The sequence below is a fragment of the Crotalus tigris genome, unplaced genomic scaffold (genome assembly GCF_016545835.1).
Source record: "Crotalus tigris isolate CLP2741 ecotype Arizona unplaced genomic scaffold, ASM1654583v1 scf7180000017980.1470182205:1502881, whole genome shotgun sequence".
Classification (NCBI taxonomy): domain Eukaryota; kingdom Metazoa; phylum Chordata; class Lepidosauria; order Squamata; family Viperidae; genus Crotalus; species Crotalus tigris.
The window spans coordinates 506,030-650,208 of record NW_024096756.1 but is presented as its reverse complement, the minus strand read 5'-3'; the positions used below and the strand labels follow the sequence as shown (position 1 = coordinate 650,208).

General features: G+C 35.9%; 4 protein-coding genes across 15 annotated transcripts; 2 read left to right on the top strand and 2 right to left on the bottom strand.

The window, feature by feature from the left end:
* Positions 1-39,240: 39,240 nt before the first annotated feature.
* Positions 39,241-58,070, bottom strand: NSUN3 (NOP2/Sun RNA methyltransferase 3). 8 transcript variants are annotated; one of them, XM_039345872.1, is made up of 8 exons: positions 57,499-57,702; positions 57,245-57,354; positions 55,820-56,163; positions 55,115-55,269; positions 50,976-51,097; positions 40,676-40,726; positions 39,931-39,982; positions 39,361-39,511 (listed from the first exon to the last, which is right to left on the bottom strand). In XM_039345872.1, the coding sequence occupies exons 1-8, from the start codon at positions 57,619-57,621 to the stop codon at positions 39,500-39,502; spliced, it is 969 nt and encodes a 322-aa protein (XP_039201806.1). In that variant the 5' UTR covers positions 57,622-57,702; the 3' UTR covers positions 39,361-39,499. The 8 variants fall into 8 exon arrangements, with proteins under 8 accessions (XP_039201802.1, XP_039201801.1, XP_039201810.1 ...); XM_039345874.1 differs by lacking the exon at positions 40,676-40,726 and having other exon boundaries at positions 57,499-57,697; XM_039345871.1 differs by having other exon boundaries at positions 39,368-39,982; positions 57,499-57,703.
* Positions 58,071-61,349: 3,279 nt separating this feature from the next.
* ARL13B (ADP ribosylation factor like GTPase 13B) lies at positions 61,350-103,478 on the bottom strand. Of its 5 annotated transcripts, XM_039345863.1 has the most exons (12): positions 103,324-103,478; positions 101,327-101,477; positions 98,468-98,538; positions 96,534-96,783; positions 77,751-77,856; positions 75,689-75,891; positions 73,456-73,570; positions 68,989-69,244; positions 68,500-68,616; positions 67,118-67,186; positions 65,729-65,771; positions 61,350-62,527 (listed from the first exon to the last, which is right to left on the bottom strand). In XM_039345863.1, the coding sequence occupies exons 2-11, from the start codon at positions 101,383-101,385 to the stop codon at positions 65,764-65,766; spliced, it is 1,254 nt and encodes a 417-aa protein (XP_039201797.1). In that variant the 5' UTR covers positions 101,386-101,477; positions 103,324-103,478; the 3' UTR covers positions 61,350-62,527; positions 65,729-65,763. The 5 variants fall into 5 exon arrangements, with proteins under 5 accessions (XP_039201797.1, XP_039201794.1, XP_039201795.1 ...); XM_039345860.1 differs by lacking the exon at positions 65,729-65,771; XM_039345861.1 differs by lacking the exon at positions 65,729-65,771 and having other exon boundaries at positions 103,189-103,325.
* STX19 (syntaxin 19) lies at positions 77,894-93,133 on the top strand. The gene is made up of 2 exons (XM_039345866.1): positions 77,894-80,872; positions 87,777-93,133. Exon 2 carries the CDS (start codon positions 87,833-87,835, stop codon positions 88,712-88,714), a length of 882 nt encoding a protein of 293 aa, XP_039201800.1. The 5' UTR covers positions 77,894-80,872; positions 87,777-87,832; the 3' UTR covers positions 88,715-93,133.
* A 1,739-nt stretch (positions 103,479-105,217) lies between the features above and the next one.
* On the top strand, positions 105,218-143,892 carry PROS1 (protein S). The gene is made up of 15 exons (XM_039345859.1): positions 105,218-105,763; positions 116,470-116,627; positions 117,335-117,359; positions 119,582-119,668; positions 121,561-121,683; positions 121,797-121,928; positions 122,916-123,041; positions 132,109-132,230; positions 133,164-133,282; positions 135,318-135,507; positions 136,942-137,109; positions 139,646-139,814; positions 141,176-141,327; positions 142,368-142,584; positions 143,460-143,892. The coding sequence occupies exons 1-15, from the start codon at positions 105,679-105,681 to the stop codon at positions 143,639-143,641; spliced, it is 2,055 nt and encodes a 684-aa protein (XP_039201793.1). The 5' UTR covers positions 105,218-105,678; the 3' UTR covers positions 143,642-143,892.
* Positions 143,893-144,179: the final 287 nt, after the last annotated feature.

Sequence of the window (144,179 nt, the reverse complement as noted above, 5' to 3'; positions counted from 1 at the left end):
ACACATATATTGAAGCAAATTTCAAAGTATAATTGCTTACGAGTTAAATGAAATACTTCCATTGATTACCTTACTCAGCTAATGTTGCAAAATAGTATAATTTATAGCATATTTTTCCTGAAATTTACTGATAAGGCCTCTATCTTTCTGTAAATCTATTTTACCCAATAGATTAACTAGATTTTATCTTTTATCCAATGTTTTATCTTTCTAGTCTTTTGTATTATCTTCATGCATTATTTGACGATCCATCCTACTTCAGAAAATGATAATTTATTCCTCCATTGCTTTTAATACGAAACAGTAAGCACATTAATCAGCCATCTATTAGCTGATGCTTTCCTACAGCTCATTTCCAGACTGCAATTAAAAATAAATATATAAATAGTATAGTGCATTAATGTAAATAACTACAGAAATGTTTTCCCAACAGCTTACTAACACATATATTCGTAGAGGCATTTTTGTCACTGAGGTCAAAAAGACAGCAAAATATTAAATAACTTCTTTTCTAGCAAATAAAATGGCTATGCAAGCTGTTTTAATGATTCCGAGAGGTGTTTTTTATAGTACATGGTTCCAAGGGAACTGAAGCACCTCTTTTGAAGATTTCCACAGTCCAGTGCTATAATGTTTTATGTGGTGGGAGTATTTAAAAATATAATTTCATTCCAGTTTTAAATGGTCTAGTTCACAGTAAGGGTAGGTAACCTGAAGCTCTTTAGACTGTTTGAATTTCTTGAACAGCACATTTTGCTGATTTAAAACAAAACAAAAATCAAAACCTTAGCAATTCTAAGCTCATTGCAGGAAAAATATGTGAAGGTAAGATTGATGAAGCACACTTTTACTATGTTCTTTTAAATATTCTGACACAAGTGATTTGTTGTCTCAAGAGCAAAAGACCACATGCTAAATTGGCTATGCTACATGAGAACTAAGTCAGATTAACATGGACTTGCCATTTTGCTCTTTTTGCTCAAAAAAAGCTTTGTTTTTTTCCATCAAAGATAGACATGCCTCCAGAATTAGAACTCTGATCCCAATGGAGCCCTGAATTATTACAACATAAAATAGTTATTAAGATGTCATAAGATTAATAATTTTATCTTAATAGCAATGATAAATGGTATACATTTTTCTAAAGCTCTAAAGTCCCACAATGAGATTTAAAATCTATTTTTATTGGCTGTTTTTTATTTCCCCAGGAAATGGAAAGACAGCATTTCAAGCTAATAAATAAAATCCTTGTGTAACAGATGCCTTTCTTGCTGCACATTCTTTGTTGAGTCTAGCTGATTGATTGATCTTATTTTATCAGTAAAATTGTGATTTTTTTAAAGAAACTCATTTAAAGAGGTCATTGTGAGACTATAAAACCAACAGTTCTACTTAGTAGTGGGATTCAGCCAGTTTGCACCACTTCGGCAGAACCAGGAGCTAATTTTTTGTTGCCCAGGCCCAGAATGGACTTCCGGAAGTGGCATCCACACAGAGAACCGGTTGTTCACATATTTGAATCCCACCACTGGTTCTACTTCATAGTCTACTGCAGACATGTCAAACTCACAATGTCACGTGATGTCACGCAACGTATTGGGATGGTTTTGCCATTGCCGGCAATGGGATGGGTGCGGCAACTATATTATTTTGGAAGTGGATTCACTTAAATAAGTAAATAAAGAAAATAAATTGTAAGACAGAAGACATATTCAAACTAAATGATCAATTATGAGGAATTCTAGAAGAATAAATGAAATCACCATATTTATGCTTAAGGCAGTGGTTCTCAACCTGTGGGTCGGGACCCCATTTGGGGTCAAATGACCATTTCACAGGGGTCGCCAAACAAGGCTGTCCGCCATCTTTTCCCTCTTTTCTTTGGCCATGCCCCTGGCACCCAGTGATGTATAAGTGGTTGGGGGTCACCACAACATGGGGAACTGTATTATGGGGTCGCAGCATTAGAAAGGTTGAGAACCACTGGCTTAAGGTGTTTACAAAGTTATGGAAATAAAGTAGTTGTAATAGTGCATTTTATCTTACAAGTAATAAATGCGATACATTTTGGAGGAACTGTGATTTTTTTTGTTTACTTTATATAGTAATGGTGCATTTGGCAGCTTCCTAATTTATGAAGAAATCAAGCTACCCTGTAAAAATAACTACTATAAAGTAAAATAACTTGGGTGGTAAGGGGTATAAAGGGCTCAAAAACTATGAGTTGGGAGTTAGAAGGGCCAAAAGGAACATGGTTATTCAAGACTTCTGTCAAAAAAGGTCAGTTTCACAGCTGGAAAGTGTCATTATAAATGATGAGTTAGTGAGTTATTTTGGCTGCAGGAGCACAGCTCAAGCTGCAAAAGAAGAAAGGCTCACACTGACAAATCATGCTAAAAAAAGACCAAGAGATCAAAGGAAAAGTCTAAGATTCCAAGAACAAGCATACTGAAGTGAGATGTTTCAAACAGAACAACAGAGCCCCTGATGGAAAATTTGGGACAAATGCTTGACCAAGAGAAGCATTTTTAAAAAATAAACATTATTTTTGAAGACTGAGGTTGAAAGCAAATGTAAACTACTGTATATGAATTTGTTTTGCTCAAAAGTGCTCTCATAACCTCTTCCCCTTGACTGCTCTGAAGCTAAATCTCCACCATCCTCAACTTTTCTTTACCCCAAGAAGGAAAAGTTGGAGATTGGATAATACTTATGGAATAGTGCTGGATATATAGAAATCTATAAAAAGGTGGGTGGTTACTCCATAGCTTCCTGTGATGATGGATTATAGAAATTTCTTAAACCCCCACCCCTTCATTAAATGAATTACAGTGTCTACACTTAGGAAAAAGAATAAAAACAGAGAAACAGGTCACATGCATCCTGAAATCAAACTAACCATAACAAAAACAAAACCTATAGGGGCTTGAAAAACAAAACAGCTGGGTTATCTCAATGACTTTCTGAAATTTATCAAGTTGGGAGCCTCATACAGTAAATCTCTGGGGCAGATACTGTTTCAGAGGGCTGATGCTGCCACAGAGAAATGACTTTAATGCACTTTAACATTTATCCTTCGTCAATATGCACATACTTGAATTATTTTAAATTCACTGTAAGTTAAGCTTACGTAGCAATTAAAAGCACTGTAATCATTTAGCTTTCTCTCATTCTGTGATTTTATTTCTTTGCATTCCCATACTTATTCAAAGTATTGTAGCCCAGATCTGGTCTTGTTTAGCCTTAGTTATCCCTACGGAGATTCTCTATGACTGAAAATCTCCATATACACTTAGCCTTAGTTTTTCAAATAATGACACAATTGCACCACAAGACATTTGTTGGAAATAGCACTTATTGCCACATGTTTGTAACATTCAAAATATTGAATATAATGATAATATTCAGGTAATGATCAATTATATATCATTTTACAGAAGTCTGTAACTCAAAAAAACGAGCAATCTGTCAAATAGTATTTCTTTCCCTTCTCTATTCTACTAGATCAGCATTCCCTAATGGGGCATCCTCCAGATGTGTTGGAATTTCAACTCTTCTAAATGAATTTGCCATACACCTGATAGGCATCAGATTGGGGAAAAATGGCATTTGCAAGACAATTAGGAGAACATTTCAGACATTGTAGCTGAATGGATAGAAAGCTGAACTAAAAAGCAGCTTTCATACTATAGCTACAGGAACTTTAAATCTAACATCTTTGCCTTTGAATCATGATCCACTTGGACATGATCAAACAATAATGAAGACAATCCAAATAATTTATGAATAATAAAATATTATATGATCTTGAAACATAATCAGATATCTATTAACCAGATTATTTAAATCCCAAAATGCCTATTAAATTACTATATGTCTTTGATGATATTTTGCAGCATTATGTTCTGAACTAGGCCATAAATATTTGGTTTATATTAGCCTATAAAGCAGCCTGTTATTTCTTAATAGCTGTAAAATAAAGTCGATAAGCAATGACAAAATATTTATTTGACTATAAATAAAACAAGGCTACAGGCTGCTAATTGATTATATTTCCAAAGTTACGTGACTATGAGGAATTATCTTATTTCAAGTATTTATTAAACTCTTTTGTTTTCATGGCAACTATTCAATCAGCCAGGTAGCATCATTGTTACTAACATACTTAATCTATTGCTATTATCCATCTAGGGCATCAAGAATTGAAAAGATTTGGTGCTGAAGTACATAATTACGTATTAGTGTCTCTTCACTTTACAATGTTTGTAGAACTTCTTTTTTTAGATGGATCCATTTAGGCAGATCATTGATATCATAAGATATATACAATATAAATAAAGTTAGTATGACATAATTTCAAGTTAAGCTTTCAAACCCATTGATTTGCAGGGAGCATAAGTGAATTCAACAACCCCTAATTTAAATGCAAAGTGTTCAACTATCATCAAAAGAGGCCGAATGAAAAGCAGCCGAAAAATGTATATTGCAACAAAGCTGGGATAGGTCCCTTTCTAGTTCTTGATACACGATAGAAAGTATGTTGTCAAGCATTTAGTTTACTTATTCATTTATTTACAATGGTAACATTCTGGAACAATTTAATAGCTACATCTCAAAGAAGTGACCAAATGTAGACAATACAGCATGTATGTTGTTGAAAAGATTTTCATAAAAGGGGCATGCTTTGATTACTAATTCAGAAAGCAATGTTTGCTTAATTAACTTTCAGTGTTATGTATTAATATCACTTATCCTTCAAATACATATCTGCTAGATAATCAGACCCCATGGCATTTCTGGTGCCCAATTAGATTTCCTTCGGGAAACTTCTACTTCTTCAAAGCAAGTGTATTGATTGGAAGTGTGAGAGTGATCAGCCTGAGGTGCAAGCTTTCTGATTATTTAGGAAATAGCTAGCAATGCACATCATGGCAAAGTAAAAGCTTCTTTCTTTTGCTTTGGCATGACTATTTCCAAAATATCTATTAAAGTGTAGCCCAGGAATTAAAAGGGTCCTTCAATATTACATTTCTGTTAAGCCTTGGTCTTCCCTGCTGAGCTTTCCAATAATGAACCAATTAGTGGAATCTGGGTCTGAATAGAGTACTGTGAGCTGGACAATTGTTTCATACATTCTTGGAACATAGCGATAATCTCGATTAGCCCTAGTGTTGGACCAGTAAGCAAACTGTTATGACTAAAGTAACTAGAATAAAGAACACAATTTCTTATTGGATTTTCTTTGTCACTATTTATGATATAGGGAAACATCCTGGAGCGGCATTAAATACCTCTCTATACAATTTCTGTATATCTTTTAAAAATAGTACAAGAGAAAAGGTGAAAACAGTATAATCAGCCAATGGTGAAGATTAAGACAACCAATTGAAACAATTCAGAATCTGGTGGAAGACAATTGGTTTGCAGGTCAGATTGTGAAACATGGTACAGTTACCAAGTTTTATCAATCTTTCAAAACTACTACTAACGTGATGAGAAATTCAACAGAGTTTGATTTAAATTTGATCAAATCATTCTATCAAAACAGTATCATGATTCAAAGTAGACATTTGATTTGAACCAGAGACTTTTGAGTGCTTCCTAGTCTTTGTGAAACTTTTCATAGTGTATTTATTATTATTGGTACATTTAGTATTGATGAATGACAAAGCTTTGGTCTTCATACACCATCTAATTCTCAACTTTTCTCTGTCCACTGTTAGTGGAGTGCACTGTACTTATTTTTATTTTGCCTGCCAGTGTGGAAATTCGGCTTATCTTTCAGCAGGCCAAATATAAACTCAAAGCTGACTAATTCAGTAAACATTTTTAGGTCAAACCTTTCTTTTACTTTTCTGTATGACTGAGTTAAATTTAGGCAACAGTGAATTCATAGGTGGCAAGCTCACACATATAAGCTTGGACCAAATGTTAAGAAAAGAGGGTTAAAATGTCACTGTTGGTGTGGCCCATCTCACTTCTAATTGCCTTATCAAGGAACTCATGGAAGCAAATATAAAAGTTTGGCCTTGGTTTTTGAAGGTATCTGGTGTTATTTCTACACTGGAATATTTTCTGCATTGGTTGGAATTTGAAAGCTGCCGTGCTTCCTTTTCTTCATTCCTGCTATACTCTCTTAAAGGAGAAAAAGGGGGATATTTATAATATTCAATGATTCTCAGTAACAAAAGCCTGGTGGACATAACAGGACATAATTCTTTAAATACTGGGCCAATTTCATGGCTTATAACATAGTTTTTGTGTGTTTTTCCTTACAGAAAGACAGTAATTGTATCATTAATTGTTGCCCATTGGGGTCATGGGTTGCTCCAGAAGTGCCAGAAAGTTTACAGCCCACCTGCAGCTCCAGGAACTAAAGTTATTTATCTTACCTTTGAGGTTTTACAGTACAGCAAAAACTGATGTTTATAATTAGCACTAAATGTACGAAAAGACAAATTTGGTTATTTGCAGCATTACTTTTTCCATTTATTTTTACCAGCTCCAACAGGTCTGAGAGGGGAGGCACAGCTAAGTTCCTGGATTTTCACTCAACATTAGGGGTGGCAAGTTAGCCAAACATTTAAGATGTTAATAATTGTTTGGTGCCGTTCTTGGTTGCTATTAAAGAGATGAGATGAGATGAGATGAGATGATGAGATGAGATGATGGACGGACGGATGGATGGACGGACGGACAGACAGACAGATATCTTTATTTTGTATTTTTGCATTTTTATACTATGTTAACTACCAAGAGTTGTTGCAAGATGGCTGGCCATATAAATCTAAGTGAATAGACTTCTGGTTTGCCATCGCAGCTGCTGCGGATGCTGGAAGGCAACCTCCAACTTCTGCGTTCAGTTTCGCTCCGCTGGGGGACCCTGGAAAGGGTCAAAAGTCACCCTGTAGGGGTGACGAGCAAGGAGGAGGTCCCTGCTTGATTGCGGGAGGGTGGCAGCCCTTCCACTCGATCTGGGGCAGCCATCCAAACTGGCAGAGGAAAGACCAGCCATAGTAATATGCCCCGTCACTAGGCTGCAGACAGCCGAAGTCAAACTTACCACCAAGTACTTCAAAAGCAACGTGGATGAAACTGGGTGAGATCTGATCTTCTCTTTACCCTATTTTCTTTTCTTGTGAAAGCTGCCCGAAGTATCTTTCCCCCTGTGAGGAGAGAGGGAAGGGAATTTCTATCCCACCCTGTAAGAATAGTGGCAACTGATTACCCAGGGGAATTAAAGCACTAAAAGAATATCTTTAATCTAATTAGATTTATATGTTCCTGAAACTTGGGGACCAAAATTTTCCTATTTTTATTGGAGACTTTTGCTTTTATCTACAAAAAAGAAATAAAACTGGGAAAAGGATTATAAAAATTTTGGGCTTAAAAAACTTTAAACGGCATTGGTGATATCTTGTGGCGAAGTTTGGTATTACAACTTGTTATTTCCTAAAAGAGACTTGACTAGAAGCCCAGACCTTAGATAAGACTCTTCTGACCTTGGCACCACCTGTGAGAAACCCAGCTATAAGAGAACAGCTGGGCAGCATAACTGGCTTACTTGAACTGTGAATGTAAACCTTTACTGACTTTCAGAGTTATATATGGGGAATTGCCTTCCTATCTCTTTATTTGAGGAATATTGGTTACTATATGACAGAGGTGTCAAGCTGCCAGCCTGCAGGCCGGATGTGTCACGTGGAAGCCACACCCACCCCATTGCTGGCAATGGCAAAACAGTCCTGTTGCGAGTTTGACATGTCTGCTATATGAGATGATAAAATACCTTAGACTATAAAATCTTGCTTGACAAATGATTTCTACTATAAAGACTATTTATAAACACATGAAAGAGATGGATGAGAACCAAGAAAAGATTCTTTTCATGTTGAAAGCAATACAAGAAACTATTCTTTCAACTTGTGATGAAATAAGATGTTACAGAAAAGAACAAGATGTCAGCTTAGAAAAGTGAAAAAATCAAATACTAAGACACTCAATTGACAAACAAATACAGTCAATGGAATATCCGGAAAAGGGACTGACAACACTGAAAATGGAAAATACTTTCTATATAAACCAGAAGAAATTTGAAGAGCAAGAAGTTTGGAATAATAGGAAGACGATTTAAGAAATACAAATCAGCTAGCCCTTCCAAAAAAATGGCAACTAAATTTATTTATTTATTTATTTATTTATGAGACTTATATACCGCTTTAAGTGCAAGCACTCTCTGAGCGGTGTACACCAGTAAGCAATGTATATATATATATATTTACATTGCCCCCAACAATCTGGGTCCTCATTTTACCTACCCCGGAAGGATGGAAGGCTGAGTCAACCTTGAGCCGGTGAGATTTGAACCGCTGACCTGCTGAACACAGTCAGCTAAAGTGGCCTGCAGTACTGCACTCTAACTGCTGTGCCACCTCTTATTCCAAACCATATATATAATAATAGAGGGAGATCTATTTGATGATTTAAAAGTGTTGACATGGAAAGTTGGCAAAGAAAGAAAGCCAGAATAAGGCTGAAGAAAATTGGGGCTTTGATTTATTAGAGGGGATTTCATATTACTAATTAGAGAGTCAAAGGGACAAGCTGAGATAAGGGAAATTTTGGTCATTAAATTTAAAATATTTAGAAATTAGTCAAAAATAAGGGTGCTATTTGTTTAATACTTAAAAATTAGACCCACAAGAAAAAAAATATTATGAATATGTTTGATTTATTGATTAACTCAGACAATATATATAATGGGCTTTGATTTATTAAAGGGGATACTGTATTATTAATTAGATGATGTAAGATGGGGAGAAATAGATAACTTTTAGGAAATAGAACAAGATTATATCCAAATAGATAAGATGTGTATTTTGAATATTAGATTTACGTAATATAAATAATACGTAAATATAAAATTAGAAAATTAATAAAAATTGTATTTAAAAAAATAAATCTAAGTGAATAAATTATGTAGACCAGTTGTGATATGAAAACATCAACATCTCTACATCAGTATTCCAAAACGAAAGAAGTCACTAAAAACAACATGGGATGACCCAATGAGATGAGAATGAATTTACTAGAGGAACTAGCTATCTTTAATTTATTTTCATTTGTATAGTTAAACTGTGCATGCAGGGATGTTTACCCACCAGGTCCAGTACAGTCCAACAGAATATCTTATGCTTGATGCAGAAAAATCAGAGAAATAAAATATAGGTAGTCAACAACTTTCAACTCCGATTGAGCCTATAATTATGGTCGTAGGTTGTGGTGAACATAAAGAGATCACCATGTGATCTGGTTTAATTTTATATTCTAGCTTTTTGAGGTGGGTTTCTAGTGGATGAAGAGAAAGAATTTCATGCCAAAGGGGGCCTAGAGAGCTTCCCTTCATGAGCAGAGCTGCAGCACTGGGCTAGAAAAAAGATATTTGTGATCTGAGTGTCTTTTCTCCAGCACAGTGCTGCAGTTCCCCTCCTGCCTACTAGAAAAACTCCACCCTACATAAAGCAAAATCTCTCTAGCAGACAGAATTTTGCCTCTCAAGAAGGCCGCTAAAAAAGATCTGCCCAAAATCCAAGATGGACCTTTTTCAGCCAGCTCCTGGGGAACCAGTCAGGAGGCAGCAACTTGTGATTTTCTCTGCTGGCTTCCCTGTTGACTTCCTGGAAAAGCCAGCAGGGAAGACTGCAAGTGGCAATCATATAATCATGGGATGCTTGGCAACCTGTTGTAAGGGCAGACAGATTGCCAAGCACCCAATCACAATAATTATGGCTGTTATGGCTGTAAGTCTGAGAGCTAGTCATAAGTCCACTAATTCAGCACAGTTGCTGAATTAGGGTTTGAACTAAGGGCCATTAAGCAAGGACTATGTGTAGTTAAAACCCTACAGGCACTGCACAAAATGGCTGAACTATGTTGTATGTGGCTTATTGATGTACAGACCCGGTTAGGAAAATGATTTTAAAAACAGACATAATTTATTATTTCTTTTTTTTTCTATATACTGTTTTTCCATTCTCATCCAACTTATTCTCCATCAGAAATTTCTAATATATCATTGAGCAAATAACAATTTATTCTATTTTTTTTAGCAGGAGCTTCATTTCTCTGTTCCACAAAATCTTTCATCTGTTAATGCTTCCCTATCAAATTACTGGTAAAGATAGGGAGAGTGAAAAAAAAATGGAAAATTGGCAATTCATTGAAGTGGTTAATTATAGGGTTAGGAAGAATACATATAATGATCAGTTCTTTAATTCACCTTCCTTTTTCAGAAATTTCATTTTATTTTTACCCATTGACATAATCAGCCATCTTTTCATTTTCTACAACAACTTCATGTAAAATATGGTATCGAATTATGGTCTATTGCTATTGAGGTAACCATAAAATTCATCTAAACTTGATAGAAATATGGTCCCTGCCTTTTATGTCTGATTATTTTAACTTTGTGATTTTTTTTAATGCAGCAATTAAAGAGAACTTCTCAATTGTTATATTATTTAAAGTTTTCCAGTGTTTATTTATAATTTTAACTGCTAAAATTAAATAATTAATAAGTTCCTTATTTTCAGTTCTATATTTATATATTTAAGTATCAGCTGTCTTATTCACTAGAAACCAGATGTGGCATTGCATTATCTTACTGTTTGGCACAGGAATTCAAGCAAGGAATAGTAATGTGACAATTTCTTCTTTTATGTTTTATTCCAGATTAATGGGGAAATATTGGTGTGGAAGTGAAGGGTCTAGAATCATAAAACTGGAAGAAACCTTTTTAGAATCTCGCAGGGTGTATCTGTAGGCTGCAAATAGTAGGGATTAGCTACTGTATGACTGATGTCAAACTAAGCCCCAAAATGATATGGAATAATTCAGTCAGAGTTCAATTCTTTATTTGTTTACACATAACAGACAGAATATTTACAGACTCAATCCCAACTACTCACAGTCTACAGATATACCCTGGGAGATTCTAGGGAGTGGCTATCTATACTCTCTTTCTTTGTCTCCTACCCAGCTCTGGGCTCAACTGCCTCTTGTCTCATTCCCATTTCTGGAATTCCTTCCTTCTTGGGAAACTCATGTTTCATTGATGTCCAACTCCCTCCCCAAACTCTCCCTTCATGAGTACTATTTCTCACAGGCCCGGGAGACACTGTGTTTCAGTTCTCATGTGTCAATAATGAGAATGATTAGCAATAGTGATAGTGCTGATCCTTGGTGCGCCACAACTTTCATAGGCAAGCTGTTAGAAAAGCCAGTGGTGCATCTCACTTAACTGTTGCTATTAATTTAGAACATCTGGACCCATGTTATGAGTCAATAAGTGTGATCTGACCAGTGTAGCATAGAGCAAAGTGATCATGTCCTTTTATCTCAAATAGGATAATGCAGCTTGAGCAAAAGTTCAATATGGGGTCCACCCTCTGCTTCTAATAGTGTCCTAGTCTCAGTCCTGAATGTTCCTCCTGGACCTTGCAAACATTTTTAGATGAACATGTATGCATGTGTGTTAATATATCCTCCCTATGTGGGAATGCAGTTGCCAGTAGTTACACAGCATGAAATAATACCATATAAAATAACCAGAGAGCCTTCTCACATAAGGAGAAATGTTTTTAGCACTTTTTAAGACACTTTACTCTTCCTTGCAGAACTGTCTTTTTTTGGCCTCTGAAATACTTCAAATAAAATAAAGTTGAAAAGTGGGGCAATGGAAAATAACCAAACTGAACAGTATGATACTGGAAATTACCAGCAGAGAAAGAATAAAATTAGCAATACTTTCCCAAGAAACGCTTTACAATCAACTCAAAGCAATCTGTTTCCTAAATAAATAAATACATAAAACCTCAGAGACATTTTTGGATCAGCTCCAAAGCACCTGAAAATGATGCCCTCAACAGAGAGATGTGATGAATTAACATTGTTTTGCTTTGGCTTTGCATATTTTTTCAATTCAGCTATGCAAAATTATCAGCTCTTCATTTTCACTCATAATAAGCAACTAATAACAGTTTTTTTAAAAAAATAAACAAAACATTATTTTTGTTCCTTCTATCCCCATGTGGAATAGAGAGGGAAATACAGTAATTAGAGGATGGACAATAATAACCAGGTCACATATTAAACATGCCTAATAATCATGATAATTCCAGAATTACGTCTTTGCTGCTCTCTGAGCTTGGTACTTTTCTTGTAAACGTCTCTTAACTTAGTTTGGTACTGAAACATCTGCACGAACATGACCAAGCTCAGAGAGCACCAAGGATCCCAAGTTCAACCCGGAGCTACAAATATTCTCTTTTATCAATTTCAGAATTATCTAAAATGGTGAGAACAGCACAAAATGGACTGTACAATAAAATTGGAAGCATTCATGGGTGGGAAAGCTGGTGGTCTAACAACATTACAACTTTAATCATTGCTGCTTTCAAATTTGGCATTGTTTCAAGGATCTAAATTATATGATCCCTGTTAATAGAAATATTAAGTATAAGAACTTTTATTTTAGAACCAAATGTTAGAATGTTAGAAAATAAAGGTGAATTCAAGTGTTACTTTCAGCAATAGAAAGTGATATAATTTCTTATATAATATCTCATATGGGTTACTGATATAAACACATCCTATTCTGCTTACCTGTTATATATACAGTTTTCAATTTATTTAATTAAAAAAAATGAACTGTTTTAGATTATGAATTGCCATGGTTTTCTCAGACTAAAAGTGATGTAAACTTTATTTAATTAATTCATACAATCAGTGCTGTGGCTGGAAAGAACTGAAGACTTTGTTCTGCAGATAACAGCTGTACCGTATGTGCCACTTCCCAAAAATATTTTTCTATGCCTTTGTCCTTAGAAACTTAGCAGAACATGTAGCTGAAAGTGATTTCCATTTACAATTTGGAATCCATAAATGCTTCATGTTGTGTGGTGGCTGAAAGAATCATGTTGATAAACTGGAAATATTCCAGATGTCAAGGCATAGTTGTCAGAAATGTGTGACATCTGTTTCAGAAAAGGCAATATTTTCTACTACAACTAATCAAAGGATGCAGCAATGTGTTATAATGGCAAAGATTTTGTGATGGTTTACAGTAATATTTTACATAAGTAGTCCTTGACGTACAACCACAATTGAGTTGGAAGCTAGCTGTTGATCACATGACCCCAGGACAGTGCAATTGTCATAAATACATGCTAGTTGCCAAGTGCCTGAATTCTGATCATATCACCATGGGAATGCTGCAATGTTTGAGTGTAAGTGTGAAAAACTTCAAATGGTCACTAAACACATGATTGTAAGTCAAAGACTACTTGTACCATATTATGATAGCGTATTCATTAGTAAAACCAGTGATTATTGATAATATAAAATATACATTTAGTCCTTAACTTACAATCTTTTATTTAACAATGTTTCAAAGTTATGATGGCCATGGAAAAGGGATTTATGATCTGTCCTCAAAGTTAAAACTGTCACACCACCCCATGGCCACATGACCATAATTCAGGCTCTTGGCAACCAGCTCACATTTACAACAGTTGCGGCATTTTGTGGTAAATTGATCACAACCTGCGACTTTCCCAGGCAGCTTCCAACAAACAATGTTAATTGGAGAAGCTAGATTTGGTTAACAACCATATGATTCATTAAACAACTGTGATAAAAATTGTCAAAAACTGGGTCTGGTCACATGATAACTCATTTAATAATTGCATTGCCTAGTAACTGAAATCCCTTCCCTATTGTACTTTTAAGTAGAAGACTTCCTGCATGGTAGACTTCTTCCTCCCCTCCCCTGTTCTTTTATGTCTTAATTCATATTTTTAGTTTGCATTTGTTAATAATTGTTAATTATGGCTTATCTAACAAGCCACAAAAGAATACTTTATTCTATATAGTTGAAAACATTTGAGAAAAATCATTTCAGAAGTGCTTCAGAATGTGTGGGATTATAAACTGCATGGAAGGATTATTTCCATTCACAGAAATTGTGATGTTATTATATGAGCTACCTTTCCTAGAAAAAGATGACTATCCAAACTAATCTTACTAGAAATGAAGAAAATATTAAGGCACCTTGAAAAGTTTTCTTTCTATCCCTCCATTTCTACGTTAGACATTCATTGCATTTTCTGGCTATGTTGTATCTATAACCATGTTGAGGATCATATATCTTTTTGTGTGCTGCAACCTAAACAACATTCCCAATGTATCTTATTAAAGAAGGATGCATAGCTACAAACATTTGCACCATAGGAGGCCAGAGGAAAATAAATGTGACACTTACAAAAGTGCTAAGCAAAGCGTGCTCCTGCAAAGCTTTTCCTTTCAATGTAAATCACACTATATATTGCTCAAATTCTTTTTGTCATTAAAAAGCCAGAGGGACATAGAAAACCTGTGAGTTGCTGCAAATAAATACAGTATTAAAGAAAAAAACCTGGGCTCTTGGAGAATTGGGAAAATGAAAAGGAGAGTTTGAACTAATAATTTGGCTGGAAGTATAACCAGCATACAAGAGTAATGAAAGGCCTGGCCTAAAATAGAAATTGATTCAGACATTAGTAATTCTGTCTATAGTAACAAGTGTTATCTTTATAGATGATTCTCTTTATAGATTATGCAGGACACTGGGTAGATACATTCACTACATCTGAAGAATTATAGTAAAAAGAAAAGCTACAGTCATGTTCTTTAATTCTATGTTCAAATGACATATGACTGGAAATAAGAAAGAAATAATTCTGGAGACAGAATTGTCCATCATATTATATTTTGCCCTCCCATTCTAATATAGTACTCAATGATTTCTGAAGATTCAAAACAGTTGAAGATAGATCAGAAGGCACCTACTTTACTTCTGGGTTCCACTTACACTGCAGGTTTTTCAAGAGAAGGCAGTTCTTTCTATAGTTTTATGATCAAAATCTTTTCTTTGCCCAAAAATAAATGAGGAGGAAGTAGGGACATTTTAAAATTCAAATGTCAATTTTGTGGAGTTTTTTTAGAAGTGGGGCCTCACTTTCATCTCTAATGGAGTCAGGTTTTTTAGGAAAATCTACAGCACAGATTTCGATTCATCTAGATATCTCTCAAATACTTGTGAGGGAGCCATTAAGCATAGTAACGACAGTTTGAGCAATCAGTGGCTCCATGGTAGCATGTGAACCAAAAGCCTTCTTTTTTGCAACTCTCAAGGATCTCTCTGAAGATTATTATAAATATCTGAAGTCATTGTCTTCTTTTTATGGGATGTTTTGGAGATAAGAACGCCATAAATATAAGTGATTGCAAAATGTTTCAAAATGTATCAGATCCAAAATATCTTACTTGGATATACATTAGCTTAGGTATAAACCTGAAACATATTAAAGAAGTAGTCAACCTCCCCCCCATCCCCCGCTTCAATCTGTTCAAATTCAAAGTTGCGTGTAGCAGCTTTCTGCAACCATTAGGGGCAATAGAAGTAGGGAAGTTGGAAATCAGTACCCACCCACCTTCCTAGAGAAGGAAATATAATTTGTGGAATATTAAAAAGCCAGAATATTGTATTTCCCTAAAGGAATAATAGAAAAATCTTAGGCTGAAACCAGTCCCCAGTCTCCTTCTACCAGCTTCTAGAAATGCAGATTTGGGGTCACCTGTTCATAATCAAAATGCCTGCAGCCACAGCCCCAGAGAAAGTTTGAGCTGATGGGATTAGAAAAACAAAGACTCCCAAGGACAGGAACATGATCTTCAAGACATATAGAATTAACCCACCACCATTAGAATACCAAAAGGGCACACTCAAACTCCTGTCAAAGTACATTGCACAGGAACAGGAAGAACCTCAAATACAAAGCCACAGAAACAGGAAGAACCTCAAATACAAAGCAATTTTGTCAGCTATCCCAGAACCACATGCTGTTGTTTCTATTCTTCAATAAACAGAACCTTCTTTCCAAACAGCCTCCATTTTATTTATTTTCAGCTTGGACTGGACCTGATGATTTTTCTTTCTGTAGCACTTTACATTTTTAAAATAATTCTTCATCTAAAAATACTATTCCAGGAGTTTTTGCATAATATATCCTAGGATAGGACATATTATCCTATTGCTCAGACTGACACAGGGAGATTTGCCAACTTCTGTTATATATTTTTAGAATGAAATAAATACAGTAGCTTCTTCATTTTCTGTGCCAGATGATTTTAGATGCTGCTTCCATATGAACCATGTGTACTACTTTGTAAGTGTGTGAATTTACACCACCTTTTATAATTCTTAGCTGAGCTTAGTCTCTTCAGAATCACAAAATGATTAGTTCTTTTTGCAAGACTGAAGCACTGCAAAACTTGCAAATTGCCTTTTCTCCCATGTGCCTCTTCCCACTTCTTGGTTCCCAAGTTCAAGCTAGCCTCTCTCCCATTTTCACAGAGATTCAGCTGCCATGTTCAATAGAAGGAACAAAGAAAAAAGCCAGTTGGGTGACCTGCAACCAATCACTCTCCCAGCCCTAAGAAAGAAGCAATTACAAACCACTTCCAACATCTTACCAAAAAAAACTGGCAGGGACTAGTTCAGGAGTCAAAAACTGACTTGAAGGCATGCACTCCCCCCCCCACAGACTTATTCCACTGCCTTTTAATGGCAGTGTCAGGATTCTTCTGGATTCCTGCAGACAATGTTTTGCAGCTCTCAGATAAGTTAAAAAATTTGTTAATAAAGAAATCCAGCATCTGTTATAAATAGTTCAGATAGTTCAGTTCAAATAACCTTTATTGTCATTTTTTTTCCCGTGGGCACAACGGCACACATTAAAAATGAAATTTAGTTCCTTGCTCTCAAGCGTATATATGCATAACACACATTTAAAACATACTATATACAACATATGTATATACCTACACCCTTACATATAAGTAACATATAAATGTTAATCACTGTCCATCTTGAATACATAATGAAAGGAGAAAGCTTTAGAGTTCACAATTTTATGGAACACATAAAATGCAAGCCATGTTTCTAATAGAAGACAGTTTCAAATCTTGTTACTCTTTCTCCACTAACATGATAAAACATGCTAAAAGCCTCCTTAGGTTAGAAAGAATGGTGATTTGTTTGTTAATATTTTAATAAATGTATTTGATCTCATTGGTAGCTTTTTGGAATGGCTTTTGGGGCTGGGAGGCGGTGGTACTGTATAATGGTGGATTGCCTGTTTCCTCCATGGCTAGTTCCAATCAGTGTTGCTGGGAGAAGAGAGGTTGAGGTCTAGACCCTACAATGCGAGATACCCAGGACTCAAATCTTTTTCTGTTCCTTTTTAACACATACCTGATATCACTCTTGGTATGGGATCTGGCATCGTAAGTATGCTGATGATATCTAATTGTATATCTCAACCCCTAACTGAACAGATGAGGCTGTGTTAGTGCTGGCAGAATGTCTGAAGGCTGTCAGGGTTTGGATGGGAAGAAATTGGCTTTGATTCAACCAGTTTGATTCAAGAGGGGGGATTTGGGTTTTGGCCCCCATAATATTTCTTCTTTGACTCTAGATGGGATGGCACTCTCCTATGCACAATTCGGTGGTTTTCCTACATTCAGGGATCTTGCTCAAGGAGCAGGTAGCAGCCATGGCTAGGGGAACCATTGCATAGATTCGTTTGATGTACCAATTGCACCCTTGATTGGACCAGAAAGCCTTGGTCACATTCATTCATGTCTCGGTCACTTCCCATTTGCATTACTACAATGCACTCTATATGGAGCCTTCATTTGGCCCAGAAAGCTTTGATGATTGATCTTAGATTTGCCCATTTAATATATGTTGCATGAGCTACACTGGCTTCCAATTTCTTTCTGGTTGCAATTCAAAGTACCAGCCATTCACTTTTAAAGTCTTATATGGCACAAGACCAGATTATCTGCAGGACCACCTTCCAGAAAAGACATGTGCATGCCATAATGTATCCTATGTAATAGCCATATTAAGACCTTATTTCCATGAAATTGTTGTTAGACTTACTTGGTTAAATAGTTCTCTGAATAAATTATGTATTGTCATAATACATTATCTAATAATCTTACTAATAGGCAATTTGATTGTGTTTTGTGAGTATCAGTATATGCAGTATATATTAAAAAAAAACCTTTGCCTCTGTTCCCCAAAGACTTTGGTTTTCTAAACTAAAAATACTCTTTAAACTGATAACAGAAAGTGGCTTCAAATGATATTTTCATGCTTTTTAGAAACTGGCTGGAGATAATTATAATCTATCTATCTATTGCACTGAAGAATGATGTTGTGCTGAGTCTAGGAAAAGGACATCAAGGAACAGAAGTCAGGTTCAGAACCAGCAGGCTATGAAAATCTGTCAAGCACCATGCTCTTCTCATGCCTCAGCTACTTAATGCTAGACATGGAATCAAGTCACTATTCTGAGCTGAATGCCTCTGATTAATTCCTGATAGACAAGATAAAGAGAAAGAAAACCTCTGAAGCATGTACATTCATTGTTTTAAAACACAATCAATTTTAACCCTCTATCCTCTTGCCAAATCTCTGAAGAATGTTCTTCCACTTCATGAATGTCAAATAGTATTACCAGTTGTGAAGGTTATCATTGTACTTTTTCTGAAGTGATCAGAATTTGGGGAGCAAATATTGACAGATCATGGGCAAACAAAACTGTTGTTTGCCAAACTAAACAAAGCAAGATACTGATTAAACAGCAAGCAATTTTAAAGTAGGAGATGAGATGCTGGATAATGTAGACTGCTTCTACCAATAAACAATGGATTGTTCTCTTTTAGCTCTTTATTAGAAGGGAAGGCTTGTTTAATTGATGGTGTTAATTAAGTCAATCAGTTAGTATAGTAAGCTCACTGGTGTTAGAAGACATATTGCTAAGAAGATTTTTCTTCATAATTCTTTCCAGACAAGGACAACCTCACAACAATTATTCATACTCTGGTAATTTCCTGGTTGAATTATTGAAATTTATTTATTTATTTTATTAAAAACATTTGTATAGCAACGCATCTTCTAACCAACTCTGGGCAGTTCCCAATCAAAAATGTGTTGTTCATGAAGTTACCTTTGAAATGGTCTGGAAACTTGAATTAGCTCAAAACAGAGTAGCTAGACTATTCAGTGGGTCTGGCCAATATGAATGTATTATGCTAATACCCATCATTTTAATTGGCTACTAGGACCCAATTCAAAGGGCTAATTTTGGCCTTTAAAGCTCTCATCTGGTTTAGGATCAGGTTATCTGATGGAGTATCTTCTCCTTCAGGGACCTATCCAGACCGTTAGATTATCTAATAAGATTCTCCTCCAGGTATCCTAAAAGGAGGTGAGGTGAGCCTCAGTGAGAAAGAGAACATTTTCTCCGGCAGCACCCATCTACGGAATTTCCTATTTGTGGAGATTTGATGGCACACAGAATAGTTTCATTTTGGGACCAGATGAACACTTATTTTCCCAGGTTTTTTAATTGACTCTTAATTATATTTTAATTACATTTTATTTTTATTGTTTTAAATTTTGAATGACTGCCTTGTTTATGTAATGGGATTGTTATTTTTGTTTTTGTTTTGTTTTTGCATTTTATTATATATTTTTCTGTTCAAAGAAGTTTACTATTGGGTTATTTTAAATAATTTATTTATTCATTCCAGTGTTAAATTAATGAAACCTATCCTACTACATGCTCTAATGAGGATGCAATTTGTACTAAAAACAAAATTGCACACATACTTATAGACATATATCAGAAAATTATATGCAAGTTGCAACTTATGTTGCAACCTTATAAATGAAATGGACAATAATTACTGTATATTCAATACATTTTATGATATCTCTCAAGATGTTTATTGATTAATATGAAACCATGACTCAAACTGTATATATAAATACCTCTAGTTCAAGAACTTAGGTTCTAACATGATGGAACAGTAAGAATTAAAATAAGTAACAAGCAAATATTACTTCTCAGGAACATTGGAATACCATGCTTTTATGATGTGATTATGATGTAAAGTCATTTGAAAGGAATCAAGTATAAAATATATTACCTAAGCTACTATTGATTACAAATGGCAGCAGAGCTGGGAAAGATTAATTTAGTAAAGCCAAGTTTTATTTTATGCCAAGGGGACAAAGGAAGAATTTTCAACAAATATGACAAGGTATTTTGATCAAGTTAAATTTCAGGAATAGCTGCACATACACACACATACACAAACACACATACACACACAAACACACTTTCTTGTCTATTTAAAAACTTTTCGTGTTCCAGCACTGAACTTTACACCAGAACAAAAGTTCAGAGGATTACATGAATATGCCTTACAATGTCTAAGCTCTTCTGCCTTTATGTTGCTCGCTCATTAGTTTGCCTGGTTTCATCTTCTGCTTTGTGGAGAAGCTCTTCGCCGGAGACAGAGAAAATTAATTGCTGAGAGTAGTTACAATGGCAAGTAATGTTACAAGTGCCCTATCACCTGTACCATTGTATTATGGACCATGTTTGCAGGAAACTATATTCCAAAATCTGTATACCTGCATATTTCTTTTGGCATGGTCTATAGAGGAACTGTTTTATAATTATACACCTGCAGAATGTCATATGTTTCCCAACCTAGCAATTTGCTGTGAATGCACATTAGTTGTTGTTTACCACAGAGCACTTAGAAAGCAGAGGCATAGTTTCCATGCAAGGACCAGAGGCAACCCAATCGTCATCAAAGAGACACACTGATAAACAAAGAACTGACATATAATAGAAATAAAAAGCCTTAGAGACTAGGCTGTCATGACTGGAGATTAGATCTGCAGTCGGAATAATTCAGCTTTAGACATCCTGTTTGAGGCCAGGATAACAATAAGGACATGAACTGTGGACCTAAATATTGTGTGACCTATACTGTCTCATTTATTGTCTAGTTTGCATAGTCAATATTACTTTTTGTCAATCTGTTTTTTTAATATATTTTATTGATTTTTTTAAACATAATCACCTTAATATTTGGTAAATAGCGTGTTGTCTGGGTTTACATTTAAAAACAATCCATAACAATTAATTTCTATAATTCCATAATCCACATAGTAGCTTTCTTTGATTTTCTCTTCTTCCAGTAATATTCTTTTACCAACTTTAAATTAGTACATTTCTTAATATTTTAATAGATAACAATTGAATATAAACATTTTTCTAGAATTTTACCACATCAATATAAAGCTTCTTTTCTAAGTGATTATCTTAATTACCTTGTCATAAGTCCTGTTTTCAAAGTTCTTATTTAGATTTGTTTTCCCCACAATGTTCAAAACATTCTTACCAGTTAAGATTTTCTCAGAGTTAATTACACTTACCGTATTTTCCAGCGTATAATATGACTTTCTAAACCATGAAAATCTTCTCAAAAGTCGGGGGTCATCTTATATGCCCAGTCGTCTTATACACCAGCAAATACCATATTTTCTGGCGTATAAGACGACTTTCTAAATGAAAATCTTCTCAAAAGTCGGGGGTCATCTTATACGCCCAGTCGTCTTATACGCCGGAAAATACGGTAAGTATTACAACTTTTTCCTTAGCCAATACTTGCCTACATACATGTTAAACATACTATTCTCTATTATTGTAACCAGTATCCAAATACAGAGAGATAAGAAATAGTAAGTCAAAGAAATTAAAGGCATAAGATAAAAGAAAATACATCTAACTCTAGTTTTCAGCACCTACAGTATATTTCTAGAATATCTTTGCTTCCACTATGGCCTAATATTTGGCTGTTTTTTAATTTTTTCAGTCTTTTAAAAATCGCAACAATATCAAGTGAAGATAATCTTAGTTTTTCTATTCTTGCAGATTCCACAAAACCCCAGTGTTATTATTTTTTAAGGAACTTACTGGGATTGTGTACTAGGATAGGTCCATGCCACCCAAGAATCTGAAGAATAATCTGAAACTAATTCACATTGTTCACAGTGAAACAACAAAACCCAAATTGACTATTTTGCTGTTTTGAACCATAAAATTAATGTGCGCTACTGCTGGATTGCAGTTAGTATTATCAGAGTGCTAGGGTTATCTCAAATAGCAATGTAGGGTTTTTCCCATCTGTGGCAGATAACAACAAGAGAGGGAGAAGTTCTTGAAGTTGAGCTTAACTCAGGATTTCCTCATAAAAGTTCATGAAACACTATGAGGTAATTTGCCATTGTACTTTTCTGGTTGTTGTTTTTTTTTTTTTTCAATTTCCAGTCTAGCCTAAAGCTGTGAAAATTCCTAATGTTCTCTCTACAACATTTTTAAGGTCAGCTAAGGTCAACTACGTGCTGCCATGTATTTGCAATGTAATAAATATAAAAAAGCCTCTGTGCAGACTTAGCAAGGAAACAACAAAAATCAATGCACAAAGAAGCGGAAGTTGAGCAACAGGAAGGAAGGTGCATCATTTATTTACTTCCTAACCAAGTTCTCTTGATATACTGTTTATTTTATTACAAAACAAATCTGCTACTCAATGGTTCATTTAAGTTAACAGAATAAACCATAGTTGGTTGATTAGACAGAAAATTATAAGACATGGTTAACAAACCACAATTTGGGTTCAGATAATACCCTTTGCCAAGATCAAACTAATGACATTCTGACTCAACACAGTGTAGGAAATAGCCATAGAATGCATAAATTAGTTAGACGGTAATTTTTATGATAGTAACAGCTTAAACAGGAATTATTAGGAAGGTGCAGTTAGCTTTCTATTACATTTCCATATCTTTCCTAATTTTTATTGAATTTTACCTCACCTACTTTGTGTCCTGAAATTTCTAAAAATATAAAAGTGCTATTTTAGCAGATCATTTCCAACTTTGCATGAAACAGAATCATTCTTTATTATTCATAAAATTGAATTTTAGAAAAATCATTTCTAAGACTAATATTTTGTATCCATCTTATAAGGGATGTACAGAAGAAATGAAATGAGGTTTAGAATTATCAGTTTTAAAATGCAATGTAGTTTAATTAATACATTTCATTTAGGATTAATACTATTGATTTCTAGGATTCCCTGAGATCTCTAAAAGATATAAACAATCCAACTTTGAAGAATATGAAAACGTTTTGGATGCTTCTTCTCAGTTTAAACCCTGATTCTGACTTTTTATATCTCAGGAATTCTCAAGCTAAAACCCTGTTCTCTCAAAATAAGTTCTCTCGTGTTATCTTTTTAGCCAGTATACCAATTCCTAAAAAAAGTAAGTAATGAAGGATCCAATCTGGGTTGGTTACAGGGACCAGAGGTTTAGTCTTAATAGCTGGCCATTAACACCCCAATCAACAAATAAAAAGCCACACACAACCAGGCACCACATAAATAGTATGTATAGAATAGCCCAAAGCACACATTCTGGTAGATAGAATTTCTAGCATGGGTACTAGTGACCAACCACAACATTCACCTGGGACATGTATATTTGCCTTCATTCATGAAATTATGTAATACTATATGGCTGGTGGCTTGAGGGCACTCCCACTACCTTTTAAGCCTTCTGAATTTTTAACTTTGACTTTTATTTCTGACTTGTAAGTTTTGAATTGTTTTTAACTCTGCCTTTATGTGTGATTATATTCAAGGGTTTATATTGTTATTATGCTGTTGTAAACCACCCAGAGTCACTTAGATGAGATGATCAGTGTAGAAATTAATTAATTAATTAAAGATCAGGCAAATGATAAACAAGATTTAATATAATTATCTAGAAACTCAAACTGTGGTACAAATTGTTTCATAAAAAAATATCAAACAAGCTAACTGTGAGAAACTCAAAATTAGATCCTGGAGTGCCATTTAGATAAGGCGACTAAAAAGAAAAAAGAAAATATAAAACTTCACTTCAACCTTTCATATCTTCTTTGACTGCTTTGCCAAATTTGGATGGTCTGATTGCTGAAAATTTATGACAGAGGTCATAGTAAGAATTGTGGGGAAGTTGCAAAAGGGATACAAAGGAAAGTAAATAATCAAGAGATAGGAGTCAAGTCATTATGCACCTCATCTACAAACAGCAACTTAGCTCAGGCATCAAGAAAGCTGGAAAGGCACATTTCATATAGTTCAGAAGACTGCCTTAATAAGCTTACCATAAATAGGGATGGGGTGAGAGAGAATTTTGTCTTACAGTTTCCAGGATTCTGTATTTATCCCAGATTAGAATTAACATTATCTTAATTGAAATGTATGCAACTCTTGTTTATTTGTTCTTGCCCATCTACATGTACTCAAGTTACAACCACCAAAATTTCTCTTGCTAAGCAAGATGGTCATTAACTGAGTCATACCCAATTTGACAGGTTTTTTACAGATTTAATAACCTCTTGCGTCTCTTCCAATTGTATGATTCTATACAATTTACAAATCAAACATAGCCATTTTCTCTCTCTCTCTCTCTCTCTCTCTCTCTCTCACACACACACACACACACACACACACACACACACACACACACAACCATTGCCCCCCAAAACCCTTCAACTCTTAATTGAAGGTCAATTTAGATAGAAATCTTCTCCAGGGCTACATGAACTGATTTGAAATTATGATTCGTGAAATAGCTAGATTGCAGCAGAGCATGTCCGTGTAATGTTTAGCTTCCATATAAGGCTTTGAGTTGCTGTCTAAAAATATATTTAGCCACAAAAAGGATGAAGCAAAGAGCTGTTGAGAAGGAGTGTGTTCATTAAATATGCTTACATGAATCAAGTTTCAGGATTCTGCCAAAAGTTACAGATAGCAGATGGTAAAAATTGTTTCATGCAGATTCTGAACTGAGTAAGGGGACTGGACTAGATGACCTTTGAGGTACTTCCCAATTTTGTTTCTATGACTTACCTAAAAATCTAGTATTTGTTAAATGTGAAAGAGAAATCTACAAACCAGAGCAAAATAAATGGGCTTTTATCTTTCATAACAAAATGAATAATTATTCTTCCCTTTCAAAATTCCACACATCTATCTTCTTTATCCTTTTTTATTGAAAATCCATACATTCTGGCATGCTGTAACTAATCTATGAATCTTTGGACCTTTGAAAAGTCACTAATTAGTGCCTTTTTGTACCAATCAATACTATAAGTTTCAGAAACCTAATGGGAGCACAGCTAATCTCTGAAAACATTCCACATCAAGAAAATACAGCTGCATCGAATATTTATATGAGAGTGCAAAGGTTAATTCATGCTGTACTAATGTTACACTGTTCTAATTATCATCTGAAAGAATCAGAAGATATATATTGTCAACTGCACAGAATAGGTTCATTGAAGTGAAACTCAACTGCATACCTTTTTAAAAAGCCTAATGAAAAAGAATAGAAAATCATGTTTTAATACTTGTTGGAGGAGGGAACACTATTTTATAGTTCAGTAAATTTTATAAGTACAACATGTGAAAAAGTTATGGCATAAGAAGTACCAGATCTATATACAGATGGTGAAAAAGATACATCAAAAGAATAAACAATATTTAAAAATATCACCAATTTCCAGAATACATATTTATGAAAATTATATTTAAATATCTTAGTAGCATTGTATAGTGAATATTTTCAATACCATAAAAAAGAGTTTATATACATGTAAATGTTTTTTCCCATCATGAGACATATATTAAATAAAGTTTTTCGAATTTTAAAGAATAAAGCAAAAATAAAGTTTTTAGAACTTTGAAGTTAAAGCATGATGTTTTATATTAGATTTAAAAAAAACAAGAAAGGTTCAGTGACTATACTAGTAACAAGGATATTGCTACATAAATATGGCATACTGTATATACTTTTTTTTTGTACTCCAAAATATTTTACCACAAATCCTATTTTCTCAGAAGTAAGTAAAATCTGCTGTATTTTGATATGAAATAATTTATAGAACATGTTCATTTTCAGAAATAGATGACACAGCAAAAATCAGTCATAATTTATGAACTGATTTTCAAAGGCTACATTATGCTACAAAGCTTAAGTCTGCAGATAAATTTATGAAGTTGAGGTATCAGTTCCAACTGGTATTATGAAGTGAGGACTAATAGGAGTAGAATTTAGAAACAGAAAGCAAAAAAATAATTAAAATATATAGGCAAAATGCAAAAGAATTAAAATATATAGTCAAAATACAGGTGAAAATTAAAAGAACATTATAAGATAAAATCATATCTAATAAAATAAATAAAATCCTCTTAAATACTAATGAACACATTCACATATACACTATAATAGTAGATCTTCGAGTCATTTATAAAAAAATTGCTATGGCATATTTTCAACCCATGGTTGCCAGGAAAATTTATGAAAAAAATTATGAATATTAAAATAGAAGTATATTAGAGTATTTACATGATCTACTTTCTTCTGGTACATTATTTGCTTACTGTAATGAGATCTGAATTGCTCAAATAAAATACAAACTTCTTGCTGACATATCTGAATCGTACAGTATTTTAAAATATCTTTTAAAAGCACATAAGGAACACTTTATGCATCTAATATTGAAAGTTAATATTGATATTAGTCTACATTAATGTAAGAGATTCTTGTTAATAAATTAGCAAACTTTTCTAGCTGACGGATGTGTAGATTATATGTTCAGGATAAAAAAAAACCTATGGAATTTAGGATAAGACCTTATCATTCTAATTTCATGTCCATAATTTGTATTTATCTATGAAAGCAAGTAGTGTTCCAGAAAGAATTTGCAAAGATGTGGAGTGATAAGCCTGCTTTATTCATAGATATGCCAAGGTAAAATATAATTTCTTGCCCAAAATTTTAGGTGACAGCACATGGGTCTGCAGGATGCTGTAAGGTTTTATTAATTTTGTTTTAACGTTTGCACCATGCAGAAGATGAATTAGCTTCTGGTCATCTATACATTTATTCAAATATTCAATTTGATCAGGGTTGCCTATACTTTCGTATACAGATGTAAATCATTTTAAACTTTTTATATGGTCTTATGTTTTCTTAAGAAATCCAGAAACTTTTGTGGATATGTTGCAATAAACATGAATCTCTCTCTCTCTCTCTCTCTCTCTCTCTCTCTCTCACACACACACACACACACACAGAGAGAGAGAGAGAGAGAGGGAGGGAGAGACTTATCTATGAGAAATAATATTGTGATAGGTAGCATACCTTGTGTCTGTTTGCCAGTGTCTCTATCATCTATTGCTTTATGTGGCCATTTGAGATTCTTCATCGGCTGTAACTTTGCAATTTTAATCCAAGACCAAGTCCTATCTAAATTAATACAATATATTAATAGAATAATTTGAGTTTACATCACAACTTATTCAACATGTGTTCTTAGACATCAGTTGACTTGACCTCTTTCCGGGTTTTGCAGGAAATAACAGTTTTTTAGGTAGTCGTTATAACAAACAAATCCAAAGATCTTATGGTTTGGAAACCTCTAAACTTATATTTTTTGTTGTTTTTAATGTTACCTATATTAGCAACAATCCTAATGACTAGTGAGCTTCTCAGAGCAATATACAATCTGTATTAAAAATAGCAAAGCTTGTTTTTGTCCATGTTTTTTTAATCTGTCTAATAAAAGAGAATAAAAATAATGAATGCCATTAAAACAGGCATGGATCCAAATTTAATAGAACTGAGAATCATATGTATAACCATGTTCAAATCTAATCCATAATACAGTACTGTACATAGTGTCTTGAACAGTCGACACAATAAAAATTCCAAGAACCAGACTCTGAAAATGGTACTAGGACAGTCATTATGTCTCTCCTCTCAAAAATATGAGAACTATACATTTTTCTCCAGAACTTTGGATGATAAATAGAACAGATCCTCATTGTTATCTCTTACCATTTATTTCATCCATCAATTGATTCTTTTGCATAGATCTGTTTAAATATAACATGGAAAAACAGGGGATCTTTGATAAAGTAATTAAGACACTACTTTTTGTATACTTACATTGTAAGCGAGAGGTTTCAGGACAAAAATATCTCTTACATTAACAACCAACAGTTGCCTTTTTTTAAGGGTTAGCACAAGACTACATACCATTAAATCACAGAAAGTGGGGAAAATGAATGCTGCAATTAAATCACTTCGGGTATAAAAAATATCTCCATGTAGGGAGAAGGAAACCAACTGCTCAAAGTGATTCCATCCTTGGGTGCAATAATGGTTATTATTTAGCTGTAACAAATATTTGGTCAGAACCTGCTAAGATTCAACCAGCAAGTCTGATAGTTTTCACATCACTAAGGTTTTGATTTATTTTTGCATATTACTACCAATATTTTAATGTAATTTATTCTGCAGCAAAACCTATCAAGAAGTTGGTTTATTTTCATCACATAAAATAGTCTCTAGGTAATTCTTAAAAACACTTTCAAGTACAGTACTATACCTGCCAACCTTGATAATGGAAATAAGGGGGGGCACAATTCAATAAATCTCCAATGAAAACAACAGGGAATAGAAAGATCTCTCAGGCCAGAAAAGTGATAATGTTTTATCATTCTTTGGCACTAGGTTTGCAACAATTCTGTAGCTTCAGGCAAGCCATCCAGCAGATCTATTAAAATAAAAGGTTTCCAGTAGGTAAAGGTTTACCATGCTACACCGCAAGACTATAAGACTTCAGGCAACAGATGAAAATTATACTTTCTGGAATCTCCAAAGCTGCAGGCTAGTTCATATTTCTAATAACATATATACTACATTTTAAAAGTTTTGAGAATTTCAGTAAAAAAAATCATTTATTGGGATAAAAAATACATAAACTGCTTATAATCCTTTGATCTCTTTTCTACTATGTACTGTTCAATTATCAGTTTACATTTATCCCAATATGCAGATTATATGATTGAAATAGTGGAAAGCTCATTTTCCCAGAGAACAGCTCATTTTTCTTTTCTGTCTGGGTTCCAGTTCACTGTATGAGGTATTAATGTGTCTTTCTCCACTGTTTAGAAGCACATTTGACTATAACTCTGATCATTCAACCACAGATTCTTTTTGTGTGTGCAGATGGAATGCTATACAAACTGGCTCTCATCAGGATTCTGATGAAGAGGGGGGGAGTGAATCCCCAAATACCATGAATTTCACTAAAATCTTTAAATAGAAGCAGCCTAATTTCCCGTCACAAATGACCTACTTTTTCCTCAAAAAACATTGATATCTTGAATCTCCTTGACTTATAAACCTGATTCTTTTTCTTGATAAAAATATGAAATTTTGGCCTTTGCTTTTGATTCTTTTGACTATGGGAAGAAGGACAATGTTAGTTTTGTTGTGAGAATATCATAACACAGGAACTGTACATATATATTTGCATGTATTGTATATACATCTCAACAATGTCCTACATCCCTAGTATCCCCAAATTTGTGCCTTGTATATATGTTCATCCAGGTCACAGAATTTCCAACCAGTATGGGACCTTAAACCCATCATATCTGAACACCGTGCTGGTAAAACTATATTATTCACTATAGTTTCTTCTGTTATTGTACTTTTAAATTTAAAATTAATATTGTTTTGATCAGGTCTAGAAATGAAAAATGTCACTGGTGAAGCTAAGATCCACTTCTTCAAAAGGCTAATGTAGAAAAAGATTTTTTAATCAGTTTTACTTAAATTGTGCATGTATAGAAAAAAATATATGATATTTTATGAAAATGTTCAGGGTCTTACATAACACTTGCCATTTCTAGAAGTTAGAGTAAAAAAGGCAATGCTTGTTTGCACTGTAAATGCACTCCTTAGCATAGAACCACTGACCTCTAAACAAACAACAATTGAGAAAAGAAACTTGGAAGTGTCTGCATAATTGAAATAAATAAATAAATAAAAACACTTTGATTTACTCTTGAAAATTAGAATGAAATGCTGATAGCGAGATACCATTGCTTAAAAATGTGGATTGGTAAAGCAATCACCCTTTTTCAATGAGACTGGTATTTTATTTTAAAATCATGCTTAATAATTCAATCTGTGTGATTTACAGACATGAAAAGAAAACTTTTTTTTTTGCTGCAAGGCTGCTATGAACAGTCATTTGAATTTTGACTTAAGAAAAAAAATCTGCCCTGGGGTCATAAGAGGCTTCTTAGAATTTTTTGCTTTCAGCCTTTGTTTCCCATATTCCCCAACATAAAAAAGCTCCTATTAGTTGTGTGATTGAAAATATGGTGAGTAGAAAGCTCCTTGGATAACAGTACTGTTTACTCTACTATTTCATAACCTGTTTTTTAGAACTGTTCTTTTACCTTTTGTGTTTGACAGTCACTTTACTATAGTAAAAATTTTAATATACCAACAGCAAGCACCAAAATAAATGTTTTCAGGCATTCGGTATAGCGCCTACCTTTAAACTCCAGTATGGGGGGGAAAAAACAAAGCAAAGTGTAAAGCATCACATAAAATACTTTTCATGAATTCTCCAATCTGTAGAAAATATAGCCTCATCTTGATACTAAATCAAATTTAATGAGGTAGTTGGCTTAAAGCAAATTAAATGTAATGGTCTGGCCCATAGGCATATAAAGTTGTGGTTCTTTATATGGAAAGGAGCTTTTTGGGAACTAAGTGAATTCTGCTCACATTTATCTAGTTACAGTTTATTTCATAGATACTTTTCTCCACTTGGTTCCCTTTCTTGAAATGAAGTTTGCTGGGAACTATTACCTGAAGAAGAATATTACTAAAGAAGTAAAACAGATAAATGAAGTAGGTCATATAAGCACTTTTCATGCTTATATTTTATATCATCATCATCATCATTTTAGCCATTGTCTATCCACTGCAGGATGAAGGCCTCTTCTGCATATTTCCAACCAATATAGTCCTGAGCTTTCTTTTGTCATATTTTATATATGTTCTAATCAATAGAAATCTTTTATCTTCATTCATTGGGAATGGACAAGTACATGGCTAAAATAGTCTGATTTCATCACAAGGATAGAGTGTATATTTTTCCCCTCTATCCATCTCTCTCTATCTCTCTCTCTCTCTTTTTTCTTTTCTTTTCTTTTTTTTTTTTGGAGGGGGGAAGGAGTTTCTTGAGTTGCTATGCCCAGAACTGCATTATATTTTTGTGTTATAACAGAAGGTGACAACATTAATTGTGACTGTAAAATAATTCTATTAATTGTAGATTTAATCTGATGTAAACGTAAAAGTATTTTAGTTGTTTCCTGGTGCCAAACGATACTGATATTCTAAAAGCCAAATCCTTGTTCCAAACCAAGTTGTGCCCTCCTGCTGTGAACTTCCATCATACATAGTCAGTATATTTTCTGCAATACCTTTCTTAAATTGGTTTTCATCCTAATTTGTGAAAATATCTTAATTGATTGGATAGAATTGTTTGTAATTGCTGTCTGTGGGGACAGTAAATTAGGGTGAAATCAAATTAAGCAAATATTTAATAGGAAAACTGCATCTTTAGCTATCTTCCATCACATTAAACCAGCCCTTTCCAAGCAATGGTTCCCAGACGATACACCACCATTCCAACCATTATGCAAACTCTTAATAATTATGGGGACTGCGCAACTATTAGGAAGATTTAGACAGGAGAGATTGGTATAATTTCTGCTTACCAGCTACGCATGTAATGTAAGTTTAAAGAATGTGACTGCCCCTTGACTAGGTTAATTCAACTAAGTCTAAAATTAAGCTACTACTTCCATGACCCTATTCAGAATGGAAGTCACCATATAGCCAGGTCTATTGTTTCTCTTCCTGGGGGCAGCAATAATCTTGGTTTGTTTTTAGTTCTTTCTTCTAATTATGTATTTTCAACTTAGAAATCTTGATGGTCTTGAACACTATCCTACTGTTATTTGTGGAATACTGAACAAGCATTCAGTATTTAAGATCCGATATTTATCAAATATTAATAATAAATACCTAATTGAATCATATGTTCTGAATAAATCTATAATTATTATTTCTCTTTGTTGCATGTTAATAAGATGATTGAGATGCAGAGTTTATGTGTTTGTATTTCTCACTGGATTTAATACTGGATCCTTGCCCTGAAAATAGTTTCATAGGATAGCTCATCCATGAGAAAAGATTATGACATTTTTGTTGATGTAGTGAGTAGTTCTATTTTAGTTACTGCCTGCATTGCATTCTAAATAGACTCTCTTGAGCTGTGGGGTTTCTGGACACTGCATGAGGCTCTGTAAACTATGAGTGTAGGTGTGTATAATGCAGTGTCCATTGTATTATCCTTCCCCTCCCCTCAAAGGACTCAACAGGCAAGCTGGAAGACTGATTTTGACAGGTGTCTCTCGATTGTAATGAAAGAGCTTATGCAAAATTATTTCCAGTCAGTATTAAGTATGGGAGGCACCCAGTACTTTGAAAGGTGAGAGAAATGAGTGTGTCATTCCCATGCTTGCCATCTCAGTTTGATAACCTGATTACTGAACAAGTAAATAAATTTCACATTTACTTGCATTTATATTTAACAGTAGGGTGCTGTCAGAAACTTGAGTGGCCCTGCTGCAAGCAAGATATGGGATATTAGGCTGACTACCAGGCTAGCTGTCAGAATGCATTGATGAGTTGCACAGAGCCACAACATGACCAGATTTCTTTCCTATTTTTAATGTTCGATTCCCAAAAGCCAGTCATAGGATCTAATGCTCCCAGAAGACAAATGTATTAGGTGTATCCATAATAGTATTTAAAGCCTTGTATATATATCCATCACACTTTTAGTTTTTACAATAAATGTTGTTATGGAGGAATAAACAATAAATGGAAAGTCAAGATTAAAGATACGATATGAGTCAAAGGAAACATAGCTAAAATGGGTATAAACCATAGCAATAGCACTTGAGACTTATATACTGCCCATAATGCTTTATAGCACTCTGTAGGCAGTTTATGGTGTCTGCATATTGCCCCCAACAATCAGAGTCCTCATTTTACCAAACTCGGAAGGATGGAAAGCGGAGTCAGGATTGAACTCCTGGTTGTGGATAGTTAGCCAGCAATACTGCATTCTAACCACTGCTCCTCCATTTACTGTATTTTCCGGCGTATAAGACGACTCGGCGTATAAGACGACCCCCGACTTTGGAGACGATTTGCATGCTTTAGAAAGTCATCTTATACGCCGGAAAATACAGTACTACCTTTCTATCCTTGCTTTTATCACATCAACACAACACATCACACAGTGCTGTTTATTTTATTTAATTTCTCATTTTGATTTCATTAGCTCCATCCAATCACAAACTCTCTTGGCCTTCTCTCTCTCTCTCATTCAATGTGTTCTTCCTTTATAGAATTGCTCTGCAGTTCAATTTTTTTATTGAAGACTTGGCTCTTACCCCAAACCTTGGATTAGGATGGGAGTGAGCCCAGCAAATGATGGATGTGATAACATTATGGTAGGAAGTGTGATGTCCCTTTGTAGAGTATGTCATTACTATTTTGTTTTGTTTTATTGGCTGTTGTGAGCTGCCTAGGATTATTGTGTATAAGCGACCATTAATTCTATAAATAAATAGATACATTCTTTTTATATGACCACACTACTCAACGTATTTCTTTCATATTGTTCAATTACTTTTGTATTAATTCCACATTTATTAAGCTAAGATATTTATTCTTGGCCCTGTCTCTCTTTTTTTTTTTTTACCAATCTATCCTTTTAGCACAAATAAACAGATGAAATCTTGCTTGGATTTTATGTGTGTGTTTGTGTGTGTGTGTATTTTCTGAACAATACTAAAGTAAATGTTTTTTATTGTCATCATCTCTTTTTTATGAATTACAGCTTATAGCTCTGGGAATTTCTGGTTTTCGTTTCTTTTTTTCTTTCTTTTTTATTTTAAATCAGATTGTATTAATACACTAATTTAAAGAAAATGGAGAATTTGTTATATGGTATATTAGGGACTGTAAGCCTGCACCTATCAGAATCATTAAACATGCAGACAAAAACTTTAGTGTTCCCAAGCTTATTGTCACATTTCACTGTATTTTTAAAATAAACAAATAGGAACATGCATGTTCCAAACAAAGCCTAGACGTATATACACGATTAGCTTTATTCCAAGAATGCCTTTGGAATATGCAGATCTCATAGGTAGCCCTGACTGAAGTTAGAAAAGCAGAAGACTACAACCCAAGGCTTTGTTTAAGAGTGTGATTGCCTGCCAAGAAAATCTGGACAGTTAATAAGATAGTGTGCTTGCTCTTTGGTAAAAATTTATGTCATGCCATGCCAACCATAGCAACCATTTTGTAATAGCACCTACAACATCAAATGCGCCCAGTTTGGCTGGCACATTGTCATTTCTTAAACAATATAAAAACCATCCGACAGCTTTCTTTTATACTTACTTTAGGGAAAATGACTATAGCTCAGTTATAGAAAGCACACTTTGCATCAAAAGATCTCAGCTTCAATTTTTGTCAGCTTTAGTTCTGGGTAAGATGTCCCAGAGAGCTGTTGCCAGTCAGCCCAACATAGCAGAAGGCAGCTTTCCTATGTGCTTAAATTGATCCTCTGAGTGATAAAATTTAGAAAACTGTCCTTGAAACCTGAAGAAAAATCATATTAAAGGAAGATGCTTATTAATACATTCAGATGACAATCTGAAAACAGATAATCCTCTCAATACTGCATGTAATACAGTACTTGGAATTACCTCAAGTTAAAAATTCAGTTGGGCAACATTGCAGAAAAATGTTCCATCAGTATTTACTACCTGAAAGTGTATCAAACAATCAGGAATATATGTAATTCCAAGACATCAAACATTGGTAGCTGAAAATAACTTGAAGTAATACAATCTAATTTTTAATAAAAGTTTTATTACTGAATTAATCCTGCAATTTTAGCCATATTTCTTTGGAAAAAAGCTAGTTCCTATCAATTAAACCATATGAACCGCATCATTTGTCCCATTATTAAAAATCTATTGGCACCTAAGACTATATTGCATCTTCAATGTATTCTGCAAGCTAATCAAGGTTGGGGAAATATGTCTTTTGAATGCCTCAGAAGTTGTAAAAGGTTTGTACCTTGTTTTTGTTTATTTATATTATAGAAGATACATACAGTAAGATTAGATAGAGAGATAAGATAGATAGACAGACAGACAGACAGGCAGAAAGGCAGGAAGGCAGAGATACTTGCTGATAATTTTCAGTATTTCAAAGGCTGAGGGAATTATTAAAATGTTCCAGTTCTCAGTTGGAAACACACTCTTTTGCATTACAGATGGGCAATTTGCATCCCAGAAACTACATTCAACCCCACAACTTTTTTTATGGTCCTCATCTTGACACCTATTGTTGAAAATCGGTGATCATTGTTCTGATGTACAAAATAAAACAGATTGAAAATTAAAATCCTCTAACTTTAATGGGTTTAGGGTCAGCACCAAAGATTTGAAAGAGCTGGATTTTAAATTGCACCCCTCTATTCTATTATGACATAAGCATGCAGTACCTGTTTGGTGCAATATGAGTCAACGGGTATTTCATAGTCATTTATTATGTAAATTAGCATAAAAGTAAATTATATATATTTTTTCCCCGATAAGGACTGAGAGAGATAAAATTGAAGGTAGAATTCTGTAAAAATTTTGTCAACTCCAGATTAGTAATAGTAATAGTAATAGTAGTAAAGTTGGAAGGGACCTTGGAGGTCATCTAGTCCAACCCCCTGCTCGGGCAGGAAACCCTACACCATTTCGGACAAATGGCTGTCCAGTCTCTTCTTAAAAACTTCCAGTGTTGGAGCATTTACTGCTTCTGGAGGCAAGCTGTTCCACTGATTAATTGTTCTCACTGTCAGGAAGTTTCTCCTTAGTTCTAGGTTGCTTCTCTCCTTGATTAGTTTCCACCCGTTGCTTCTTGTCCTGCCTTCAGGTGCTTTGGAAAATAGCTTAATTCCCTCTTCTTTATGGCAGCCCCTGAGGTATTGGAATACTGCTATCATGTCCCCCCTTGTCCTTCTCTTCGTTAAACTAGACATACCCAATTCTAGCAACCGTTCCTTATATGTTTTAGCCTCCAGTCCCCTAATCATCTTTGTTGCTCTTCTCTGTACTCTTTCTAGAGTCTCAACATCTTTTTTACATCGTGGTGACCAAAACTGGATGCAGTATTCCAAGTGTGGCCTTACCAAGGCATTGAAGAGTGGTATTAATACTTCACGTGATCTTGATTCTATCCCTCTGTTAATGCAGCCTAGCACTGTGTTGGCCTTTTTGGCAGCTGCAGCACACTGCTGGCTCATATTTAAGTGATTGTCTACTAGGACTCCGAGGTCCCTCTCACAGTTACTACTATTGAGCATGGTGCCACCTATGCTGTACTTGTGCATTTGGTTTTTCTTGCCTAAATGTAGAACCTTGCTTTTTTCACCATTGAATTTCATTTTGTTAGTTAGTGCCCAGTGTTCAAGTCTGTCCAGATCCTTCTGTATCTTAAGCCTGTCTTCTGGAGTGTTGGCTATTCCTGCCAGCTTGGTGTCGTCTGCAAATTTGATGAGTTCCCCATCTATCCCTTCATCCAAATCGTTGATGAAGATGTTGAAGAGTACTGGGCCCAGAACAGAGCCCTGGGGCACCCCACTACACACTTCCCTCCATATAGATGCAGTTCCATTGAGGACCACTCGCTGAGTACGGCCGGTCAGCCAGCTACGGATCCATCTGGTGGTGGTTCTGTCTACCCCACATTTTTCTATCTTGTCAAGTAGTAGGTTGTGATCTACTTTATCAAATGCCTTACTGAAGTCCAAGTAAAGACAGTACATTATAACAAAGAATCAATGATCCCTCTTGGCTTACACAAATATATACATACATACATACATACATACATACATACATACATACATACATACATATGTATACACACACATATACATATACATACATATACATATATACACACATATACATACACATACATATACACACACACATATACATACATACATACATACATGTTCCATTACATTTTTTACCCAGTTGGAGATACCACATTTTGGAGCCTGGCATTGGATTCAGAACAGGACATTAAAATGTTAGAGTAGGTTAAAGAAAGAAAAGATACTTGCCTTCGTTTTAAAGGAAGACATGATATTGATTTGAAGCAAAATAATTCTACATAAAAATTATGCTTCCATACACTATCAATATTTTAGGTTATATGCTGGAAAGAATTCAAGTACACAAACATTACTTTGCTTGCATTGATAGAATATATATTGCTTGGATAAAAATATTACTGAAGCTGTTCCTTTGTGCTCAATACATAAACAAGGGTTGGTGTTGACCTATAAAATTCTTTATGCCTAGTTACCTACAAGACAATTTTCTACTGAATCAGCCTATTCAGTACATTTTCTTCGGGTGTTTTTGGTTCTATGTCATTTTTATAAAAAGAATGATGGCCAGGAGGTGCTGCTTCTCTATTCCAACTTTGGAATATTTTGGAATACTTTTCTCTTAGAATTAAGGTTTGATGCATTCCTTCTAACGTTCTGAAAGCTACTGAAGATGCTGGATCTTGAGAGAGTTTATTCAAAGTCTGTTATCGCCATTTCGATTTGTTGTCCTTTGAATTATGTAAACTGATTCAATTTTACTTGGCTTTATTATGATATTATGTCTTATTGCTGTTAATATAAGTTTCGAATTTTATTTCATTACATGTTGGCTGCTTTACCATGAACACTTTGATTATGGACATTTTTGTGTTATTTCAGCAGAATGGAAACAAAACAAATGAATAAACAGTTAGTGTAGGTGTACAAAGGCTACCCTATTGTTTTCAAAAGAACAAATTCTATAGCTACTATTTCTGCAACTTTCTTAGAACTCATCAAGAGGATATGCAAGTTCATGAATGACTTAGTTACCGTACTTTTACATATCCAAACAGATCTCTACTTGAGAGGGAATACATTTTAAGAATTAAGAGTTCCAAAAAAATGTATCATGATATACACTAGGTAACAGAGACTAGAGGAAAATATAGTCTTGTGTAGAAACTGGATATACAGTTCTCACCCAACAGTCCATTTTTTCAAGAAGTCTGCTGTAGAGCAGTTATTCAAAAAAGACCTAATATCATTTTGAATCAATTCTTTGTTCAGTTTGCTGACTTCAGTAATTACAGTGGTAATTATATGGAAATGCCCTTGCAATACTGTGTTGAATATAGCTATTCCCCATCCTAGATTTGAATCGCTTTATCACTGCTAGATAAACTACATTTATCTCCAAAGATGCACATCAAAGCACCACATTTGCTGGCAATCAGTTCTTGAAAGATACTTTCAATAGAGCTCCCATATTGTACATTCTAGCAGTAGTAGCAGTAGTATCAATTAAGATTATTTCAATATGTGTTTTCCAGTGGCAAAAACAAGAACCTGCTGATTCAGACTGATTTTGCTTGAAGCTAGAAGTTTCATTATAAAAGGGCCATTTATTTATGCATTTACATATTAACTGTTTTTCCTGATTTTTTTAAAAACTATTTTACACTATATCCAGGAACGCTGAATTGCCATATATTATTATTTAGTTAGAGAAACTTAGTGACATGCAATCTGGGAAACTAGAAAAGTTGGCACGTGCTTCTCATATATAAAAGTATCTGATTATGTCAAGTGGTTACACTTTAATTTATTAACTTTATAAATAATTGTGATTAAGTTGGTTTCCAGATCTGGTTTAAAGAGAAGTACTGTCTGCTTTCTATCTGGCAACCAGGAAGAATTTACATACCAAACACTGAATATGCTTTAATTTGAAATCAGTGTTTTTCAGCATAATCCATTATACATTCAAAACAGGTTATCATTTAGAACTTTTCTCTGAATATTCCATCTAACAATTGGGAACAAAAACAGGAGAAAATGTAAGTTACTTCCAATAGCTGGAACTGAAATTAACTTCAGAATAGTTTGTATCCCTAGTTATTGCTGCAATATGGCTATAGGATTTAACAGAAATCTCTACATGAATCATTCATTTTTTCAAATATTTTAAATAGTTCAAAAAGAAAGTACAAAGATTTATTAAAATTGATGTTGTCAGCTCATTACTCTTGTAAAGACGTGGCCATGCAAAACCCTTTCATTTTGATTCACAAGAACTACACAAACATTTCATGAATCATACTTTCTTTAATTTAGATATATACATTGGTCCCCATGCCTTCCCTTTTTCTGGAAGTACTAAAAGTTCATGCTGTTGGACATTGGCAGCAAATCTGAATTCCTCCGATACCGAAGTGACTAGGGTGTGCAAATCCACTGGCAAAACATTGCTGCAGGAATCAAGGATGTGACTTATGACATCATGATTCTCTGCCTTAGAAAGAGTACATGTGGAATAAACCAGATATCCTCCAGGACGCAAAGCTTTAATTGCAGATCTGTTAAATAATAAAAGCAAAACAAAACAAAAAGAGTAAATATTCTATTAAATTGGATTCATCAGCATATGTATTTACACTTGGAATCTTTACCTGCCAGAAAATGTGCATGGTTATGTGCATTAAGCTTAACATTTCAGTAATGACATGTGATTATTATTGCTCAGTCAATACATACAATTGAATCCATTACTAAAATGTTGGAAGGATATATTACTTTTTGCCCATAGGAGATAACTATCTCACTGTTTTTCAAACTTTGACCAAATGTTAACCTGACAATAAATTTTTGGAGAAAAGAATAAGAGATAAGAAGGGAGAAAATGCATCAGTATAAATTATTGTTTTGTTCATGGTTTACTGAACTAGCTATAAGGAACTGGCTATTCTATTAATCCTGGTTTATAAAAAAAAATTACCTGAGCCTCGCACCACACTAACCCAAAATTGAATGTACAATATGAGGTCCACCTGTAAGTAATGGAAATTTAAGAATACAGGATTTAAACTACAGAAATCAACTGAACATTTATTTCAGAGCAGTTATCAAGATACATGGCAGTCTTATGAAGTGACTGAAGTACCACCTCGCCGTATTTCCTTTTGGGTTACTTCTGAGTAAGGGGATAATGAGTTCTCTAAGATGTTGATTACCCACAAGCTGCATGGTTGGCTCTTTCCTTCTCTGGAAAGGGGCAGGAGAAGGGGGATTGTTCCCTGGGTGCAGAAAAGTATACCCTGTTATGGGAGGGACCACTGTTAAAATAAGGCAGTTCCATATCCTTTTGAAGATGCCCGGTTTGGAGTCAGAGGTATTGAACAATTTCCATACTTTCCCCTTGTTGAAACAATAGATTGGAATCAACTAGAGTGCCTTGGATGGAGTAGATATCTAGATATCTGTTTCAAGTCAGGAAACAGGACAGAGATACCAAGATTTAGTTTTTTTCCTCATGTGTGTATGAGTTTGGAGGGGGACAGATTATTCAGTGGGCTGAATGATAATTGGTAATATATTGCAACCCTAGGTCACACTGGAGATGCTATCAAAGTCTCATCCTGGTGCTTGAAGACTTTTAATGGTCTGTAGGAATATCCTTGAAAGACAGGAAGAGGAAGAGTCACAGCCAGGGCAATGGTCAGATAAGAGACATTTCAACTCACTGAAGAAACAGAGGTTTGGAAATTGTATCAGAAGGGACCCTTCTTCGTTCTCTGGAAAGTAAAGACAAGGGGAGATAGATGTATTTTCAGACTTGCAAGGACTTTAACCTTACAATAAAAGCAGTGTTAATATTCATGGAACTGCTTTCTCATCTGGATTATTCTAAAGGACAGTATGAGGAGGTTCAAAATAAATGGGAGAGCAGACGCAAAATAAATGTACTAAGATACAACTATTTGTATATATTGTTTCCTCTGTGCCAATTGTTATCTTTGGAGTTGCAACCCCACCTCTCTGCAGGAGCAGGCCTGTTCCTTAGAGGACTTCCTGGACTTGCAATTTTTGCTGAATTAGCAAGCAGAGGCCATGACGACGAGAGCCTTCACCAAGCTTCACCTGGATGCCAACTGAGACTTGAGGCAGAGACCCTAATTATGGTGGCTCATGCCCACATCACCTTTTATAGAGATTACTGCAATGCATTGTACATCAGGCTGCATTTAAAGACTGCCCTAAAGTTTAATTAGGTGCAAAACTTGATGGACTGAATGCTCAGTTACTACCAGGTGGGCATCTGTTTATAACTCTGCAATTAATTTCCTATTAATTTCTGATACCATTGAAAGTGCAGTCTTTACTTTTTTCTTCTTCTACTTAATTGTATCTAATTCTCAAACTGCCTGAACAAGTCCCTGAAGTTTTCTTAGCAATGTTTTTCAGAAGTGGTTTGCCACTGCCACATTCCTAGGGCTGAGATAAAGTGATAAAGCCCAAGGTCACCCAAGTACCTTAATGCCTAAAGTAGGACTAGAACTCACGGTCTCCCAATTTCTAGCATGGTTTCTTAATCACACTAAACTTGGTCTTGTTTCTAATCTATAAAGCAATTTATAGCTTGGCACCAGATTACCTGCTGTATTGAATCTTTTCCTTTGAGTTGGCATGACCACTTTGATTTTACCAGGAGAAGCAGCTAGTTTCACTTCTGAGACACCAGAGCCCAGATATAGGAGCTTTTCTGTCATGGTGCCAGTTCCCTGGAATAGCTTCCTGTTGACTGGTTCCAATGTTATTTGCCCTCCAGAATTAGTTAAAAACAACTTTTCTGGAATGCATTTCAAAGCTGAATCCAGGTACCGTGTTTCAGGTAATGTTTTGTGTTGTATTTTTTAATTATTTATGATTACCTTAGTTTTCCTATTTTTGAGCAACCAAGAATCTCTGAATAAAATTCTGAATAATAAATTAAAAAATAAAACAGTGTTGAAAATTTTAATTAATTTTAACTGGCAAAAAGCTGTACTTCGAAGAGGAAGAAATGTGTAATTGTCATTTCAAATTTTCAGCAATTCTGAAAAACTCAAGACATTCACAATTTTTTCTCAAATACCATTCACTGCAAAATGCCAAAAAGTAAATACAATTTTGTGATTAGTTGCCATATTGTATTTAGGCAGTTTTAACTTTGGGTCACCTATTCACACTTAGGTGTAAAAGGATACATCCTACATTGGAAAAGAGAAATAATATAGCAATTCAGGTTACAAACTTCAGTCTCTCAGCCCAGTCCTTGAGAGAGTAATTACAAGTTCTGCATTCTACTAGAATGGCCAAGATTAACTCTGTCATTAATTTATCTATTCTCCATATTAAAAAAGGGGGAAAAAATCAGGGCAAATAATGAGGACAGTGTGTCATACTTCAATGCTGCCATCTTGTGTCCATTAGCAGAAACTATTTTCTGAGACTGCAGAGCTGGATCTGATCAGCAGGGAAAAATCTGCTCCAAGCCCATCAAACCATAGAAATAACATCGACATTCTTCCCTACATTCCTTCTTATAAAAGAGGAATTCTGTTTCCCCCTTCCTACTTTCAATGATCAACTTGGTATCTTCACATCACAGTAATTTGATTTCGATTTCTTTTTGCAATGTCCTGCTACTCTTCCTTACAAATTCATTGGAAGATGCAAGAAACTGTTTGTATCCACAACATACAATTTATCATGGGGCTGAGCAGTACTGAGACAATGCAAATGAAGCCCCAGAAACTTTGCCTATATCAAGGCTCCAGCATTTGTTTTTCTAATATCATAGACACAAGTTTACCGCCAACTCCAGACTGATGGTAACTTCTCTTCAGCCTTGAGTGTTCCTTCAATTATGGAGAGTCTTATACAAAGACTTTTGAAACTTTTTACAATTTACCATCATAACCACATGTAGATGCAGCTGCTGGAAGAACAGATTTGCCAGATATTCTAAGAGTAATTTCTTAGAAGGCCTTGATACAGTAGATCCTTGCCATTGTTTTAACTGCTTTGCCTGGCATTGTAAAGAACCATCAACAAATGCTGGGCTATAATCTCTATGGGCCCAGCCAAGCCAGGTTTCAAAGCAGCACAATAAAATAATTCAGTTTAAAGTGCAATGGTAATTCATTAAAGGATAATATTGCCTCTGCACAGCATTATATATATTTTTGTTACACAATCACTAGTAGAGGAATATTAAGTTATTAGACATTTAGAGCAAAATCTCTGGGTCTTGAATGCTAGAAGTCAAGCAAATTAAAATAAAGGCTGTCCAAGTAAAATTAATTAAAAAGCTATTTAAGTTTTTAAAAAGGTGAATTGAAATTGATACTGCACAATTAGATATTATTAAAGGGCAACTAAAAAGATGTTTTTTAAAGCTGGAGTAACAGCCTAGGTAAAAGGCAGTTCTAACACTTCACTGGGAAGTTCTATATTGATGGCCGCACTAAGAAGAAAACCTGGCCTCAGCTTGTGAAAAGAAAAAAGCCCCCCCCCCCATTTTAGCACTTCTGAAAGTTATTCTTAAATCTGGATGAACAACGTAAAATACAGGGAGTTTCAGAAAGGATGCAAAAGAGATGCAGTATTTTTTTTTCCAATGGAATTATCTATTGGATCAGAGGGATCGAAGTTTTTTAGTTTGTTGATAGAGGGGAAACCAGTTGGAAATACTATATTTGTTTTCAGGTGATTCATAGATATTTTATAGCAATGGGATCACCATTATAATCGAAAGACCCTGAGAGCTAATATAAATGTGGTTGGTCAGTTTTAGCTGTTTGCTTTGCCTTTTCATTAATATCTTCAGTTTACCCAAAAGAGTAAAGTATGAGGGCTTTATAATACAACAATGACATATATTGATATGTGAAATGTGCTATCAGTCTAGCAAACATTGAATTCCAGAGACATTCAGACTCAAACCTGAGTCTACTTATTTGTTTCAATGTCTTCTGGAAGAACTCAGGAAACAATTGATTGAATAATTGAGAGTAATATACTATTTTTACTTGTTTTTAACATGGGTGCAATAAGCCATCTCAAAATCGTTAAAAATGTATTCTTTAAACTTAATATATATATATAATATATATCATAACATTTCCACTGTGTGATTTATGACATTGCGGGGCTGTTTATGATAATTTTCATCCCCTCTAAATCCTAAATTTGGAGCTCTTTAGTAAATTTTGTGTGCAATTTTATTTAGGAAACTAATGCTAGTATTTTTTTTTTTTTCCATTTCAAGATTAAACTCTTGAAATATGCTCTCGGTGAATTTCATTTGCGTAATGGTAGTGTAGCAAAGCTTCCTGGTTGCACTTTTCTACTGCATCCTAGAGGAAAATTGTATGAAATTATACAGGAGAATGGAAAATGATTTTGTAATCAAGGGCTGACATGTGGACACTTAAAGCTTTTTGGCCTCTGAAGTACACAGGTACAGTAAGTCACCAGAGGAAGAAAGTGAAAATTAGCTACTGCTGTATTGTCACTTAGCTAGGTACTCTTTTATCAAACTCCAATTTCTTTTTCTTCCAGGAAACAGGGTCCAATTTGATTAAATATGCTTCAGGAGATGGGCAATTTCAGCTTGCTAGTATTTTTTTCTACCAACAAGGTTCTTGTTGTCAAAAATGCTCCATTTTAGGGACATAATTTAGAATGATTTATACAAATTTGCAAAAATTTCACTGAATGATGTATGTTTCCTATAGCCAGAAGTCCACAAATTAGATTCTATATGTCAAATACTGGAAAAAGAAAAGTGAAGGAGGTCAATGTTTTTAAATGTGATTGATTTCTCTAAAGGAACCGGGTGACATGATGCATTACTACAATAAGACACTCATATTTTGGTTATAAATCACAGGCTTCCTTTTTTGGTAGGAAGTCACTCTCTCCTAAGACAAAGGAGTAGGAAAATACAAACCTCCCAACCCTTTTTGTGATGTTGTTATGACAGATTTCCATAAAAAGCTGTACTTCCTTGAAAAGAAACTATTTTAATTCTCTCTCAATTATGCGGACAATGAGTTTATATGATCAATAGCCTGAGATAATATACAATAAATTACCGATGAGGAAAAAAAAGAGAAAAACCCTTGCTTATTAGTCTCCTTGCAGCATATCATACTTGCTAGCAATATAAATTTAACATTTCATCTAGATTAGTAAAACACAATAAAATATAAATTTAAAAAGATCTATGTTCCTATATCAATGTCTAGGCCAGGGGTGTCAAACTGCTGGCCCGTGGGCCGGTTGTATCATACAGAGGCTGCGCCCACCCCAGCTCTAGCAATGCAAAAAGTCGCAATATATCACGACAGCGAGTTTGACCCCCGTGATCTAGGCCAAGGCTTTTCAACTGGTGGTACACTGGCACCTGGCATGTGGTACGCGGCTCTGCCCAGCCTAGCGGGGGAGGGAAAGAACCAAAGTGGCACCGTGCAGGACTTGCTGTGAGAGTCCTCAGGAGCTGCAGGGCAGCTGGGGAGAGACAAAGGCCCCAGGATCAGCACTTCTGGCTCACCCGGAAGAGAAAGGAGGAGGGGGCGGAGACAGGAAGTGATATAAAAGGAGGCAGTTTGGGCGAGAGAGGGAGAGAAAAAAAACGCAGTCTTGTGAAGATGAGTCAGCTGGAGCTGCACCAAAGGGAAAAGGGAGGGAGGGAGGAGACGAATTCAAACAGGTCAGCCGGGAGCCAATCTACAATTTCTGTGGCAGCCATCTATTCCGGTGGGCACATAGGTAGCAGCTAGAAACATGCAAGAAACGCGGGGGAGGGGTTTCTCTCCAGAAGGAATGAAGAAAGGCACGGAGGGAGGGAGGAAAGAAGGAGATGGCAATGAGAAAGAGGGAGGTAGAGAGCAGGAGGGAGGGAGGGAAATGGAAAGGAAGTGTTGGAAGAAAAAGCCAGGGCTTGCTTTCCAGCTGGGAGGCTATACCTTTAAGAGAAAAGGAAAAAATGTATGAAGCAGCGCCGTTTGAAATAGAGAGGAAGCCGGCTGCTCAAGAGAAGATGTTTATTGGGAGAAGCGAAGTGCCATTTCAGCAGTTCAGTTCTGGATCTGCTGAACAACAAACTGGGAAAGTAAAAGGATTCTTATGTGATTTTGTGACTTTGAAGTTCTGGGATTTGTGCAATATGTCTGGCAATTTCTATTGTGGCTGATGACTGATGTCCCATGGTCGGATTTTGGTGCAAGGAGTTACTGGTTCTAATTCTATTGCTCTGTTATTGTTAGATGTAAGTTTTGCTGCAAGGGCTTTTGAAGTATTTTTGTCCTGAATGGATTTTGCCTGTAGCATTCATTTACTTATGAATGGAGCCAATAGGGGAGGATGCCTTAGCCAGCAGCCAGTACTTGCTACATTTGTTTTTTTTTGTTTTTTTAAGTGCCACCTGCTCCATAATTTTCCTTTCTAGCTAATAGCTAATTCTTAAAGGGGAATGCGCCTTTTAAAACTAGTTCCCTCAGCGGCTTGTCTTTTCTGTCTCTTGAGGCTTTTCCTTATTAGATAAATATATGGAAGAGGGAAAATACTGGGGGAAGGTTTTAAATTCTTCCTTCAGAAGGAAGATGGGAATGAGAAAGAGGGAGGAAGGGAAGGAGGGAGGGAAACAGGAAGGAAGAGAAGAGGGAGGGAGATTGGAATGAAAGGGAGGGAGGGTCTGAAGGAAGTCCCACCTTAGCACTTGGCCACCAGCAGCCCTGCTATTGACTTTTCTTGTCAAAAGGTTGCAAAAGGAGATCACATGACCCTGGGACACTGTGACCATCATAAATATGAATCAATTGCCAAGCATCCAAATATAAATCACATGACCCTGGGGATGCTACAATGGTCATAAGTGTGAAAAATGGTCATAAGTCACTTCAATGCCATTGTAATTTAGAACAGTCACTAGGTGAATTGTTGTAAGTCGAGAACTACCTGTACTTTATCACTTTTTTCCTTTTTTTTTTTGGTCATCAAGTTTTGACATCTTGCTAGGGGATACTCGATACTGCCATATCCTAAAAGTGATGTAATTGGTGAAAAGGTTGAAAAGCCCTGGTCTAGGCCATCTACCATTGAAGCGCAACATCATTTGTATTAAAAAATAAAACCAGATACTGGATCGGTATATGCCCTCGTCACTATGTGATCTATAGTTTGATGTATGACCTCACAGTCAGACTGAGGCGAGGATACTATACCCCATTTATACAGACACCATGTGAAATGCAAATATGATAGGAAACTGAATGCTCTTCTTTCAAAATTTTGAATTTTAACAGGTTTAAAAGATAGATACTATTTAGACTATATGATGAAGAATGCAGAGATGGTTAGCAATGTCCAGATAATGTTTTGCAAAATTGCAGTGCTAATTAAGGAAGAACAGCCCTACTTTGTAAAATTCAAATGGATTTCTATGCAAACTTTTCTGAAAAGAAAGGCAGCTCTTGAACAATTCCCACTGGCCTTCTTTGCATAAAACAAATGATTCTGCCTAGCCAAGTGACTCCTCTATGTGCACAAATAACACACATGAGATGGCCCGGTCTTTCAACTGCAATGTTGACATTACAGAGGTAGGGGTGGGAGTGGTCGGAGGAAGACTTTTCCCTAGGACCATGGTGGCACAGTGATTAGAATTACAGACTAATTCAGCTCATTGCCAGGAGTTCGATCCTCACCGGCTCAAGGTTGACTCAGCCTTACATCCTTCCGAGATTGGTAAAATGAGGAATCAAATTGTTGGGGGCAATACGCTGACATTTGTAAATCTTTCAGAAAGTGCTATAAAACACTATGGGGTGGTATATAAATTGTTGGAGGTAATATGCTGACTCTGTAAATCACTTAAAGGGGGCAGTATAGCCCTGTGAAGCGATATATAAGTCTAAGTGCTATTGCTGTTGCTATTACTTTACTAATTTCTAAGTGTATCTCATTGCTCTGTCTCTCAACAAGTGTTGCTATGGAGAAATAGAAAAAAGAACGGCAACAGAGACAATGTTTTTAGAAAGACCTTGTTTTTATAGGGCTATCTTATAAAAGATAAGTGCTAGTTAACCTTTCAGTATCAGTTCCCATCTAAATCAACGCTATGCCTGCTTAAACTAAATTTAACATCTAGCAGTCTAGTCAATGTATTTCTTTTCTCACTTTTTGCATAGCTCATTCACTGCCTCTCTCATGACTCTGTCAAGCTTACTGTGTGAAGAGGACAATAGTAATGGATCCAAGAGAAGTTAATTTTGTTAAAACCTATGGTTACAAATGTTCCAGTGAATAAAAGAAGTCAAGTCAAAGGAAGGGTACAAAATGTCTCTGTGTGTCTGTTTGTGTGTTTTGCCAAGGACTGGATTGAACCCTTGAAGTAATCTGCTCCAAAAAATAATCAGAACAAAGGAGTGGATCTAGAAAGAAGAAATTTTAATTCATTGGGTTTTTTTGTTTAATGCCTTCAAGTCAGTGTTGATTCTTTGCAACTGCCTGCACAAGTCCTGCAGGATTATAATTATTATTTTTGGCAAAATTTCAGAAGTGGCCACCATTGCAGTACCTTCTTCCTAGGGCTGAGAGAGAATGACATCTCCCCCTAGTTCGCTTTTTGCCTAAAGTGGGACTAGAACTCAATTTCCTTGTTTTGAGCGTGCTGCCTTAATAACTATACCCAACTGGCTATCTTAATTAATAATTAGATAGCTCAATTAACTAATAGGCACCAAATAATTCAATAATATTAATTTTTATAATTTGGTGGATTCCTTGAAGACATTAAGGAAACATCATCCAAGGCTTCTGAGAAATTACACCTGTGGTCTATCATTTTTTCTGCTCCAAGGTGTCTATTCCTCTTGCATTTCATTAAGAAAACAACCCTGCCTTGTCCTTCTTTTGAATTCTATTCTGATATGTAGCTAGATTTCCCCCTCCCCCTCCCACAAAGGTGTTTAAAAACATAACAGTTATGTAACAGCCGGGCAACCTTCAGGGATGCTATGCCCATCATACTGCTTTCAATTGGCTCTTCTTTAGTGACAAGGAATTCGTTTATATAAAACTGACACGTTATTTGGCTTTATAACATGGCTAATACTTTGAACCAAAGACAGCAAAAACTTTCATTTTTATTTTGATAAATTAAGTTGCGATCATGACTCAGACTATAGGTAAAAGGAACTATAGTTGGTTTAAACAGAAATGGAAAATGAAATATTGAATCTTACGCTGAAGATAGGGACAGAGAATTTTCCAATTAGGATGGGGAAGAGAATAGAGTCTAACTCAAACAACTCTTCATATGTAAAGCTTATAAGTAATAATTAGGCTTATACATACTGTATATTTAAAAACATGTCTCCCAAACACTGCCCATTGCATAATACTATGGAGAAAAAGAAAATTCTGATAACAATAATGTGCAGTGTGTGTGTGTGTGTGTTTCTCTGCTAGAGAATGTAATTTATGATTCATTTTTATTTGCTTATGGATTGCATCTCCTAAATAAACTAGCTCTCTAGGTAAAGCAAAATACCCAAATTAAATTATCAATTTGGCCTTAGGTAGAAATATATAACTGGGTTTTAGCTTGTATTTATAACATCTCAACTTGAATTGGCAGATGATCTCTCTCAGCAGCTTTATCTTAAACAGAACCAGAGAGAGAACTGAGTCCTGAGACAACCTCTTTCCTTTTGTTAAACTGACTGAACTGACTTGCCCAGGTGGGAAAGTAGAACAGTGCCCTGAATTTCTAATCCTTGCAGGCCATTCAGAAAAATATTGTGGTTGACAATATTGAAGGCTGATAAGATTAAATAGTGCTGCCACTATTTAAGTTCCATCACAGGGCATCCATTAATGGCCAGCGCTGTTACCATCCCATGCTAATGTCTGAATTCACATTGTCCACTGATGGCATCCTGGTGTATGGCATTTTTAATTCCCTGACCATATCGCTAACTAGGAGTTCCTAGAATTGTAATACAATGCATAGGAAAAGAAGTAGGTTAGGGACAAAGGCTGGCCTAGATCCTTCTAACAGGTACTTAACTTGTGACAGCAACTGGGACTAGAATTTATGTCACTAAACAATAGAGTCATAAAGTGTAACCATATTGCTTAGTGATTGCAATCCTTGAAATCTCAGTTCCCATTGTTAACTGAATCCAACAATTGTGAGGCAAAGCAACTTCCTGCTGACTTCCCACAACCAAAATCAGTGTGGCAGTCAGCAGCAAGTTGCAAGTCTCAGGGCTGCAGGCAGGTAAGTGGCTGCTGCCAAATGGGAAACTAGGAGGGGGATATGCAAGGGGAGGGTCAGAGAGAGCGTGTAAATGGTGATCACATGACACTTGACAACTAGTCGTAAGTGTGAACAGGTAGCTAAGCATCCAGGCTGTGATCACATGACCATGGAAGTTCTGGGATGACTGGAACTCTGAGGACAGTTGTAACCATCACTGATTCAGGGTCGAGTAACTTGTAATGATCATAAGTTCATAGATCGTATGTCAAGGATTATCTATATTGCTTTCTTCACTCAAATGTAGATTAACAGACACTTGGTATTCACAACTTTTACTTATTTACTACAATTTAAGAATTACAAATATTTTTTTTCTGTAAGGTGTTTTTAAAAAGGATACCAGGCATTGATCTGTTCCTGTTGTTCAAAGTACATTAAAACTCAAGATATGGATGTCTGATGTTTTCCCTTCCTCCACCCTTTGGGAATGTCCTAGTTACAAATGTGAAAGAACTCAGGAGGAAAACTTGAATGGTGCTCTCTATACACTATGGTAGTTACTAGGAGAAAGCAGTATAGCTCCATGCTTTTTGGAACAATGACTGGCTCAGTGTGACTACATATGGAGAGGATAATACATAGGTCAAGGAGATGTAGAGTTTCAGAATATGATTCAGCACGTACTTCATTCTGGGAACGAGCAGTCCCTTTTTCTTTTCAATTTTTACCTGAGCAGTTGTATCTGTACAGCAGATAATAGCTTCCTTTGTGCTAAGCGCAGAGTAGCCTGCTGGGTATCAGAAGAGAATAACCAACTTCTATCATTTGAGCAAGGAGCATCCACTAGGATCTGAATAATCAATGACAACAATAGAAAAATAGCTTTAGTAGAATCACAAAACATAATCATGGAGTTAAAATGGACTAGTTAGTTTAACCAAAGACATTTCTTACAAATGGCTATCATTTGAACAATTGAGTAATCGGTCCTACTGTGACACTGCTTTTGTTGTTAGGAAGTTTTTCAACATTCAGTAGGATATTGTCTTCCTGGAACTTAAGCCCATTAAGACCTACAGCAGGGAATAATAAACAGATCTTAATCTTCTTCTATGACATAGAGTAATTAAAAAATGTATAAATGCTGTAAAAATTCTCCTTTAATTTTCTCTTAACAAAGCTAAATTTTTCCAAAGGTAGCAAAAGGTTATGAAAAATATTATATATGATATAACGTACTTACTCACTTATACATTAAAAAAACAACCTTTTGCATTCCAAGCCATATATGTATAGTCTGTATAAAAGAAAGACGGCATTAACCTCTTCTTGAGCAAATACTTATGAAAATGTAAAATAGCTTCAAAATATTTTTTACTATGTCATAGCCTATAACATAAAAGCTTCCAAAAGAGTTTACCGTAATGGGTAAAAGTGGTTGGAATACTAAACTTAGTGCATTTTTTAAGTATATGCTTCTTTCTTAATTAGCAAATTACTACTTTTTGGGTATAAAGTTTATTAAAGATTTTAAGAAGATAAAAGCTATCAGAAATTAATACCAAGTAAAGAAAGAAAAGGGAAAATGAAAAGACTAAAATACAAAAAGATAAAACAGAAACAGAAATCCTTTGCAGCAAATACAGCAAATGATTATAAAATCTTAACTATATTCTTATAATAAAAAGCTCAGTGTTTTATATGTCTAATGTTTTCTAATCATTAAAATCATAAATCAAAAGTTTTTTTTTCTGCTTCATGCAAGAAATCTATAAAGGGTTTCCAGTCAGCAACAAATACAGATATTGTCTTTTCTATAATCAAAGAAGTCCATTTAGTCATTTCTGCAAATTCCATCATCTTCATCAGCCATTCCTCCATTGTGGGCAGTACGTTTACACTTACATGCACTTTTGAGTGTATAATAATTTTACTAAAATCAGTTATCATGTAACAAGTTGTTACTGACAATCTTTGTTTTAGATTGCTGGGTTGGATTATATGTATATGAATATTTTTCACTGATATTACTGCTTATATTGCTTTATAGAATTTTTATTATATTTCACATTTCTGAACTGCCCATCCCCCTCAAATAAGGTCTAGTTAGATCCTGAAGTTTAATGTCCTGTTGCAAATTGTCACAGGATGACATACATATATGTATAATTATACACACCATTTTCCTTGTCAAATACAACCATCCTGGTGTATGATATATTCATTATCAGACTTAGACCCCTTGACACATTATACAATCTAGCATTTTCTAGGAGTCTGAAATTACTTTTTCTAACTAATAAATTTTATTGAAAGGATACACTTTCATGAGCTGCAGTTTTTAATAAATTTTGTTAGCTGGAACAGATTCTACCATCTTCACTTCTGTCTGATATTTGATATCAGAGTCCCTTCCTATAATGTCTGCTATTCAGTATTAATCATTTGAATTCTTAGCACAGCATCATCTGTACTCAAAAGTACACTACACCTATAACATCATAAGCTTCCACATTTGTCCATAAATACATAAAAAAGTAATGAGAATCATACACGCACATTCCTAATTCAAAATCAAACCGTTCACTAAGGATTTCATTTATTCTCATACATGTTTTCGTCCCACCATACATTAATACTTAGCAACCAACTTTCAACTTATGCAAATGTTCACACTCAGCCGTTCAACCTAACAGCATGTACAAGCTCATATTTTATTTTATTTAGAAGTCTTCTGTAGCTATCCAGCTTTGGTGCCATAATCTTGGGTAGCTCACAGAATATTAAAAATCCAATTTTTTTTAATAAAGGTTATTAACAAAAGCTTCTGGCACCCCAAAGAAAAAGCATTTATCAACATTAAAGTTTTTCTAGGCTCCATCCCTACTCTACCCCAAAGCTTGCAGGAAAAGTTTGCTCTTGGTTTCCAGCAGTCTAGGAGGGTAGCAGCCTGCCAGATCTCAGGTGGAAGGGTGTTCCACAATCAAGGGCATTAATTTTTAGACCATTCATTTCAATTCTACATTCAATGCATCACTGTCATGCCCCTATGAATCTCTAAAACACTCTTTCAGCGTTTCTTCACTTTGACTTCATCCCAAATGATTTCATCACTTTTACTTTTAATTCCATTCTCGCTATTGAAGGTTTCTTGTGCAAACCATTTTATCCACTTCCAGTTTTATTTCCACTGTAATCAATCTGCATTTTCTTTCCTTTAACCTTTCCTTGCTTGTTCTTACATCTTTTCAGCTATGTTTTTTTCTATAAAGACTTTATTTTTCAAATTTATGTAGCTACCCATATAAACAAATGACTTTGGGCAGCATACAAAAAATAAAATAAAAAACTCTTTACAAATAACAATCATTATTAAAAACATTAAGAACTATAAAACACAGCTAAATAGGTGAATACAGTACTACCTCACTAGTTCACCAATTCCCTCAAGTCCCTAGGCTTGATGCATTAACCATATATTATACATTTTTCTCATTTTTTTGCATTAATCATTCTCTTATATGCAATTTTCTCATAGATTCATCTTTTATTTCATTATGCTTTTAAGGATGTTTCTCATGCATGCATTCATAATGTCTCCACACTTATCACTGGCATTCTGTAACAATTTCCACTTATTCTGTTGGAATACTAATCTCTCTTTTAACATCATTTCATACTTTCCCTTCTGGCAATTATTTAACTTTGATTCTAGTTTATTTCACTTATTTCTAAGTTTTTTAAAGTTAACTGCAGCATTCCCTGCTAATGGAAGGAATATGCCTGACAATATGGGTACATTATGACTATTGTATTACAAAGGCCAATTTTATTCCAAGCAAGCTCACACAATTCTATGTCAGTGATTTATTCACAACTCACCACTTAGGAAGCATATGCAGTGTATTCTGTACGCCTGAATTCTCAGGATACCATATGGATGTAGGTATGTCTCCCACTCTAGACAGAAACATACATACATGCATTCATGGACACACACAGAATACTCTTTGGCTATTCTTAAATTTTGTTTATAATTACATTTTAATTGCTAGCTCTACATTAAGCAGGAATCTGGACTATGGGACTTCCAGACCACTAAATCTCCAAGTACCAGTCTTGAATAATTGTTATTGTATTATTATCTGTAACTGCAACAAAGCCAATGCAGTGTTTGGCTGCATCAACAGAGGAATGGTATCAAGATCATGAGAAGTGATAATGCCATTTCATACTGAACTTGTAAGACCATACTTGGAATACTGTGTTCAATTCTTGTCACCACAATATAAAAAAGATGTTAAGACTCTAGGGAGAGTGCAGAGAAGAGCAAAAAAGATGATAGGGGGTTATAGAGGCTAAACCTTATGATGAACGGTTGCAGGAATTTGGTATGTCTAGTCTAAATACTTTTCCAAAACACCTGATGGCAGGACAAGAAGCAATGGGTAGATTATTAAAAAGATCCAACCTAGAATTAAGAAGTTTCCTGACAGAGAGAATAATTAAATAGTGGAATGGCTTGCCTCCAGAAGCTGGGTTGCTCCATCTGTGGAGGTCTTCAAGAAGAGAATTGGACAACCATTTGTCTGAAAGGGTATAGGGTCACCTACAGCAAGGGGGTTGGACTAGAAGACATCCAAGGTCCCTTCCAACCCTGTTATTCTATGTTGTTAACTTATTCTTCTTGGAGAGGAGACCCAAAGAAAACCAATGGTATATTTCTGAACAAAAAATAAAAATGTATTTTTTTCTGTATTCTGTACAAAGAAAGAGCTATCACTATGATATGCTTTAATTAGATAAGTTAACCAGAGATAAGAGAAAAACATAGCCTTCATAAAATTATTAGCCAATTTAGATATACCTTATCAAACTTTTCAGGGTGAAGATTTCCTATTTCTCTTCCATCATTAGGAGAAACAGTAATTAGGCTCATCAAAGATTCTGGAATGAAGGATTCTAGTGTCTGCTTCAACCAATGGAATCTCAAGTTATCATATTCATTTGACTGTAAAAGCCCTATGCAAGAAAGATAGATTTAAAAAAAAACACACATAGCCAAACCAGTTTTCTCAAGGCATTTAAGACTATATTTAGAATATAAATTAATTCCTGGTTTCAGCCTAAAATCAAGCAAAAAAGAATGCCATGAGAGCATTCCTTATCAATGCCTTTGAATAAACTGTTAAATGTGTTTTTGGGAACAAGCTTACCAACAATGTATTATTGGGTTTACTAATGGAGTGGTTTACCTGGGGTGGCATAGTGGCTCAGTGTTTAAGACACTGGCTGACAGTCCAAGTTTGAGACCAAGTGTCATGTGATGGGGTGAGCTCCTGTCTTTGCCTACCTTAGCAGTTCGAAAGCATGCAAATGCGAGTAGACAAAAAGGTACCGTTTTAGTGGGGAGGAAATAGCACTCTGTGACGTCATGCTGGCCACATGACCATGGAAATATCTTCAAACAGTGTTGGCTCAACAGCCCTTGAAACAGAGATAAGCACTGCCCCCATAGTCAGTTACAACTAGCAGAGTAAAATCCACAGGAGCTCCTTTCCTTCCTTCTTACCTGGGCAAGCATATTGTAGTGTAGCTACTGATTTACCCCCTGGAGCAGCACACATGTCCAACACTTTTTCTCCATCTTTTACTTCCAGAGCCAGTACTGCCAGCAGAGAGGCAGCATTTAGCAGGTAGTATTGCTTTAATTGTCCATCTCTGTGTTTCTGAGCAGGGAATCTTCCAGGAACATCACTGATGTAACACTTCAGTGATTGTGGAAAAGAGGATGAAGGTCTTGGGAAAAGGAGGCGATAGTTCTTTAAACACAAATAAGACTCCATTGCAGAGGAGCAACTGAATTTATTAAGGAGGACTGCATATTGCCAGTACTGTGGTGTTGTAAGAATTTCCCTGCAGATGAAAGAAAAAAATCCAGGTATGAAGTGATATATAAGAATTCAACAATTTGTTACTATGAGTAGTTGTTGTATCTGAAAGGTTAGAGAGGTTAAACTGGTCATTAATTTCTAGATTCAGTTACATATAAGGCAATTAAAGCAGGACAGCATATTGCACATCTTTTAATCTGAAATAAGCCATTCTGAATGTGTATGCACAAGGTGAAGGGTGCAGAATTTGAGTTGCGAAATGTGGCCTTGAAGTCAGGAAAAATTCGTCTTTCATCATTTGCTACGCAATTTATTTTCTAATCAAGACCTTAGACGAAAAGCATTGTACTGGCATAGTGGTTAGACCAGTGGTTCTCAACCTTTCTAATGCCGCGACTCCATAATACAGTTCCCCATGTTGTGGTGACCCCCAACCACTTATACATCACCGGGTGCCAGGGGCGTGGCCAAAGAAAAGGGGGAAAAAAATGGCGGACAGCCTTGTTTGGCGACCCCTGTGAAATGGTCGTTCGACCCCAAATGGGGTCCCAACCCACAGGTTGAGCACCACTGGGTTAGACTGTTGGTTTAAGGGTCAAATGATCAAGATTCAACTCTCCTGGAATTTACCAGCTCTTTTTTTATGACTTAACTTAGTTATTGAATTAATTCATTTTCTGTATTCACACAATAAATTAATTTAATAAGCTGGGATTCCATAATAGAAAACTAAAGTTAAAACTTCTTTATTTATATGTTAAATTAATATTCCAGTTTTGTTCAGAACCTTAAGGCAGCACACATTTGATTATTATTATAACTACAAGGTCACCTGGTTAAATAAATAGTGCAAATTCAACCAATAGCTGAATTTGGATCAGTCACTGCGTAACCAGGTTTGGGTGAACAAAAATAAGGTAGGATATAAATGCCAAATATTATACAACCTTTATGCTGCCCTCCTAAAAGCTTCGGTGCAGCCTATGGAGAAGAGGAAAATTACACAAAGATGCTTTGTGCTTTGGCATTTTAATTATTATTTTTTTAAAAAATGGATTGGGGTCGGGAGGAAAGAGTAGGAAGAAAAGAAAACAGAAATTAACCTGACTGAATTCCATGTTCCTCCCAACTCTTTAGAGTACTGTTTCTCGAAGTGATTGAGAACAACCTGGCATGCTTGCTTCTGAAGCTTTGTTTCTGATGGTGACTCTTTCTGATTTGGCATGAGGGAGAGAGGGAGAGAAAGAGACATGCATAAACACCAAATATGCAAGTTATACGCTAACCCGCAAATCTCTTTAAAATAGTTTGATTTTGGGGGCAGATTATTTGCAACAGGGGTCACTCAATCACTTACGCCTTTTGTAGGTAAAGTGAGAAAAAAAAGCCTAAAACTCAGGCATTTGGTATATTGTTTTCCGCAAGAAACTGTGGAACCCCATTCTATCCCGACGAGGAAAAGAAAAACGCACCTTTCCATTAACACCGGAAATGAGGTCTAAATTTCCTTTTTGATTGTATTGGCGAAGCAAAACTAACTGAGATCTCCATCTCCAAGTAGCTAGGACACCGCGGGGTCTATAATTTCACTTTACCCACTTAAGTCGACTTTGAGCATTCTGGGAAAGACAGGAAAACGCGGCGAAGCAAAAGTTCGGTCTTCTCAACCGGTTCGCACTCACCTGGCTCCTCGCCGAGAAATACTGTTCCTTTCTGTGTCGGTGAGCGGCAACCAAATTTGCCAGAAGCATTCCCCGCGAGAGCATGCTCAGCGTTGGAAGCAGCGGGCATGTCGTTCTTTTCTCCCTAGTCTGGCCGGCGGAAGCGCCTCAGAAAATCGAGTCACGGCGGAGAGGGGAAGAGGGGACCACAATAGCGCCTCCTGCCGGGGAGGAACCGGCAACGACTCGTGACGCAGCGGCATTTGACTAGGCTGGATGAAATTCGGGCTGGAACGTAGCTAGTTCTTAACTTTTTAACACTTCTTGTGGATCGGGAGCGCAGTATATAAATGAAAAGCTAGCATCTAAAAACAGGATCTACTTGAATCTGATCTTTGCTTGCCAATATTTTTTTTCAAACATAATTGATGCTTTACTGAAAAATCAAGGATCCCTTAATTTCTACTAAGAGGACAGTTCACCTAGTTTTTTTTACTAATACTAGAAAAGCACTTCATTTATCTCCTACTTTCTGATCTACAGTTGAAGGCAAATTACATAGTACTCCCTTCCATTTTCCCTCACAACCACCCTGTAATGTAGGCTGGCTCAATGGTACTAGTGAGCTTCACTGCTCCTCGTTGGTGTCTAATAATTGTTATGAATCTTAAAAACAGTGATCAGTTTCTTGGGTCTATATTTTTACGCCATTTTGAAGCAATTAGTGCAGATATACTCAGTGAAAAAAATAACTTGATAGGGTCCAAACCTCAATTTTACATGTTTGCCTCACAAGGGTATCAGAAATCATTCATTGGCCACAGATAGATGTTACGTGCAATGTGAAAGTTTTAGTTGAATCCCATCTAAAATGTACATTTTTTTGGTGACATTAATAACAAATGTTTATAGTTTGACCACTGATTTTGTTAGTTGGTCAGTAATTCTCCATTTGGAGAAATGCCCAAACTCCTTAAGGAATGGGATAGGACACAGAATACTTGAGAGTTATCAAAATGAACGCAGGGAAATGAGCTCCAAAGGATTTATTGAAGCAAATCATAGGATAATCAGTTGTAAAATTAGTTTTTGACATTTATTTTATGACTAATTCTATGCAGATTAATTACATGTGATTGTGGTTTCATTTGAATGGAAATTTCAATGGAATCCATGAAATCCATGAATCCTCTCAGTCCAGGGCTTTTGTGTCCAGGTAGCATCAAAACCAGCTGGTGCTAGAACTATAATGGCTCAGTGAGTGCAGAGATCTGATTGATGGTAGTTTCATGTGAATGCTGTGAAAAAATCAAAATCATGAGGATCCATGCATTATATTCATTTTTATGGCTATGAATTCCCTCGTGGCTCCATTTTATCTACTATGCTCTTTAACATCTACACTGAACTGCTGGGAGATATGATGTAGGCTGAGATGCCCAAAATACATGAATAACACCAAGCTCTCCCTCTCCATTTTACCTAACACAGGTGAGGCAATTGATATTCTGAACTAGCACCTAGACAAAGTAATGGACTGGATGATGCCCAACTAGCTGATGTTATGTTTGTGAGTTGTGCATCTGCATTTAAAAAGCAGATTTGGGGTTTTTCAAACTGATACATTTTGCTAAGTAACAATAGGATATGCTAGATCCAGACTCTACAGCAGAGATAAGCAACCTGCTGCTTTGTAGGTATTAAGATGTTGTAATCCAAAAGCTGTTAAGACTTCACGTTGCTAACTCTCACTCTAGATTAGGTCTGTGCAACCCTAGAAAAAGTAGTAGCTGCTTTAAGGTACATTAACTTCAATGAACTGACTCCTTAAAGCTGCTGCAACTTTTCACAGTGTCAACTCTTTAAAGCCCTGCTTTTTCCCCCAGGATCAAATGAAGAAGGTTGGTTTAATGAACAATGGAGAAGTAATGTGCTCATACAAGAATTAAAATATTTATTTAAAATAATTTCCGAAGCAAAAGTCTTACTCCATCCAATCTTGTGCTCAAATGTTTTGGGAAAAACTTCAACAGATAATTTAAAACCTTTTCTGATAATTTAAAAAAAAAAAAAGCTGTGTTCCAGATAAAGTGAATTGTATGATGAAATATTAAAGCACATTTCTGTGTATATTTATTTCATACATAAAAACATTCAATGCATATTCAATAAATAATCCATAATAAAAGGAAAGTCAGCATGTTAAAAACACTTTCCTAGTACTTATGTATCTTGTAACAACAAAAATCCCATGAATATGCTTCATTATTGAATCTATTTCCACTGATACAATAGAAGGTAAATAATTATTCCTAACCATGAGTTGCCTTCAAAATCTTCTCCAGACAGAAAATGTTCTATTTGAAACAGATTTTGAGGACTGGAGGTAGGGAAAAATACAGCATGGGTAAGGAGAAAGTCCTATTGCATAAGCCTTGAGAGGAAAAAGTGTTTTTGAGTTTCAAGAAAGTAGGACAATCCTTAACAGTTTTCAGTGTTAACTAAAAGAAAAGAACATTTAACTTCTTGGGGGAAATGGAAAACAAACTTCCATTTTTGTATATACCGGTAACCTAAAAATTCAGGAATATTGAAACTATATATGGAAACAATTATGTACCATGAATTATGCACCATCTTTTACATTAGCCAGAAAGTAATCTTACAAACTCATTCAGCTTATATGCATGCAACTAAGTTTATGAGACTATTTTTTATATGACTTTAGGATAGATACAGATCATGTGAGAAAGGATTCAAACGATCAGTTTCATGACATGGCCATTACTATCATCAAGCAGAATAAAAGCATTAATTTAAACTGCAAAGAAACAGAAGCTTTTGAGTAAGATAAACTGCAAAGAAACAGAAGTTGCTAGAAGGTAAGAATTTTCAAACCTCATTACATTCACAGACTTTTCAGTTTAGTATTAAGGCTTTATGCTACTTGTAAGCCATTCAACTACTTCTCTATCTGAGCATACAGAAAAACCTCTGATCATATGGAAATTCTGATCATTTACCTCTAATACACAATAAAAAAAGGAAGTAAAATTGGACTGTAATGTTTTTTTTAAAAGAAATGCATTTACATATTTTTAGAAATGTTCACTATTAGAATGTTATTTGCAATTAGTAACTGAAGCAATAAAAATATTCAGGGGAGATTGTATCTGAAGAGGGATGAAAGGGAAGAAAGGAGAGGAGAGAAAAGAGTAAAGGAAGGGAGAAGGAAGTAGGAAGGTTGGGGGAAGAAGAAAGGGGAGGAGAGTGGTGAAGGAGAGGAGGGGAAGAAGAGGGAAGTAGGGAAGAGAAGAAAGGGAGAAAGAAGGTAGAGAAGGAGTGTGGATACGGTGAAAGGGGAAATGGGCGAGCAACACCAAAAGTCATGTGTATGTATTTATTTCATTTTGTTAAAAGTATCTTGTATGTGGGTGTGGAGGGAATGTATGTTAACATCTGATAAGTATTACGGTATATGTATGGGGGAGAGTTTGGAAAAATAAAAAATTATTAATAAAAAAAATATTCAGGGGAGAAAGATACCTTTTTTATATAAACATTTTCATTTATTTCAGCATATATGGAACCGCAACCTAATAGGGAAATATGTTTGCATGAATGAAATAAAGATTATGGAGTAATTTGAATTCAAAGCCAAAAACTTGGCTTGAATTGTGCAGGAATATGAACTTTGTATCTGCCTACTACTCTTTAAAACAGCTAAGCTTGCCACATAAGCCTGGGAGAAGATACATTTGTTACATTTGGTATAAGGAGATGTAATTCAATTCTACTTCTGCTTACTTTAAAGCGACCCACAGCCCTAGTTCTCCAATTCATATGTTCACATCTTCCCAAAATAAAGTAAGTACTGCAAGAGCAGTGGCCATGAATATCAAACTCTATACAGTAATTGAAGGATATTTATTTATATCCTTTGGAAAGTCAAAAAGTTCCCTTTCTCTCTAGCTCCAAGAACATAAAAGTAATGGTCACAATGAACGCCAGAAGTGCTGTTTCCCATCAAGGAAAACATGAATATAGTTTCCTTCCAACACATAGTTCTTTCCAAGAACAAGATAAAACAACATAATTAACAATTAGGCAAACTGTGATTTAAATCACACACAAATATATTGCTTTTCCCAAAAAAATGTAGTAGATACTTATGAATATAGGTAGGCATTTTAGTATGTCAAAATAGTTCTGTTGACCAAATAATTTCTTAAAAACAAACAAAATACTATAAAAATATATCAAAATGTTTAAATGTATAATTCACATCTTCCCCCTTGAACATGTGTGCACTTTTAAAAAAACTCTTGAAGAGTTGAATATAGAAAAATATTTAGCCAAACTGAAAGCATGTATATGCATAACCAAGTTGAGTTTGATTGTCATTTCTTTTGCAAGAATTCTGCTTGTGAGTTTTCTTGTTCCATGTCAACTTTGAAGAGCAGCTGGTAAATTGAGGAAGCAGATTTGTTAACCTTTAGAAGTAACATCCTTACCAGGAATCCCAATGTAATCTTGGTGCCTTGCCCAGCAACTTATAGGAATTAGCAGGTATCTCTTCAAAAAAGAAAGCAATGTCTAATGTAATGTTATTTTAGATTCCTCTTGAAAGCTGCAAAATGATGACTAGTTAAGAAATGACACCATGCATATCGCTGTTAGGTCTTTGATGCATAGCAAGTGGTGGCAATGGCTTTCCGTAGAAATCTAAAGCAAATTAGAAAAGAAATCAAATTAACAATTCACCCAACTATTGTGAACTGAACAGAAAAAAAGGCATGGAATTCTCTGATTTTATATGCATATAGAAATCTTCATGTTTCATCTGATAATTACAATTCTATCTTGTGCAAAATTTATATACTGAAAGATACATGCTTATCGGTTTCAGTCTTTTTTTTTTTTAATTGTCATTCCTTCTGGCTGTACTTTTATTTTCAGAATGACTTGAAAAAGAGAAACATTAAACATTCAAAAAACAGTTTTAGAATTACAAATACTCACCCACAACTATTCTAATCCTAGACATACAAACAAATATAGAGGGCCTTGTTCCCAACTGGTACAAATTAATTATGTTGGAAAAAAAAGGAAATATTAGTTAAATATAATAAGAACAATCTAAGTTAACTGATACCAAATGGCTAGTATTCTTTATTATATATGGTTATCTCAAAAATCCCTGTTACTGCCACTCTCAGTCCATCTTATGTTTCATAGATAATATATTGATCAAATCAGTCAGAATACAAAAAAATAAAAGGAATAATTTCAGAGGATTATTTCTATTAAGAAGCACATGACTTCTCTTCTTTTTCCCTATTTCCCCAACCAACATTGAGGATTTAAAGTAGATATAAACATCAGTGATTTGAAGGTGTGAATAGCAGATTGCACAGAGTTGCGAAACCAAATATTCTAAGATTTTTATGACAATGTATTTTTTAATATAAGCAGAATGTCAAAGAGGAAAATAAGACAAATATCAAATTACTAAACCACATTACAGCAGAACAAAAACATCCCTTTTTTAAAAAAAAATTAAAAGACATACACCAGGCAGGCTTAGAATATGCAAAATTATAAAGCTATAAAAAGATACTGGATGCTTTCAAAGGAGACAGAACAGGACGTTACACTGGTTATATTCACCAGTTTTTAGGATTTTTTTTACTTTTAGCTGTGCTGACTATAGATTTTTAAATCTTATCTATTGAAACATATTTTGCTTTAATTTATCAAAACTTCTTCCTCTCCAGATGTAAATGGATAATTAATGTTATCTGTTAATACTGTTTAAACTCTACAAAGGGAAAACCTATGAAATTTCAATCTGTTGCAAGATATTATTTATTTATTTTGTATGGTATTAATAGAATATTTCCTATATATTTTCTATAAATCAAAAATACTTCAAGTGAAGAGTTGGATTACATAATACAACTAATTTGGTTACAAATCCTTACAAGAATAATATTCTAAAACAAAAAGATCATTTTTATAGAAGAGAACTGCTGAATCAGACCAAAGATTCTCTTAGTCCAGCATTTTGTTTATCTGGCCAACCTATGCTCCTGCAGTGCATAGAAGCAGGAGGTAGAAACATTCAATCATCCTGCTGATGTTCTTCTGCAACTTGTATTTGAAAGCATGCATCACCAGCTGAGAGATAACTTTTAGTCTTCAGAGCTAATGGCCCTTGATAGCATTGTTCTTCATGATTTTGGAATCCACTCCCTTTAAAAGCCACTCAAATTACTGGCCATCAGTATTTGTAATACTGAATTCCAAAAATTTGTCATGTGTTGTGTGTAAGAAGTACTTTTTCTAAAACTTCCAGTCAGGTTCACAGTATGATTTCTGGACTTAGGGTTTTAATAAAGGAAGAAAAACTCCCCTTCGCTTTCTCCACCCCATGCATGATATTATTATATACTTCAACTGTTAACTTAGTCTCCTGTCACTTACACTTTTTCTAAGCTAAAAATGCTCTACATTTTCTCATAAAGAAGGTGTTCAAGACCCTAGTAGTTTTGATTGCCATCATCTTCACTTTTGCCAGAAAATATTATAGTCTTTTTTTTAAATGTGCCAACCAAATTCTCCACAGTATTTCAGATGCAAATAGACCAAATTACTATAAAGGAATGACAATGTTTTCAATTTTATTTTCAATCTCTTTTCTAATGATTTTGCCTTTTCACAGCTGACACATATGACTGGAACTTATGGCTGTCCCATATCTGCAGTCAAACTGATATGCTTTGCCACTGACATACATCTACAATTGTTGCAGTGTCTCATGGTCATAAAATAACCATTGTGACCATCACAGCCAGTTTCTAACAAACAAGGTTAACGGGAGCTGGCAGTAAGTTGCAAATCATAATCATGTGACATCACATTTAACCTTGGGTGATTTGCTTAATGACTGCAGCAAAGCTGATGTCATGTCAGGTGCAGTCATGATGTTACACTGCTTAGTGATAAAGTTGCAGTTCTTTAGGGAAGATTACCTGTATCTAATAATTCTAGAATTTGAAATTGTGCCCCCCCCCCTATTCTGTTGCTAGATTTACCCTGATATTTAATATTCTGGAGATAAGGGGTCATTGTGCTGTTTCCCCACTATAGTTTCCTGAAAACTGCCCTGTTCCTTTTGCCTGCCTTATCAGAATTTCCCAACTGCCTCTTCTTTTTCTAAAGATTCATGGCTGAAATTGATCTCCTGGTCAAGGAATGCAACTTCACTTAAAAGCTGATCTAAACTTAAATATAATTTTATTTAAAAACAACATAAAGAATTATAAAACTATAGAAAACTATAAAACTATAGAAAAATACTTAACAAGGAAGAATACAATTTTGGGAATATTTGTCCTTTTTTTAAAGGCCTAAATTATAGAAAAGTTCAATTATGAACTAAGATTCTAAAATTCTAGTAATTATTTACTTTAATTTCTAAACTAGGATCAGTGGTATATAATAATCCCAATAAATCCAGATAAACAGTACTCAAGTGATGTATCTCTTTCATCATTTCAAATTAAAGTTGCCATGTATTCCAATGAAATACAAGAATAGAAAGAAGTATGTGCAAAATTATAAGCAATTGTATTCTTTGAGTTAAAATCAAAGCTTATAGGAAATATCTCATCTGTACAGCTTCAGAAACTTGATTTACAACTTGCAATCAGAAGTATTTCTTGCATAAGAATTATTTATTTATTTATTTATTTATTTATGAGACTTATATACCGTTTTAAGTGCAAGCACTTAATAATTCTATGCCACTTTTTAAGAAAAATATTGTACAAGGAATGACAACTTTTAACTCCAGTTACAATCAGGCCCATAGTTAAGAGCAAAAATATTATAATCAGATAACATGGCCCTTCTCCTCCCTACCTCTTTTTTCTGTCCTTTCTCTCATTTTCTTTTCTTTATACTCCTTAAAAAGAAATATGGATAGTAAACAAACTGTTGAAAATTATACTGTTGTCTATTACTAAGGAAATAAATTTATGTACAAAATAAAGATTTTATGAATGTATAAATTCTCCATACATCTTTCTAAACTAGAGAAGCAAAACTTGAACATCTTGGTTATCATTTTACAACTCTTCCAAAAGTTGCTACTTCATAAGTTTTAATACAAAAGAAGGGAAAAAATGAAATATGTAGAGCTCACCATGTTAACTGCAATTAATTAACTAATTTTAAATGCATTTAACCATAGATGAAATAAAATTTAGTTTTTGTCTAACCGTGTCCTTTTGTTTTTTTGGAGTATGGCCTTAGGTATTCCATTCAAAGGTAAAATATAGCCCTTAGCTAGAGAAAGTTGGATAACCATGATCTAGTTTAATATTACATGCTCTGAGAAGCAGGTCAAACCAGCATGCCAAGCATTAGTCTTTTTCAGTGTTATTGCTCAAGATCATTTTAGAGGTTCTGGAGTTGAACAGCAACCATATATATGACATATGTTCTATCACTGAACAATGCTATCTTGTCAAAACAGAAAACATTTCCAATGGTTTTACAAGTATTTACATAAAATGATACAAATACTTTCAAAATGAAACAACACTTATTAACAATAACTCTTATCCTCAGTGAAGAGGTTACTATAAATCAGAATCTACTAGAAAAGAATTAAAACCTTCCACATGCTATTAAAAAGATTAATATCAAAATTATATTTTTAGAAAACCGTATGATAATAAAAACTCTTTGTACTTACAAATAGTTTCTATATATTCACATAAGTAAGTTAGGCACACAGTGGCTTTCTGCCTAATTAACTCATAAAAATCCCCCCCTTCTACTAAACCTTTTAAAATTCAGCAACTGATTAATCTGTGTTTAAGGTGTTAAGAAGAGAAAGAATAAAGATTATATGAATACTTGTCTGCTCAGAAAGATACTTTTCTCCTATTTCATGTGTGATCTTCGATATTTCTTAAAATCTATTTATAGCAATTCATAGCAGACCTTCCTTGGGTGAATAGTTAAGAATGGATATGATCCTATGCACTTTAATGTGTTCTATTTTTTCCCTGTGAGCAATATATTACTACATGACCACCTCAATAAGCAACAGATTTGTCCTGAAGCAAAGACAATGAAATAAAATTATTAACGAGATTCCATTTACGTATAGTTAAAGAGAAAAACAAGGAGTGAAAATTATGGATTGTTCTTAAAGAAGCACCAAATTAGTCAAAATGAAAGAAATAAGCCAATATGCAAAATAAAATATATGTTGCTAAGGACAAATTCCTCTGAAATTACCATTATGATGAGTTTCACCAAGGGGCTCAAGTTTTCGAATTCTGTTAACTTTTGGTGTTTCCCATCCAACTGCAAAAATATATACATATATCAAACAGTAATTATATAATCAACAATTCTGATAAAGCAAATATTCATCTATGTACATGGAGAAAATCTCAAGCTACTAATAAAACCAGAACTTTTATTACTGATGAGCATGGTAGATATATTGAAGAAGTTAATTTGCGTAGGATTAAGACTCTAATATAAGGTGGCGCAGCAGTTAGAGTGCAGTACTACAGGCCACTTTAGCTGACTGTGTTCAGCAGGTCAGCGGTTCAAATCTCCCTGGCTCAAGGTTGACTCAGCCTTCCATCCTTCCGGGGTAGGTAAAATGAGGACCCAGATTGTTGGGGGCAATGTAAATATATATATACATTGCTTACTGGTGTACACCGCTTAGAGAGTGCTTGCACTTAAAGCGGTATATAAGTCTCATAAATAAATAAATAAATAAATAAATAAATAAATAAAATTGAAAATTTATCCCTCAGATGCAGATAAAGGCATAACTTTTAATAAACAAACAAATAAAACAATATTCTATAAAGGTCTCCCCCCCAAAAAAATAACAATAAACAATAAAATGAGACAAAAATATGTTTAGTTTCCAATGGAAGTAAAAGTTTTATTTTGTTCTGTTTTTTCTCTCTCTAATTCATTTGAGGAATAAGGCATTGTTCCTTTTTATATAGCCAGGGCTTTTTTTTTCACTTGCCATGTAAATTTCTGGGATGGAATATTTAACAGACCTTGGGAGCCCAGAAGGTACAACAAAACAAAGCAAAGAATAAACAGTGTCATTTCTAACAGAGAGAGTCCAGGGAAGAGAGGAAAGCATGAGAAAGAGATTCAGAGTAAAACCGCCTTACCAATGTATGTTATGTGTGATAATTAATTTAGTAAGCTTTCAAGATTCTATAATAATAATACTCTATTAGCAATAAATATGTTTCCAGAAATTCAAATAGTTCTTGTTTTCTGAGTTTGGGAACCATAATCTGGAAAGATATTTATTGCGATTTGGGTGATATAACAGAATCATGAAACTTATAAAAATAACTTCCCCCCAGAAGTTATATGTAGTATAATTAAGGCAGAGTTACTCTAAATCTCTTTCTTATGTTTTTATTTCCCCCTGGACTTTCTTCTGCATTACCCTTGTCTCTCCTTTATTCTCTCATTGCCTCCTTTATGTTCCCAAAATCTGTTAGGCTTTTCATCACAATATTTAACAGTGCCATATAATTACTATATATATCTTTTCTTTTGAAATACTTCATGTGAAATTGTGTTGTTCATGTGTGTTCAAGACCTCAACTTTTAAACACTGTGCTCACCTGGTGTATGTGTTGCTATTGGAGTAGGAAGGGGGGAAACAATTTCTTCTGTATTGACCGGTTCAACTCGATGGTTTCTTTTTAATTTTAGTTTCTTTGCTTTCTTTTTACTGTTTTCTAAATCAAATATAAATAAAACCACTGATGTTACATAAAAAATTTGAACTGCAATTAGAAAACATCTGTGCCTACATAAAGACAGATTTTAATCAGAGCATACAACTTTATTTGTAATAAGCACACAGTTCTTACTTAATTATGTACACATAATGTTCAGTTAAGACTATATATTCATGATAGACTACTGGAATTTAAGTTTGTCAGTTAATAAAATAAATCTATCAATTGTTTGGCAGTTCATTGGGTTTTCCTAGTTCGTTTTAAAAAGGTTGCCTAACAGCTATATTCTCCTCTCCCTCCAAGCTCAAACTTTGAACTGAACTTTTGAAATTGGCTGGCAGCAGCATTTACAAATTCCTATCAGTCTACCTGTTCCTGGATTCAAAGTGGCATTATCACCAGAGTCAAGACTTTCTGAGATGTGCTGATCATTCTCATCTTCGTGTTCCATTTGCTGTGTTAGTGCAGATTTATAGTTTTCTATCAGTCTCTGTTCGTTGGATTGCTCACTGTTCAGACTCTGAACATCTATTATCTCCTGATTTGTTTTAGGTTTCAAGGCAATAGCAATCTTTTCATTCTCTTCCCTTTGCCTCTTCTTCTCTTTTTCAATTTTCTTTTCATTCTAACAAAATACAGAAGAAAATGCCATTTACTATAGCAGCATTTCAAGTGTTAGTTGGGGAGGAGTTAATGTCAACAACCAATCAGAGGATACTCTAAAAGAATTACTGAAATACATTTTGTACATTAACTTTACAAACTATTTTATACATTATTATGGATTTATATCAGGCACTAAATCAAGATTTTTTATAAAACTGCACTTTCAAATTGTAGGAAATCTTTTTTTTTTCACAATAAATTTGCAAATAGTGCAAACACACACACACTATCTTGGCCAGCCTATGATCAATATTTATGTCTTATACTAGCCTTTCCTACTGGATTATATATAATCAATAATATAAAATAATATTCAATTTCATATAATGGAACCTCTAATTAATATTCAGCTCTTCTAAGAAAACTTCTTATATAACTACATTTTAATTGCTTTAAATTTCAAGTGTTTGAAATTTTACTGTGCAAATATTCTCAATGACCTTAATTCAGCATATGGATTTCTATGCAATTTTAGTGATATATTGCAATGGATAATGGATCTAAAAATGAAATAAAAGCTTTTTTCCCTGTGGAGAGTATTAAGCCTTTAATTACTTATATTGATTCTGATACCATGGCAGCTTTTTTCAAATTCTGAACTATTATTCCAAGAAATTAATTGAAAAGACATCAATTATAAAACTTGGTATCCTTTAAGATTGCTATCTTTTGATTGATTATGTGTCATCAAGTTTGTATTGACTCTTCACTATCATGTAAATAGATTTTCTCCAAGAGAACCGTCTCTAATCTGGTCCTTCATCCTTCAGGTCTTTCATCCATGTTCTGCCCCCACTGCTGAACACCCTGCTACTGGCTGTCTTTTTGTCTTTGCTTTTACCAGAGAACTAGCTCTTTGCATCAAGTGTCCAAAGTATGGACACTTATGGAGTGTGAAGTCTTAACATTTTTGCTTTAAATGAGAAACTCTTCTCTTCAATGATCCATTTGTTTGATTTCATGGCTATCTATTACATTGTAAGAAATCTTCCCCAATATTAAAGTTGAAAAGCATCAATACTTTCTGTCCAACTTTAACTTCCACACAAAAAAACCAATATCTGCACCATTCTGATTGTTGTATTATAAGCATATCCTGGCATCTAAATATATTTTCCAAGTCTTTTGATTCTACTCTACCAAATATTAGTCTGTGGCATATTTCTTGACTATTGACTCCTTTACTGTTGATGGTTCAATTATTATATATTATGTATAGTTGTATTTTCAGCTATGAGAATAGTGCCATCACTATTGATGTTTCTTCAGTTTTAAAATACACTCATATTCTTCAAATCCAGTTTGCCTTAATATATATTCTGCATATACACTGATTTATTAAAAAGGAAAAGCATCCTTTGACAGCCTGGATCCAATCTGCTTTGCCATATGGCTTTCTGACCCTTTAATAAATTTTTCATCAGGAAAATAAAATGTTCTGGTGTTCCTATTTTTATAAACACATTCAAACACAGTTTGAAGTAATCAACACAATCAAAAGCATTTCTATAATCAATGAAAAATACTGTATACTAATAGTTTTTTATTATTATTATTCTTTGATTCTCTCAATTATCCAGCATGAATTAGCAATATGACTTATTTTCCTCAATTTTTTCTGAAGTCAACTTGAACATCTGGAATCCTTTCATAAATGAAAGTACCAAATTAAATGCAAATCATTTGTAAATATTGATCCACTGATGCTTTTTTATGATTTTTTTTGCTTTATTGACAATCAGGAAACTGATTGTCATTATATGAGAAAAATTGGCAGGAAAAGGCATTCTGCTTTGTATTTCTTTATAAGCAGTTGGAGGTGTTGTTCATGTCAGCAAAGAATTAAAAGATCAAAGACATCAAGAAAGACATTGAAGGAAGAGATCCACAAAGGAATAGATATGTACAGTAGAAAACATCAGCAATAGCAAGTAGAATCTAGAAGGAAGGATTTGGAGTGCATTTGTTGATAAAACAATTGGACAGCAGGGGTGAAAGAATCCTTACAGGAGAAACAGCACAAGAGCTGTAGCAGAGTAGAGAAGCAAATAAGGTACCAGAATCCTAGAACTATGAAATTTTTTTTTTTTTTTTTTTTTTTTGGTCTTCTGCTTCCAGGAAAGGGATCCTTAAGAAAGGACAGAATATCAAGTAAAAGTTTATCTAAGCTATCTAGAAAGAGGAATTAATATAAAAAAACCCATTATTAGGTTTAGAAATTGCCTATATCTATTGAAACAACTGAAAAAGTTTTAACAGTTAAAGCAATTAAGGAATTTCAAGGCAGCTCTGTAAATAAATGCATATTTATTTATCTCAATGAAGGAGATGGAGGTTAAGATTGATATATAAATAAATATTAAATTGCTGATTTAGACTTGTAATCAAGAACTCATACATGCACATATACAGGATAGGTAAGGGCACTGCGACTGAATACTAACCAAATAAATTACTCACTGTATTACTCCTTGTATTATAATATAGAATATACTTTATTTGGCTTCCAGTTCTCTGCATTGTTCAGAACTATTTTATCCTTTTCCACACCACAACATATGGTGGTGGCAATGGATACAGTAGGCAGCCGTTAATGTAAAACAAAAGTAATTTAATGAAATAATTTTTTTAAAATTGGCCCTGCCACACAAAAATTTGTTATGTAATTAATCTTGCCTTAATAGTATCTGGGTCCATACACATCTGTTCATATCTGGTAGTAGCAAAGAAACAAGAAACCACTGAAAATACGAAGGCACTGAGAGTGGTGCGAATCCTGTTATGAGAGGAATAAAATTCTTGGGGAAAAAAGTATTTAAGTTATGCCAAAGAACCAAGAAAAGGACAGAAATTAGACAAAAAATTAGACAAGACAGACTGGACAAAAAAATGATCAGAAAAGAAGATTCATTTGGGGTAACTGAAAGAAATAATAGTGGTACATAATTATGGCTATAACTACTCCAGGAATGGGAATAAGATCTTCTTCCTCGTCTCACAATAAAGGCCTCAAAATATTAAAATCCCCAAATTAACAAAAGGAAAAACATAGACGAGTTTTAGGAATATATGATACAGAACAACATTTAGAAAGCCCAAGCAGGAATTGGCAGTTGGGTTAGCAACCAGCTTTATTGGAAAAGTCCAAAGAACTTACTCAAGTTTACCATAACAGATTGTAATAAAGCAAAAGTTACAATATTACACTGATACAATGTAACAAAATATGCATATTGAATATGTGCATTAGCTATGCATATTCAATATGCAATATGGAGTCCTATTCAAGCCATATAAAAATACCACCTATCGACAAGTAATTAAGCAGCAGAAAAGACTGAGGATTATTTGGCCACCTACAGGAGTAAGAAGGCATAGAAAAACTAGGTAGTTGTTCAAAACAAGCCATGGAAACAAGAAGCCCAAAATTAGAGGAAGCTTAAAATATTACAGAGAAAACAATTAGAGGAGGCCAGTACTAGAAAAGACAGCAGAAAGCCAAGATTGAAATTTAAAAGGATTACACATCTGGCAAAGTGTATGGCCTGTATCCGTACAAGAGAAGGTCAAAAAAGTTTAATGCCTCTTAATCTCAACAACCTATCAAAGGTAGAAGGAACAGTTCTAGTATAGGTGAGTGAAATCAATCCCTTGCATTTTTCCAAAACACATGAGAGACCAAAGATACAAGTAGCAACCTAACATTAGTGCAGCCTTATCTTACATGAAGCATTCCCGGAGAAGGAATAGACGTTCTCATGTGTTTGGGAAAAATACAAGTTACTTTAGTTATAGCTATATAAAAACTAAAAAGTATCTCAAAATAAATTTTGATATAGATGTATCTAAATACTCTATTATGTAAGCAATGGGTTCAAATGTCCCAATATGTCATAATTAGTTATCAAGCAAGCAAAAGGAGCTAGTAGGAAAGCAAACATAGCAGTTATTAATAACAAAGATCTAAATAAGAGGAACAAAAAAATAAAATAGAAAGCAAAGGAAAAAAAATAATCACTAGTATCAAATCATACAAAGAAAAGGAAAAAGGGGATCAAATATAAAAGAAAGGAATTTGAATTTGTTTCAAAACCACAATATTGGCTAAAGCACTCATGAACAATGAATTGATTTGTCACAAACATTTTCCACAGGTGGCTGCTTCAATACCTGATTGATTACAGCTGATATGGGCTGAAATGGGTTTCCAGTTACAAGCTCAGAGTCTTCTTCATCCAAAGTGCTCTTTCCTTCCCGTTCATTTTCTTCTCTCTCTTTCTGTTCTCTGATTATTTTTAAGAAAAAAAGATACATATTTTGAATCAACTAAAATTAAAAATTCTTAGAATATTACAAATATTGAAAACAGTTCACAGGCTTTATATCAAAATGCAGTAAAGTGTGATTGATGAACTTTTAAAAGATGGATGTGAAGTTGAAAAAACTGATCTGAAGTCATACAATCAATGTGAAAACTTGTTTATAATTCTTCTATTAGAATAACCTAGCTTTCATTAATTTACTGAAGTATATCTTCTGCCTTTAAAGCAAAGGGTTAAAATCAAAACCCAATTCAACAGAAAGAAATAATTATATATTTCCTATACCAAGATAATAAAAATATGCATTATTTGCCTGATTGTTTGACATGAATTTGTATTTTTAAAAAATTTATTATATGAATTTCTGTATAACTGAAAAGATGGAAATACCAAGGAATTACCAGTTCTACATATATTGTAAATGTAAAGTAAATAAATAATTACAGATTTTTAAGTTAGTGAGTGTTCTTTTCAGGAATAAGATATATACTATTTCCCCCATAATGTGGTATGCTGGCTAAAAGCATACCTCAGTACTTTTCTAGTTAGCTAAAAGAAAACTTAAACATAGTGAAGAGTCACTAAGAAATCCCTATCAGTTTCCATTTATCTCAATAATAAAACTAGTCCAATTTCCCATTCTGAGATTTTAAGTCATTTTATCTGTTCTTGTTTGGTTAGAGCTGAAAAACACTGTTATGATTCATGTCCTATTTACTCCTTTGTTATGGAACATGCCTCTTCTCACATATTGCCAAATCTGATTTCATTTTGTTCTCTTACCACCATTCTAGCAATGGGCAGATTTGATGTACTTGGCCTTGGTCTGCAGTTGGAGGATTTGAGCACTACCATGCTTTTACCAGCCTCTATATATCCTAGCTGTCAGAGGACTACCGATGGTGCTGATTGTTGTCAAGTCTGTCTGCCATTGCTATGATTCAAATTCAAATTCCTTTCTTTTATATTTGACCCTTCTTTCCTTTTCTTTGTGTGATTTGATACTAATGGTTATTTATTTTTTTCCCTTTGCTTTCTATTTTCAGAGGTCCAGATGATCATCACAGTTGGCCATGTTTGTTGGAAAAGGAGAAGCTGCTAAAGTATCCCTAGCTTGGCCTGGTCCATATCAGGCTGACTCTAATACCATTCAGTTAGTTTTGGCACAGTAAGAAGATGATGATAGATGCTAGAGTCACCTATATAATTTCATACTTCTTTTGCAGCCTCTCCAATTATATATCCCCATTTTTATGTTTTACATTTTATTGGTTATTCTTAGCTTTTAAGCATAAAGAAAGTCATTATTCCTCTTAAAAGACAAAGCTAAAGAATGGGGGGGGGAACCAGAATTCTATCCACTGGCTAGAAAGAAGTATTAAGTTTTCCTTCTTGCTAGAAGTGGCAGATGTAGCCTTTTTTTAACTCCATCTGAACGTTAACACATGTATTAAATTGTTAAAAACGAACATTTGTAACTAAATATTTCCATCAAAAGCTGAACGTATAGATGGGAAGTTGCTTTCTTTTTGGGCTATAATTCAAATTAATATCCAGTTATGACAAATTCTGCATTCTCTCTCAGAATCTGGGACAAATTCCTCAAAGTTAGCATGAAATGAGAAAATATTAATGAAGATTAACCACAGTAGCTGTACTGTAGGAAAAATGCATTTTTTTGTTCTACCAATCTGAAGTACCCACTTTTATAAATCCTTCAGAGTATCTAAACTAACTTTCCCCAACCAGGCATCCACAAAGTATGGTGTTAAAGCCCATAATTTCTAGCCAATGACAAAACTGTGTTAGGGTTCAACAAAGCTGATGAGCACCAGGTATGATTCTGGACCTTATTGCTTGCCTTGAATAAACAATGGTCAGAATGGAAATGTCATTCTTAGTAGATGATTACTATTAACACCTTTCACTATGTCATATCATGTCTAATATGAAAACCCAATTACTGAGTGTATTACATTTTAGATCTGTCATATTGTCTTTGCTGTACAGTAACTTGAAATCCAATCTGTAATGTGCTATAAAATGTTTCATGTAAATTAAAAATGATTTACTCTACCTACCTTTCTTTCCTTATCTTCCTCACTCTTTCTGCTCGTTCTCTTTTCTCTTGTTCTTCAATTGCTTTTTGTTCTGTGATGTCTTTCTGAATTCTTTCATGTAAGGCATCAAAATCTTTTGCTATAGTGTGTAATAGCCAAAGTAAACCTTTCTTTATCGATTTGTCAATTTTTCTTCCATAGCCCACAATAGCAGAACAAGGCTCCTATAACCAATGGAAAAATCAGCACTACCCTTATATTAATATGAAATTGAACAATAAGTTATGAACTCACTGAAAATTTCTGAAAATGACAATGATAACTTGTTCATATTTTGACCCATCCAATTATTCCATATCACTCGCTATGTATTAACATAGCTTTCCAAAGGCATGTAGATTCAAATTTGCCTATATGTTCTGAAAATTACTTTTCAAAAACTGTTGCTGCTTTCAATAAACTCCCACAAGAATTTCTTGTCTTGAAATTCTAACTTTTTAAGACAAGAACAGTTAAATCAAGATTTAATTTTCCAAGAATGAAACAAATGTTCTGCCACAAAACATTACATTCTGCAGTTCTACATTCTATTTTGTTTCTACAATAATTTAGAATCTTCCTTTTGATTATTTCATTCTATTCCTTCTTGGTCTACTTCTGCAGATATTTAGCATCCTGTGTCCACTAAACTAACTAGAGTATCTACTTTTTATCTCCATAGGCCTCCCTATCCCTTCATTTTTTTAAAAAAAGAAATCCATAAAGCTTTGTCTATTGTGTTTCATTACTTCCAGATTCAACAAAAGTACCATGATGGTACTTTACAATAATAAAAACAGAAAATCTTAAGTATATTTTTGAGAATTCTGATTTTTCCTTGTTTTTTAGCAGCATTCTTTCTGTCACCATAACTCATTTAGTTTTAGTATTAATCTAAGTGAATAAAAAGCATATTTAGAACTGAAATGAATATTTTATGTTACATAAATAAACTGAAACAAGAACAAATTACATTATCATTTATTAACCTGGATGTATCTGCAAATCCCAAATCTGTAATATACATTTGAAACTAAGCACAATTTGTAATTTATTTGTTAATTATTATTTCATTCATTCAAAAATTAGCTATTTCAACTGTTGAAACAGCTGAAGTTAATACTTCAATGTATATGCTGCTCTATTTTCAGAAACCCTGCTCCATTTTCAGAAATTCTAGCTTATAATTATTACTATAATGTTAAAAACAGAAGAATTAATGCAATTGTATTCTATCAATCTAATGCACCACTACTGAGGGGACAATATATTTGACATCTGTATCTCTCAAGAATACCATATGGAAAGAAGAGCTTAAGACAAGCCTATCATAGGTTCAAAGGATATTTGGGAGGGCTTGCACTGGTACATTCAGTTGTGCCTGGCAGCTCTACACTATGATTTCAACACAAGTGAAATGACACTTGATGCTTACAGAAAACATTCATATGGGGAAGGAAACATTCATATGGAGAATGTTGGTGTATCAGTCAAGAAAGATCTTCCTTTCCCAGTCAATGTGATAGTTCTTCATTTTATTAGTCAATGAAAGAAAATATAACAGAAACGTGTATTTCCATAGCATGTTGTTGCTGCTGTTGTTATGGACTTTCAAATCAATCTTAGTTTCTGATGACAGGTCCATGCAATTTTTTTGATAACTTTATAGGAAGTTGTGGCTCCATAACAGACCAAACAATTTTAAAAAGGCTGAACTGATTAATCTTCCCTGTTTATGAACCAACAATAGATAGTAGTACCTGAATATTAGGCTTCATCAGAAAATTCAATGCTTTAAAAAAAGTAAGCTGATATTATAGAGACTGATATCCCATTAAGCACTTTTCTGAGAAATGACATTCTGAAATTTGCTTATCATCCAGGTAATAAGCAACCAAATCATCTTTCTCATGGCTACCACTAATCAGACATAAAAAGACATATGATATAGAGAAAAATAAAGTGATAGAATTGCATAATTTTATTTCAAAATTTTGCCAAGCAACATATCTAAGAAAGTTAATCTTATTTAAAATGCACTTACAATCTGACAGAAGCATTTGTGCTCATTGACAAGCTTTTCAAGAGATAAATATTCAATAACATCTGCTTCTGCCAAGGCACCTTCTTTGTCTTGTTTATTTGCTAATCTAAGGGGAAAAAAGATCAAATAAAACATATGGAAATGCTACCTACTATGGTTAAAAATCAATGCAAATCAATATGGATAAGCAGAATCTATACAAATAACAGGACACACACAAAACATTTTTCTATAGCCCAGGGGTTCCCAACCTTGGCAACTTTAAGATTGGCTGAGGAATTCTGGGAGTTGAAGTCCACAAGTCTTAAAGTTGCCAAGGTTGAGAACCCCTGCTATAGCCAAACATAAATATTGCTGTTGCCTATTTATTAATAGTTTCTTCTTAGTGGAATAAATACAAATCGCTAATTTATTTTCTCGCTAATTTATTTTCTCACTTCTCTTAAATGTCAGAAAGCCTATATCTTGATCAAACACATCCTGGGTGAACTAAACTCAAATAATTTTCTGTAGAGGCAGTTAAAGCATTATTTTCCTATTATGCTTGTCCTTTCTAGAATCTACACTGCCTTAAAATGCTGCCCTTTTTAGACTAATTCTCTGAAAAGCAAATACGTTGGAATCATATTGAAAAGTGAAATTTATGTAAAAATGCCTAAGTCTGACTCTGATGATCATATGATAATAGGCTTACAACAGGCATGTCAAACTCGTGATGTCATGTGACATTGCACGATCTATCGGGACTTTTTTCCCATTGCTGGCAATCGGGTGGGTGTGGTTTCGGCGTGACACATCCAGTCCGTGGGCCAGCAGTTTGACATGCCTGGCTTATAATGTTATGTTGTAAGAAAGCAACCCTATGAGCTTTTTATGGCAGAAAGTTTCACTGGGTTTACTTCAAAATAAGATTGTGGTAGAAGTGTTTGTGTACTGTACATCTTCCTTCATACACAACTAAGGTCACAGTAAAAGTATTATGAAATCAAAAGTTAAATTACAAAGAAAAAATATTGTTCTTGCAAGTTTTAAATTTGCAAGTTTGAAACTTGCAAACTATTCTTAGAAGCAGCTGTAAGTTTAGAAAATGTCTTGTTCTGGTAACGGATAGACATTTCCAAGTTTATGATCTACCTATATGATAAAGTTCAGAGCTGCCCTTATTTACAGACAGGTTGGCAAAATCCCAGGATTTAAAATAATCAGATAGAAAAGCCTATGTACAATGTAGTTGATAAGATTGATCTTCCTATTTTTGTTCTTCTAAGGAAAAATATAAATTTTCATTAGTCACAGCAAAGTTATTAAAATTGTTAGAACAATATTTCCATTCCTTGGAAATGAACTACAAACCAGCATATTTAGGCAACATTCTTCCCTACTTGTACTTGTTATGATTTTTTTCAGTGTAGGTTACAAATGTCTAGATCAGCCATGTCAAACTGCAGGCCCACGGGCCAGATGCGTCAAGCTGAAACCGCTCTCATCCCATTACTGGCAATAGGGAAAGTCGCGATACATCATGCAATGTCATGTGACATCACGAGTTTGACATGCCTGGTCTAGATAAATAGTACTGACAAGATCTGCATTAAAACATTTGATTTAGAACCAAGAGCATGCTTAGTAAAAAGAAAGTGCTCTCTTTGTACTTTACTTATTTTGTTAAATTGCTCTAAAATAGCTTTCCCCAGCTCAGTGCTTTTTTCTAAATATGTTGGACTACAAACGGAGAATACTATGATGTCGATTACCAAGAAGCATTGCACAAAAAAAGCGAAATTATATTAAGAGATATATAAAACAGAAGACATCAGCTTCTCTGTAATTTTTTCCTTAAATGTAAGTTTGCAAATTTACCTATTTTGGCATCAGGCAACTATTATACCAGAATCACACAAGTAGTTATTTCATGTCTTTTCAATTGATTGTAATAAAATTTTAATAATTGTTTAAATGCAAGTTTAATTGTTCTTTATCTAAGGAGCTTAGTACAGTATGTACTGTTCTTCCCCCAACTGATCTTTATAATTACTCTATGAAGTGTATTGGGATGAGAGTACAAGTCCAGATTATTCAGAGAGCTTAATGTCAAAGAAGTATTTGAGAGAGAAAGAAAGAGAACAAAAACCTAAAGCTGTCCACTTCATTACAAAACACTATCTGCAACTGTTTTCACAACTGTTTATTTCCTCATTAATTTTAATAATGATACAATAATGGAATATATGGAATTCAACATCATATAATTGTTTTCCCTTCTACCACCACTTTATATATTGAATAAATGAATAAAATGATGTGCTGTACTACATTCTCTACATCACAGCATTTCAGTTGTCATGGATTGGTTCAGCTATATAATAATAATCTGAAAGTACAAACAGATAGCAAAATGAGTAAAACTCAGTTTGCACATAGACCATTTAAGAAAAGTCCATAATTCTCTTCAAATCTCAGCAATAATTTCAAATATGTTTTTCTTTGTTAACAATATATTCCTTTTATTTAAAAAAACTTTTATATTTGCTTAAGCTTTGATAGTGTACATCCAAATAGCAAAAGAATAAAAATACAAAGCTAAGTAAAAAATAGCAATTATTAATAAAACATTACTAAAACACAAACAAACTTGTGGTAATACATTCTCCCCTTCCTCAATGTTTTCCTTGTGTTCATTATAAGTATTTGATGTTCAGGGACTTCATTTTTAGGAAAGCAATAGCATTAAGCAACAGGTATTTTTACTTTAAGCTAGAAATTACAGTAAGGAGAGAGCTAGACAAAACACTTCCTGGTATTGGCTCATTAGAATAAAAGGGCCTGCCTTGAAAGTAAGGTAGTACAGTATCTCTAACAGGCAGAACCAGATTCTCTAGGAGTAAAGTAACTAATTTGCTTTTCTACTACAGTGCAATATAACCAACTAAGACTCTTACAATCCATGGTTTTTCAAGGCACACTTCCTAAGTAATTAAGTTCTAGAAAGATTAAGCAAGCAGAAACTTTTAAAACGGGAATCACATTCCAGATCTATTATGTATGCACACATGGATAATGCAAGGGTCATATCCTTAAGTACAAAACGATACTGAACAACAGGATTTTTTAAAGGGAAGAAGGTAAGTGTATGGTGTTTATCATATACCAAATAATTTAAATTAGGAAAATGTAATATTTAATATTTAAAATAGTGTTTGCCCTCTGCTAAATGTAACATTATTTCTGTTGTATATGTTTCTAGAAATTTATTGCTTTAATATAGAAATGTTAATTTGTTAAAAGTATTTAATGCTTTAAATGTAGTTTCTTTTGAAAGCATACCAAATTCTTCCTTCGCACAAAGTTTCCTTTTTAAAACTGAAGGGTTACTGAAGTTGTGGTGTGAACAATGGATTGACTGATATTCTCAGAGACCACAGAGAGACCATATTGTGAGGTTAACTACATCACATACAACACTAAATGTGTGTTTGTGTGTGTGTACACACACTTCTAAATCATGTTTTGGTTTGGGAATGGTAACATGTTTATTGTACATATTTGAAAAGGAAAAACCCTTTACTAAGGATTTACTAAGACAATGTCTAAACAGGCAGTTGAGAAACTTCAGCATTTTTATTACAAGAATTATGAGAATGGGAGTGTATGTGTACATTGCTAGCAATGACATCATCTGCTGTGCATGAAAATACTGAATATAGAAACTCAACAGTTCAGTTCAGCTATAACAAAGGATACTAACAGTGTTAGCATGCAGATTTAATTTAGGACCTCCATAATTTTGAATTATGTATATTATTTGAACAAAATTTATTAAAAGAAGCAATATTATTTTTCTGTTAAGGTATATTTTTATCAGCATGCTGCTATATAAATATAGTGCAATGCATTATTACTTCTCCTTTGCAGCAGACAACATATTTGTAGAGAAGCCACCTCTCCAACCCTGGGGATGGGAATTCACAGATTTTTAATACTGGTCAATAAATATCACACTACAATTCTACTTCTTGAAGGACTCTTACTTTCTTGTTCCCAGTAGCATTAGCATAAGTCATACATCTATGTTGATATAGCAGTGATATAGTACTCAAAACTCATGTTTGTTGTTGCAGATTGATCTAGATTGTTCTAGTTTCATTGTAAGCCACTGTATACAATAACTCCACCTCATTCTTAACCATGCTGTCTTTCCCTGGGAGCGTTAATTAACTCCACCTTGTATTATTAGGATCACATATAGTACAGTAATAAACATCAACAAGGACTTTCTAAATCAGGGGTTCTCAACCTTGGCAACTTTAAGACTTGTGGACTTCAACTCCCAGAATTCCTCATCCAGTTTTTGGAGTTGAAGTCCACAAGTCTTAAAGTTGCCAAGGTTGAGAACCCCTGTTCTAAATAAAAAGTTGTGGAAAGAACAATATTTGGGTTAACTCAGGAAGAACATCCCTGGATATTTTTCTCTTATTTTAGAGGACATAATTTAAGGGTAACGCGAGATACTCAAAAAGACTCAGCTCTAGAAATCACAGTCCCTCTAGAAGTTGCTGCAAAATTGTATTGATTTTTTTACATGAAAAGCAGATTAAATTATAAATTCTAATTTAATGTGACAGTAAACAAAAATTATGGAGAGCCTTAAATAAAATTTAGTGTTCCACCTCTATTTTCTCTTTTTATTGTTTGGACATTCAGACCCCTCTAAGTCATTCAACGGCCAAGGTAATTTTTGGTCCAAATTACTTGAACATTTCTGATCCACTGTATATACTACTTAGAAGCAATGATTATGTAAGCAAAAAGAAAAATAAGCTGTATTATTCCAGAAAGGACTATACAGAATTACAAAAAACACTTTTCAAGGAATTATAGATCATTTTTTTTAAATGGCAAAAACACAAAAAACAAAAAAGCATTTATAATTTGTTCCTTCATTACAAAGCAATATTAAATAAAAAGATATATTTTTAAAAGAATAGTACCTTTAAACTAAGTAAGGACGAAATAGCACAGAAAAAAATAGATTCCCTAAAAATAGGGAGTTTGAAGAGGATTTAAGATGTTGATAGCTTGTTAATTATTTTTTGCCATCTTACCCCAAAAAAACTGTTGATTCCTTATACCAATGCTAAAGTTTGATAATGGTGTGTGTGTGTGTGAGACAGAGAGAGAGAGAGAAAGTTATAAAGATAGTCCTCATTTAGGACAGGGACCATTTGCTGTCACAATAGTGATGAAGTAGTTATTTTGTAACCAATGTCCACATTTACAACCCTCATAGCGTGTGTGTGTGCGTCCGTGTGCGTGTGTGTGTATGTGTTCACCGCTACATACACTTAGTACCTTTTACCACATGCATTTTTCCTTCCCCATCCACCCCACACTCCCAGACTAGGGACATTGCTTACAAAAGCTATCTCTTCCTAAGCTGCTTTTCTCCAGAATATATCCATAAAAGTGCTAACTGCAATGTAACAAGCTCAAATGAGTTGATTAGAACCCTCTTCAGGCTGGCATCTGCTGCTTGAAATTGACAAGACCTTAATCAATTACATGCAAACATACAGTTGTTTGCCTCACAACTGCAATAGGAAAACAGCTGGGGTAGCTCTTTCTTCACAATGTATATCTGCTTACTTCCTTCGTCTCCAATGAACATAAATGAAAACATCAATTCTCTTCTTGCTAACTATTTCAGCATTGGGGGAGCATACCAAGAGTGGAGAAGTGGGGAAAAAAGAGCTACAATATTTGCACTTTTATCATGCTTCCTCAAGAGTTTTGGAAAGCCTCCCCACTGTTTGGATTTACCCAGAGTTTTGGAGTCATATTTTTCTGATGCTGTAAAGCAAAGGAAACTGAAATAAAATTGTAAGCACAGTTGCAATCACATTATTTTTACTTAGCAATCATTTCTCTTAATGACTGAGTTGCTGGTCACAACTGTGATTGCTAAACAAAGACAATCGGTAAGACATTATTTTGGATTTTGTACTGTTGGATCTCTGAACACTCAAATACACTTTGCTCCAGTAGTGTACTCTCCAAGCCACTGTCACTGGTGACCTGGAACTGGTGCTGAGCATCTTTTAAGTTTGCCCTTTGATATAGTGTAGACCAGGGGTAGACAACCCAAAACACTCAAAGAGCCACTTGGACCCGTTTCCCACCAAAAACAAAACACCGGGAGCCGCAAAACCCTTTTGATATCTAAAATGAAGATAACACTGCATATATCCTTTTTTACCTTTATTATAGGTGTGTTTGTGTGTGTATGTGTGTGTGTGTGTGTGTATACACACATTAAAAATAAAAGTAAAAATATGACTCTTGGGAATATCCATACTATTAAAACAATGATCACCAAGAGAATGCTTTAAGAGAATAAAATTACATACACACAGAGGTTAAAAAAAGGATATATGCAGTGTTATCTTAATTTTAGATGTCAAAAGGGTCTCTCTCTCTGTCTCTCTCTCTCTCCCTATCTGCCCTTGGTCTGCCACTCCTCTTCCCTCACTCTCTTTCTCTCTCTCTCTCTCTCCCTCCCTCCCTCCCTCCCTCTTGCTCTCTCTTTCTCTCCCTCTCTCTCTCTCCCCCCCCTCCTATCTGCTGCTCACCTGGCAAGCTTCAAGCTGTTGTCCAACAAGCTCAGGGGTAAGCAACCTCATCTCTTTTATGACTCGTGGACTTCAACTCCCAGAATTCCTGAGTCAGCCTAACTGGGCTAGCTAGCTCTCTCCTGCCCTTCCTGCTTCCTGCAGAAACGCAGAAAAGGAAGGAGCTCTGCCCAGTAAGCTTTTCAGCTCCTCGGAGAACGCTGTGAGTGCACTCTCTTTTACACACACACACACACACACAAACACACACACACACACACACAGAGAGAGAGAGAGAGAGAGAGAGAGAGAGAGAGAGAGAGAGAGAGAGAAGCAGGGAAGTGCAATTGCCTCTCTCTGTCTCTCTCTGCAAAGGCGGCTGGGAGCCACAGGGGAAGGCTCAAAGAGCCGCATGCGGCTCCGGAGCCGCAGGTTGCCAACCTGTGGTGTGTAGACGTACCATTTGAGATAACAACTGACTTCCATTGGGAAAGAGAAGGTATTTTTTGGAAATGCTTCTAGGGAGGCAATGGTATCTATTGTGGGGGACATGTTCTGCAGATGTTTAAACAATAATGTTTAAGCGTGTGATATCAAAGTCTTTCCTGGATTGATACTCCCAGGTGACAGCTGTCAACTCTACAACGAACCTGGCTGCAGCCATCTTGCTCGTTCTAGGTTGCCACACAAATGGGGAGGGGTGTGGAGGGTTTTTGCTAGCCTAAACAATTCTGTGTCCTGTGGGAACCAAGGACATTCTGTTGGTTATTCTAATGGGTTGGAAATTCTACTGTATATGCCGGCATACAAGGTGACCCGGCGTATAAGACGACCCCCATCTTTATCGCCGAGCCACATTCCTAGAACGTCGTCTTATACGCCGGAAACTACCAGTATTTCCGGCGTATAAGACGACTCGGCGTATAAGACGACCCCTGTCTTTGGAGCCGATTTCAGCGCTCGCAGAAGTCGCCTTATATGCCGGCATATATGGTATTTGGAAATGTAGCTAATTGCATAGTATTGGGGTGGGAAGTTTGACTTTGTAATAGTGTAACTCTTTGGAAGGAATTTTAGATTTGGTTTCACTTTTGGCCGTGCCAATATTTTGTATCCAATAAACATGTTCTTTGAGGAAGCCTCTAGCCTCAGAGTTCTGATTTATTTGGCTCTATCTGTTGGATCCATGACAACTGCATAATTGGACTAATTAATTTCTGCAGGTTTCACTTTACTCTTTCAGTAAGGACATCTGTCCTTTCTTTCTATCCCAAAAAGTGTTCCAGTATTGCTACCTGCACAATTGAGTCAACCATTTATTTTCTCTGCTGACTGGGAAACTAAGTTTTTGACAGTTTGGGAGTACTGACTGCATTTTTTCTTCCTTTAGTGGAAGGGAGAGCAAACAGACATGAACCCATTTGCAGTGGGCCTTTATGGCTACCATCATCTAAATGAATCTTGTCAAGACTAATTAAAATATGAGTGGGAACCTTGTACTGGATGTTTTTGTAAGCCAAGACAATTGAGATATTTAAGTACACCTCCGGTGACTTCTTTTGCATTTCATTCTGTGACATAAATTTGAATACTTTACATACCAGTTGATTCACTTTAAGTTTACATTGGCCAACCAATGCTTGTGCTCTGGAGGTATTAAAACAAAATAAGAACTTAAATACTTCTTGATGTCACGGGATCAAACTCCTGAATCTTCAAGAAATATTCTACGCCCCAGAGGAGTAACTGCTATTTTTCTTTCTGACAGAAACTGAGTGAATTGGCTGAAAGGAAATCTGATGAATTCTTTACTGTAGCTTTAGATTTGTGTTTGTAAGAACTATGCATCTGTGTTTTTGATTCCACAGGTGTGCATAATTTGCCAGTCTCCTATCACAGGGAGAAAACATTGCTTGTTTGCACCTTATTCTCAACAAGAAATGTTATAACATAGATTTGTAACTAGTGCATACAGACTGGTAATATCTTAAGAAGAGGAAAAAATCATACAATACTATAATTAAAGCAAAGATATTTTCCAATTCTGAAGATGAAGTGGTAGTTGAAGGAAGTGTGATATATTTTTTATAAGGAACATCTCCCCAAATACATTGTCTTTATTCAAAATGATGTATAAAGTGCCACTAATGCTAAGTGTTTTGGACAACTTTTGGAAGTAATTTGAAGTTGAATATAAGGATACTCTGACAGTGGAAGAATAAGGATCATTAATTCCAAGTAAAGGCATTTAGGAAGTACATAGGCTAATATTTTACAAGCAACCAAAAGAAAGAGAATTCAATGTCTGTTCCTGCAAGCATTCATTCCTTTCCTTGCCTTGATCAGCTTATTTCTCCCATAGGGAACCACTCACAGCTTAAGAGATGCAAAACTACTATAGTTATTTGAAAAATAATTTGGCATGAATGAAGGCTCAGCTCTTCAAATCTGGTCATCTATGATGCTCAACAGTTTCTATTAATGTACCAAGGGATAGTGTTGTATTATCCATATGATTACCAACCATGGTGGTGGTAGTGGGCGGAGGGGGGAGAGGAGGGAGAGGATTGAAAATAAAAAGAAAAGAATGATGAAATGATAAAATCAGAAAGGCCTTATAATAAGATGGTGATGTGGCTACAATCTTTATCATGAGCTCCTCCTGAAACTTATCATTTTATCTGCATTTTAATCTACCACTTATTTTTAAATTGCTTCATTTTTCTCAATGATCATATCTTACTAAAAATAATATGCTACTGAATCTTATTTTATTCAAAGTACATTCACACTGCAGTCATGGGGAAAAAGAAGAAGTGCCAAGGTTTTGCAGAGCATTTGTACTGGAGCAACACAGGGCTAGACAAAGGGACAACCTATACCTCTTTCAGGAAAGAAGTATTTGGCCTTATTTCTAGAATGTATGGAAGAGATATTAGAGCTTTTCAGCTCTTTAGATTAAAAATCAAAAAGGTGCTAGGAACACAAGCATAGCATCTGTTTCCAATAACAAACTGACCTGCAACAGCAGACAAATGCTTGATTCCAATAAAAAGTACATCCGTTTTAAGAAGCTGTAAATAAGAACATTTGCAACCTCACCCATACTGAAAAACTGTATAGCTCTAATATAGGTGTATTAAAATACTAGTTTATATATTGATCATTTTAATTTGCCAAAAAAAGGATAAAATGCGGGGAAACAATAATGTATCAATATTAAGATGTGAAAAATACTGTGTATTTCAGTTTCCCTATAGCTTTCGAAACAACTTTCTAAAATGGATACAAAGAGTCTACAAGAAATTGTCTGCTACACCATGTGACAAATTTTTGCAACTTTTCTTTACAACAGTTTCTGCTATGCTTCTAATATGATTGTGGATTAATAAATGCTAATGAAAGTGATTTTAATTCTTAGGTATACACTGCTGACTTGGGTTTAATACTTCTGAACCTTAATATATTCATCAGAAGATGAAAGACCGCCTTCAAGAGCTTAAACTGAGAGCAAAGGAACTACAATTATTTGAAGAAAACAACCGTGTTGTTAATGCTATTAGAGAGGACCATGGAGAATTTGAACAAGCAGCTGTTATTTTTGAAAAGGAGCCCATAACTGAAAGGTACTTGCATGAAATACAACAACTTCATAATGATATTAATCGTTTGGCAATGGATGTTGAAAAGTTTAGTCGGCAGCAGAAAAGTTTGATGGCTTCCATGAGAAGATTCAGTGTGCTTAAAAAAGAATGCAGCAATACAAAAGCAATTAAAGTTCAAGCAGAGCACATTAATAAGGGCTTGGATGATCTTTCCAAAATAGTGAAGAGGGAAGAAAAACAACATAGCTCATCATCTGCCATTAGAAGAGTCCTCAGTTCTCAGTGTGCAGCCCTATTCCATCGTTTCCAAAATATAATGATTATGTACAATAATGCCATAACAAACAAACAAGAAAAATGTAAGGATTTCATTATGCGTCAGCTGGAAGTGGCAGGAAAAGAAGTATCAGAGGAAGAACTAAATAATATGGTTGAACAAGGGAAATGGGAAATCTTCAATGAAAATCTGCTCACAGAGGTCAAGATTACTAAAGCCCAATTATCTGAAATTGAACAAAGACATCGAGAACTGGTCAATCTGGAAAATCAAGTGAAAGACTTAAGAGGCCTTTTTTTTCAAATATCACTTTTGGTAGCCGAACAAGGTGAAATGATCAACAGCATTGAAATGGAAATCATTAATACTCAGGATTATGTCCAAATATCAACAGAAAAGTTCAGGCTGGCAGCTAAGTATCGAAAAAAGAATCCATGTAAAGCACTGTGCTGTTGGTGCTGTTCCTGTTGCAAATGATTTGTCCTCTGGGCAATTAAAACTGAAGTTCTGATCTACAAAATACTGAATAGGACCAAACATGTTATAGGGAAGATAGGCTTGCTGTACTACTAAGAATATGTACATTTTTCACATCATATTTGCTTTCCTTAATCACATTTCCTCTCCAATGCAGAATTTGCTGAGAGAAGAATTCACTACACATTGAAAATAAGAAAAGGGATCAAATGCAAGGATTTTGCCAATATACCACTGATATATATACTATATAACGTTATTCTTTGGTAGCTGAGTAATTCCTTGCTACAACTGTGAAAAGGGAAATTGTCTTGTCCTTTCTACATGCTGCTTTAAAAACATAAATGTGGCACAAAGGAATATTATTATCAATTCATTATCATGTCACAGGTACCAGTGAAGAAGCTGTTTGAGACAAAGACACTACTCTACTGTCATATTTAATTTTAAACAAGTTCTGTGGAATTAAATGCATCATCCTAGCAATTTTGTTTAAGTAGTTTGGATAAAGAAAAACTGCAAACCTACTGTTAATATAAGACAGGATATACAGGAAGTCTTCAGCTTATATCCATTTGTTCAGCAACTGATCAAATTTATGACCTACCAAATGATCCTCAAAGTTCCAGCCCTCTCAGTACCCCTGTGGTGATGTGATTACAATCCAAGCAAGCACTCGGATGTCTGGCTCATGATATGTCATGTGATCATATTTGTGACCTTCCTTGCTAGCTTCCCACAAGCAATGTCAATGTGAAAGCTGGCAGAGAAGATTGCAAGCCACTCCAGTAAGATCCCCCAGCTTACCTACATCCATGCAGCATGCTCTAAGATTTTCCTGCAGTCATAAAGGGCTATGTCATGTGAGTGCATCACTTAGCGATGGCAATCTCAGTTGCAGACATAACCCCAAGACATGCAGGAAGTGGTGGGAGTCCCAAGGCAAGAAGCACAAGGGGGGAGATCAGGGGAGAGCTTACAAGGTCGAATGCAGGACTGCTGCGAGAGGATGGGGGAGGATGGGATGTCTTGAGAGGTCCAACACAAACCGAGCATGAATTGAGGGAGACCCAGAGAGCTTGGGGGTCCAGTGAGTTGGGAGAGGCTGGGCAGGGATTAGGAAGCCCAGTGTAAGTTGCAAATGAGTTGGAGGATGAGGGGGTAATGGCACAGGCTCCACATGTGCAGGATGACTTACTCAAGTGACTTGCAATCTTTCCTACTGCTTCCCCATTAATTTTGCTTGTGAAAACCTGCCATAGCAACCTTATGGCTACAGATCCCTGTGACATCATAATTGTGAGCCTGGTTCCTTAGCACCATCCTGCCCTAACAGGAACTACAGCACTTGGGCCTGATCCCCATGCCTCCTGGAAGCAGTCACTATTTTAAGGGCCCCAACAATTCCTTAGTGGCTACTTTCAGAGCTTTGTGCGCCAATCAGCTGCCCCCCCCCCCAAATCAGCCAGCCAGAAGAAGGCTGCAGAGCTCTCCTGCCTCTTCCTGGCTTTGGAAGCCGGACTTTGCATGAAAGGCAGCTTCAGGACGAAGTTCTCAAAACCTTTCCCTTGCTTAACCCCCCCCCTCTCCCCTTGAAAGCCACATTTCAATATAAAAACAGAAAAAGCTGGAAAGGATAGATTTCCTGATCTTCCCTCCCCGCTAAATTCTCTTTCTACTCTCCAATCTCTACCTCTTTTAAAAATCTTACCTTGACTCCAGCTGAAAAATAGAGGAACAAAGTGACCAAGGAAAGAAAATATTTCTGCAGCTTTCTCCATTGAGCTGGAAAAAAAAGTCATTTCTAAAAGTTGGAGAACGCTGGGTCCTTGCAAGCTTTACTGTCATTCTGAGCTGTAGAGCTCAGGCAGGACTTAAAAGCTAGATTATAGACTGCCCTTTATAGGCAGTCATGTGGACAGCTAAAGCTTGCAAAGACCCGGCATCTTCCATTTTGTTGCACAACTTTTTTTTTTTTAAGTTTCATGGCTGGTCATTACTTGAGGCAGTTCATTTAACATTGTCAGACAGGTTCTGTTACAGTCATAACTCAAAGTCTACCTGTATTCAAGAAGTTTTCTTTTGCAAGAAAGTTAGTTATTTAGTTTGTATAAAATATTGTTTTTCTTGAATGAATTATTGCTTATTACATAAACTGCCAATGTATCACTGGTATAAAAACCTCTAATATATGTATGAGAAAGAGTAAAATAAATTACACCCACATGCCAGAGAACAGGAAGAAATTGTTTTATGTTGTGATTACAAGGAGTGTAGAAAAACACCTGAAACATATAACTAAAATCAAAATTAAAACTGAAGCCTGAATATTGGTTAAATTAAATCTGGAAAACCACTAAATATTGAAATAGTAAAAAGTGAACAGGCTTTCTATTTTTCTCTGTAATTATCATTGATAATTATTTCATAAATTTGAAAATTTATACTGCAGCAGTTTTATTAATCCATCTTTTCTTTGGTTTTAAAAAGGCTTCTTTTAAAATTAATCTGTCTTAAGTTCACTACATACAAGGCAAAGGAGGCTTAATTACTCAAGCATCCCTTCCTCCTAAAAAACCCAAAAGGAAATTTAATCAGGTTTACATACCGATTAAACACAATGGTGTTAACAGGCTTAGATAAAATTTTGAAATAGCTATAGGGATGTAACTATGCTCCAAAAACAAAAATAGAATTCTTCAATGGATTACTGTAACAAAACAAACAAACAAAAATACCGTAATATCAATTTTGGGGAAATATATAACCCAGTTTTAGGTTCAAGCCTGTGCCTTTCCTCATGTAAATCAGGCTTGTAAATAGGTAGAAAACAGAAACAGAAGAAAACTAGGAAATGTTATTAACAGCATTGAAGACAATTATTACTGTAAATGAGATCTTTTTTATTGCTGTACAAGATAATTAAAAATGTTAATAATAGCCAAATATTCAACTATTACAAACATTAAGTTCCTATTTGCAGAGTTTATTTATGTTTCATAAGGTTTACAAAGAAAAATGTTTTTTTAAAAAGGTGACAAAGCTACAGTCTACATTCAAATCAGTTTCAGTTTACATTTTGACCTCAGAATAAACAAACAAATAAAAATTGTGATTAAAGTATACGTTTTTACGGCTACTAATATGGAAACAGAAAGCAAGCAAGCAAGGAACTAATTTCCATTTAAAGAATAAATTTTGGACAGTCTTACTAACATATCACTAACATATTCTCACTTGTATAAAAATGAAAATTCCTGTTTGCCTACAATAGTGTACAATATATAATCTTTGTCATTAAAATTCAAAAACAATAATTCAGGCTATTTTTTAAGATTAAATAAGAGATTCCAAATTATGTGACTAAAGGAATTCGGACTTTATACAAACCATCAATAAAGTCTGAAAACAGAGGACATTTAGAAGGCAGGAGAATAAGTATGAATTTCACACATTTAAAATAATTCATTCATAACACATTTTGGCATTTAAACTTGGGACTTATCACAAAGAGCCTTAAAAAAAATAAAGCATGAAATAATCCCCAGCAGCTGGTGCTGTTTTTTGACTCTTAACATTTTTTTCTAAATCTTCAATTTATAAAAAAGAGTTATTACCTGCACATAAAAGTCAGTATCAACCAGATAGGTTTGCCAGACCAGCCTAGTCAATAAAGTTCATATTAATATTTTTACAAACAATATCGTCCTCAGATTAATGCAGCCTAATTTAAAATCATTTGAAGAAACAGTTTTGGCAACAGTGTAGGGGAAAAGATTATGTGCTATTCAGGAAGATTTCTATGTTTAAAGCAAAAGGGTTTTATCTAATTGTGCCTGAAAAAAATAAATATTTGATTTACGTGATATATATTGGAAAAAATAAGGATAAAAAAAGATGCTGCATCATACATCTGGGGACACTTTACTAAAAAACAGATTGTTCCATATAAACTGTCTTTGTCTTTCCCAAATGACACAGAAAGCAGTGTGCTGATAGGTGATAGAAATAATTGGCCTATGAAAAATACTAAAAAGTTCTTGTGATATTATGTGTAATTATTGATAGTTATTTGCTATATTTTCTTCCCTAATACACAATACAATTAGTTCGGTATAGTGCTTGAAGGCCCAAAATTGAGAGAACAGAGTTTTAGTCTTGCCTTGGAAATAGGCCAGTTGGATGACTTTAGCCCAATATTTCTTTCAGCCCTAGGAAGAAGGCAACGACAAATTACTTGCCAAAATGTTGCCAAATCACCAATTGTTAAGTCTCATGCAAAATCCAACCCCCTCAAAAAAAAAAAAAAAAACCTTCACCAAGATAAAGAAATAAATGCAACAATGAACAATGTGCAGTTGTATATAACTGACAGTCAAAAGCACAAGAGGCCATTTTTAACCAACTGCAAAAAAAAAAGCTGTGCTCTTTCTATGTCTTGTAACATAAATAAATGCTGAGTGGACATACTTTAAAAGGAGTGACATAAGAAAAACCAGCTAAGCAAGGCACACCATTCATGACAGAATGCTAGATAGAGAGAAAAAGATAAGGAGCTGCTCAGAAAGTAACCTAGTGCTGGTCTAGGAAAGAAATGTATGTCGTCCCTGTCATTGCTCTGCTTCATTCTACCTGTTACACTTCACTGTTTTCTTTCAAGTAGACAATACTGCTACAACATGTCTTATTTGTAAATATAGCTGTAGCTGCTGTTCTCCTAGTACAATGTAAAATGCTTTTAACCTCTTTAGTATTATATAAGAATGAGACTTGTTTAACTCAATAGAAAAATTAAGCCTCCCATCACAGACTTTTTTTTCTTTTAACAATGGTTTGTGAAGTATATTACAAAGACTGAATTGTCACTTAATGCAAAACTATAACAACATTATAGTTTATGATTATGATAATAATCTGAACTGGGATTTCCATTGTTAAGCAATACAGCTATAAAACACGATGCCATATGGCTACACTGCTTAGCAACTGTAATCCTGACTGTCGTCAAGATCCCAGAACCGTTTGAAATGGGAACAGGTGAAGTCCCAAGCAACGAGCATGGGGGGAAGGGGGGTAAAATGGAGTTGTTGGGTTTGTGGATGTTGTGAGCGGCACTATAGAATGTGGGTGGGCTTATAAATTGTGAGATATAATTCACCTGACCAGTAATTAACCATGATTTCTTGGGAAAAAATGTAAAGGATTATAATTTTTAACAGTTATAACGCCCTCACCCTCAGTTCTAGTTCTGTGTCTAGAATCTGTATTTATATACAAGCAATTTGTGACTAAGCATTGTTCTCAAACGGGTCTTTCATGCTATCTACACTATCAGAAAAAATCCTATTTAAATCTCAACTTCCTTCATTAATATATAATATAAAAAGCTCTAAAGGATTTCAACACTAATCTGGCATGAATTTTTATCAGGAATCAACAACACTTAAAGACATATCAACAAAAGTGGAAAGTCAGTCATGTTTACTTATTACCAAATCTCAATAGATAGCTAATGCATGCTGAACATTATGTAATAGGCCTATAGCTGGCTTTAATCACAATCGTGACACAAAAGGTACGGGTAGAGCTGAACTATACCTCAGCTTAGGAATTAGTCCACTAATAAGTTAGTGTTTAGTTTAGTTTGTTTTACTTTTAAAAACTTTTGGTGAATACCCACTGCTTTTAACATTCTGGAATTACTGAAGTAGTAAACATCAAAATCTAGAGTGGTATAAGGAAAATGCAGTTAACTTATATTACGAGGGCTTGAAATCCTTCTTCATGTTGTTGAATTTTCAGCAACGTAGCTAGTATGGCTGCTTTCCTAAATAATCAGTCAACATAAATCAGGAGTGTCAAACTCAATTTCATTGAGGGCCGCATCAGCATTACGGTTGCCCTCAGGGGGCCGGGTGGGTGCGGCCTACTGGGAGGGTGTGGGTGGAGTGGGTGTGACCTACTTGGTGGGTGTGACCAGATCTACATCTTTCGTGTCAAGGGTGCCTGTGGGGGCCTGGACAGGAGTGGGACAGATCTAAGAGTCTCTGGCAGAAGGGGTGGGACCAGGGCAAGTGCCAAGGCATGGTCCACTGGAGGAGCCTCACTGTTCCTCTCAAGCCATGCGGGGGGGGGGGCTGGATGGTGGTGCAGGTTGCCCAGAGCCCTGGGCAGCAGAGGTCAAATGCCCAGCCTGGCCCTGGAACACCTGCGGCACCAAGCCCAACCCCACTTCCCCAAGGAGGCGCCCAGCTGCACTTACCTCCTCCTCAAGGCTGCTGCTGCTGTGCTTGCTCTCCTTAACCAGGTTGCTCATGATAGGTACAAGGGCAAAATCAGAGGGAGGCCCATTCCCTCTCCATGGGAGGAGACCCTGCTTTGTATCCAAAGCTTCCTTAGCAATAGGATGGGAGACCCCCAGGATAGGCCAGGAGGAGGGGGCAAGGGGATGGTGAAAGAGAGCAGGGTAGGACTAAGGTAGGACTTCCCTCAGATCCTCCCTCTTCTTCTTTCCTTCTTTCTTTCCTTCTTTCCTAAGTACAGAGTGGTGGGAAAATATTTGAGATGAGGGATGGAGAAAAACAGGCAAGAAACGCAGCTGGGGAGGTGTCACTCCCCAGTATGCACCCAGGGGGTGGGGCCGACACGGTAGGAGCTGGCTCCTTGCTGGTTCCAGATGGCCTTGTGGAGCTAAGACTGAATGCGTTTCAGCATAGATAGCCACCACAAAATTGTACATTGATTCCCGGCCAGCCTGGGCCAGAGCCAAGGCAGTGCAGGCCATTCCCTTACTGTTTCCAGGATGGCTTCGCGGGCCACATGAAACCTCTTCATGGACCGCATCTGGCCCCTGGGCCTTGTGTTTGACATGTCTGACATAAACAGTTTTCACAGCAAGTCATTCGAATTATTCATCAATTCTGCTTCATTATTTAAAACCACATATAACTATATATTTAAATATTTTCAAACTAAAAATGTTTCTCAGAATTAGATACAAGCACATAGACACACATTAACAATAAGGAATGTCAGTGCCGAGAATGCCAACCAAAACACTTCAGATAAGAAAATTCTATTTGTATATGTAAAAGACTACATTTATTTTTATGGATACAATGGGTACAAATTTTCCATTGCAAATAATGAGAGTTCTTCTGGGATACAAATATTTTCCGGAGCAATTTAGTATTTGCAAATAAATTCTGCAGCAACATGAACTAAAGAGCCTATGTCTCAATGTTATTATATAACCCAAATTTCCTGCTATATTATACCCAAGAATGAAAATATGAAAGAAATGAAATCTGTCAACCTATAGCAAAATACAGAAGATACCCTTCTTTTTACAAATGCACTATAGAAAAGTTCAAAACGTTGCAACCTTGTAAGGGCTTTTCTATTAAGAACATTTATGAGAAAATATTATGCATCACAATATTTCTTTGAAAATTCTATCCAATAAGAACCATCTTAACATATGGTTATTTTTTTAGATTGTTTGATAATGTCAGTTCTCAGAAGTTAATAATATTTAGAATGCATCAATTACACCCTCTGGTGTTGGGCATGCATATCTCTTTAATGATATTTTAATAGACCATTTATATTTTAATACTGCATCAATCATTAATAGTTAAAAATAAAATAGTTATAATAATCGTACCATATAAAAACTAGCATATAAAAAAGAATACATAGAACCATTATGGGATTTATTTATGTCATACAATTTTCCTATTATTTCTAATTATTTCAACAGTAGTACAATCATTTTCAATATATAATATTTAAATATCTTTTAATTTATGTTACTTACACCAATACAGGTTTCCCTGATATCTTGGGATGTCTTAGAACTTCTGAGATGGTTTCTTTTGTCTCTTCCATTCTTTCCACATCACTTGAATCCACAACAAATATTACTCCATAGGATTCAGCGTAGTAATTTTTCCAAATGCCCCGGATACGTTTTCCACCCCCTAAGTCAAAAATTGTTACTTCAAACCATCGTTGTTTAAGATCAATTTTAGAAAAGCCAACTGTTGGAGCCACATCTTCAGGTGATTCTGACAAAATTAAAATATATTATGAGAGGCAGTTGTTTGATGAAGCTTGAATAAGAATTTTGATTTATTCTAATAATCTAATAATGTATTGGATTGTTTGAGTCTCCCACAGGTACATTTCAAAGAATAGGCAGTATTGAGTTATTTGTAAAAAATAATAAAGGCAGGATACAAATAAATAAATAAAATAAATACATTCCCAACTTTTTATATTTTCCCCAAAACAATGTGGCAAACAGAACAGAGGGCCAGCAATTATCTGGAGCTGGGAAGAAATTACAGGGCTTCATATTTGTAGAATAGGAATAAAGAGAAGAAACATGGGGGATATTCCTATATTACATTACTATGAATTTTACAGACATCTATAGTTATGTAATAGTTACTTATAAATTATAAACTGTCATATATATAACAATATCTAAGCAACAGCTAAATATATTTCTATATGAAAACAAACATTTATTATAACTTGACCTATTGTGAATTGTGATATGACCAATTATCCTTCATTAATTCCAAGCTATAATAGAGAATTGCTAAATATTTTACTGTACAAGTAAAAAAAATATTATTAATCATTAGCTTATGAGCATATTGAAACTAATAATTGTTTCAAAGCAACAGTAATATTAAAATAAAGCATGCTTTTACTGAGAATTTATTTCAGACTTTATCTATATTAAAAGAATTTGAATGAAACTTATTAGCCAGGATCTAGAAAATTCCATATGCAGTGTTGATATACTGAGGAAACCAAATTTTCTTTTATGATTATCCTACATGAACTGGAATTCCCTAACAAACAGAGATAGACTTTCCTGACTTTAGAGCAGTGGTTCTCAACCTGTGGGTCGGGAGCCCATTTGGGGTCGAACGACCATTTCATGGGGGTTGCCAAACAACGCAGTCTGCCATTTTTCCCCCCTTTTCCTTAGCTGTGCTACTCCCTTTTATTTTATTGGCTTTTGAAAGCCAATAGAATAGACTCTCTTGAATAGAGTCTAATTCTATTGGCTTTCAAAAGCCAATAGGAATTGTCCAGGCTGTCTCTGCCCTGTTGAGCCCGCCAAAAGTCCCATTCTGCAAACGGTGCTGCACCAGTTGAGTAGTCCTCGACTTACGACTGGTTGAGTAGTCCTTGACTTACGACCGGTTGGGGGTCGCGGCATTAAAAAGGTTGAGAACCACTGCTTTAGAGAACAATCACTTACAGTAAATCAATGGGGCAGATAAGCTTTTAGGTGTATATGAGCTCTTTCTATTCAGAGGATATATTCAGGACATTTAGGGTATTCGAGGTATCTAAAATATGCATAACAAGAAACCAAACAACAAGCATAAAATTATGCATATTTCCACCAATCAAAGAAGTGCCAAATAAAAGATGTAAGTTAAAAAATGAAATCTGCAATAGCAAAAGGCAAGAAAACTCCAGGTACTGTATATGTATTATGCTTCCTTGCCTTTAAATTCTAGGATGTGTATGGATGGTAGTGGTAGTAATCATGTATATATTTTCTTTCTCTCAAAACAATGAGATATTATTTGACTTAACAGAGTAAAATATTACAGTAAGTATTTGATCCTGATTACGTAGTCTAGTTTAAACATGAAAAAAGTGTTTTAATCCTTGTCAATAATATTTTGAAAATTGTAGATTAAAAAAGAATATGCAACTGACCTCCTTGGATTCCTTTTACTGTTGCAGTTTTCCCAGCATTATCAAGACCCACCATGATCAATGTCACCTTCCTTTGAAATACCAACAAAAAGAAATTAGAATGCTGTCCTTAAAAAGTCACATAACATTTTGCAACAAATAAATATACATTCAATATTACCAGCCAAAACCAAATGGCAAATATTTAACAAGGATTTCATCTATTTTACAAAGTGGAGGTAAAGTAAGTGGTCTATAACAAAATTCTAAAACACATGGAAAAATATAGGAAGGGGGGAGAGCAGCAAAGGAAGACTTCGCTCTTATTTCAGTTATACAATATTTAGAACATGGTACTAAAACCATGGAGGGAATGATTTAATATATTAAGATGCATTTTGAAGAGCATTTGTGGAATATTTCGTATTGTGAAGCAAGAGAAACTATCTTGCCTCTGGATAAAAATTTGATACATATAGGTAGTCCTCAAGTTACGAGTGTAATGGAGCCTGCCCATTCCTCTAGTAAATCAAAAATTAGTAGAGTGAATCTCATAAATCGAATGAGATCACTCCCTTGCTCATTAAAAACGCACGCAGCTCGTTAAGTGCACGAGGTATCTCAGGATGAGGAAGGCCATGGGGGGGGGCTAGTGATGGAACAGGCCCCAAGACCTCTCTGACGCACTAAGAAACCTCATGTTTCCCCCTCCCTTCCTGCTGCGCCAGAGTCACTTACCTTGCAAAATCTGCCTCCTCTCTGCGGCGGTTTCTTTCCTTTGAGGGAGAGGAGAAAAGCTTGCAAATGCTTTTCCTACTAACAATGGAAGCTCCTGGGTGCCGTAATATCACACAAGTTCAAGCATCCATTCTTTGCAAAAGAGATCATGGCCCCCAGAAGCTTCCATTCTCGGGGGGGGGGGGAAGAGAAGTGTTTGCTTCATTTGCATGCCTATGGGGTAAACCGTGGAATCGGAGTTGGCTGGACGCAGGAATCAATACCGTCCGTGGCCCGGCTTAGTGGCTCACTTGCATGCGCTGGAGTTAATTTGAGGGCAGAAATGAAGCCTTCAAATGAATGGGGACATACTGCGGGATCAGGTCCCTCACACCCGCATCTAAGCCAACCATCTGAGCAGCCATGATCCCCCTCCCCAGCCAGCCACCCACCCTGCCCTAGTCCTCGCCTGGCTGGCTGGATGGCACAAATCCTCACTACTCTTCTCCTCCTTGTGCTCCTCATTCAAGCAGCGGTAGAAGCTTGGGTTTCTTGGCTCCGTCTGAGTGAAGGAAAGTAGAGGCTCAACAGCAAGATTGCTCTCAAACAATAAGACCCAGGTGCGCTGCTTGCTTGTGTGCGCTGGCCTTATTGAGAGCAATACTGCTGCTGTGCCTCTGCTTTTCTCCACTCAGATGGAGCCGAGAAACCCAAGCTGCTGCCGCTAATAAACTTTTTATCCAAAGGGAGACCTTGGGGAAACTGGATTCTCCCTCTGTGAGCAAATGGGGCGGTTCAGAATGAAGCAAATTCACTGTGTTTTCAAGCTCCCAATCTCCCCAAGATTTCCATTTGGATAAAAGGTGTTTGACTGCCTATGGAAGCCTTGGAAACATAGCAATTCGCTGTATTTTCAAGCATTGCATTCACATTCAGATGAAGTTCCCCATCTCCCCAAGGTCTCCGTTGGGATAAAGGGTGTTTGAACAACAGCAGCTTGAGTTTCTCCACTCCATCCAAATGAAAAGAAGCAGAGGCGCACAGCGGGATTGCTCTCAATGAGGCTGTGCACGTGAACAAGCAGTGCACCCGCATCTTCTTGAGAGCAATCCTGCTCTACGTCTCCGTTTTCTTCCTTTGGGATGGAGCAGAGAAATTCAAGTCGCTGCCCTCAAATCTCAATCTCTCTAAACTCTGAGTTTGGATAAAAAATGTTTGACTAGCAGCTTGAGAGGGAATGCTCACACAAGCAGCCAGCAAGCATGCATTCAGCTCCATTTTTGCAAGCAGCGTGCACGTGTACTTGCCACTCACACAAATGGTGTATATACACACTCACACGCTGCTCGTACAAGTGAGGATGTTCGTGAGCACTCAGCAGCCATTTCCACAGCCCAGTTGCAAACCCCTCATGGCCCACTAGTGACCCACAGGTTGGGGACCCCGACATAGAAATCTTTTAACTGTCTAGATCCTCAAACTTTAGCAAGATAAAAGTTTGGATTACAGAGACTTCAGAAAGGCTAATTGTGAAATAAATAAAGTATCATACAAACTGCAAAATAAATGTCTAATCCTAATTTATAGTGAACTAAGATGAAGTCCCTTTATGATTTGAAATGCTTACTTCCAGGTTTTTGCCACCTAGGCTGAGTTGCCTTTTACAGGACGAGCTACCAACAGACTCACCTTCTGTCTCTTAACTGTTTATGGCTAATTTCCTTTCTATTACTTTTCCAGTCTCCTGAAAAATTTCTCTTATAAATCTTGTTCTCTGTAAACAGGGCCAATAAATAACTGGAAGTATGCCTAATGTAAGATCTTTGCAGCACAGCCAACAGAATAGACAAAAAGCACAAAAAAAATTATCTGTCATAATCTTAAAATGGATAATAATCTTGTGTTATGTTTCCCTCTGATCCCCCTATTCTTATTTCTTCCCATGTATCAATAACACTTCATGCATCGAACTATACTTTTAAAAATATATGACATAATTAAATTATAGAAAATTTCCCTTATAGTATTTCAGATAATATTTTGCTTTAATCTGTCCTCTGTGAAAACGAGTTAACTAAGATCTAAATAACTTCATACCTGCTGTACCATCTGTAATCTTCAAAGTTACTAAAAAAAATGAGTATTTTAAAGCTGGTTATTTACCTGACAGGTTCTCGCCACCGCTTCAGCCAGCTGCAGCAATTGGCCATCAGACTGTACATCCCTTTCCAACAGCCATTCAGAGCACCAAATAAACTGCAGGTATGGTATATTGACTAATAGCAGGATATTCAGTCAAGGGGGACTCATTGACCTATTACCAAAAATAAAGAAAGGGGGGAGTAAGAATACACAATAACTTCTTTATTCTTTCAAACCAATATCACTAAAGAACTAGTTCTATAACATAGCACACACTCTCCTACAATGAGCTTTTATTCTGTGAAGCCACATCTTATTTAAAATGTGCAGCAGAGTGCAGCACACTTATCTTTTATCCAAGAAAAGCATTTTTTTAGATATCTATGCATATGAAAATATATAACCGTAGATTCCTACCCCATTCCTTAATCAGGAAATAATTAACTGAATATTCTCAAAAACTGGATTTGTAGAAGCTACATTCAGTAAAAACAGGATATTCACAGAATTCCACAAAACATAAAATATTTTTAAAATAAATGTTAAAACTAAAAAATCAAAGGAAAAGGACAAATAACACAGGTTGAATAAATGAAAATAGAAATTTTTTTAAAAGCTTTCTTCATTGTCAAATGGGCCATAAATCCAAAGTGTATTATTTTAGAAAATAGTTTACTTGTTCAAAGCAGGCCAGCAAAGAAATTTTAAAGATTAGCAATGATTTAAGTACAACATATACTACAGTATTTCCTAGCAATTTTCATACTATGGGCACAGTTCTGAGCAAGCACTGGTTCTTTACACTAGACAACCACTAGCAGAAACAAAGCAGAATCATCTTACAATCTCCTTACATAAATAGGGAGGCCATTCTATAGTAAATGATTTAAAGTAGGTCATTCTATAAGTAGATCATTCTATAATAAATGATTTAAAAAAGAGGGGCAGATCATAAAATTGTTAATAGTATTATGTGTAATAGTAACGAAAGCTTTACGCATCCAATTGTGACATATATTATTTGTAAGTCATGGATGAAATATTGTTTCATTAATGTATTTTTCAATTACATCAGGTATAAGATCTGCTGTAGGCTGATTTGTAGAATATACCCAAAACTTCTATTAGAGCATATGTACATGGTTTTAAAAAATACAATTAAAGATGTAGTTAACTGCACTGGATTTGAAACAGTAATTATAAAAGCAATGGATTTATTTATTTAAAACTAAGGAATATGGCTAAGTCAGAGAGCTTCCTGGATCAAATATGGCTTTTAAATCATAACTAAAGTTCATTCTGCAACTTGATTCTCAGATTGAACCACCTAATTTTTCAATGCTACTTCATACATGCATGAGTGTTTCATGACACCTTGTGTACAACATCAAATGTAAAGAATACAACTGTGATTAATGCAGATAATTGATTCATGCTGCCATTGCTATCACTCCCATCAAATGCTTCTCTACAGGCAAAATTCAACTTTCTTTCTTGATAGTGTATTCAACTGCTCAAACAGTAAAACACGATAATCTCTATAGACTAAATATGCATGCTCCCAAAAAAGTGTACTTTGTGAGCTATTATACAAACTTACAAATAACTGTAAGCTTTGGTCCTACATTATAAAGTAACTGCTTCTGCTTTTATATTCTACGGTGTGTTGTATTCTCCAATAAAGTAGCATAAATATTAAATATTAATTGCATTTCATCATCCATTTTAAATTCCTGTGCGAAGTCCAAGGTGGTGTAGAGGCAGTTATTCAACGCCACCAAATCTTTCGACTCGCGAATTACTGTTGTACTAGAAGCACTAACAGCGCGCCCAGCAAACCAGACTGAACGGTTTGTTCCACGTTATGAGAACTGCCCTGTTACTGTGATTTATCAGCGTGACCAGAGGGAAAAAGGGCATGCGTCAAGCCTTCGGCCTGTATCAGCAGCACGGGCGCCTCCCTCGTCCCCACGTTAAATTAGTTTCACAAAGCTCTCCCGCCCCCGAGGCCTCCTGACCGTCTTCTCGTCTCCTCGTCGCTGAGAAATCCTATAGTAGCCACAGATTCTTGGGCTGGCTTTTCTACAAAGTCACGTGACCACGCCTCTGTCGCAGGTTTAAGCGTTACGTCTTCACGTGACGCTCCTGGAGAATGCTTATTGGCTAATCTCCGATAGCAACGGTGCGCAGGAAGGACGCGTAACTACGTCGGTCTCCCTTAGCTACGAAAGGGACGGGGGGGGGGAGAGAAAGAGGGACAGAGAGGGAGAGAGAGAGACAAACAGAGACAGAACGTAAATGAGGAAAGGAAACAGCCAATGAAGGATACCTTGACTGATGGAACTCATCAATCATTGGTCCCCCAAGGAGGCAGGATTTAGTTTCCAGAGTGACGGAAACTGGAATTCTTGAATTCTCTCTCTCTCTCTGTATATGTGTATGTGTATGTGTGTTTGTATTTTGATAAACTAAGTTGTGTATCCTTTTTCACATCCTTTTTTTCTCTCAAATTTTGTTTTGTTTTTTACTAAGTTGCCTTATACTGAGATCAGAAAAGCTTGTACAGATATTGTGACCTCAAGTTTGAAGTAATGGATTTCCCTGTGTAGAGTGAGGTTGGGTTTTTTTTTTCTTGTTGTTAAATGACCTTTGTAAAAACAAACTATACATTGACAATTGTCAGACAAATATGTTCTATTACAAGAAGTATTTTTTAAAAAATTGTGAGTATATCTGGGCACTTAACTTGGCAGGGTTACAAAACTGATTGCCCTTGCTTTTTCCAGGACATTTTTTTTTCAGCTTCCTAGTGTAACCAACAGCCCTAGAACTCCCTGTGTAGTTTCAGATATCAGCCAAGCTACTACTTGTTGAGACTTTCTGTCAGTGCTAAGAATCGGGTCTACACATTAAGTTCCAGTTTTATTATCCATGCCTAAACACATGAATCTAGTCAATTAACAGCCAGCACTAAATTTGCACCAGATAAGAGTGAACCCAATTCAAGAAACGTTGGACTTTGGTCTTTGTGAGAATGTAACAACTCCAGACTGATTCTTTTCTTGACTCTGCCTGTCCTTTTCCTACACTTTCTAAAATGATCAAACTCATAAGTAAAATGATTCTAGTCCATGAAAGTGTACATCAATAAACTGGTTGCCGTTCAAACCTGAACATCAGAGGTACAAAAAAAAGAGCTCCATGCAGTCTATCAAATATTCTTTTGTGATTCCCCCCTCTCCCCAAAAAAGTCCAAAAATGGCTGGCTTAAGAATTGCAGATATTTCAGGGACTATTTGGCCACAAAAAATCCATAGGCATCTTCACCAATGAGTCATGATTCCTCTAGCTTTTGGAGTGTAACATTGACAAGCAGGTGCATGCAGGATTGTATTGTTACAGCACTGTAACACATTTTATGTGTCTATTTAGATTTATTTTTTTTTAGATCAATAGGATTCACTAACAGATGCCATTTAAGATGCCATGCAACTTTCTTTCTTGTTCGTCAACAAGCTATCTCTAATTAGAATTCAATTGTAATATGTAATTAAAGCCAAGCCTGAGTTACTTAAATGGTAATTCATTTAAAGTCATATATAGCAATTCACTGATGTTGTCTTTGCAGGATAGTCTTCAAAAAGCTGTCCGTTACATTAAAATTGCAACATTATGTATTGTAAACAATGGGCATCACATGACATTTTTCCCAAAAATTAAATGCATCACCGGTTTGTTCTGCAAAATCAGTTGTCTTGAGATTGCATAAAACAGATCTGCAGGAGCAGCCAGAGAGGCTGGGATCATAGGCAAAGAACTCCGATGGCTTGGTTTCTAGCTTGCTGTGCAAAAACAGCCGAACGGTAGCCAAAGAGCAGTAGCTTTGATTTTGGAAGGAGGAACGAGACGAAAGTAAACTGCCCCTTTCTGTGTTATGGCAACGAGCTTTGGGAAGAACACAACCAAACGGCAATTTCTCCTCCTCTCTGCCTCTTTCTCTCGCACGCGCGCAAGCAAGGACACACACACACACAGGGTCCTTTTGAGCACCCTTCAGCCCCGCGGGAGGTTCAGCAGCTTCTGGGCCACTGCCATAAAGTCCTCCCCTCGGCCTTCCTGTTTACCCACCGCTTGAAATGGACAGGACCGCTTCCAGGAACTGTCTTGCCTTCGAATGAGGCCATCCCCCAACCAGTCTCCTCTCCCTCCCGCTCTGCTGGAGGACTAGAACCAGGCAGTATATTATACTCGCTTCCCGATACTGTGTGAACAACCAAACGACAGCTGAGAGCAGATGCCAGCATCCACTTCTTAGCTCCGAAAGAAGATACACCGACCCCGTTAGTCTATTACTCTCAACTTCTCCCCTAAGAATGAGACTCCTGGACGTTATTTGCCTGCTTAATTACGGCCTCTTTATTACAGCGACCGCGATCTCACTCTCAGAGGCAAGGACGTGTAAGTAAAATTGGTCTGCTTTCCAACTTTCGACAGACTTTGGTGTGACATGCATTTTTTTAAAGTTAATTCGGACCTGTTTTGTGCTTTCTACCTCAAGCTGGATGTTTTCAGGGCTCGAAGAGATTGTAAGGAAATAGTAACGGAAAGAATTCTATACTTACATACCATATAGCCTCTTTTATGAAAAGAATTGTGTGTCTTTCGAATTCCTAGGGATGCAGCCTGATTATAGTACAGGCACGTTTACTCGATAAAATAAGTATCACGGAGTTTAATGGGACGTTGTTGTAGTTTATGGCACTGCAGGCTGAGGTGGATCTGGTTCCTTGTTGCCAGGATTGCCTGAGAGACTCTGATGTGCCCTTAAATTCTGCAGGTTCTGAAATAGCTTTTCTGGTTTTCACTAAGCAAATATCTTTTCCATCTCCATAAAGCAATCATATTTGTAATGAGGCCAAACTACAGGAGAACAAGTTATCATTACAATGAGAGAGAGAAAAGATGTTTAACTCCAGCAAAAAAAGGGGGGGGCATTTGGGGTATTGTGAAACCATATTAAAAATAAAAGTATAAAACAAAGCTGCAACTTCTGTGATGAAAACTTTAAACAAGTATTTTATGTAGAAGATACAAACTGTATTTTTTAAAATTGGTACTAACTGTTTTCCCACAAGTACATTTGAATAACGCATGCAGCCTGTTTAGAGATAAATGACCTTTCATCATTTGCATCTACAGTAAACATAAAACATGTTTCTCCCTATCCTCACAACATTGTCTTCAATACATGCCCATCCTACACAAGCTTAAACCATGCTTAGCTTTTTCAGTGTCTGGAGGTAAAGTAAGATTTTGTTCCTTATTCACATAAAATTCAAGGTAGCCTGTCTAGATAGAAGATGTAAAAAAATGTTAGGTTTTGTTACTCATTACCCTGGAGGGAATGAGGTTATAAAGTGGACTGAAACAAGTGCAGAAGAGTTAGGGCCAGCCGATTTCATGCCTGAATTCAGTAGTTTTCTGCTCTCTCTAAGACAGGGCTTTTCAACCAGTAGTACGGTACCACCTGTGGTACATTGGCAGGTGGTAAGCAACCATCCTAGAAAAGTGGTAGTGGGGAAGGGAAATGAGCTGAACCGGTAGCAGCACCGCACAAGCCTGAGCGACAGATGGCTGGAACTGCAGGGCTGTGAGGGCTCAGCAGAAGCGCCAGGATCAGTGCTGCTTTTCAGCTGATCGGTGCTTCTTCGGGACTGTCAGGGCTCAGTGGAAGCACCAGGATCAGCACCAGGCTCCAGCTGGAGCTTGGCGCTGATCCTGGTGCTTCTGAGCCCAGAAGAAGCACCTATCAGCTGGAATGTTGCAGCATCCCCAGGGTCTTGTGATTTACATTCAGAGGCTTGGCAACTGATTCATATTTATAACGGTCACAGTGTCTCAGCGTCATGTGAAGTGACCAAAACCTGCTGCAACCACCCAGCAGACGGGGGGAATAAAAACCAAACACCTCCCCATCCCACCCCCGCTGCCAATCTTCAACAGAAATGCTCACAACAATGAAAACCTTGGACACGAGGAAGAGTGCCGCCAGGTGGGTAGGCAGGTGTCTTGCTCGGCTGTGGCTTGGGGGCCACTTTTTTCAGTGCCATTGTAACTTCGAATAGTCACTAAGCGAACTGTTGTAAGTTGAGGACTACCTGTATTTTATCACTTTTTTCCTTTTTTTGGGGGGGTCATCAAGTTTTTGACACCTTGCTAGGCGACTGGTGGTACTCAGATATTGCCATATCCTAAAAGTGGTACAATGGGTGAAAAGGTTGAAAAGCCCTGCCCTAGGACAGCTGAATAAGCACTTCAACTTTGCAAGACAAAAAGGATCAACATCTTAATTTTAGGTTAATTTAGGAGATGAAAGCAGATTCATTAATAGTCCAAGTTTTTCCTCATTCAGTGTAATATATTTTTTGGTTGTTTCCCCCTTCCCTATTTCATCCCTATAACAATTTCATAAATTAATTACATAGGAAAAAAGAAAAAAAATCCATGGCTAAGGATGTTCTAGCAGTCTGTATGGAAACTTGCATGTTTAGATACAATTTCAACATACTGTAGTTATGGAACATGTGACTTTTACAGATTTCAGTAGTGATACTGATATACCTTATTCCAGTGATAACAAACCTTTTAGAGACCGAGTGCCCAAACTGCAACCCAAAACCCACTTATGTATCATCGGGTGCCAGGTGGGCGTGGCCGTTGGGTGATTGTGGCCAATTAGGTGGGCGTGGCCATTGGGTGGGCATGGCTGTGGTAAAAAGTTCAATCAATCAATTCCAACTTTGCAAGATCTTGTTTTTCTTGTGAGAAGTTGAAATTGATTGATTGATTGAAACTTTTTTTTTTTGCACACGGTGGAGGCCTAAAGCGAAAAGGTTTTATAAAACCCAGCTGAAGGCCTAGGACTGGGGCGACGGCACGTGTGCCCATAGGTTCACCACTACAGCCTTATTCCATAATTTACCAAACTTCTTAGAATCTTATGGTATCAAGAACAAGAAATCTAACTTCCAATGCACTTCTTCAGAACTACTTGAGGCTTGGCATGTGGGGCCTGACATATCCTGTTGTCAGATTTTTAAGCATCCAAAACAAGATAGTAAAAAGAGGATAATGATAAGGATGATGGAGATTACAGCATCAGTTAATGTCAAATTGCAGCAAAAGCTAGGATAGTGGTGGCGAACCTATGGCACAGGTGCCAGAGGCAGCACTCAGAGCCCTCTCTGTGGATCGCCCCAGTCCTAGGCCTTCAGTTGAGTTTTATAAAACCTTTTCGCTTTAGTCCTCTACCGCCATGTGCAAAAAAAAAAAGGTTCAATCAGTCAATTTCAACTTCTCGCGGAAAAAAAAAGATCTTGCAAAGTTGGAATTGATTCATTAAACCTTTTAGTCCGATCCAGTCTGTGTTACCACTGTAGTCACGCCCACCCAATGGGCTACGCCCACCTGGCACTCGACGATACATAAGTGGGTTTGGTGTTGCAGTTTGGGCACTCAGTCTCTAAAAGGTTCGCCATCACTGAGCTAGGATGATCTAATTGTAATGTTGGTAATTGTAGAACAAACTAGATTTAATTTTAGCTAAAAGGCCAAGGAAATTATACATAATATTCCACATGATGTAAATATGCAGAAGAATAACAAGAAACTCTCTCTAACTCTGTACACTATCTGACCATGAGGGTGTTATTGTAAACTCTTTAGTAGTTAATGATAAATTATATAGTTCATGGACCAGCTATTACCATTACTTTGAGCTTCAAAGAAGGGGAGCCTAATTGAAGATGAGAAAAGTAGTGTCTAGAATGTAGTTTTACAGCGTTGAATTATGGCCTACACAGATGAACAATTCACTTTTTTGACTAAGTGGGGGCTGCATTCAAAGTATTTCTCCCAGCATGTCCCAAGATGTTAGCTATCAGTTGAAACTTTAAAATGCATTTTCATTTCCAATCTGCAGGTAATTTTGGATCCATTATACAACCTCATTTTAATACAGAATGTTCATGTGAATAATCTCTAGTTACAGACTCTGAAATTACCAAATTATCAACATAGCTAAATGTAAGAAAATATCCAAGAGAAAATTTTGTCCCCTTTTGTTAATATTGATTGGTGGGTCCAAAGGTATTGCAGTTATCTTTGTTGCATAAATCAACATTCCCTAGGAATAAAGATTAACATCTGTTAAAAGTAAAATCAAGCAGCTCTTGCTTATTATAAGCCAGTTAGCCTGCTGAGTGTTATAAATAAACTTTATGCTAGATATCTATGTTGGAAGCTACCTGTTTGGCTATATGGAAACAATATAGGTTTAAGGAAAGTTGGATGACTTTGGATTAAACCCTCATTTTATAATTTTATTGAAAAATACACATGATATTTCCAATTATTTTTCTGATTACCAGTGACATTCTTTGAAATAAAATTGAGTGAATATCTATAGGTAAGCTATATCACCATATACCATACAGATAGTCCTCAGATGTCAATGCAATTAGGACCTGAATTTCTATTCCTAAGTGATGTAGTCATGAATCGCAATATTATTTGACCACATGACTTAGCATGGCAATCCCAGCAGTCCTGGTTGCAGAACTGTGTAGTTGTTAAGCAGAAGAGATGGGAGTCCCAGGCAGGAGCACGGTGACTTGGACAGGTGCTGTCCAAGTCACCATATTGCAGGTGGGCCACGGGTTGGTTAATGGCAGCTGCAGTCTGTTCGGTGGAAGTCACAGATGGTCACTATGCAGTCTAAACTACAGACACTTGCAAGCTGTCTGAGCTATCAGCAGGCACGACCATGGCGTATGAGTGGGTAGGGGTTGCTATGGAGTAAAAGATCCCTCCATAACTGAGATTATTTGGAGAAAAGGGGGGTTGACTTATGGGAACAACTTGCGACTATCTCTGCCAACTTCCCCATTAATTTTGCTTGTGGGAAGCCAGCAGGGAAATTCACAAATGGCAATCATATGACTGCAGGAAGTGCTGCAATAGCCAGATCTTCAAGGACCCATCATAAATACCATTCATTCAGCTTATCATAACTATGCAGGGTAATTAAATGAGTGGTTGTAACTAAGGACTACATGTATACATAAAATTTAATCATCAGGCCTCTTATTAGAAGCAACCCCAAGGGTATATTTTGGGCTACTTATTTCATTATTATATTAACTCATTGGTTGAAAGTATTACTAAGCTAAATTTCCATGTTCCTGTGTTGGTGTACAGATTCCTTCTGTCCCCAGCACTGTGACCTTTTTAGTTGAATGAAAGTTTTTTTTGGCATTACCAGAGAGCAGCTGGTAAAAGTTAACTTGCACGGATGGATGCTAAAACAGCAGATCCTTAAGGATATTGGTTATTTTACCTCTTCACAAGTTATGATGATCTTTTTAAGGACATTCAATGAACTTGGGAGTCAGTGCCATTCATTTTTCATAAATAATTGAGTACAATAATTGAATTATCCCCGAACATAAAGATACACAAGTATTGAGCTGCTGTGTTATCCTAAACACCATATAAACTATATTCTCTTATCCAATTATCATGTTATGAGAACATAATACTTTGGCCACATAATGAGAAGAGGGGATTCATTGGAAAAGACCCTGATGTTTGGAAACATTGAAGGCAAAAGGAGAAGGGGACAGCAGAGGATGAGATGGTTAGATAATGTCATTGATGCTATTAGCATGAATTTGAGAAACTCCGGGACAGAGTGGAGGACAGGAAGGCCTGGGGTGCTACGGCCCATGGGGTCTCAAAAAGTCGGATATGACTTAGCGACTGAACAAAAACAATAAATAGTTGCTACCCATATGGAGAATGTGGATATGACAAAAAATGTTATATTTGACATACAGTAAAAAATCTATAATGCTACAAATATTGTACCAGTAATGCTACTGTCGCTAAAGATGTAGATAACTTCTCTATCCTTGCTTACATCTAGTAAAATAAAAGGAGAAAGGAGAAACATTCACAAAAACTCTTGTGTCGCGATACTTTTATTAAGCTTTAAGGTGTTACTTTTTAGATCCACAGATATTCTCCCCTGCCCTCCCCCCAGTAACTGCTGATGAAATTTCTCCTTGAAACATTTAAAAGCTATGGAGTGTTCTCAAGACCTGGATTTAGTAACGTTAAAGCCTCTCGAGGGATTATGTATGCATTGATTCAAATTCTTTCTCTGAACTTTAGAATCAAAAGGATTTTCTGCTCTGTTGTTTACTATGATAGGCAAAATGACTCACCAAAGGACAATTGCTGAAATTCTTAGTTCCTTTCTGCCAGTTCTAACACTTTCAGAGGTAGCCAAGGAACAATAAGGTTGCCTATGTTTTACTGATTTGAAAAATGCATGTGCTGCATCTAAGTCACTTCTTTATTTGAAGTAATATTGTTTTTAAAAAAATCTTAATACCTGTAGGCAACAGAAATATATAGCAAATAATTGTTTCTATTAGAAACAATTTCTAATAGAATAAGGCTACAAACCTCTACATAATTACTAGCAAGTCATACTTTTGTGTGGTGTAATACAGCACATACAAATGCACACATGCCTGGGATGTGGTGAGTTGACCTTTCTGACTCCTGAGAGGAAGGGGTCCCTCTTTCAACAATCCCTCTTTCACCTTCCCGCAAGTCCTGGAACAGCCTGTTTGATAAATTCTACTACTACCTATTTTCCTCCAGATAAATGCTCCCACAAATAAAGTGAAGTGGTCACCAGTTCTCCTGTTGTAGCTTAACTTGAGCACAAGAATGCCTGACCTCCTTGAAATCCTCTCAAAATGAGAGTCACAGTTTCAGATGAGAATTCAAAGCTTTATTATGTATATTGCATTTGCAATAATTGGAAAGGAATTAGAAAGGGAAAACAAATAAACAAAAACCAGCCAAGAACAAATTCAACAAACTATTTTAAAAGTGTAATAAATACATTACAACGATCATTTCCCATAAAACAAAACCTAAGTATTTTACATCTATATCCACTGTTCCCTAGAGTGGACCCCTGAGGGCCCACGATGTCATCACAGGAAATCTGTGAAAGCTTGAAGAAATGCTAAGATTTAAATCTTGAGTTAAGTCTTGGGGGTCTGTGGCCATGGTCTATGGCCACAAAAGATATTTAAAAGGGGTTCATGCTGAAGAAAAGGTTAAACATCTCCTTTTTAAAGACATCCAATTAAGATGAGCCTATCTATTCCAATCAGATTTTTCTACTACTTAAAATCACTTAGAAATCAGAAATTCTTAATGATCAGCCCATATCTCCTTTTCTTTCCATTTGATTTCATTTGGTCATTTGGTTCATTTGGTTCTTCAGTTTTATAAAATAGGACTTTCCAATTTGGCAGAACCGGTAGCTAATTTTTTGTTGGCCAGGCCCAGAATGGACTTCTGGAAGCGGCATCCACACAGAGAACCGGTTGTTCACATATTTGAATCCCACTACTGATTTTAGATATTTATATACAATTATTTATCTTTGGCTAGTCTTTCTTTATAGAAAGTAAACATGCCTAGCTTTTTTTAAACTATTCCTCATAGGGTTTTGTTTTCAGATTTCAATTCATGGTAGCTCTGATCAAAATATTCTTGCATGGTGTAACTGTAGAGTATTTTAATGTATTATCTTCCTTGAATTGGATATAATGATTTTAGTAATGTAGCCTATGTGTGGGTTAGCCTTTTGAGCTGTTGCATCAAAATGCTTGTTCTTAATTAGTGTGGTCCACTAATATTCCCAGATCATTCATATGCATGGTGTTACTAAGTCATATCTCTATGTCCTCTATCTATGTATTTGATTTTCCCAATCTTAATTACTTTTCATTTGATATCTTTGAGCATCATCCTGTTGGATTTGTTGCAATATTCAAGCTTCTGAAGTCATTTGAATGTTATTTGTTTGTTTATTAATTTTTTATGCAAATTTATATGCATCTTTCTTATAAGATGAATTGTGGTCTTGTTTTCCTTTTTTAATTACTGTTTATTAAAAGTTTTTTCTTAATATAAATTAGAAATAAAATAAAGATAATGAAAAAAAGGAGAGGGGGCAGGGGGGATAAAGTGAGCAAAAAAAGAAAAGAAAAGCAGTGATTTCTAATTTCTTTTGGTGCAGTAAGATACATGATAGGGTTATAATATCAACATTTTACTTTGTCTTCTTTCCGAAGGATATTAACATATGCAACTTTTGTTGTTGTCAGTTCCTATCACAACCAATGGAAGATCACTTGATTGATCTAAAAAAAGGAGAACCCTTATGTCAATCATTTGTACTAGAAGAAAAGCTCTTGAAAACACAAAACATCCAGGATTTTGAATAATTGCTCAATAAAAGTTTCACATTTTTTTATGCTATGTGTGTTTCTTTTGAACTCTCTATATTTATCTGTACCTATTGGAAGTTAATAAACTGTATCCTAATAAAAAGGGGTAAGTTCCTCAAATATTCTGTTTATTTTTTATTGGAAAAAGATTGAAAGAATCCATCATTAATATTTACAGCCTAAAATTAGTATATATTCTATCTTTAGTCATGTCCATTGTAAATAGATCAGATTTAGAAGAGACCTAAACATTTTGACATGTGTACAAAAATGTCTTCTATTCCCTACAACAGGTCTATGAGCTGTTCAAAACCAGGCCGCCTGAAGCGGTGGGCAAGCATGTGCATGCCTGCTCCATTTACATAAGCAGTATGTGCATGTGCATGCCACTCACACACATGCGCCTTGCCCACCACTTGCGCAAAACCATCTCATTCCCCCACACCTGTCCGCAAAGCCAGAAAGGTCAATAATTCTGCCCTACAGAGAAAACTCTATTCAGTTATTTTAAACTTTTACAGCTGAATTGCAAAGGTTAAGGCACTCCTGATAAAATTCCTTGTCTCTGTGAATGTCTAAGCCAGTGGTGGCGAACCTATGGCATGGGTGCCAGAGGCAGCACTCAGAGCCCTCTCCGTGGGCATGCGCGCCATCACCCCAGTCCTAGGCCTTTTTGCTTTAGGCCTCTGGCACCGTGTGAAAAAAAAAAGGTTCAGTCAGTCAATTTCAACTTCCCTCAGGAAAAAAAAGATCTTGCAAAGTTGGAATTGATTGATTGAACTTTTTAGTCCCACCCAGTCTGCCGTTACCACCACAGCCATGCCCACGCAATGGGCCACACCCATCCGGCACTCAACGATGCATAAGTGGGTTTTGGGTTGCAATTTGGGCACTCAGTCTCTAAAAGGTTCGCCATCACTGACCTAAGTGAACAGCAGTTAACCAAACTGCTACATGGTTTTAAAATTAAGCATAACATCTTTTAGTAGATTTGAACACATAAGTTCTTTACAGATGTTCACAGTTTGTAAAGACTGAAAGTAACAAAACAGTTATTTAGACATTTGAAATGTTACAAGTAGAGTAGTGAATATGACAGTAGAAATAGCAATAGCACTTACACTTATATACCCCTTCTCCATAGTGCTTTACAGCACTCTCTGTATATGCATTTAACAGTTATCACTTTCATTATTAAATGAACTGATTTTTTTCACTAAAGAACAACTCACAATATTGGAGTGATGAAGAGAACACTGACACTGTGTTGGCACTGTAACAAGACTGTCATATCTGCCAATACTTCAAATTGGAAATAGGGATGTACTGTAGTTATTTCAATGTGCTTTGTGTTGTATAATGGGCAACTGTTCTTTATATTCCTTATTCTTTACTCGCCATTATTCTGTTTCTCAAATCCTAACAGCATAGTTTTTATAAAGTCTGACAAACAAGACACCCAAACAATGATTTCTTTATCTTTGCTTCATTATCTAGAGATAGAGAAACTTTTACAACCAATTCTTGAAATATTTCAGGGTTGTGTCAATTGACTAAACCCAGAAAATATACAATCAACAGGAAAAATAATGATATATGCCTACTTACAGCATGGCTGTTTGGGTTCAGGATTTTTATGTAAAAAGGTTTCTCCCCAAATGATACTTTAACACCATGGCACATTTGTGACACTTAGTACTTAAGTAATATAAGAAACATTGCTACAATGACATTTGGTATATGAAATTCCCCACTTTGGAGCATATGTATAAAATGATAGACCTCAGTTCTCTACCCTGGAACATTTGAATTGAAACTCGTATTCCAGATCTGTAATTCCATCACAATTTAAGAATGGTTGGAAAAAGGAACAATTGTTGTTTTCTAAGCTTGATTATTTGCCTGCAGATGATTCATTACTCAACTAGATAATATTATCAGTGAACTGTTCCAAGCAAACTATCAGGGTCAGAGAGCACATTCTACTGAAAATGATGATTGATTATGGCATTTATGAATATAGCAAATTTAAAGCCTGCTTAGAGTGGTCTTGTTTTTTAAAAAAATCTGCTCAAGAGGGAATGTAGAAGTGCATCTCTTAAAGGAAGGAGTGTTTTGTGTAAATAAATGTTGGCATACTTAAAAATAGCAAAATAAGATACTTATATTGATTCAAGAAGGAAAATAAGCCAAATTCATAATTTGGTTATAACGAAGTAGTGTTCATCTAAATTATCATAAAAGATAATGAATGTTTTGAGTTCTCTAGAGTTCTTCATCAGAGTTTGTACAGAAAAAAAAAAAGAAAGGTGGAGTACATATAAATGTTCAAGAAACAGGCTAAAGTCTGTAGGGATGCTTGCAGATAGAGGATGAGCTATATAAAAGAAACTTCATAAATTTAAAAATATTAGCTTATAAGATATATTCTTAATCATTTAAACCAGGGGTAGGCAACCTTGGCTCTTTTATGACTCGTGGACTTCAACTCCCAGAATTCCTGAGCCAACATAGCATAGAGTTGAAATCCATGAGTCATAAAAGAGCCAAGGTTGCCTACCCCTGATTTAAACTAAAGTGTCTGTGGCGAATTTGTGGAATTCTGGTTTTTTTCACATTTTTGAGTTAGTTTGGGAAAATCAAGGGAAGCTTGGTATTCCCTTCCAGCTCTGTATGCTGACATAACAACAGCAGTCAAAGTCATAAGAATTTTGGTTTTGTTTTCTGACATTATTTGATGACACAAGAGAAGGTCCTTAATACAAAATGTTTGCTTTCATTTAGTTCTATCTCAGAATCATGCCTCAGAGTTTTTGGTCAGAAAACGTCGTGCAAATTCCTTTATGGAAGAAAGCAAGAAGGGGAATATGGAGAGGGAGTGTATTGAAGAATACTGCAATAGAGAAGAAGCCAGGGAAATTTTTGAAAATAACCCTGAAACGGTAAGAGCTCTTTGACCTATGGTGTTTTATTTTCCCAAAATTAAAATAATCTTGGCAGAGAAATCATCCTCATTTTGTCCTAATCATGGCACACACATGCCTTGGTAACCATTTTTATCATTTGTCCTTGTGATATTGTGGTTGCCGTTGCTGAAGCAATCAAAAGTCGTATTTCATTTTTTCAATTGGGAAATAGTAGTTTTTTTCTTCTTCCTACACAGTGTTTGCTGTGGACCAGATCTGGGTTGCTTCATTGAGGATGTGGTTGCTAGGGTGGTTGATGGTTTAGATTTCTGAAGTCACACTGGACACATCTTCTATCTGGGCTATTGTGAATCCAAAATGCCCCTTTGGTCCATGACAAACCTTTCGCAGAGCTGTTCTGCTTCTTTCAAACCAGATTATCCTTCTATGGCATTACAATAAAATGGGTTTCAGCGAACAGGTTATAATTGTGAAATATCTGAACATTGTGTTTAGTTCATACGTTTTCAAAATGATAGGTTGTTACATCCATTTATTTTATAAATGCTATTTACATTAAAAAGCACAGATTAAATTTCTAAAATTATTTAATAACATAAAATATAGAAAACTATGTTTTTATAATCTTATAATCCAGCTATTAGTCATTATTTTAAACAAACCATATATATTGCTTATCAATTAATACACATTCTAATTAATTTCTTTTTTTAAAAAAACAGGATTATTTCTATCCCAGGTATTTGGGTAAGTTTATTTTTTTATATAAAAAATGCATTTAATGGTTTAAATGACAACAAATTTTTTGAAACTTAAAAACTTCAACAATTTTCAGTTGTAGGAAAATTTTGGATATTCATTTAATTAGTGCTGAGTTTATGATCCACTCCTTGTTTTTACCGCTGCAACACTTGCTAAAACCATAAACATATCCTCTGCAATGTGATTCTGTTCATTTTTATTAAAAATGTTTAGTTAACTCCTTGTTAATTAATGTAATTAATTTATTATTTAATCAACACTTTATTATCTAATTAATTCAGTTTGGTTGAAATAAAACATAAAGAACAATATCTTCTGTATAATTTTATCACCTTTCTTTGTTATATAGAGTATCCTTGAACAGTTTTATTTTTCTATTCACTTATCTCAGATTTTATGTAATCAAGACTATTCTTTGTCTCTCTGTTACTTTAATATGGGCACATATTTCTTCAGTATGAACCAATGGCAGTACCTTAACAGTTTAATAATATATTATACTATCACACTAAAATATAAAACCTGACAGCAAAGGAGGGCACAAATAATTGTGCAGGGCCTTCCCAGAAACCCTTTTCTGAAAGTGTGACAGAACATGGAGCCTTGTGTAAACTTCTGAGTTGAAATGGGCATGGTGAGGCCTAGTAGAATTGATGCTGTTCCATGCAACATCTTTGCCTTTGTTACATATTTTGAACAATGAATAGGGAGACTCATGTGATTATGAGGGGTCCTTGATGCTCTCTGAGCTTGCTTCTTTTCTTGCAGACATTTCATTACCCTAACTAGGTAACATCATCAATGCTAGTAAGGAGTGCTGTTTGCTGTCAGTTTATATTTTGGTATCTTTTTTGTCTGTGTGAGTGGCGGCGGTCTTAGGGATTCTTTGGTTGGGCTGTTTACTAATGGTTCTGTGACAGTTTCTTGATTGTGGTATTGCTTACTTATTTGTTGGTCTGAAGGTGACCTTGGAGTTAATCTATGCTGATCTGGTGCTGATTACTGGTGGGGAGTGGATCATAAACTCAGCACTAATTAAATGAATATCCAAAATGCTGGAGTCTTTTTTTCTTTTGGGCTGGTTGATTGTCTCTTTTGAATAGTCTATAGATGTTGTTAATGTCTATGTGTCTATTGATTTGTCAGAGTGCCAGGCTTCTAGAAATTACCTGGCATTTTTGGATTTGGCCTGGTCTAGGATTGTCACATTTTCCAATTGAAACTGATAAATAAAAGAAGCAAGCTCAGAGAGCACCAAGTATTGCTCATTTCAACCCTGAGCTACAAATATTTTCTTTCCTGTGATTATTTCTACCTTTACAATACTAAATAAATCTTATCACTAAATAATACAAATGACAGTAAAAATAGGCCTACTCATATGACTTTATTTCCACAAAGAATGAAGTTTTCTAGGTGCACCCCTAAATAAAAGTAACTGCAATGTTGGTTTCTTGTTCTCTCAATTTGTTGTCATCAATCTTTTGTTTTTGTTTTGGGGTTAATTATTATTGGAGACTTAGCATATACAGAGTGTGAAGTATCAGGATTATAAGGAACAAGGGGTATAAAAGAAATGAATAGGCATATGGTTTAAAACCTTCTAATTTATTATAGTAAAGCTAAGAAGCCATAATGAAAAAAATTAAAATTGCTTCCATATGTCAAATGCAAGTTATAGGTATTCTGCTATCTCTTTATAATTTTTCTTGCTTTTTCTTATGTTTACCTGAAATAGATGGTTAGAAGTGACCCTCTTTTGCATCTAACCCTTGTTCTGGTAACAGCCAGATCTGCTTCAGGGTATTTGTTTTTCACCATATGAAAGCAAAATCATCTGCATTCATAATAAAACTAGAATATATAACAGCTCAATTTTCACAGAGTATGAGAAACCTTTGAATTCTGGGATGGCCTTGGTTTTGTTATCATTTTTTCAATTCCCTACTTTTGTCAGAAACTGTCAGAAAACTGACTGATTTGTATAACAACACAGTAAATTTCGCAGTTCATTAAATCTCAGCATCAAACTGTTTACTGTAAAGAAAAAAACCTGATTAAACTTTATTCATTTAAATAATGCATTTAAAAATGCACATTTCTATGACTTCAGTAAGAAGATATACAGGTCAGGAAGCACTGCACCATGTAATATAGCTTGTGGTGGCTATTGCACATCAGTAAGCAGATGCTTGATGCTTTCACAGACTGTCTGGCTTCATTCAGAACTGGAATTTTCAGAATGCCATCACTGACTCCAGATTCTCCAGCTGATCTGCGTTCCTGTGTTACAAGTAAGATTTCCTACACATTTTATACTTTCTGAACTAAGATGGAAACTATTATGCAAAATAATTGCAATTAGTAGCATTGATTGCATTAATGCAGTGGCTCCCAACCTTTTTTATACCCCGCACAAAATTTTGAAACAGTGGCAACAAATTATACATATAGGCTATAAACTTTGAAAACCCAAATTTGTGCACCCTCTGAAATATTGTCTTTCACCCCTGGTTGGGAACCACTGCATTAATGCATTTACCTAATTCCTGTAATGCAACAGTGGGAAGTATTTTTTTTTAATAAACAAATACATGCAGAGTCTGTGAAAGAAATTGGTGAGGAACAACTTGAGTGAAGTTCTTTTCTTCCTGGCTTTTCTTCTTGATAAGGCTTTCTTATATGTAATGATGAAATTATTGTCTGGTTTCAGATTACATAAGGAAATTAAAAAGATCCAAAGTACAATTTATATATTTATTTTTAATTATCTTACCTGAGGACTGGACTGCTGCACTAAAGTTTGTGCAATCTCAAATTAAATTGTGTTCTTATTACTTCTTTCTTGATGTTTCTGTATTGTCATTAAAGACTCTGGGGATGGAATCAGTGATAGGCATGCCTGAGCATGTTATCTTGCTAAATAGTATCTAGTGAGAATCAGTGCTCTATTTGATATTCATTTTTTCCTCATAACACAAGCTATTGTGACAACAGGAAAAACAAAACAAACACAAATCTAGCAAATCTAAGGCTTCCCTAGCTTAAACATTTTGTAATGAAACAAATTTGCTTATAGCCTCAGCGGAGCAAGTGCTGCAGGTTAACACTGACTGAGTTCAGTGAGCTAAAATATGGTTTCTTTGTTTATGGCATAATCTACAAATACATTGTGGTTCAATGACTTCTCTGGGAAGAAGGATGTCTGAGAATTCTCTTTCATTCAGTTTTCTCACAGAGGATCCATCAGGCTAAAGTAGCATGGACTTTTTATTTTATTCATGTCTGGTTCACTCACTATGACCAGTCCTGGGCAAACACCTATTCATATAATATAATTTGGCAACTTTAAGTTGTGGAGATTTCAATCCCAGAAATCCCTAACCAGCCAGCAAATCCATTCTCTTCAAAATTGTCTGATAAAATGCATGTTCTAATATTTTTTCAGGTCATTTATTGTATAGCACTTTGTAAGAGGCTTCCTTTGATAACAGTTTAAGATTTTAACATGGTCAAAATGTTTAATTTCCTGATTTCACATCAGTCTTTAAAGACACCCACAGGCTACTTTAATGTCACAATGTCCACTTCAAATTGCTGGTTTGATACCTAAACTCCTATTGACTTACGACCCAAAGGAACTACTATGCTTATATAATCCTTCTCAGGGAGCTCTTCTGGTGATACTATCACCAACTGAAATGGAGACATCAAGAACAAATAATAGCAATTTAGTAGTAGCAATTTTGCCTCTGTGATTTCCTTCATGCAGAGGTTTAAACAAATTTTCTGCCAATCTAGCTAGTGCTAGTGAAAAAAAGAAACCTTTTCTGACAGATTTTTTTATTAATTTATATGGAGAACAAGAACAGATGATTTTTTGGGTATGATTTTTTTATTCTCAATAGAGTATTTTATTGTGATAATGCTGTAATTATATTGCAAAGTTTATAAATAAATTCAATAAATGGGCAGCATTCACTTACAAAGAGATTATAAGTTGTTCTGAATTGCATCTGAGAACAATTTGAAAGGTCCTGCAAAAATTAAAATAGGATCTGTAGGATACAATGACTTTTATCTTCAGTCATTGAAGTCCTTTGTAAGGATGAAAATGGAGAAACAGAATTAAAGGAGGGCTGGTTATAATATTAGAACTTTTCTGATTCTGTAATCTTCCCTGCAGTAATATCAGACCAGTGTAATCCTCTGCCTTGCAATGTGGATGGCTATGAAGAATGCAGAGATGGACAAGCCACATTCACATGCACTTGTAAACCTGGATGGCAAGGAGATAAATGTGAAGAAGGTATGGTCACTAAACTAATTGATAACAGGGCATATCTTTTCACCATATACTTCCATGTTGAATATGCACGTGGAAGTTCAGCATATGACAATAAGTTGTTTTCCCCCCACTAGATATAAATGAATGTGATGACCCCATAAATAAAAATGGAGGATGTGATCAAATTTGTGTTAATTTTCGTGGAAGCTACCGCTGTTACTGTGAAGATGGTTATTATATACAGCCAAATAAAATGGACTGCAAGGGTAAGGAAAAAGTCAGAAAGTACAAATGACAACACACTGGAAACAAAAACTCATTTTATATTATGAAATAAGACTAAAAGGCCAAATTGTAAGAGTCATAGTGCCAGCGGTTATACAAGCAGGTTTCAATGCCCCTGTTCTGAACATTAAATGGGAACATAGGAAACTGTTTTGTATCAAGTAAAACTTCAGTCATCTAGTTTAATGTTGTCAACAACAGCACTCCAGCTTTCAGACAAGATTTCTACCAGCCTATCAGTCTATATTTGGAAAGCCCTCCGAGCCCTATCATGAAACCATGAGCCCTTCTAACTTCTACATCATAAATGACCAAGTTCCATCAGTTTCCATTAATGCAATGGAAAACTAGTATGTTAGCATGTTGACACAGTGTTTCAGTCAATCTACTATGCTTGTTAACAAATTTAGTCTATACTTACATGAGTTCTTGCTTTGACTTAAGATGATTTCCTTACAAAACTTCATTTTTTTCTTCACCCCATGTTAGGCCATAGATAAGGATAATTATATTTAATTAAAAGTAGAGAGTGTATATACCTCCCCAAAAAATACCTGCTTACATATAATCCTTTTCATACATGTTGGATATGCATTTTATTACTCTATGGTCCATGCTAGATGATATTAATGGAGTTTCAGAAAGGCTAGCTTAGAATGAGTGCATGAAAGAAATCTCTCTTGGACAATTCATGGACAATTAAATTAGCAATAATATGGAAAATGAGATAACTATCCTTAACAATTTCATGAACATTTTAGAATCAAATCTTTATAATTAGTAAAATGTCCATATCCTGTTAACCTTTGCATTGTTTGTGTTTCATATGTTCATATTTTCAATAACTGCTTGAGTAAGTTAATATTTGCAGAACTTTTCCAGCTTTATTCCATTGTATAAAATTGCAATAGAATGAAAAAGTAACAATTTTCTTTTCTGGTAAATTAATGCACATTGTATATGTATAGACAGGAATGAATGCATATTGTATCAAAACATTTGTGGGACAGCACGGTGCAAAAATACACCTGGGAAGTATGAATGTGAATGTGAAACTGGTTTCTTCTACAATTCAACTACAAAGAAATGTGAAGGTATTTATTTTAAGTAGATTCCTAAACAAATACTAATTTGTTTTTTGCAGAAAATTCACTATAATTTTCTATAAAAATAATTGTCATTTTGATTTCATATAAATTCTCCAGCTTGTAAAGGAATGTAGAATCCACATATGGGTTGATTTAGTCTTCTAACCCAATCAGACCAAACAATCAAAGTTGCCACGCCTCTGCAGGGTCTGACCATGCCCCAGTTTCGTTTGGTCTCAGCCCTGAAGAGACGTGAGAATTTGGCTCCCAATTTAGATTCAGAAAGGTAGTTATTGCCATTTGTGGATTCTCTACCGTTTTTTTCCTTCTTTGGGGGGGGGGGAATTGGTTCAGCTCTGGGCTCAGTGCTGCACCATTTCTTCTCTCTTTAATCAATTCCCTTCTCTGTTGAGTTTTTCAGAGGCAGACAGCTCATTACAGACAGTTGCCTCCTCATTAAAATCCACCCCCCACCCCCTCCCAGGATCTTTGCTGTGAATACGAAGCTTTAAACTATTAGTTTTTGGCTGAAAACTCTCAATCACCTTCCTGGGTTCATTACCAATTCAAACAACCTGCGGGCGCCATTTTGAGCCTCTAGAAGGCTCGATCCTCACATTACTCAAGTACTTCTTTGTTACTGTTGATTGTCAGCTGTAAATTACCCAAAAAACCCACAGGTGAACTGTTTGACTAGAAGAACTTATTACCAGATTACTTGCAGAAGAGGATCTTTTCTCTCAGCTTGTTTTATCTCTCATTAGATTGTTGCGGCCGCCATTTTGGGCTCCGCCCAATCGCACACATTAAATTGACTGCTTTGACCTAATTACAGCCTTTTCAGTCACAAAGCAACTTACTTATTTGGTGATTCTCCCTACGTGGGGGGGGGGGAAATAGGAGTTCTAATTACACTCTTTTAGGTCTTCATTACCTCGTGCTTCAGCTGCTTAATAGGCGCCATCTTAGGTTACCTAGTGGACATAAGGAAAATACCTTGAGGCTCTCACTCCATTTTATCTAGTAATATTCCAGACTGTGTGACTTACCAGTACCTTTCAAATATCCAGTGCCAACAGATTGGACTGCTGCTTGCCTTGCCTGTTTTCCGCTGTCTGCATAGTAGTCGGCACTTACTGTCCCAGCCGTCACTAAGTGAGACATGAGGGTCAAAAAAATAAACAAAAATAAAAATTGAAAATTAATTAAAATAAAACAGAATTAAAATAAACAAGATATATATCTATATTCATATATAGACTTATCTTTAATTGACATTTGATACTTTTTCGGCCAAATTGTCTATTACAGTGGGCCTGAAAAATTGAATAGGGAGGAGAGCCCCTGAGCGTAGCGCGGCTTATATCGTGTAGTGACTCTGTGCTTAACGGCGGGCCGGACCTCACAGACCCTCGTGCAGGCCTGTACCACCCAGGTGGGCTGTGGCCTTCCTTTCTCCTGCAGACCAAGGGCCGATCCAGGGATCTCCTGGTGAAAGCCTGCCCTTTCTTCTCCTGCAGAACAGGACTGATCCAGGGATCTCCTGGTGAACACCTGTTGTTTCTTTCCTATTGTTTATTTCAATATGGCGGATAACACCGTTTCACAGGCTTCCACCTCCAGTGGAAATGTAAAACGCAAGCCATCCAGTCAGGATACACCTACAAAAGCCAAGGCCAAGGTCAAACGGACCTCTAAGGCCGATGACAAGCAAGCAGATAGCAGACATAGGGCCCTGGAGCGACAATTCTCCAAAGCCCAGCGACAGGCAGGAGAGACGCAGCTTATCCCCTCCCCTCCTCTTGCATCCACATGAGGGGAGCATCGGCCTTCCCCTTTTACATGGGCTTGGTCTCCCGAGCAGACCCTGGATCAGGGTTCTTTGCTGGGATATGAACGGGACCATCTGTCCCTCTTTGAACGAGAATTGAGATTACAGGTCCAAGATTCAATTCCAGCTGCTGAGCCAGGACCTTCCTCAGTGTCTTGTGGGTCTCAGGGGGAGGTTACTACAGTCGTCCCTCCCCCAATCCCATTCAGCATCTTTCATGCCGACGGCGGGTCTTCAGGGCCCCAAACATCCTTCATTTACTGTCCAGCTCCAAGCCATGATCTCACAGGTGGTGGCTCAGGCGATGGCAGCTTCAGGGAGGGCCATTCCGGTCCAAGGACCATCAAACCCCCCTATGCCCACGGAAACTATGGATCCCAGGGAGTGTGTGATCTCAGATCACGGTTCTCCACCTCAATCTGAAGGGAGCGAGATATCGGATTATTCCGCACAGATACCGGAAGAAGGCATGTGGTCAGACGGGGAAGACATTCAGGTGGAGGCCACTCCTATGGTAGGGGTGTTTAATCCAAATTCCTTCTATTCTCTTTTACAAAAGGCCTATGTCACCGGAAAAATTGAATCGGTGAAACCACAGACAATGGATCAGGACTCTGGACAGAGTTCTGACCCACTGTTTCTGGAACCGGTCAAGAAGAACCTGCAGATACCTTGTCCCCCCATGTTTCTCAAATCCATTCAGGATCAGTGGGGATCTCCTGGAAGTTTCTCTGCTCTTGGGGGATTAGATCGTAAGCTCTTAGATATAGTCCCTTCCCTCAATGATGTCCTCGAAGTTCCGGGTGTAGATGAGGCTCTCGCCCTCATACTGTCAGACACCAAAATCCCAGGAGATATGTCGGAGGCCCTTAAGCTGAGGACAAGAAGTCTGAGATTTCCCTCAAAAGGACCCATCAGGCATCGGCTTGGGCTATAAGAGCCTCAACATCTAACTCCTTCGCCAGAATCGCATTAATCTGGCTCAGGGAATTACAGGCCAGAATATCCCCAGACGAAGTAAGGGTTCACCAGGATGTCACTAAACTAAGGGCCGCACTGGAATACATGGGGGATGTGTCTCTGCGGTCGGCCAAATATTCGGCTCGGGCCATAGCTTCCAACGTGGCCGCACGCCGGTTGTTCTGGCTAAAAAATTGGAAGGCTGATACGAGGCACAAATGGAGAGTAGCTGCAGCACCATATCAAAAGGGTCGCCTTTTTGGAGAGGCTCTCACTCCTTACCTGACTGAAAACAAAGAAAAGTTGAAGGTACTAGCTCATATTGTCAAAAAAAACGGGCAGACATTTTTCTCCATACAGCCGGTGTCCGTCTTTTAAGTCTGGCTCAGACCGAACTACCTGGAGTGGGTATCGGCCCTTTCAAGCAGGGCCGGACTGCTCATCGGACCAGTCCGGCTACAGAGACAAGCCAAAGCCACAATTCCAGGCTAAGCGGCCCTTTCGCGGCAGAGGAGGTCATCCTTTCCGAAAGTCAAAGTGACTTGAGGCAGATTCCCCCCATTGGCGGAAGACTGGCACTATACTTCCACAAATGGGAAAGCACCACCATGGACAATTGGATTCTAACCACTATCAGAGACAGACTGTCTCTGGAGTTCCTTCCACTCCCCCCTCGGCTCTTCATCTCCTGCCCCCTATCCCGAAATCCCGTGAAACAAGGTCTCATGGAGGAGGCCATTCGTCATCTGTTAAGCATAGAGGCAATAGAGCGGGTACCCCCAGATCAATGGGGACTAGGTTTCTACTCCATCCTATTCGTGGTACCAAAGGCCTTGGAAGGATGGAGGGCGATTCTAGACCTCAGAGCTCTAAATCGGTACCTAATTTACCAAAAATTCAAGATGCAAACTCTTCATTCTATTCTGGGCAGTATTCGGCCAGGGGACTTTCTTACATCCATAGATCTGACAGAAGCTTACCTTCACGTTCCCATACATCCAAACCACAGGCGTTTTCTCAGATTCAGGTATTCCAACCATCACTATCAGTACAGGGCCCTGCCATTCGGCCTATCGTCAGCTCCAAGGGTTTTCACCAAAATCCTGGCGGTTCTCGCCGCACAGCTCAGGTTGGTACCAGTCCGCGTTCAGTGCAACTTGGACGATATCCTAATCCAGTCATCCTCGGCACTGAACACCCGATCAGACATGGCACTGATTATCAAGACACTCCAGGATCATGGATTTATGATCAACTTCCCAAAGAGCCATCTGAACCCAGCAAACCGTTTGCTCCACTTAGGCGCAATAATAGACACCAACCAGTGCCGAGTTTTCCTGTCTCAGGAGCGTCAGCTCAGCATACGTACGATGGTCACCAGGGTGCACAAGGAGAAACGTGTAACCCTGATCCTACTGTCACAGCTGTTAGGGAAACTGATCTCATGTATTGCCATAGTGCCCTGGGCCAGACTTCATACGAGACAACTGCAGTGGTTTCTACTCCCTTACCAGAAACCGGGTGTAGCATGTTTTCCACAGAGGGTGCAAGTCCCACCACAGACACTCATGTCCCTCATCTGGTGGTTATCCCCAGCATTGTCCAAAGGATCCCTGTTCAGAGAACCGACTCGGGTAACCTTGACCACAGACGCCAGTCTGTTTGGATGAGGGGCACATCTGCAATCCCATTTCTCCTAGAGGCGGTGGTCCCAACAGGATCTCAAGAAAAATATCAATTGGTTAGAATTCAGAGCCATACACCTAGCACTTCATCATTTCCACAAGAAGTTGGCGGGTCGCCACGTGCTGGTTCTGACAGACAACGTGGCGGCAAAGGCCCATGTCAACAGGCAGGGTGGCACTCGATCATGGATTCTAATGTCCGAGGCCCAGTATCTAGGGTCATGGGTGGAACAGAATCTGTTGTCCCTAAAGGCGGAACACATCTCAGGGGTGGAAAACGACCAGGCGGATTTTCTGAGTCAATTTACGATAGATCATTCGGAGTCGCGTCTAGATTCCTGTCTCTTTCGGGAGATAACTCACCATTTCGGTCAGCCCAAAGTCGACCTGTTTGCATCCCCTACGAAAGCCCAGCTTCCCCAGTTTCTGTCTCGGTACCCATTCCAGGGTTCGGAGGGAGCAGACGCCCTCCGCAGCCCTTGGCCGGTGGGCCTTCTATATGCATTTCCACCCCTTCCCTTGATCCCAGCTGTCATCAGGAAGCTGTTACAGGAACGGGCGGAGCTAATTCTTGTGGCCCCATATTGGCCGAGGTGTCCATGGTTCGCGGATCTCGTGAACCTTGCCATAGCCCCCCCTTGGCAAATCCCTCCAGAGAGGATAATTCTAACGCAGGGGATCATACGCCACCTGGACCCGCAGTGGCTACAACTAGCCGCCTGGCATCTGAGCGCCAGTTCCTGATGTGTGGATCTTACTCTTCAAGGGTGATAGCTATGATCCAAGCTTCCAGACGGCCAGCGATGAACCGGATCTATGATGCCACTTGGAAGAACTTCTGTGACTGGTGTACCTATAAGGGTTTGTCTATCTCTTCTGTCACTATTCCAGTGATTCTTGAATACCTCATGGATGGAGTGGATAAGGGCTTAGCGCCCAACATCTTGCGTAGACAGGTGGCCGCTCTTTCCACGGTGTTCACCTGTGCCAACACCACTCCATTGTCCCATCATTCCAGGGTCCGGTCCTTTATGAAAGGAGTCTCCAACACCAGACCTCCGTTAGTACACAGGTATCCATCTTGGGAACTACCTCGGGTTCTGCAGGCACTCACTAGGTCTCCCTTTGAACCTATAAGGTCTTGTCTTCTTCACATTTTGTCCCACAAGGTGGCCTTCCTAGTAGCCATCACGTCGGCGAGGCGCGTGTCAGAGCTGGCTGCTCTTTCAGTTAGGGAAGACCTGTGTATCTTCTATCAGGACAGAGTGGTGATGAGGTTAGATCCCTCATTCATTCCCAAGGTGAATACACTGTTTCACCGGGCTCAGGACATTGTACTACCAAACTTTTGTCCCAATCCTTCTCACACACTAGAAAAGCAGTGGCATTACCTAGATGTACATAGGGCATTGCGTCATTACATTAAGAGGACAGCTTCTTTTCACAAATTGGAGGCATTGTTTGTCTCTTTCCACTCAGCTTCCAAGGGACAGAAGGTTTCCTCCTCTACTATAGCCAGGTGGATCAAGGCCTGTATCTCTCAATCTTACCAGGCTTACTCTTTACCTGTCCCAAGCCGCCTGACAGCGCACTCTACTCGTAGCGCTTCCATGTCGGCGGCATGGCAGACTCAGGCATCCATAGAGGACATCTGTAAGGCGGCTACGTGGTCGTCCCCTTCACCATTCATTCGCCACTACAAACTCGACAAGCTTCCGCAGAGGCCGCTTTTGGCCGTTGGGTTTTTGGCCGTCGGGTCCATTTCAGCAACGACACTTAACCAACCTGCTTCCCACCCGTGGGGCTTTGGTATGTCCCATAGGGGCTTTGGTATGTCCCATCTGTGGATTCTACATTCTTTTACATGCTGGAGAAGGGGTGTTGTCTTGCCTGAACACCTTTTCTCAGCATGAGGAATGTAGAATCCACCCCCTCCCTGATCATTACTAGCAGTTAGGTTAGTGTCAGCAGTTCGGAGCCATCAGGTCACACAATCATTCGCTTCGCCCTTTCGAAACTGGGTCATGGTCAGACCCTGCAGAGGTGTGGCAACTTTGTTTGGTCTGATTGGGCTAGAAGACTAAATCAACCCATGTGGATTCTACATTCCTCATGCTGAGAAAAGGCGTTCAGGTAAGACAACACCCCTTCCGTGTTACAAAATCTACATCATACAAATTTGCCAAGTCTAGGTTCTTATAGAATAAAATGTTATTTATATCTAAAATGCAAAAATTAAATACACTTTTTAAAATCACATGCGCACCAAACACATAGACCATAAAACATATAATCAAGCAGTGCTTTAAATTAACAATTTTAGGGAATGATGAAATTCAGAGACCAAAAATTCATTAAATTTCCTTTTCCAAGATTGGATTATTCTGTACACCTTTATTCGTGATTCTTTAGGATACTAGGAATCTCCAGCCTGAGAAAGGCCAAAAGAGATCCATAGAATGGGTTGTATAAGGGGCATTCAGCCTTGAGGAAAAGCCTTAAAACCTGGCTATGCAACTGGCATGGGGTTCTGGAGAAGAAGCTGCTGGCTGGAGATAATTGGTACATTATTGGTACATACCCGCTTCTTGGAAAACTTAAAAAAGTGAAAAAGACAGCATCTCCATCAGATGGATTTTTAACTGGCTGACAAATCACAGTCAAAGAGTAGTCCTTAATGGTACTATGGTACCCTGTCTACATAGAGGAAAGTAAGCAGTGGAGTACCACAAGGTTCTGTCCTAGGCCTAGTACTCTTCAACATCTTCATAAATGACCTAGATGAGGAAATAGAAGGGGAACTTATCAAATTTGCAGGTGACACTAAGCTGGCAGGAATAGCCAACATCCTAGATCAGGAGTTTCCAACCTGTGGTCCTGTTGGTCACCTGGCCACAGGAATGAGTTATCAGCCTCGTTTACACATGGGCAGGAGAGCTAGTGCCCTGCCAACATCATGCGGGCACTAGTGCCCTGTTTGCGCACACATGTGGGAGCTAGCAGCCCATTTGTGCACATGTGTGGGCGCTAGTGGCCTGTTTGTGTATGTGCATTAACAGAGGGATTCAATCAAGATCATGTGAGATACTAATACCACTCTATAAAGCATTAGTATGACCACACCTAGAATACTGCAACCAGTTTTGGTCTCCACACTATAAAAATGATGTTGAGACTCTATAAAAAGTGCAGAGAAGAACAACAAAGATGATAAGGGGACTGGAGGCTAAAACATATGAAGAACGGTTATAGGAACTGGGCATGGCTAGTGTAGTGAAGAGAAGGACCAGGGGAGATATGACAGCAGTGTTCCAGTATCTGAGAGGCTGTCATAGAGAGAAGGCAGATTAACCTATTTTCCAAAGCACTCGAAGGCTAGACGAGGAATAACATGGAAACTGATCAAGAAGAGATTCAACCTGGAAATAAGGAGATATTTCCTGACAGTGAGAACAATTAACCAATGGAACACACTGCCTTCAGATTTTGTTGGTGCTTCATCATTGGAGGCTTTCAAGAAAAGACTGGACTGCCACCTGTCAGAAGTGGTGTAGGGACTACTGCTTGGGCAGGAGATTAGACTAGATGACCAACAAGGCCCCTTCCAACTCTTCTCTTCTCTTCTCTTCTATTCTCTTCTCTTCTATTCTATTCTATGCTATGCTATGCTATTCTATTCTATTCCCATTCTGAAAATGCACCCCATCCATTTCTTCCAAACCCTTGTTTTAGCTTGTTTTATTTTTATAATTTTAATCCATTTTTATATTTATAAGTGCTGAACAATTGTTTTATCTTGATGTAAGCCACTTAGATATATCTGAACTACAATATTGGCAGCAAATAAATTTGATAAATAAATAAGAAAATTTTAAAAAGTTTTAATGCTGCATTTCACATTGCTCTGTGCCTCTGAATTCTGGATTCTGTTTGGCCAGCACAATAGAGAACTCAATTTGATTCATCAAGACAATATTTTGCCCTGATCAGCCCTCATTTTGTTTCTGGAAAATTGCTTCCCAAGGCTCCCCAACTATTCAGAATTTGCACATAGATGTACATATCTTCAATACAGTTAAATTGAACTGCTGTTTCCTATATAAAGATAATGAATATATGCAGTGTATACTGTACATTCCAAACACTATACTTAAGATGTTACTGATTTTTATAAATTGTGATATACAGTAATATCATAAAACTTTGAGTATTATTGCACAATAAACATTTATTGTTATTATTTGTTACATTTCTCTACACCTAGCAATTTCCTTAGCAAAAAATACCTTACTGCCCATCAGTAATGGCATCCTACCAAACATTTAGTAAGCCTTTGTTGTTGTTATTGTTATTTATGGCCTAAAATTAAAAACCTGTTATTTATGACATCAAGTTGACTGCATTTTGTTTAACTGGTAACTGATTATTTTAAGTCTGCAGTAGAGGATTACCTGCATCCATTTTTTATAATACATGAATTCTTAGGTGCCACCTAAATGTGCATTTGTGTTATTCTTTCAGTTCTTCAGTTTCATATTATTTATGCATGATTCTCAAGAATTCTGGCAGTTGATTCATTTTCTCCATTTCCCTGCAGATATTGATGAATGTGCTGAAAACACTTGTTCCCAAATCTGTGTTAATTCTCCAGGAAGCTTCACATGCTATTGTGATGGCAAGAAAGGTTTCAAGCTTTCTAAGGATATGACGACTTGTGAGGTGAAATATAATTATCATTTTCTTATTTTTCTTGATGCCCGGAGACAGCTAAACATCTTTTACCATCCATTTCTGCACTCTATCTGATTTATTGATTTATTCATAACTTTGTCTCTCCCTGTATTCAAAGCAGCTTATTTATATTCTATTCTATTTTTATTACCTAGACTTATATTCTTCTTTTCCTCTAAAATTTCAAAGCAGCATGCTTTAATTATATCTCCACAACAACACAACAACAGTTCTGTAAAGTTAGTTGGGGGCTTAAAGAAGTCACTTGGAAAGCTTCCTTGGCTAAAGATGGACTTGAAACAGAATTCCTGTATATTAATAAAATATATGTTCTTATTACTTGAAAAACCTACATGACATAGGATCAGTTTACTCGAAAGACTGCCTTCTGCCAAGAACATCTGCCCACCCCACATGTTGCCACAAAATTCCTTTTAAACTTCTAAAATATAGTTTAGAATATAGTATTGTCATTAACCATAATAAAATACCAACTAATTATAAAGGTTAGAGTTTATCCTGAATCCAAATTATGTCAAAATTAGATAAACATTATTCATTCTACAAACAACTGGATGGCTTTAAAAAAAGAACAATGCAAGTACAGGGAGCTTGATTTGGATTCAGGCTCTGATACTTCCGTAGGAAGTAGGATCAATGAGATTTTTAGTTTCACTGCAACGAGCAGGAATAGGAGACGTTATATAAATTGCTATTATAATTGACAATATATGATTAAATCTTCCTTTCTTGCCTATTTTGTGTTTTCTCTCTAAGCTTGCAATTTATTTTTGAAAACAATGAAAATATTAACTGTACAAATGGTTATATACTAATAGGTCTCAACTATGGTAATTAGATTTGGAGAAGAAGAGTTTGGAAGAATAATTACCTAATGTTTCTTTTGCCTGTTATTTCTAGACCGTACCAGATTGTCTCCCTTTGAATCTTGAAAAAAATTATGAATTGCTTTATCTGGCAGAACAATTTATTGGAATCCCTGTTTTGTATTTAAGGTTTAGATTGCCAGAAGTTACAAGGTGAGTAGATATGAGTAAGCATGCAGATAAATGCAGTTCTGTTGTTTGTGATGAGTATATAACTAGCTATAAGCAGTTTTATCAATGCCAGTTAATTGTATTTTATAACATTTTTTCCTGATAGATAAAATAACAAAAAGAGCAAAACCAAAGAAAAGAGAATGCACACATTTGCACACAAAATAAACTAAATAAAATAAAACAAATATAACAAAGGTTGCAGTAGTTTCCTTCTTCCCCATCCCCTCCATTTTTTTTTCAATACCAGCAATGCTGCTTAAATATTTTCACACTATGTTTTGGACATCTGTCATTATTATTGACTTCTCTTTGAATCAGTTTAATTATTTTTAATACTTTATCTTTTTCTTCAAAAGCCATATTCTGTTTCTTTGCTTACCTTATTATGTTATCTATATATATGTCTATGTAGCTTTCACATTTGGGTAAATTTCTGCAGTGCATACCTATATACATGTGTACATACATATATATGTCTGTATGTTAAATTGCGATGGTTTTCATTTATATTTTCTGGACACATCTAATATTTGTGATTTTAATTCAGATTTTATTTTGGAATTTTCTGGATATTTGGATGCATTTCCTTTTGGTACTTTTGAGTCTTTTTACAGAATCATTGCATGCAACAAAATGTTCCTTCTTTGTTGTGGCTAATAATAATAATAATAATAATAATAATAATAATAATAATAATAATAATAATAATAATAAAGTTGGAAGGGATATTGGAGGTCATCTAGTCCAACCCCCTGCTCAGGCAGGAAACCCTATACCATTTCAGACAAATGGCTGTCCAGTCTCTTCTTAAAAACTTCCAGTGTTGGAGCATTCATCGTTTTTGGAGGCAAGTTGTTCCACTGATTAATTGTTCTACTGTCAGAAAATTTTTCCTTAGTTCTAAGTTGCTTCACTCCTTGATTAGTTTCCATCCGTTGTTTCTTGTCCTGCCTTCAGGCTCATTGGAGAATAGCTTGACTCCCTCTTCTTTGTGAATAACTTCCTGAGATATTGGAACACTGCTATCATGTCACCCCTCGTCCTTCTTGTCATTAAACTAGACATGCCCAATTCCTTATATGTTTTAGCCTCCAGTCCCCTAATCATCTTTGTTGCTGTTCTCTGTACTCTTTCTAGAGTCTCAACATCTTTTTTACATTTTTTACATTTCCAATATTTATTTTGAAAATAATTAATGGAGTTATACAGGTAGTCCTTGACTTACAACAGTACATTTAGTGACTGTTCAAAGTTACAACTTTGACTGATGACCATTTTTCACACAACCGTTCTTCACACTCATGGTTACATGATCAAAATTCAGATGCTTGGAAACTGACTTATATTTATGATGGTTGCAGTGTCTTTGGGTCACATGATCACTTTTTGCAATCTTCTGATAAACGAAGTCAATGGGGAATCCAGTAATGGTGTTACTAATTTAACAAGGGTAGTGATACACTTAACTGTGTCAACAAAGGTCATAAAATGGGGCAAAAGTCATTTAACAAATGTCTCACTTAGCAACAGAAATTTTGAGCTCAGTTGTGCTCATAAGTCAAGGATTTTTGTAAAAGATTTTTTTTTTACCAATTTTCCATCACATTGTAGCATCATGTAAATGTTACAGCTTTTTCTTTAGTTCTTCGTTATTCCACTGTTATTACAGCTTTAAAGTTTTGCACCCATTTTATCATACAGTTAATTTGTGCTGTGTACATTTCATATTTGAATAACAATTTGTAAATACACATTAATAAATTATTTTGATTCTATGTTTTTCAAATTTTATTTATCTCCCTCCTTTTTATCTGAGATCATTTTTTATTTTTCAAGTTATTTGCAAATGCATTAACCATGAAAAATCTCATGTTCATTAAGCAATTCTTGTTTTATCTTTAGTCAGTTTTTTGAGTCCAGATGTATCATACTGGCGTACATGTAACAACATTCTTAATGTATATATCCAGTCTTCCTGCTGCATCCTTTTTAGGCTTGCTTTTTCTCAACTCAGATTTTCTGCAGAATTTGATTTCCGGACTTATGATAAGGAGGGTGTGATACTATATGCTGAAACCACAAACAGTACAGCCTGGTTTCTACTTGCTTTGCGTGAAGGAAAGATTGAAATTCAGTTCAAAAATGAGCTTGGGACAAAAGTAACAAGTGGTGGTAAAGCTATTAATGATGGTTTGTGGCACATGGTAAGTCTTTTTCAGCAAATGAGAAACAGATTCACTATTGTGAATTGAGAAGCCATATAAATAACCTAAACATACAGAAAAGCAGCTTTATGAAATAAGCCTTTTTTAAAGTAATGCACTCATAGTATAAATCTGTCACTTTGTTCAAATGAAATAATGTCATGCATTTTATAATTCTTTAAACCATAGGCCCTGACTTCCATCAGGATTTTAAATCCAGAATTTAAAAATTATTAAGACATTGATTGTTCATTCTTAGAATTATTTTATCATTTACTGTAGAAGCAAAGGTTTCAGTTGCTTGAAAAGATTTCTTTAAGAGCAAATAACACCGCGGTATAATAATAATAATAATAATAATAATAGTAAAGTTGGAAGGGACCTTGGAGGTCATCTAGTCCAACCCCCTGCTCGGGCAGGAAACCCTACACCATTTCGGACAAATGGCTGTCCAGTCTCTTCTTAAAAACTTCCAGTGTTGGAGCATTTACTGCTTCTGGAGGCAAGCTGTTCCACTGATTAATTGTATAGAAAGGTATTATATTATACCTTTATATTATATTATATTCTGAAGTAATTAACAAGAGACTGAGATTGTCAGACTGAATGGACACGTTACATTCCCTTCTGTAGATGCAAAGGTTATGTACAAGAGCTAAATACCACAATATACATACATCTCTAACATATTTTTCATAATCTGAATTAATAACCTACCTACCGAGAACAATAATTAGAAAGTCATTTTAGTTACTGTGCACAAGGGTATGGCCATAGAGCATCGAGATATTTTGCTATACTTTTTGGCTTAGTACCTTGCTAATAAAAGTAGAGAGCCCTCTGTACCAGATTATTCTATTCCATGCCAGTTCCCAATTTCAGCACTTTTTCCCCAAGTAATGCTTTTCTTCATTTCTTGGCCCAGCCTGTCATTGAACTAATAAGTCTTTAACAGGATAACATAGTCTAGTGCATCTCAGATCATCAACTACCAAAACAATAAAACTTAATCAGCCAGCACTGATTAGTACTGTCTTAGGGTACTATCACCTTCCTCCATCATCAGCCTTCCACTTTCTAGAGTTACCTTAGGTTTTACCTTCCTTGTCCTGCTTAGAAGACCCTGCCCACCTCTTTTTGTCTTCTATGGGGAATTAAACTAATTCAAACTAGTTGTTATATTTATCAGTGTGCTAAAACAAAGTATGTATTAGGGGTTCTGGATACATGAAAGGATGCTAAGGGCCCATAGGGTTTTGCAAACTATATTGTGCCTTCGCATGGTAAACTGGCTAGTGTGTTTTTAGCAAATGTTGCTCTAATTATGTGAATCCTTTCAACCAAATCAGGATCTTATTGCACACACATCATTGTTGCTGGATTGGAACAGATTCTCAGCATTTATATACTTTGGATAACTTTTTTTGTATTTAGATCTCTGTGGAAGAACTAGAGCATAGCATCAGTGTGAAAATAGCGAAAGAAGCAGTGATGAACATCAATAACCCAAGACCTCTTTTCAAGCTTTCCAATGGCTTTTTGGACACAAAAGTGTATATTGCAGGACTCCCTCGCAGAATGGACAACAGTCTCATTAAATTGGTAATTTTTGTAGCATTTGCTGGGGCATCATATTACAGTAAATTTAGGTATAGCAATTAATATTTAGATCTTTTTTCTTTTAAACTCGTTCTCATAGAAATATTATGTGTATATTGTATAATATCAAGTTTAGATATTTATTTTTAGAAAATAGAATGTAATACTAATGTACACCTGCCATTTTTAAGACTCTTGTTAATCTAAGATTCTCACTAAGAATTGATTATAATTTATTGAATTCTTACCAGCATAACTATTTTACTTGAGAATCCAGGAAATCACAGCTCCAACACTTTTAAAGAACCCAGAACTATGAATGGCTGAGAAAAGGCTTTAAATGTGGTGAAATGCACACACTTACACACATATACTATACTAGATATACACACTTATTTGAGAGTCAATTGCCTCCTAGGTTCACATGACATCTATAGAATGAGCCCACAACCATAAACAATGATGAAAAAAAATTAGGTTTTTTTCCTCCATCATATTGTTTCATAACTTTCAGTGCACAGGTTTTGTCTATTATTCCATGCATAAACAGGAGTGAAGTGATCTGTCCTGAAGGAGTAAAATTTGAAGAAGTATCTCATTAAGTGCTACAGCTTCGAAAAGGGTTGCTTTTATTTTATTTTTTTACAAACACTTATACTGAAAGTACTGATGCATTTTCATGAGCTAGAGTAGCATTTGTCCTGCAGTAATTTGGAAATAAATTATAGCTGGAATAAGGAGCTTCAGTTTTAAGCATTCAATGAGATAGTTGTAAAAAGACAATAAGGATGTTTGCTATTAGAAAAAAAGAAAAAAAAACTATGTCTCTTTGCAAAGACATTCTACCATGCAAAGCGCTGTTCCAGAGGGAAAAAATGTATATGCTTCCTACTTCATAAAGGGCAGAGTTGCTAATAGCAGAATGAAATGGCAGAGAAGATTAATAACAGTTTAATCAAGCCTGAAGTAACAGTGTAAACATAAATAACTTTCATTGTACTACTTATGAGATTCCATTATTGCTACTTTGAAAATGTAGGCATATTAAAAATTTAAGATTATCTACTGAGTTATCTGCTTTACAACATTTTTATCTAAAGAAAATTTGTTTTCATTTTTTTTCACACAGAAAATTGGGCATTTGCAAGTTCTACAAAAGACTGAAAAATGCTATGCACTAAATTTCAACTGATCATTAGTTGGCTATTTGCCTGACATTCAGAAATCATATCCAGCTTTCAGCAAAAAGATATGTTTGATCCCAGCTGTTAGTTATGCTTGCAAGCGTTACACTGAAAGTAATTCTTTATGTCCCCTCCTACACTGGCCTTGGAAGTCCAGTCATGTATTTTCATATTCCAAATTTTTGTGTGAATCAGTTGTTCCTCAATGAACAAATGGTGTACATGGAAAATATTGAAACACAGCTTTATGGAATCCTAAACCAGGAAAATAAGTGACCCTTCTGAGAATTATATCCCCAAAGGTTAGCATAAAACCTGATCTGCAAAAGAGATTGTTGTATGTAATTTTAGATAATCAGAACTTTAAGCATATACTGACAGCTGTTGTCACCTAGGAGCTAAAGTATGACTTAGTAAGTCATACTTTAAACTATATTTTGGTGTTGGTCACATTATTTGAGGTCATAAAAACAACCAAATCTCAGAGTTCCATTATATGAAGATAGAAATACATTTGGTTATGGAAAGCTTTTTAACACTGCTTTGTGTTAGTGTTGCACTATATAATAAATTAATGAGTTAGATTAAATCAATGAAAAATCTGTGAAGACAATTTAAAATGATAGCTTCTAGGGCACAGACTATTTATTTATAATATATAGTTACTATAAAATATATAGTATAGTATAGTTACTATAAAAAGGCAGTGCATAACATCTGAAAGAAATGTTTCACAACTTTGAAAGCACAACACACTTCTTTAGCAAATGTTTTAAATATCCCTGATATATATAACTTGGCAAAATAGCATATTAACCTTTTATCACAAGATTGACTAGCAGAGAAAGGCTAGATTTCCCTGTTTTTTCTTTGCCTACCTTGCATAATTTTCTGATACAAATAGTTCCTTGTTTATCATCCACTTGTTCAATAACCAAAGTTACGATGGGGCTGAACAATTCCATCACATGATGTCACTCCTTATGATCATTTAGCTTAATGATGGTGTATCAATCCCAATTACCATTTGGTAAGTGAGAACTACCTATATCTACAAAGGAAAAGACTTACTGTCCTGAAACTAGCATTGTTTTCTATGAAGCTAGTTAAGAGATGATTTATTCTTCCCAAGTAACTACTCTTCCACCTTTAGAGAAATTCCTTGTTATCTTTTGTAGCTAATGAATACAAATTATCTTTTGGAAATTTCTGAAATGATGAACTAATAGAGTATGATATGAAGAGAAAGAAATAGATGCTAGCATAAATATTTAAGTAGATTCCCAGTATGCAAATTCCAGTCTTGGATAATATTCCTGGAATGACATAATCAGTTCTATAATTTTTTTTTACAGATTAACCCCCGTTTGGATGGGTGTATTCGGGGTTGGAACTTGTTAAATCAAGGAACCTCTGGTGTAAAAGAGTTAATTCAAGAGAAGCAAAGCAAACATTGTTTAATAAATGTTGGAAAGGGATCTTACTACCCTGGCACTGGCATGGCAAAGTTTCACATTAGCTACAGTAAGCTTGCTTGTTTAACACAATTTCTAATCATAAACTCTGGATAGTATTGTTGCATGTTTGTGTGTGTGTGTGTGTGTGTACATTTGTGTGTATAATCATAATCATAAGATCATAAAACTGTTAAATATACAGCATGGCAAAACATGTATCCCAAAATAAGCCTGATGAAGAGGGTTGTTTTTGCTTTCTTCTTCAATGTTAATAGGGAAGATACAATTTTACATTGGGGCAAAGTATTCCATAAGGCTAGAGCAACCATGGACCAGACACTTTTTCTTGTCCTCGCTCCCCTAGGATTGTTTGACTTATTATGTGCCACTGTTAACTCTTAGCAACCACATAGACCTTTTCTAGGATCCTTAGCTTTGTGATAGATAGGAATTTATAACATGCCTTCTCCATTCAGATGTGCAAGATAGACAGATTCTCTTTGGAACAGAAAGTCCCTCAAATAGCCAGAAGCCATCATAAGCTTCATAGATGATAGCACTTTGAATTTTACCAGGAGACCTATAAGTAACATATGTCTATAGGAGACCTATACAATGACCAGAAAAGTGATTTTAGTTTGTTGAATTGGTTTTCTTTTGTCAGTACTTTAACTTCAACATTTTGTTTCTGAATATTCTTCAAAGGCAGATCGAAACAGTAATCCAAACAGAAGATGCTGAGGTTGTGAGCTATTGTACCTGAAGTATCTGGGCCCAAGAATGACAATATCTGGAGTTATTTTTTTTGCAAGACTTCAGAAGTGGCTTGCTTATTTCCTAGAACTGAAAGAGAGTGACTGGCCCAAGGTCACCCAGTTAGTTTCATAGCAGATTAGGATTAGAACGCATGGATTCCCAGTTTTTAGCTTGGTACCTTAATTACTACACCAAACTGCCTGTACCTAAATATGGAGTCTTGCCTACAAGGCAGGTGTTTCTGCCCAAATATTCTTGTAGGTCATAGCAGAAGTATTTCAAAGCTATAGCCCTAATGTGTAACCGTCCTAAAGTGTTGTCATGATGTATCTATCCAGGTTATTGGATGAAAGCTGCTTATGATGGATTACCTCTTTTCTGCAAATATTGCAAAGATACGTGCTGGAAAATAACAGAAATATTTCAAGATTTATATTGAGTCTGTTTATCAGTTTGAGGCAGGATAGAGAAATACATAAGATGGCTCTTCAAAAAAAAATCTTACAAGTAGCATTACAGTACATTTTTAAAAAATATATGTTTCAGGAAAGAGTAAAAGAATCTGTTTCAAAAGATTTTTTGTTTGTGGGAAAGTTGAGAATAAATGATTATTTTGTAACTGGCTAATACAGTCTTTTCTCTTGCTTTCTGATTTATTTTAAAATAAAACAGATAACATTTCAAGCAACACAGGTGATTGGTTAATAAATGTGACAATGGCTATCCGCCCATCCACAGGCACTGGAGTAATGTTTGCCTTGGTTTCAGGTGAAATAGTTCCTCTTGCTTTGTCTATTGTGGATTCCAACTTAACAAATGTACAGGTACTTTTTTCTCCCACTGTATGTATGCCTAGTACCTCCAAGGCACAGGGGAAAAATAACTAGGAAACTTTTTAGTTCCTTTGCTATGAGAATGTGATGCAAGTAAGATTCAGTAGACTTTTCCCTAGCTTAAGCCAGATAAGGAATTGAGAGGCAATTGTGTTTAGACATGTGTATAATTAGTTTGATTTTGACAAGCAAAAATTAATATTTTTCACCAACCATAGGGAGATTGAGATAAATGACTCATTCCCTCTCCCCTCTCCCTGGTCACGTCATTCAGAATGTCCCCATAGGGAAATTGCTTGTTTGAAATAAATCTGTGGATCTTTATAAAAAAATCTTTTTCTGATTTACATCTTTACTGTGCAGAATTTTCATGAAAAGATAATTAAAAGAAGCACTGACTTCAGGATGGAGGTCAAAAAAGTTAAGGTGGCAGTTTCAGCAGCACAATTTGAAGTCCTGGCATTTATTTATTTATGTATCATATTTATATGGCTGTCCATCTTGTAAAATGTGACTGCATGCATGCATGCAACAAATTTGACAGGGCTTTGATCATTCTGGCATCCTGATTTTTTTGATAAGACAAGACCCCAAATGCTTCTGATTAAAAGTAAGCCATCTGCTGTAATATGATATATATTTCTGGAAACATGGTTCTTCATGTCAGAAATGATTTTGTTTACATTTAGAAAATAGTTTGAAAAATGTTGGTGCTAAACATTAAAGCAAGCACATCAGGGCTGCAAAAATGGTAAATTTGTATTTAATTATTTCTTATGATTTATTGGAATGTTACTAAGAAATATAAGTTGATTTATTCAATTATGAATTTTACATTCATTGAATTATCACTAGTCTTTAAATATTCACATTTTTAGTATTTGTTCTTGTGACTTAATTGAAATACATTTAGTATATGTTTGGTAAGCTATTGCATTCATTATATAGGCTTTTAAAGCTTTTCTGGGAATGGAAAAATGAAATATAAACTGAAATTGATTACTCCCTCTTATTTTGCTTCTGAATCTCAGGAAATCATCGTATCCATTCAGAATGTCATTGTTGCTCACTTAGACTCAAGAAATTTGTGTACTTCAAAAAGAGTGCTACTCAGACTCAGGATAAGTAGACAGCAGCTTGAACTTACAGCTGATTCACATTCAGTTATCACCTATTCAGGACAACATCTCTCTGTCCTTGAACAAGCAATTAATGAATCTGTTGATACCTACCTAGGGGGCATTCCTGGTAAGTCTTGTTTTTATTGACTTTCAGTAAATATTTATAGGATTAAGTCTCCTAGAAGAATCCTCTCCAACACTCACCAACTGTAGTGGGCTGACTTTCCATGAAATTCTGAAAAATACATAAAATATCAGCCTTGAAATGATGAAATTTCAGTTTTTCACCTACAGAATAAAGGTATTTAATTGTGTGCATAGGTCATCTTAGCCCTGAGAAAATCAATTAAGAACTTCTTCAATGTAGTAGACTGAGTTGGTTCATCATAAGGCATGGATTTCATACTTTGTGTTATGCAACACCTAGTGGTTCTTATTAAAACAAATTATTCCTTACACAAAGTTTAATAATTTGTATCAGTGGAAAAATGAGCTATAATACATTATCAGAGGGGGGAGAGAGAAGCTGCACTAACACATCCACATTTTGGGCTTTCCACAATACATTTGTAGTGGATTCATCTAAAAAGGAGAGCCTATTTGATTTCTTAGGTCGAAATTCTAAACTATCTAAGAAACATATCCATCTACAGCATAATCTCTTCTTTAGATACTATCTCTGATTTATAAGTAGGAATCAGTAGTAACAATTCTATGTTCTCTGCCAAACTATTAAGTATATTACCAATACCATTAACTGTGAGACTTACAGAAATATAGGTTCCCTATTGCTGAGGTAATATTGTAATGGGATGCCAAGAATCAGTTTGAGATCAGTTTATTTATTGCAACTATAATTGTACTACAGTGATGACAAAATTCTTTCAGAAAAACTGGATTTGACTCACATATCAAATACAATTTTTCTTTTAAACATTTTTATCCTGTTAACTTGTTTTTTGACTGTGTGAATTTGTATTAACTGTCCTCTGTTTTATTCAGATGTTCCAGTTGAGGCAACTCCAGTCACAATTTTTTACAATGGCTGCATGGAGGTGAAAATAAATGATAACGAGTTAGACTTGGATGAAGCCATTTCCAAACAGAATGACATTAGATCCCATTCATGCCCACTACTGTTGCAACCAAGGCCTGAAGTCGTGGATTCCCTTTTTGATTTTTAAAGTCTACAGGAAAACCCAGATTGTTCTGCACAAAATGGATTGAACTGTAAATGCTCTTTTATTTCTGACAATCTATTTTCTGAACATGTACATCTCAAAAATATCTCCAACATGAATGGACAGAACCAAGGTTAACCTCCCATCAGGATAGCATTGCTGATGTCATTTCAATATTTTTAGTTTTATAATTAACATATTTTGTATTTTACATGTGTTTTGGAAAAATAAAAAGCTGAAAACATCTACTTGCACTTAATTTATGTATTCTGGTTATTAAAATAGGATATTTCATTTTTTCCAAAGAACAATGTTAAAATTCTTTGATCATTTGAAAAGGATAGGATAGGATATAAACTCTTAATCAACATCCATTTCCTTAATCTTACAATAATGTTTCAAGGATAAGAGTCAAACTGACAAAAGAACAAAGCATTTGTGAGCAAATTCAAACAAATATGGGTCTTAATTTATTATATTAAATGGATCTAATTTCATATAAGCTTTTTAGTTACAGCAGTACTTGTTAAACAACTATTGC

What these genes read in the sequence shown, in the direction of transcription:
- PROS1 (XM_039345859.1), top strand. Translation starts at nt 105,679, where the DNA reads ATGAGACTCCTGGACGTTATTTGCCTGCTTAATTACGGCCTCTTTATT. An exon ending in CCAACTTAACAAATGTACAG is followed by an intron (nt 141,328 to 142,367) that starts GTACTTTTTTCT and finishes TCTGAATCTCAG; the next exon opens with GAAATCATCGTATCCATTCA. An exon ending in CTACCTAGGGGGCATTCCTG is followed by an intron (nt 142,585 to 143,459) that starts GTAAGTCTTGTT and finishes TGTTTTATTCAG; the next exon opens with ATGTTCCAGTTGAGGCAACT.
- STX19 (XM_039345866.1), top strand. Translation starts at nt 87,833, where the DNA reads ATGAAAGACCGCCTTCAAGAGCTTAAACTGAGAGCAAAGGAACTACAA.
- NSUN3 (XM_039345867.1), bottom strand. Translation starts at nt 57,621, where the DNA reads ATGGAAAGGTGCGTTTTTCTTTTCCTCGTCGGGATAGAATGGGGTTCC. An exon ending in TCACTTTACCTACAAAAGGC is followed by an intron (nt 57,355 to 57,498) that starts GTAAGTGATTGA and finishes ATGCCAAATCAG; the next exon opens with AAAGAGTCACCATCAGAAAC. An exon ending in GTACAGATACAACTGCTCAG is followed by an intron (nt 39,512 to 50,975) that starts GTAAAAATTGAA and finishes ATTATTTAACAG; the next exon opens with ATCTGCAATTAAAGCTTTGC.
- ARL13B (XM_039345860.1), bottom strand. Translation starts at nt 101,385, where the DNA reads ATGTACAGTCTGATGGCCAATTGCTGCAGCTGGCTGAAGCGGTGGCGA. An exon ending in CGGTGGCGAGAACCTGTCAG is followed by an intron (nt 98,539 to 101,326) that starts GTAAATAACCAG and finishes GGTATTTCAAAG; the next exon opens with GAAGGTGACATTGATCATGG. An exon ending in AATAGCAACACATACACCAG is followed by an intron (nt 67,187 to 68,499) that starts GTGAGCACAGTG and finishes ATATTTTTGCAG; the next exon opens with TTGGATGGGAAACACCAAAA.